Source organism: Malania oleifera, chromosome 8 (assembly GCF_029873635.1).
Source record: "Malania oleifera isolate guangnan ecotype guangnan chromosome 8, ASM2987363v1, whole genome shotgun sequence".
Classification (NCBI taxonomy): domain Eukaryota; kingdom Viridiplantae; phylum Streptophyta; class Magnoliopsida; order Santalales; family Ximeniaceae; genus Malania; species Malania oleifera.
The window spans coordinates 45,816,433-45,960,611 of NC_080424.1; the positions used below are offsets into that span (position 1 = coordinate 45,816,433).

General features: G+C 35.1%; 5 protein-coding genes and 1 non-coding gene across 9 annotated transcripts in view; 2 read left to right on the forward strand and 4 right to left on the reverse strand.

Moving 5' to 3' along the window:
• Window positions 1-5,635: 5,635 nt before the first annotated feature.
• On the reverse strand, window positions 5,636-5,743 carry LOC131163175 (small nucleolar RNA R71). The gene has a single exon (XR_009138953.1). It is a non-coding gene; the product is annotated as a small nucleolar RNA R71 (small nucleolar RNA).
• An 18,260-nt stretch (window positions 5,744-24,003) lies between these two features.
• On the forward strand, window positions 24,004-44,833 carry LOC131161858 (cytochrome c oxidase subunit 6b-1). The gene is made up of 5 exons (XM_058117841.1): window positions 24,004-24,286; window positions 26,995-27,315; window positions 27,442-27,524; window positions 27,652-27,733; window positions 44,401-44,833. Exons 1-5 carry the CDS (start codon window positions 24,245-24,247, stop codon window positions 44,452-44,454), a joined length of 582 nt encoding a protein of 193 aa, XP_057973824.1. The 5' UTR covers window positions 24,004-24,244; the 3' UTR covers window positions 44,455-44,833.
• A 1,088-nt stretch (window positions 44,834-45,921) lies between these two features.
• LOC131161859 (histone H3.3-like) lies at window positions 45,922-47,647 on the reverse strand. Its single transcript, XM_058117842.1, has 5 exons — window positions 47,487-47,647; window positions 46,997-47,071; window positions 46,764-46,840; window positions 46,525-46,615; window positions 45,922-46,322 (listed from the first exon to the last, which is right to left on the reverse strand). Exons 1-5 carry the CDS (start codon window positions 47,604-47,606, stop codon window positions 46,152-46,154), a joined length of 534 nt encoding a protein of 177 aa, XP_057973825.1. The 5' UTR covers window positions 47,607-47,647; the 3' UTR covers window positions 45,922-46,151.
• A 9,571-nt stretch (window positions 47,648-57,218) lies between these two features.
• Window positions 57,219-101,510, forward strand: LOC131161860 (serine--tRNA ligase, chloroplastic/mitochondrial). 3 transcript variants are annotated; one of them, XM_058117843.1, is made up of 10 exons: window positions 57,219-57,528; window positions 57,603-57,748; window positions 68,362-68,455; window positions 68,524-68,672; window positions 68,763-68,855; window positions 69,620-69,799; window positions 82,528-82,694; window positions 100,424-100,558; window positions 100,675-100,768; window positions 101,007-101,510. In XM_058117843.1, exons 1-10 carry the CDS (start codon window positions 57,282-57,284, stop codon window positions 101,280-101,282), a joined length of 1,581 nt encoding a protein of 526 aa, XP_057973826.1. In that variant the 5' UTR covers window positions 57,219-57,281; the 3' UTR covers window positions 101,283-101,510. The 3 variants fall into 3 exon arrangements, with proteins under 3 accessions (XP_057973826.1, XP_057973827.1, XP_057973829.1); XM_058117844.1 differs by lacking the exon at window positions 57,219-57,528 and having other exon boundaries at window positions 57,608-57,748; window positions 68,355-68,455; XM_058117846.1 differs by lacking the exon at window positions 57,219-57,528 and having other exon boundaries at window positions 57,620-57,748; window positions 68,345-68,455.
• Window positions 101,511-104,317: 2,807 nt separating this feature from the next.
• On the reverse strand, window positions 104,318-116,989 carry LOC131162447 (thylakoid lumenal 29 kDa protein, chloroplastic). Its single transcript, XM_058118929.1, has 11 exons — window positions 116,168-116,989; window positions 115,807-115,899; window positions 108,996-109,080; window positions 108,876-108,910; window positions 108,680-108,745; window positions 108,536-108,576; window positions 108,072-108,202; window positions 106,636-106,742; window positions 105,932-106,069; window positions 104,894-105,028; window positions 104,318-104,665 (listed from the first exon to the last, which is right to left on the reverse strand). The coding sequence occupies exons 1-11, from the start codon at window positions 116,270-116,272 to the stop codon at window positions 104,555-104,557; spliced, it is 1,047 nt and encodes a 348-aa protein (XP_057974912.1). The 5' UTR covers window positions 116,273-116,989; the 3' UTR covers window positions 104,318-104,554.
• Window positions 116,990-134,877: 17,888 nt separating this feature from the next.
• Window positions 134,878-144,179, reverse strand: part of LOC131162438 (O-fucosyltransferase 7) — a 15,999-nt gene continuing 6,697 nt past the window's right edge. For both annotated transcript variants that reach the window (XM_058118899.1, XM_058118898.1), the window contains exons 10-12: window positions 136,132-136,316; window positions 135,926-136,021; window positions 134,878-135,502 (exon numbers count right to left, since the gene is read on the reverse strand). In XM_058118899.1, coding sequence (XP_057974882.1) covers window positions 135,349-135,502; window positions 135,926-136,021; window positions 136,132-136,316 — 435 coding nt within the window. In that variant the 3' untranslated portion in view covers window positions 134,878-135,348. The remainder of the gene's footprint in view (window positions 135,503-135,925; window positions 136,022-136,131; window positions 136,317-144,179) is intronic.

Genomic DNA, 144,179 nt, shown 5'->3' on the forward strand with positions numbered 1-144,179 from the left:
ATCCCTCTCTAACGAGAACACCCCTCTCGCTAGGCAATGATCCAACAATCCTAAATCGTCAAAAAAAAAAAAAAAATAGAAACAAGGAACAACTTTTGTTCGTACAAGCAATACTCTCAGTTAGAGCAAATTTCTACAATTCAAAAGCAGTATACTTCAATCAAAATACAATATAGAAGATGAAACTTAGAGTAATATTACCAAGGTTCTAATTTAGAATTGAGGAATTCATGAAATTGAATCAGAACTTCAACAAGATTTCAGCAATAGCACAATATAGCTTTTAGCAAAATATCAACAGGCTTTTAGCAGTGAGATTTCAAAATATAATTCGTATGTGCTTGTATATTCTATCTAATTTGCAAAAATATCAGATATTTATAGAGTAGAAAAGTTTCTTACCATTTTTCTCAAGTTTCCTCTTAGTTTGGGAGCCAAGAAATCAATTTTGGAAACTTTATAAATGTTATTTTAAAGTTATATCATAACCTTCAGTTGACTATGGCCTGAGGGTCAGACGCCTGATTTTTTTAGTTCAGAGTATTTTGAAAATTCAGTGCCGAGTCAGTCGACTGGACTTTAAAGAGTTAATCGCCTACTTTGACTCTGTTTGCTTATAAATAATCATAACAATATGCCAATCCCCTGTCCTCTTGCTACTTCTTAGTTTTTCAAATTTTGATTTTAAAACTTAGCTTTAAACTTGTAAAACTTATTTGAGACTTTATGAAAATATTTTCCATGGTTTAAAAAAAGGTCTCTAAGTCAATGATATTTCCTAAGAGCTTCAAACATCCATATTGAAATTGTGAAGTACTTACATGAGACTTTTATAAAATAAAACTTTCTAAGTACTAAGTCTTCATGCTTTGGCTTCCATACTGTGTCTAGCTTGAACTTTTTCTTCAATATAATATAACTTCATCATTACTCATGGCTTTAAGCCCAAGCTTCATTTATTCTTTTCAAACACTTGAACTTTAATCTCATGAATATATTTGAGCCCTAAAACTTTACTTAAACAACCATGTTAAGTACCCTTGATTTGTTATCATCGAAATGAGATTGAACCTTGTTAGGGCAACAATCTCTCCTTTTTTTATGATGACAAAGAAGGAGAAAAAGTGAGTAAGCCTTAATAAGGCTCCCCCTTACAATAAGCATAATGTTAACAAGATTTGTAGAGTAATGAGATTGCATATCAGAATTCACATTAAACACTCAACAATGGACATATATCATGATATCATCATTCATCAAATATAACTCCCCCTGAATGAAATATATGTCATATTCAATAAAATTTGAATTTCATTCACGAAGTTAGGCTTAAATCATGTATAATGTGAAGCTAATATCATTATATCATCTCAAGCTAATATCATTATATCATCTCGTCATATTTTCATGCTCATAATTTCAACTTAATTGCTAATTGCTCAATTTTGCCCAAACTTTTCATCATGCTCAATTATGTTTAAGTTCATGCTCAGCAATTATGCTTAACTTCATGCCCAGTTTTTCCCAAACCTCTCCCCCTTTCGACATCAATCAAGAAGAGAAAAATAACAAGAATAGCATGTAAAGTTTTAATGCATATGACCAACATAATAGCCAAAACACAAAGTGAACAATCATCATGCATAATAAGATAGTCATGTGAAAACCTTAAAAGAAAAAAAATAAAAATAAATAAAAGAGTAGTTTCAAATGCAAATATTACAATCCAAGATTGTTTATTGAATGAAAATAACTATGCATCATCAATATCAGTTCCTTCCTCATCATCATCTTCATCGTCAACTTCATTGTCACCCGAGCTTGTCTCCATAGGAGCCTTGCCTCGTGAAGAAGATGAATCAGCCATATAATTTTCAATCCAGCCAAGGCATTGATCAATAGAAGTATAACTCAATTGTAGAGAGCTAAAACATGTACCTACTGCATCACGAAAATTAGTCATCTGCTGCTGATAAGCAACAAACAAGGAAGGAGTGTCATCTGCTTGAGGAGTAACTTGTTGTGTTCAAGAGCTTGTCTACATCTCCTACCACCTTTGTGAAACCAACCTTGGTCATGTCATTCATACCCCATTTGTTTAATTGTGGTAGATGAAAATACATCATAATGGGTTTGCTTGATAAACAAGGTGGATGGTGTGGTTACTCCGAGATGGTCAAAGATAAGATTTAGAATTCCTCCACACGGAAGAATTACTCTAAGGGCTTCTTCTCTTGAAATCATCCATTTCAGGATTAAGCTTGGCAAGTCAAGCTTCTTCCCTTTTAGCAGGGACCACATTACAAAGCAATCAAGATAGGAAACATGGTCAAGTGATCTTATCCTAGGCAAGATATTATAATTAATAAGCTTTTATAAGATTTGAGCCTGCAAGTTCAGTTGATTATATAGTGGGGGATGACCAAAGTAGACAACGTCTGTAATCATAGCCAAAGGTAGAAATTCCTCAGGGGTAAAATATTGAGCCATAATCCATGATTGGCCAAGAGGTGAACTGATTACACGTCAAAACTGCGTAATTGGGCATCTTAACCAGGGCTTTACGGTTTATATTTTTAATTAAATGTCCAAAATTGTCCAATATTTTAATAAAGTGCCAAAATCATCATTCTTGAACTTTATTGCACTATTTATGAAGTTTTGGTATTTTTTTGTTGCAGGAAAAATTTCAGAAACTAAAACCAACACCTGTTCGTATTTCATACATAACTTTTCCATCCAAGCTCCAATCGAGACGATTCAAATTTTTAGAGAAAGAGGAAAGGATTATCTACAATTTTGAGTTTTGAGTTTTGCGAGAAACGGGCTCCAGAAGAATCAGATTTGTGATGAATAGAGAACAAATAAAATGAAAAATAATATATATATATATATATATATATATATATACACATATATATATGAAAAGGTATTTGATGTGACCCGGCCATGCATGGCCGGGTCGGGTTGGCTAATCCGGGTAGGGCACTACAATTTTCTTTTAAAAGGAACCCGAGTGTAGCTAGTCTTCATCTTCTTCATCTTCTTCTTCTCTTATTTAGTTTTTTTCTTTTCTTTCTTTCCCGCTGGCCTCAGTGATCTCTCTCTTTGCTTCCTCTTTCCCCTGTTTCTCCATAGCTGCAGTAGTACCTTCAGCCTTCATCCTGCTATAGCCCACACAGCAGCAGCTCCTCTGCTGTCTCCCTTGTATCTCCTGTGCCCCGCACCACCTCCTTTCCCTGCTTCTTGCTTCTTGGTTCTCTCCTTCTCTGAGTTTCTCTTCTCTTCTTCTTCTTCTTTAATCTTCTTTATCTCTCCAGTTTCCCTCTCTGTTTCAGTATTTCTTTTTTAGTTTTTTTTCCTCCTCCTCTCTTTACTCCCTCAAATTGTCACAATACAGCCCGAGGATCTGCTTCGGGCCAACTTCAATTTCCTTGGCATCCTTTGCTCCAGCCTCTGCCCTGTACCAACAATCGCAAGAAGCTCCAGCTCTGCATCACTCTCGGCCTTTTCTCCACCAGAAGCTACATAGCAGAGCAGCCTCTGCAATCTCCAACCCAACTCTTGGCCACCACAGCAGAAGCACCCGAGCTCCACACCACCATCTGCAGCAGCCGTGGTAGCCAACTCCAACACATGCAGCCTTGTTCCAGCAGACAAATAGCAGTCCCCTTGGCCTACCAGCCATACAGCAGCTGCCACTCCAACCTCCATGGCACTCCTCCAGCTGTTCCTTCCCTGCTCTCTCTCTCTTTTATTCCTTACTCTTTATTTTATTATTACTAATTAAACAGTCAAATATTGTTAACTTTTTATTTGAGTTTATTGGAATTTTTAGAGTTCGAATATTATTTAGGGTGTTTTATTATTATTGAAGTTTAATTGTTTGTTTTTATTCTCTTTCGGTTAAATATTTTTCCGTAGATTAGTTTAATGTTCCAAGTTATTTAATTAATTTAGTTAGGGTCAATTACATCAAAGTTCATATTTTTCAGTTTTGTTAAAGTTCGTATTTTTATTTTTTCGGTATCATTCAAAGTTTAGATTTTTGATGTGTTTGCATTTTTGTTCGAGTTCTTGGTTTGAATTATTAATCCATATCAAGGGTTTGATTTTTAATGTGTGTGAGTGTGTTTGATTGAGTTTCCATTGCATGTTTTAATTCCTTATTTGTAGTTGCCATCTTTAATAATGCGTGTTTAGGTATTTCCTTAAGTAGACTAGGATTTCCATACTTGTTTTTTTTTTCTATTGCAAGCATGAGTGGCTAAGTTCGGTAACTCGGGTTGTGGGTCGATGTCGTTTGCGTTCTATGGTTTATTAGTTATCCTATGATATCATTATTAAACTTTTATTTGGTTAAGACCGAAAATTGAAGGAATCGTTGATAAATCGCTAGCTCTTGCTTCTTGTTTTGTTGTTGACGTTAGACACATCAAAACCTTGATTTAATCTAGGATTTTAATCAACTTATTTTTACATAAATTCGGTTGATGCGTAATAAGAGTTCTTATTTTCTTCCGTTTGGATGTGGCCACTTGATCGTTAGTAATAAAATTTCATCTTCTTAATGCCTTGATTGGATTAACAAGAAAAGGGGTAAGGCCTAGGAAATTAGTAAACAATGGAAGCAAACAGACGTTGAACCCGTAACTCGAGTGTTTGGTAAAATTGTTTCAGTTAATCTGTTCAGTTTTGGTTGCGTTATTAGATTTACATTTTTGGAAAATTGATAAAATTTTAGTTTCATTTTGATAGTCTACTCAAGCTTCTCTCACTTTGTTTACTGTTTTCAAAATCGTAAAAGACCAAAAAGATTTTCAAACCCTATTTTTCAGCAACAGGATTTCACTAAACTTGCATAAATACTTTGATACTCAATGGTCCCTGTGGAATACGATCCTGGACTCATCCTTGATACAACTTGACACTTCTGCACTTGGAAGCACAACTCAAAACGAGTCCAGTTTTTGGCGCCATTGCCGGGGACTAATTGGTGTCATCGAAGTGTTTCTCAGATTTCAGAGAGGTGTTTTAGAGCTGTGAATGTCTTCACAGCCTGGGTGATATCTACTTCCTCTCCTTTGACCTGTTTGCTTTTATTGCATTTATACTAAGTTTGTATGACTGGTTGGGCTAGAGATAACACATTTAGACTAGTCAGGACAGACTCATCCATCTCATCATCGAGTGAACCTATTTCACTTGAATCACTTGAATCACCATCTGACACGCATAGCATCATGGCTGAAAATGAACCTCATGATATGGAGAACCTTAATAGGACACTCAGAGAATATTTGCAACCTGTTAGGACCAGCACCCCATCCTGCATTGTTCTACCTTTGAATGCAAATGCTTTTAATTTTAAACCTGGGATAATTCCATTGTTACCTTATTTTCATGGCATTGAATCTGAAAACCCATATTTGCATATTAAAGAGTTTGAAGAAGTTTGTTCCATATTCATGGATAGAACATGCACTGAGGAGGTAATACGATTGAAATTGTTCCCATTTTCTTTAAAAGACAAAGCAAAAACCTGGTTGAATTCCTTAAGACCAAGATCCATTGGGACTTGGCAAGAAATGCAAACGAAGTTTTTAAAGAAATTTTTTCCCATGCAAAGAACTAACGCTTTCAAAAGACAAATCATGAATTTTTGCCAAAAGGATGTGGAGACATTTTATTAGTGTTGGGAACGTTTCAAAGATCTCTTAAATGCATGTCCTCACCATGGGTATGAAAATTGGAGGGTCATCAATTTTTACTATGAGGGATTGCAACCAAAGATGAGGCAATTTGTAGAAACAATGTGCAATGGTGAGTTTTTCAATAAAGGGCCTGAAGAAGCTTTTGATTATTTTGATTACTTGACTGAAAATGCCCAATCTTAGGATGTCTTTGATGTGTATGATAGATCTGAAAAGCAAAAATGTATTGGTGCGGGTGGTAAGTTTCAATCGAAAGAAGTTGATGATTTGAATGCTAGGCTTGCATCGATGTCTAAAAGGTTAGAATCCATTGAACCTAAGAAGGTAAATGAAATGCACGTTTTACCATCATCTTCTGAAAAATGCAGCATATGCGAGGATCCAGGGCATATGACTGATGCATGTCCAACTATTCCTGCTTTTAAGGAAGTTTTGCTTGATCAATCTAACCCAGTGCATATGGTTTCTAAGAATTCTTCTAGACCTTATTCTAATACATATAATGCAGGTTGGAGAAATCATCCAAATCTCAGTTGGAAAAATGACCAAGTGGGGCCATCTACGCAGGAACCAAGTCAGTATAATCCTTATGCAGTCGCTAGCCAAGGCTTGGGGCCACCTCATTTTCCAAATCAGCCACCCCAAATGCAAAGAAGAGGAGTGGAAGACTCCATACAACAGCTAATTGTTAGCTTGCAATAGTTTATGTAGAGTCAGAGCACGATCAACAACCAAAACTCCCAGGCCATCAATGAAATCATAGGGACTCTCACTAAAGTAATCACCACTTTGGGTAACCAGGAGAAAGGAAAGTTTCCAGCTCAACCACAGCCTAATCCACAAGGGCACAGTTGATCATCTCAGCATTCAGGTGAAGGGAGCAATGTGAAATCAGTGAAAGCTATTACAACTTCGAGGAATGGTAAGGTTTTGGGTGACCCTGCCCATAGTGCAAGAAGTTCGGGTAAAAATGCTAATCCTCCTCTTGATAGTGGTGAGTCGAGTACTTTAAATTCATATAATGATGCATGTTCCATACCTACACCGTTTCCACAACGTTTGGTTTCTTTGCACAAGGATAATCAGCATGTTGAAATCTTGGAAATTTTTAAGCAAATTAGGATTAACATTCCACTTCTAGATGCTATAAAACAAATTCCTGCTTATGCTAAATTTCTAAAGGATTTATGCACTGTAAAACGCAAACTGAATGTGCAGAAAAAGGCCTTCCTCACTGAGCAAGTTAGTGCTATTATTCAAAATCACACACCACCTAAGTACAAGGATCCTGGGTCACCTACTATTTCATGTGTCATTGGAAACTCTAAGATAGGGCAAGCCTTGCTAGACTTAGGTGCAGGGGTTAATTTGCTACCTTATAGTGTGTATGAACAATTGGGGCTAGGGGAATTGAAAACCACATCCATTATCTTGCAGCTTGCTGATAGATCCATAAAAATTCCTAAGGGTATCATTGAGGACGTCTTGGTCCAAGTGGATAAATTTTACTACCCTGTGGATTTTGTGGTCTTGGATATGAAAGTGTCATCCTACGCAAATTCTTCACCACCTGTGATTTTGGGAAAATCATTTTTAGTAACTTCTAATGCCATAATCAATTGTAGGAGTGGTGTTTTAAAATTGAGTTTTGGAAATATGACTTTAGAACTGAATATCTTCAATTTGTGCAAACAACCTCAAGAACATGAAGAAATCCAAGAAGTCAATTCACTGGAATCTTTAATTGTAGACACTCCTTGGTTAAACTATGATTGTGATGAGCAGTGGGACAAATTAGAAGATTCCCTTGATTTAACTGAGTCCACTGATCATTTTTCTTCGCTTTGTGTTGCAGGTGACTCAACTGAGATGCAATGGAAGCTTAAATTTGAACCATTACCGGCAATACAAACCCCAGCACAACCATCCGATGAGAAGGCACCAGTGTTAGAATTGAAGCCACTGCCTCTAGAACTAAAATATGCCTACCTTGGACCAGAGAACTCATTCCCAGTGGTGATTTCTGCATTGTTGACTCCTGACCAAGAAAGTAAGTTGTTGAAAATTTTGACACAACACAAATCAGCCATTGGTTGGTCCATTGTCGACATTAAAGGTATAAGTCCTCTCATTTGTACACATAGGATATATTTGGAAGAGGATTTGAAACCCTCTAGAGAGATGCAAAGGAGACTAAACCCCACAATGAAAGAAGTGGTAAAAAAGGAAGTTTTGAAATTGTTAGACATAAGCATCATATATCCAATTGCCGACAGTAAATGGGTTAGTCCAATACAAGTTGTCCCAAAAAAATCTGGTATAACCGTTGTAGAAAATGATAAGGGAGAATTGGTGCCTACTAGAGAGACCACAGGTTGGAGGATGTGTGTAGATTATAGGAAATTGAATGCTGCCTCTAGGAAGGATCATTTTCCTTTGCCTTTCCTTGACCAGGTTTTAGAAAAAGTGGCAGGGCATGAATATTACTGTTTTTTAGATGGATTCTCCGGTTATTATCAAATAGAAATAGCTCTAGAGGACCAAGAGAAGACTACCTTCACTTGTCCCTTTGGAACTTTTGCCTTTAGGAGAATGCCATTTGGACTATGCAATGCCCCGGCTACTTTTCAAAGATGCATGTTAAGTATTTTTAGCAACTTGATTGAGGACAGTGTAGAGGTATTCATGGATGACTTTTCAGTTTTTGGGAAAACATTTGATGCATGTTTGTCTAATTTGCAGGTTGTTTTGAAAATATATGAAGAAAAGCAATTGTTGTTAAATTGGGAAAAATGTCACTTTATGGTCCAACAAGGAATAGTTTTGGGGCACATTGTATCCTCTCGAGGCATAGAGGTGGATAAAGCTAAAATAGACTTGATTTCAAATTTGCCTGTACCTAAAAATGTGAAAGATGTTAGATCATTTTTAGGGCATGCTGGTTTTTATAGAAGATTCATAAGGAATTTTAGCTTTATTTCTAAACCTCTTTGCAAACTTTTGATGCATAATGTTAAATTTGAATGGACCCAAGAGTATCAAAATGGTTTTGATGAATTGAAAACATATCTCACCACTGCACCTATCATTCGATCTCGTGACTGGTCACTTCCTTTTGAACTAATGTGTGATGCAAGTGACTTTGTTGTGGGGGCTGTTCTTGGACAACGAAGAGATAAACTGCCATATGTTATATACTATGCTAGTAAAACTTTAAATGCGGCACAAAAGAACTATTCCACCATAGAAAAAGAACGACTAGCTATAGTATTTGCATTGGATAAGTTTAGATCTTATCTTCTTGGTTCTCCTGTCATAATATTCACTGACCATGCAGTTCTGAAATTTATATTGTCAAAAAAAGACACTAAGCCAAGACTGGTAAGGTGGATACTTCTGCTTCAGGAATTTGATCTCACAATAAAAGATAAAAAAGGAGTGGAGAACGTGGTGGCAGATCACCTTTCTCAGCTTCAACCAGAAGTTTCTGAGAAGTTTTCTTTAATTTTTGATAAATTTCCTGATGAACAATTATTTGCCGTTGAATATTTACCATGGTATGCTGATATTGTAAATTTCTTGGTTACAGGGAAAACTCCACCTCGTTGGAATGCTCAAAACATAAGAAGGTTGAAGGCTGAAGTTAAGAATTTCTTTTACGATGATCCTTATCTCTTTAAATATTGTTCAGATCAGATCATTAGAAAGTGTGTGCCTAACAATGAAATTTCTAGTATTTTAAATTTTTTCCACACAGAAGCTTGTGGTGGGCATTTTTCCGCCCACAAAACAGTGGCTAAAGTTCTTCAAAGTGGGTTTTATTGGCCAAGTATGTTTAAGGATGCTTTGAGTTTCTGTAAAGCTTGTGAACCTTGTCAAAAATTAGGGGGAATCACTAGGAGAAACATGATGCCTTTGCAACCTATACTAGTGATTGAAATTTTTGATTGTTGGGGTATAGATTTCATGGGACCATTTCCTTCTTCTTTTGGCTATTTATACATTTTTCTTGTCGTTGATTATGTTTCCAAGTGGATTGAGGCAGTCCCTTGCAGAACTAATGACCATCAAGTGGTTATAAAATTTTTGAAAGAAAACATTTTTGCAAGGTTTGGCATGCCTAAAGCCATAATCAGTGATCAAGGCACGCACTTTTGCAACAAACATGTTTCAGCCTTATTGAAGAAGTATGGTATCCATCACAAAATCTCTACTGCCTACCATCCTCAAACCAACGGGGAAGCTGAATTAGCAAATAGGGAAATTAAACACATCCTTGAGAAAACTGTTAACCCAAATAAGAAGGATTGGTCTTTGAGATTGTCTGATAGCTTGTGGGCCTATAGAACAGCTTTTAAAACCATTTTAGGCATGTCTCCATATAGATTAGTGTATGGCAAGGCTTGCCATTTGCCTGTAGAGTTAGAACATAAGGCGTATTGGGCAATTAAACAATGCAATTTTAACATTGATGATGCTGGTTGTGTGAGAAACTTGCAGTTATCTGAATTGGACGAGCTGAGGATGGATGCCTACAATAATTCTAAATTGTCCAAGGAGAGAATGAAGAACTTTCATGATAAACACATTTAGCGTAGGAACCCGAGCGCAGCCAGTCTTCATCTTCTTCATCTTCTTCTTCTCTTATTTAGTTTTTTTCTTTTCTTTCTTTCCCACTGGCCTCAGTGATCTCTCTCTTTGCTTCCTCTTTCCCCTGTTTCTCCATAGCTACAGTAGTCCCTTCGGCCTTCATCCTGCTATAGCCCGCACAGCAGCAGCTCCTCTGCTGTCTCCCTTGTATCTCCTATGCCCCGCACCACCTCCTTTCCCTGCTTCTTGCTTCTTGGTTCTCTCCTTCTCTGAGTTTCTCTTCTCTTCTTCTTCTTCTTTAAACTTCTTGATCTCTCTGGTTTCCCTCTCTGTTTCAATATTTCTTTTTTAGTTCTTTTTCCTCCTCCTCTCTTTACTCCCTCAAATTGTCATAACACAGCCCGAGGATCTGCTTCGGGCCAACTTCAATTTCCTTGGCATCCTTTGCTCCAGCCTCTGCCCTATACCAACAATCGCAAGAAGCTCCAGCTCTGCATCACTCTCGGCCTTTTCTCCACCAGTAGCTACACAACAGAGCAGCCTCTGCAATCTCCAACCCAGCTCTCAGCCACCACAGCAGAAGCACCCGAGTTCCACACCACCATCTGCAGCAGCCGTGGTAGCCAACTCCAACACAGGTAGCCCTGTTCCAGCAAACAAACAGCAGTCCCCTTGGCCTACCAACCATACAGCAGCTGCCGCTCCAACCTCCATGGCACTCCTCCAGCTGTTCCTTCCCTGCTCTCTCTCTCTCTCTCTTTTATTCTTTACTCTTTCTTTTATTATTACTAATTAAACAGTCAAATATTGTTAACTTTTTATTTGAGTTTATTGGAATTTTTAGATTTCGAATATTATTTAGGGTGTTTCATTAATATTGAAGTTTAATTGTTTTTTTTTTATTCTCTTTCGGTTAAATATTTTTCCGTAAATTAGTTTAATGTTCCAAGTTATTTAATTAATTTAGTTAGGGTCAATTACATCAAAGTTCATATTTTTCAGTTTTGTTAAAGTTCGTATTTTTATTTTTTCGGTATCATTCAAAGTTTAGATTTTTGATGTGTTTGCATTTTTGTTCGAGTTCTTGGTTTGAATTATTAATCCATATCAAGGGTTTGATTTTTAATGTGTGTGAGTGTGTTTGATTGAGTTTCCATTGCATGTTTTAATTCCTTATTTGTAGTTGTCATCTTTAATAATGCGTGTTTAGGTATTTCCTTAAGTAGACTAGGATTCCATACTTGTTTTTTTTTTCTATTGCAAGCATGAGTGGCTAAGTTCGGTAACTCGGGTTGTGGGTCGATGTCGTTTGCGTTCTATGGTTTATTAGTTATCCTATGATATCATTGTTAAACTTTTATTTGGTTAAGACCGAAAATTGAAGGAATCGTTGATAAATCGCTAGCTCTTGCTTCTTGTTTTGTTGTTGACGTTAGGCACATCAAAACCTTGATTTAATCTAGGATTTTAATCAACTTATTTTTACATAAAATTCGGTTGATGCGTAATAAGAGTTCTTATTTTCTTCCGTTTGGATGTGGCCAATTCACTCGATCGTTAGTAATAAAATTTCATCTTCTTAATGCCTTGATTGGATTAACAAGAAAAGGGATAAGGCCTAAGAAATTAGTAAATAGTGGAAGCAAACAGACGTTGAACCCGTAACTCGAGTGTTTGGTAAAATTGTTTCAGTTAATCTGTTCAGTTTTGGTTGCGTTATTAGATTTACATTTTTGGAAAATTGATAAAATTTTAGTTTCATTTTGATAGTTTACTCAAGCTTCTCTCACTTTGTTTACTGTTTTCAAAATCATAAAAGACCAAAAAGATTTTCAAACCCTATTATTCAGCAACAGGATTTCACTAAACTTACATAAATACTTTGATACTCAATGGTCCCTATGGAATACGATCTTGGACTCATCCTTGATACAACTTGACACTTCTGCACTTGGAAGCACAACTCAGAACGAGTCATGAACACTCAAATGCTCCCACTTTAGTTCTTAGAACAGCAGCTAAGGTTTGGGGAGTAATTGCAAATGATTTTTCCATGACCTAAGTGGAGGTCACAGTGTCCCCTTTTATCATATTTGCATAAAAGATCTTAATCGAATTGGATACATTCCTTTTGCTTGATATGTGATAAACTTTTCCCAACCTAAAGCTTTGAACATAAGCAAAATGGCTGGAAAATCTTCTTTAAAAATTCAACGTTTAGAACCTTGCCGAATATGGGTTCAGTAGCACGAATATGGTCCCGATAAAGTTGTCTGGCGTGGGGTGTCACTATCCATTGCTCGATGCTATTGCTGTCATCTTTCCCAAGGGTAGAACCTCAATTCGTCATGGTCTTTGCTCTTGGCATGACTTTGGAGAAAATTAACGGTGAAATCCTTGAAAATAAATGAGAATGAAGTAGGAGGATGTATTTCAAGGTTTAATCAGAAGATTTTTTGTGTGGGAATGCTCATGGATGAAGGAGAAAGGGTTTAAAGAGAAGAGAAGTAGGGTCAGTAGACTGAGGAGTGAAAAATTAGGGTTTTTAAGAACAGTTAATATTTATACTGTCATGGGTCAGTCGACTATGCTCAAAGAGTTAGTTGGCTAACCTATGCATTTCTTTGAAATTTTGCACACCAGTAGCAAGTCAATTGGCTATACCTTAAGGAGTCAGTTGACTGATAAGCCTGATCTTGAAAAACTATTAAATCAAAGAGTGACCAATCGACTGAGGGTAAGTTTTCAGTCGCCTGACCTTCAATATTTTGACTTACTTCCTAATTCAAACACTCATCCTTTTCCCTTGTCAAATTACTTCTATACTATGCAATAATCCTAGTTCTTGTCTCATTGAGATGAATCTGTCCTCTAAAAGAGATTTTGTGAAAATGTCAGCCTATTGTTCATCTGTATTTATGAACTCAAGTATGATATCTCCTTTTTGTGCATGATCTCTCAAAAAGTGATGTCTAATGTCGATATGCTTAGTTCTAGAATGAGATATGGGACTTTTGGAGATATTTATGGCGCTGGTATTATCACATTTTATTAGTATAGCCGATTATTCCAAATTGAAATCCTTTAACTGTTGTTTCATATAAAGAGTTCGTGCACAATAGCTACTTGATGCCACGTACTCTGCTTCTGTAGTAGATGGTGCCACAAAATTTTGTTTCTTGGAGAACCAAGACATAAGAGATCTTCCTAGGAAGTGGCAAGTACCACTAGTACTTTTTCAATCAATTTTACATTCTGTATAATCTACATCTGAATAGTTAATTATCTTAAAGCTTGTATCTTTAAGATACCATAGACCTAAGTCAATAGTACCTATCAAATATCTCAATATTCAATTGACAGCTATTTGGTGAGATTCTTTAGCGGTTACTTGCAAACGGGAGCACATACAAACACTGAACATGATGTCAAGTTTACTAGCAATCAAATAGAGCAAAGTACCTATCATGCCTTGGTAGTATTTCATATCTACTGGCTTTCCTTGCTCATCTTTGTCAAGGCTTATAGAAGTGCTCATTGGGGTTACTGAGTGATTAATGGGTCTAGCGACTAACTTCCAAACTTTATTTCTCTCAAATTGATTTAACTCTCCTTGCATGGCTACTATCCATGAGTCATCATTTAATGCTTCAGTTATGTTCTTGGGTTCCTCCTGAGATAGGAACGCACAATGATTACACATATTCTTCAATGAAGACCTAGTGGATACTCCTTGTGAAGGTTCCCCAATGATTTGATTCTTTGGGTGATTCCTTACAAATTTCCATTCTTTATGTAATTTGGATTGATCTAGAGAGCTATTATCTAAAGATAAGCTTGATTCCTTACTCTCATTTTTACTTCTTGAATTTCTAAGTCTTCTAGTCTTTGTTTAATTTTAGCTTCCTCAATATTAGATGGTTTAGAGAAAGGATTTGCCTCATCAAAAGCTACATGGACTGATTCTATGATTGAGAGGGTCCTTTTGCTGCAGATTCTACAGGCTTTACAATTTACTGAATATCCTAAGAGGATTCCTTTGTCTAATTTCGCATCAAATTTTCCTAAGTCATCTTTATCATTCAAAACGAAGCACTTACATCCAAATACGTGAAAGTAACATATGTTTGGTCTTCTTCCTTTCCAAAGTTCATAGGCGGTCTTATTTAGGCTTGTCCTAATTGAGACTCTATTCATCACATAATATGTGGTATTTACCACTTCAGCCCAAAAATACTTAGGTAAATTATTTTCATTTAGCATGGTTTTAGTCATTTCCTGAAGTGATCTATTCTTTCTTTCAACAACTTCATTTTGTTGAGGAGTATGAGGTGCTGAAAAGTTGTGAGTTATTCCATATTCATCATAGAATTTCTCAATGTCTTTATTTTTGAATTCTCTCCCTCGATCACTTCTAATGTTTAGAATTCCGTATCCTTTTTCGTTTTGGAGCTTCTTGCATAAGTTAATTAACATCTTACACACCTCGTCTTTGGAGGATAAGAAGAGTACTCAGGTAAACCTGGAGTAGTCATCAACAATGACAAATGCATATTGCTTTCCTTCTAGACTCTGTGTTCAAGTGGAGCCAAACAAGTCTAAGTGAATAAGTTCAGTGGAGAAATGCTTCTTATTTATAAAACTTGTCTTAGTTTGCTTCCCAAGTTAACAAGCATCTCATACCTTGTCCTTTACAAACTTAGTGCTTGGCAAACCCTTGACTAAGTTCTTTTTAGCTAATTTGGACAACAGGTCCATACTAGCATGTCCTAATCTCCTATGCCACAGCAAGCTGGCTTCATTCAAGGCTGTGAAGCATGTGACTTCTTGAGATATTAGGTTTTCAAAATTTATCCAGTATTGTCAACCCTATTTGCAATGAACAAGGTATCATGCTTTTCTCTATGTTCAACTATGCATTTGTCTTTTTTGGGTGTTACATCAAAATCTTTATCACTTAATTGACTAATGCTAAGCAGGTTATGTTTTAACCATCTACCAATAAAACATCATCAATAATTAAAAGGGTTCTTTACCGATTTTTCCGATGCCGATCATTCTACCTTTAGTATTGTCTCCGAAAGTGACATATCCATTATCCTTTAGCATCAATGAGGTAAAATTGGATTTATCTCAAGTCATATGTCTTGAACATCCACTATCCAAGAACTATTTATCTTTTGATGGAGTGGACCTAAAACATACCTACAAGAAGGGTTTCAAGGTGTTACTTTTGGTACCCAAGCCTTCTTAAGTATTTTTTATTTAGTTTTAGTTTTAGTTTTGACTCTCCATACCTTCTTGACATTGACATTTTTTCTTTTATATGGACATTCAAACTTTATGTGCCCCTTTTTCTTACATAAGAAACACGTAGTGTGTTCATATGTGTTTGTGGAAGATGTACTTGCAAAGTGTTTTGAGGCTTTTACAAAGTATCCCATGTAGAGGTTCTTTTTCTTCTTGTTTTCAACTCCATTAAATTCTATCCTTTTTTATCCAAGGACATTCTTTGTGATCCAACCAGTTTATCAAAGTTTTCCTTTCCTTTAGTAAAATTGTAGATGATTTTGGCTTGATCCTTGATTTTACTCTCAAGACTACATATTTCTAAGTCTTTTATATTTTTACCAATTATTTGAAGCTTTACTAGATCTTGAGACATCTTATTAATTTTACTCATGAGTTCATCAATAAGTGAGTCCTTTTCTTTTTTAGCCAATGTTGGTGTCTCTAGTTGGTTCATTAGCTTTTCATTTTGCTCTTTCATTGCTATGTTTCGTTTGGATACTTTTATGAACCTATTATGTAATGAGAATAGTTCAGCTTGCATTTCTCTATATGAAGGCATACTCTCAAATGAGTCACTACACGATTCGTCACTAGATTTTATATGTGAGCTAGAGTAGGAAATTACCTTGTCGTCTTTCACCATGAAGCAAAGGTTTGTCATGTCTTGATCACTTGATTCATTTTCTGATTCACTCGAGCTTGAGTCATCCCACGTGGTAGCTTTCATTGCCTTCTTTTTCTTCTTCTCCGCGCCTTTCTTTAGCTGTGGATAATTAGGTTTTATATGTCTAACTTTCTTGCAATAATAGCATGTGGGACGTTCATTCTTTGTTTCTTTCTTGCTAGTTTCATCTATTGACTCTATGAGTTTTGATAATGACAAATCACTGTGTATCTTACCTATGCACTAAGCATTTTAACATGATTACTCTTAGCACGCATAGATGAAAGTCATAAGGAACTTGAAGCACACACCACAAGATGGCATTTGACAAAGCAAAAGGAATGAAGACCATATTTGTCAATTGTTTTTGCATTATATTCTTTGGGTTTGTAATATTTTAATGGACTGTGATAATGCATTACATCCATGATAGGGATCAATGCTCAAAGGCCATAAACTGACCATAGGCTTCACAACCCTTCTATTTAAATGCTATAACTTATTTACACAGGGTTGAAAAGGTTTAAGAACAAAATAAGGCAATATTCTTTATGTTTAAAGTGTCTTGATCAACTAAACCTTAGGTGTTCAAAATACTTCAATTGATCGACCATTATCTGAGCAATATTATATTGCCTCGGCCAACCAACCAAAAATTTAAAACACTTTCCTAAGTCGACTGACCATTAGGGTTTGCCTTTTTAGCATACTCAGCCCACTGACCAAATGACCTAAAAATAGCCTGGTCGACCAAACTTACAAAGGTTTGGAAAATTGCCCTTGGCTCAGCTGATCGGCCCTTATCTCAGTCGACTGAGCCTTATTTATCTTTGAAAATGTAAGAGGGCTCAGCCAACCGGCCTTGTGCTCGGTTAACCGAATCTCGAAGGTTCGTACTGTTTTATTGCGAGGTCAGCTGACCGACCCTTCGGTCAGTCGACTAAACCTCTCTGGTTGCCAAATTTTAACTACGCTAATCAGGGTTAATTTTCAATTTAACATTTTATAAAATTCCCTCCCTGTCCCCTACAGTTATATTTCTTGGGAATTCTATATATACCCTATTATTTTTCCTAATTAGCAACTTGATTAGCAGAATTCTCTCTAAAATCATTTTTTGCTCTCATTGTTTACATACTCTATTTTCAAGCACAATATTCATACTCTCTTTCATCCTTCTTGCTAAAATCTTTTTATGAAGAGAGCATCATTTTATACTCCTCATTTGAACATCAATTAAAACTTGAAAAGAGGTTGATTTCATTGTTGTGAGCTTATTCATGTATCATATTTAGGCTTGTACTCTCACATATCCATATATATTTTAAAAATATTTCTTGAGAGTTAGCCCTAAGATTTTTCCCATATTATTTTTGATTGATAAATATTGTTAGGAAAATCTCTTCCTAAGCTTGTGAGTCTTTTGGCAATGTCATTGCAAGACTCAAGAGCTTTGTTTGTGCTTATTGCTAAAAATATTTTTGTGAACTATATACAACATCCCCTATACTTTATCGTGAAAATAATATTTGGAGATATCATTTCAAGCTTTAGATCTTTGAAGAGTTCTTAACATACATTTTGTTTAACTCAAAGATCATTATCTCTCACATATCTTTTACATATTGCTTTTGAGAGATACATTCACATAGACTTTATAAAGCATAAATCCTTATCATACTAGAGTGCATTGTGTGTATTGTCGTACATATTTTCTTAGTGTAGAAGCACTTGTATTGTACACAAAATATGTATTCATTGATTGTATTCCAGGCGTGGCTTGAGGAGGTGGTGATCTAGCCTCTAAGGATCAATTGTATAGGTTGGGCTCAGCCCTATGTAATTTGAGTTGGGCTTCCCCTTGCCTAGTAAGGAGACGGTGTTGTAAACGGTGTCACTCCACTTGTTAAGTGAGAATTTGTGGAATCCTTGGGCTGGTTAGCTAGAGACAGGGACATAGGCACAGTTGCCAAACCTCGATAAAATATCGTGTGTCACTGTTCTTTTATTTCTCTTTACATTCCTATGTTTACTTTCTCTTTTGTATTTACTGTATTCATTGCACTAATATTTTGATATGTGATTGTGTTTGCTTGAGAAATACTGGAACTACTTTATTTGTCTAGCTTATCTAATTATCCTTGTATCTATTGAATTGGAAGTGTCTAGAAAAGACCTTAGGTTGAGCTATACTGATTGTGGATAGAATTAGAATAGAAGTGACTTAAAATTTTTAAATATCCAATTCACCCCCCTTTTGGGATAACATCAATTACATCACTAACTTTATCGGTTTTTGAGCCTCTAAATTTTCGAGAAAATCTCTTGTTCTTTTTGAAGAATTTTCCTAGTCTTCTAGTGAATAAAGCTATATCATCGTCGTTTAATTCATTGTCTTCTTCCTCACTAGAACTTTATTTTGCAGCTTTTAAAGCTATTGACTTCTTTTGTTTGATACCTTCAGTGTTTCTTTCATTTATTGTCATCTTTTATGTGAGGAGCAATCCTATTAATTCCTTTAATGAGGTATTTTTCATATTTCTACCTTCCGTTATGACAACGGCCTTAGGTTCCCAAATCGGTGGAAGTCCTCTAAAGATTTTTCAAATCATCTCATAAGTAGAATAGTCTTTCCCTAATGCATTAAGGCAATTTATTATGTGGGTGAACCTAGTATACATACTAGTGATAGTCTCTTCAGAGTTCATCCTAAATGCTTTATACTCGCTGGTGAGCATGTCAATTCTACTATCCCTTACGTCAATCATTCCTTCATAAGTAATTTCAACTTTATCCCAAATTTCTTTAGATGATTTACATCCTATGATCCTATTAAATTCATTTGCATCCAAGGCACAATATAGTGCATTCATTGCACTTGAGTTTATCTGCAGCATCTTCATATCATTGTCGGTCAATTCTTTTTCTTCTTTAGGTATATCCTTGTTGTCTATATTTTTAGTGGGAATAAGGTCACCATGTGTGACTACTTTCTAGACCTTCCAATCCATGGTCTGTAAAAATTTTCTCATTCGCTGTTTCTAGAAGGTGTAGTTTACACCGTAGAAGATAGGTGGTCTAGAGGAGGATTGGCTTTTGCCAAATAGGGATACACCTATGCGTGCCATAGGGATCTTTATGTAGATTCTATTTTAAGATTTGAAGAGAATGGCGTAATCCTAAGAAGGGGGTGAATTGGGTATTTAAAAATTTCTTCCTAGGTTAATTTTAAATCATAATCAATATAGCACAACCTAGGGTCTTTCTAAGTAGTCTCAATTCCCCCCAATAAATCAAGTATGCAAATATTTAAGAACAAATATGACATTCTCAACAAACTAAATATTTGCATACAAACACCACATCATATCTCATTTAGAATTAAAAGTGTGTATATGAAATGGTTAGACAATGAATATGAACAAACACATGTGTAGCATATCTCATTTAATTTAATGTGTGCATGCAAATAATTATAATAATAAATAGACAAGCATACACATGTGGAAATTAAAGTGCGGAAATATAACTGAGAGAGAGAGAGAGAGAGAGAGGCACACACGATTTGTTATCGAGGTTTGGTCAAACCAGCTTATGTCCTCACCTTAGGTATACCCCCCAAGGATTTCACTATCCCTGCTCACTTAAACGGGTGGAGTAAAAGTTATTTACAACCTCTCCTTACAAAGCGAGGAATACCCCAACTACACTTATCGGGTGGAGCCATAACCCAGCAACACTTTACGGGCGATGTCAAGACCTAACTCAATTACTAAACTGAGCACAATTGGTCTCCCCTAGTGACTCCCCAGTTAAATTTACCAGATTGAACCAAACCAGTCTCCTTTACGGGGTAAAGACTCCCCAGCTTAATTCATGGGATAAGCCGAACCAGTACATAAAAACGATTTTTGTACATAAAGAATGCTTCTAATACAAGCAGAGATGTACACAATAAAAGCTCTAAAATGCACTCTCATATGATATGAAATATGCTTAGTAGAGTAAAGGTGTTTTCTCAATACAAGTTTTATAATATTTGAAAATGATATATAAGATAAAAAAATACTTCAAAGATTTGACCCCATTAAAAATTTTCTCCCAGAAATATTTTTTCAATAAAAATGTAGGAGAATCTAGGGTGTCTGCTTTCAAGGCGATTTTTGCACAAATAGGAATGTATGATCTTTGATTTAAAAATATGGAGAAAAGCATTTCCAAGATCTAAACGTGATAAATATGTTCTCCAATAAAGATTTTGTAATAAAAATTTGTTTGGAGAAGTAAGGATTTAAGCTCAAAAATATTTGTGCAATGAATACTATTTGAGCATTTGAATCTTGTAATAGATGTGCAAAGATTCAAAAGTTTTAAAATAAGTTTCCCCAAAAATATTTATCAAGGAAATAGTTGGGAGAAAATCTAAGCTTACTCAAAAAAATGATTTTCAAAAATAATGAACAAGTGAGAGTAAAAGCTTTTCAATGAAATAATTGCCCAAACATAAATGCTCTTATACAAAAAATTTTCAAGGAATGATAATGAGAGAGTAAAAAAAAAAAAATTCCCAAAAAGATTTTTGCAAAAGAGGATGTATGGGGTAACTTTGATTAAAAATTTGCCTAAAAAATTTGATAGAAAAATTTGGTTAATCAAAGTTGCTAATTTAGCTAATGGAAGGAGTATTTATAGAGTTCTAGAAAATCTGATCGTTAAGGGATACAAAGGGAATTTTTAAAAATGTTTAATTAAAAATTAAACGTGATTAGCGCGAAAAAATAATCGGAACCCAAGAGGCTCAGTCGACCATTGCTAGTGCCGGTTGGCTGACCACACACAGCTAATTCGAATTTCTAAAAGGCTTCAGTCGATATAGGGAGGCGTCTGTTGGTTAGCCAAAAGGCGATACCGAACCTTCGTAGGTTCGGTTGGATGAGGTCTAGGGCCAGTCTACTGGTCTTGGTGACCGGTCAGTTGAGGGCCTTTTTGAACTAATTTAGTCCATTGGCTGAGGCATGTAGATTTGGCTCATATAAGAAGGTCAGTCGGCTGAGGACTTTATGTATAAAACAGGCCAGCTTACCGAGGTCATTAAAATTTCAATTTTTCCCTCAAGGCATGGTTGGTCGGCTGAGACTTTTAAAACTAGAGAATGCCGGTCGATTGAGGACAGTTAAAAAAACCAAATTGTTGCCTTATTTTGACCCAAAATGATTTAAATCATTTTTGTATGATTTTAGTTTTTATGAAAAGTATTTTTCATGAAAGTGTTGGGTACCGTAAGGTCTGTCTATGGTAATTCTGAGCATTAAGTCATATCATACATGATATGCATTATTACAGACCAAATCAAAATTAAATGCATTAGAAATAAGAAACATCTTTCTTCTTCTTTTTGCCCTTCACATCTTCATGGAATACGCCACGTGTATAGACCTTAAGTTCCTTCTGACTTCCATTCCTTCTGACTTCCATTTTCCTTTCATCACATGTGTATGCTAAGATATACACCTATTCAAATATTAAATGCACATATGAGATAAATGTACGTTGTCAGCATCAAAATAGAGATCAGATTCAAAAAGTCAACCACTACAACCTAGGACTTTGATACCAATTGAGAATAACAGTGTACTCCCAAGAGGGGGTGAATTGGGTTTTAAAATTTTCTTATGAAACTTAATTTAGTATAACCCTTTTTCAATTTAATTTGTTACAATCACACAATCACGAATTCGTATTAATCACCTTACTTAAAACAATCAACAATCCACAGTATATATGATATTACAAATTCAACTTTCAGCACTTCAATAGATAAATTTCAGAATCATAATTTCTTTTCAATAATGAACAATGATAATATCAATTTATAATTTCAAAAGATCAATATTAATTACCCTGCAACTTTCCTTCAATGGAAAAATTAATTTCACAAGATTTGTCTCAGCTGTGATATTCATAAACTCATTATTTATATCAATTCTGAAGTTTTAATCCAACACTTATAATCAATATAGTTCCTTGATCAAAATTAGTATTCCAGCAAATCCCCAATATCCAGCAAGTTCTCAACCATTAAATAAGCATACACACAATTTATATACTTGCAAGAATGTAAATAGATTAAGGGAAGAAGAGAGGAACACCAAATTTTTACAAGGTTCGGCCAGTAGCCTACGTCCTTGCTTCAAGCAACGCACTGTGAGGATTTCTTTTCCCAACTTCGTTACCAGGTGAAGTAAAGCCTCTCTCCGTTCAAGATGGAGATCCCTCTTTAACGAGAACACCCCTCTTGCTAGGCAATGATCCAACAATCCTAAATCGTCAAACAAAAACAGAAACAAGGAACAACTTTTGTTCGTACAAGCAGTACTCTTAGTTAGAGCAGATTTGTACAAATCAAAATCAGTATATTTCAATCAAAATACAATATAGAAGATGAAACTTAGAGTAATATCACCAAGGTTCTGATATAGAATTGAGGAATTCGTGAAATTGAATTAACTTCAACAAGATTTTAGTAATAACACAATATAGCTTTCAGCAAAATATCAGCAGGCTTTTAGTAGTGAGATTTCAAAATATAATTCGTATATGCTTGTATGTCTCAGATATACATAGAGTAGAAAAGTTTCTTACCAATTTTCCCAAGTTTCCTCTTAGTTTGGGAGTCAAAAAAACAATTTTGAAAACTTTACAAACATTGTTTTAAAGTTATACCATAGCCTTTAGTTGACTATGGCCCGAGGGTCAGTCACCTGATCTTTTTAAGTTTAGCGTATTTTGAAAATCCAGTGTTGAGTTAGTCGACTGAACTTTAAAAGGTCAGCCGCCTGCTCCAGTTATGTTTGCTTATAAATAATCAGAACAATATGTTAGTCTCCTAATGTTAAAACATCAGCCGCCTGTCCTCTTGCTACTTCTTAATTTTTCAAAATTAGATTTTAAAACTTAGTTTTAAACTTGTAAAACTTATTTGACTCTTTTTGAAAATATTTTTCATGGTTTAAAAATAGGTCTCCAAGTCAATAAACTTCCTAAGAGTTTCAAATATCCATATTAAAATTATAAAGTACTTACATGAGACTTTTATAAAATAAAACTTTCTAAACACTAAATCTTCATGCTTTGGCTTCCATTCTGTGTCCGACTTGAACTCTTTCTTCAATATACTTTAACTTCATCATTACTCATGGCTTTAAGCCCAAGCTTCATTTATTCTCTTCAAACACTTGAACTTTAATCTCATGAATATATTTGAGTCCTGAAACTTTACTTAAACAACAATGCTAAGTACCCTTGATTTGTTATCATCGAAACGAGATTAAGTCTTGTTAGACCAATAATAATAATAATAATAATATATATATATTATATAGCATAAAAATAATTTTTTTAATAATGTTAGTCTCATAGAAGTTTACTTTTATTAGAAAATTGATTTATAATTAAATTTTTAAGAAAAATTTATTATTTATTTAAAAGGATAAAAATATTTAATCCATTAAATAATTTTTACTGTTCATACTTTTATGTATAGGATGGATTTCAATTTTTCTTTTACTTTCATCATTATAAAAATTTTATGATTAATATGATTATTGTATCTTTCAAATCTTTGAAACTTTAATCGTTTTACTTTTTTTAACTTTTATGATTTCAATAAAACAATTATATTAAACATTACTCAAATTTAAAAATGTTAAAATGGATAAATATTACTTTAAAAATTTTATAATAGGTTTTATTTTGTTATTGAACTCACCTCAAGAATTGATAACGAAACGTGGCAAAAGGTGTCTGGCCGTCTGTCGGCCGTCGCTTACCTGTCGTAAATTCTGCGACTGTTCCGTAAGCGTGACCTTGCCATATAATTCCATCTCTTTCGCTCATTGTTCTCCCCGTCGCCTCCCCCACCCTGCTCCAAGGCGCGGCCGCTAAAGCAGACAAAGCCTTTTCTTCCAGACTTCCACTTCCCCCAATGGCCGACGTCGAAGGTGGCAGAACCCTAACTCTATCTGAGGTACCTCTCTCCAAATTTTTCTTGAATCTTTTCTACTTCATCGAAAATTGTAGATCTCTTGATAGCTGTAGTGTATTTGCTACGTATGCTACCAGTCATGCCCTCGTAATGGCCTGGAGCTAATCGTTTGTGGTTTAAGTAAATCGAATGTGAATGAGTGGAAAAGAGTAAAATGAAATAAGACATCATTGATTAAGAAATTGATTAGAGTGCTGATGATGTGAACTCGGTAGGTGTTAGAAGCTTAGAATGCTGATCTGATTGACAGATTGTTGGCGCAGCTGTTTGAGAGCTCGTTTTGTTTTGCTTTATGCTTGAAAATAGATTTATGAAAGCTTAACTTACTGTAGTTGAGTATAGAATTTTAAGGGTGCGTTAACCAAGCCTCAATCAGGCATGTTTTGTAGGCATAATAGTCGGTCATGATGTTGGAATGGTTTTAAACGCTTCGAAAAATGATTTTCATGGACGTTCAGGACTAATTACGGGCTCCTGTATGAATAGGGGGAAACAAAGATGAGCTCAAGTGACAAGGAGTTACAAAGGACGTTAACACTAAAATTATTAAGTGAAGAGCTATCAATCCAGTCAAGTTTGTAGCATTTGACTTGTTCAAAGAGATAGAGTTGTAGGACAGTACCAGGAACAGAAACTGAAACTAGGAGAGAGAATTAAGGGAGAGAAAAAGTAAAGAAGAAGAAGAAGAGGGAATTGATTCAGGACAGTAGCAGAAACAGAAACATAAAGAGAGAGAGAGAAAGTGAAAGAAAAAAAGAGAAGAAGGAGAAGGACAAGGAGAGCAGGAAGAAGGAAGAACAAGAGGAAAACAAGTCTAAATCTTAATTCATATCTGATAGCTGTCTAATATGATAGACAAGTACTTATAGACCCAACATTACAACTAAAACAAATAATTACATAACAAACTCAAAAGTACTTAAAATAAAAACATTCCTAAGTTAATAAACTTCTAAAATAACCAAAAAAAAATCAAACTAAAATAAAAACCACGATTTCTAAAGCTATAGCTACATATAAGCATATGAAGTTCTCCATCCTCCATCAGATAGCTAAGCTGTATTAACAAATTAGTTAATTGTTCTTCCTCCATTTCTTAGAATGTTTGCCAGTTTCATAGTCATTCCACTTCCATAATTTCTTACGCATCGCACTGATTCTGATATTGATCATCATCATCTGAGCATTTTATATCATGCCTAGTCCTTAGATCAAACACACTCCCATACAAGAATTAGTTTGACTTCAATTCATTGGTTGAAATTGTTGTTAGATGCTTGGACCAAGAAAAATGTCCAATGTCAGTTCAAGCTAACTTCTATTCTATGTACAACATTTGAATGGTCTTAAGATCAAATAGTCTATGTTATATGCAGAGACCTGTATGCATTTAAGCTCTCCTATATTAGCATTCCCCACCACATTATGCTTCTTTTGCAACATTTTTGTGGAAAGAAAGTGGATTGCTAGTAGAGTACATATGCTCAATTCTTTTTAACTCTTACCATTCTAGGTATTTCTAACTGCATTTGTCTCTGTGTTCTGCTCTGGTATAAGTATGAAACAACGTTGAAATGTCAATATTATGTTATTATTGATGTTCTTTTTAGTTTCCATATGTATAGTTAGCAAACCTCTCAATTTATATCATTTCAAACCGCTAATAACTGCCTCAAGGTTATTCCACACACATTGTTTAATTTTATACAGACTTTTGCCTCTCGTCATGTGCATACTAATTTCCCTAGGGCAGGAGATTTTGAAAGGTTCTCTCAATAATGATTTCTTTGACCTATCAGTTTCATCCAGTTGAACCTTTCTCTATTCATATAGGTTTGGTGAAACTTTTTTATTGTGGTGGGAGGAAAGCTTTTCAATGACATAATTTTTTTCGGGACTAGTAAAACTCTAAGCTTGATAAATTTGATTAGAACATTCGACATGATAATTTTAAATATAGGTCTGAGGCTTACAATACTTCTTTTTAATAAAAAAAAAAAGGAGATTTTATTGAGGAGAACAAGAAGTATGACAAGGAGCATAAGGAACCCTCCTTAAAAGATACAACAACCAAAAATAAATAAATAAATAAAAGAAATTGAAGCAGCCCAACCAGCCAATCATGCTTTAAATAGGAAACTGTTGCAAAAGCCCTCAAGGAGGCCAGACACTGAATCATATCCCAAAGCATAATTGAAGATATCCTCTTCCCTGTAAAAATATGAGCATTCTGCCCCAATGAGTCCAACCAAATCCCCCACGAAACTACAAAAATTGCACACCTCCACAACATCAAACCAGCTTTGTCCCTCCCAAAACCTGATAATGAAATAGCCAAAAAAAAAAAATCTCCATCGACTCTGGAAATACCCACCTCTCCCCAAATAAGCCAAAAAGAAAAGGTGAGAAGCATATTCTGAACTTCCGATGCTTACAATATTTAAGTGTTGAGTTTAAGCTTGTTCTCTGACAATAATTAACAGCATGATCAATGTGGGATTTTGAATCATATGATTATGTGTATAATTATATCTTTGTTGACTGTTCACCATCTAAGCTTATTTTTATGGGTGGTGAAACCTGGTTTGATACTTTGCTTTTTAGTGTGTGCAATATTTCTTCTCGTGTTAATATATGAACTAGCCATGTGGGAATGGTTTGCATGCTGACCAAAGTGCTTTGACATGCAGCAATACTTATTGAAGGATAAGGAGGAGAAGCCAGATGGAAGCACAAAACCTGTGGAAGTAACCGATGCTGCATCTGATGAAGTTGCCTCTGAAAAAATAGAGGATACCCCTGCTGGTGAAGAAAGCACTGAAGCTTCTCCTGCTGGTGGCGAAGAAAGCACTATCACCCCTGCTGCTGCTGCTGAAGAAACCACTGAAACAACCGCTGCTGCTGCCTATGAAAGCAATGAGGCCAACCCAGCTGCTTCTGAAGAGAGCAGTGAAATCAATGAGCAGGAAGATTCTGGTGATCAAGAAGCTGAACAAACCCCAGAGATAAAGGTCAGCTTGATGAGAAACATTCATCATTAATACTTTTCCATTGTCCCAGCGGCACCATGTGCATTCTACCAATCTTCCATGCTCTGTTTGCTTGCTTATTTATCTTTTTTTGTGGTTGAATTCCAGCTTGAGACAGCACCTGCTGATTTCCGTTTTCCGACTACCAATCAAACAAGGCATTGCTTTACCCGATATATTGAGTATCATCGGTAAGTTTGATTTCTGTAGCTTCCTTTTTAGTTGCCTTTAATCTTTATTTCCTTGTTCAAATACCAGCATCAGCATGTAACCGGAACCTATTCTGATAAATCATCTTGATTGTTCTCATTCTTTCAGATGCATTGCTGCAAAGGGAGAAGATGCTCCTGAGTGTGATAAGTTTGCAAAATATTATCGTTCTCTTTGCCCTGGTGAATGGGTATGTACCTTCAATGCTGTTTGTGCCCTTACAAGCTCAATGGTCAATGTCTTTGTTTCTTTCTCATGCAACTTCTGCCATTTAGATATGACATCAGGGACATTTCTGCAATGCCTCCAACTTGTTTTTTGCTACTATGCTTGTGGGTTCTTTGATAGTCTTTTGTTTAAGTGGCCTTTATCGTCTTTTTTTTAATACTCCTTCAGCCATTGCTTGAAAGATTTTTCCATTATAATTGTTTTTATATATCTTGGTTTGCTAAGACTCCTACCCATCTCCATTGTCGTAATGATCACTTCTCATTGTAGCACTAGCTCCAGTGCCAAAATCCGTCTGTGGATGTGGCGAGAAACAGGATGGATGAATGAGAGTAAGAGGAGCAAAGTTGCCACTTCATCTTACGGGAAGGGAGAAAACAAAGAAAAGCCTAGTAGCCTATAAATGAAGAAATGGGTTTGGGAGTCAAGTTATACGCAACAAAGGCGTTAGACACCTCATGATATCTGTTCTACAAACAGTTCTCATAATTGGTTAGATGTTCATCCATAAAAAATAAGCATTTGGAGGGAGGTCATGGAAAGAAAAGGAAAGAATGTTTCCCTTGTATGCCCTAACCAAACACCAATAATGGTGTCATTTTAGGACAGAAGGGTTGGCTAAAGATGCCATTGTTATAAAGCCCTATGGCTTTGAAAGGAAAATTTGGAGAAGTAAGGAATAATCTGCAAAAAAATATGATAGCAGGTAGTGTAGTGTAACTGTAATAGTTGTTGCGGGAAGTGAGAGTAGCAGGTGTTACGTAACAAAAAGTGGGTGTAACAGCAGTGAATATTTTGGCTTATTTGCATGTTTTAAGCTCTCAACACTTCTTAAAAAGAATTTTAGTGTATTTGGATCCTTCAATTCAACTTACTAACATTGTTTAGAAATATTTGTTTTGATCTACTATTGATAGAAAAATTATATATCTTTTTCACTTTTTCATTAATCACATCTGTGATAAATTAAATAATAAAACAAAATACATTAAACATAACAAAAAATACAATTAATTAAACAAGTTCTATTATTTTATTTGTTAAAGTAATTAAAATCAAATAATTTAGAGTCCAAGTTATATTATATAACCTAAGTTGTAAAAAATTATTATTTATAATCATAAAATTTGTCGATTAAATAGATAAAGTATAACAACTTGAGCACGACAAAAACTTGAGCATTATGTGTTGGAAGTGTTAGTTCGTGATGGTTTTTTTCTCTCTTTTGTTCTTTAGTTTGTAGGTTGTTCCTTTGTGTTTTTAATGTGGGATTTCCAAACTTTGTTAAGGAGATGTCTTATTCTCCTAGATGTATATTCTTATTCTATTGATGAATTCTTCTTTTATTTTCAACATATATGTATATATATATATATATATATATATATAAAATACAATTAATTAAACAAGTTCTATTATTTTATTTGTTAAAGTAATTAAAATCAAATAATTTAGAGTCCAAGTTGTATTATATAACCTAAGCTGTAAAAAATTATGATTTATAATCATAAAATTTTTCAATTTAATAGATAAAGTATAACAACTTGAGCATGACAAAAACTTGAGCATTATGTGTTGGAAGTGTTAGTTCCTGATGGTTTTTTTTTTTCTCTTTTGTTCTTTAGTTTGTAGGTTGTTCCTTTGTGTTTTTAATGTCTGATGGTTTTTTTTTTTCTCTTTTGTTCTTTAGTCTGTAGGTTGTTCCTTTGTGTTTTTAATGTGGGATTTCTAGACTTTGTTAAGGAGATGTCTTATTCTTCTGTATGTTCTTATTCTATTGATGAATTCTTCTTTTATTTTCAACATGTATATATATATATAGAAAAGAAATACCAAATCCCTAATATTATCAAAATAAATTTTTAACAAAATAATTTTCGTATTTAATTGTTAATTGATGCATTTCTTGCAAATATTAATAAAAATGAATAATTTTTGTATCATTTTCATCCTCATTATAATTTTTCCTTTCCTCTCTTTAGATAGCTTACCGCAAAAGACTTATGAAAAAGAAAGGGAACAAAATGAGAAGAAATTAAAGAAATAAAAAAGCCTTTATATTTTTTGCCATATCATTTGCTGTCGCAGTTAGTAACAGTCGTAGCAGACATTATGTAACAGTAGCGGTCCGTAATGGCCTTTGTAGCTGTGAATTTTCTTCCCACCACTCCACCAGTTGTACAGGGTGTAATGGTATGAGGAACCTAGAAAAAAATCATTATGTAACGACATTACATTACGATTTCAATCGCTATTTGAAACCATGCTTGTTTATTTGAAGAAGGTAAGTACAAAAAAGAATGATCGGATTTGGATACCAATTAGAACGGAAACGTGTTTGAAATGATGAACCTTTGAAGTGAAAACACCTAGGTTTGCGTACCAATTAGGAATATGAAATAAGAAATTTGATTTAAAATGGAATTTTTTGAAAGAATCCCAAGACGTTATTGTCAGCCTAATAAGAAAGGGAAAAAAAAGACCTAACTTGTAAAGATGAACATAAAACATAGTACAAGTCTCCATGCACTTCTTTAAGTTTGTAAATTTTTTTTCCTTTTCTTTTTGAATTTTTTCGTATTTTCTTATTTCTTGGTTTTTTTGGCATTTATTTGGTTTTTTAGCAATTTTATTTTTTTTAAAAATAGTATAAAAAAACCAATCTTAATAGGCAAGTCCTCAATAACAACAATGACAACAATAACCAAATTATAAAAATCATCAAATAAATAGCCAAAGTAAAAATTAGATTTTTTTTTTCTGGTTTTAAAGATTTTTTCTGGATTTCTATGTATTTTAACTCATTTATAGCTAATTACAATGAAATAAATAAATGAATAAATAACTTAATTTTGTTTTCTTTTTAAAATCGGCCTAGTCAACTTGGTTGAACTGGGTCAATCTAGTTTAGCCAACTTAAATGGGCACGGGGGTCACATGCCCCCACCCCCCAACAAAAAAAACACACAATTGTGTTCGTCCTTCTACATAAAGCTAGGGTTCCTACAAACCCTAGCTGCAGTCACCTCCATGCGCAGCCCTCCTCACCGTCAAGCCTTTTTGCACCGCTTTGCCCCTACTGACGACACTATTGTTGCCGAAAGAAGGGTATTTAGACTGGAAACACTAGAGCCTCCTTCTCACATTTTCTTCCTTTTCTTCTCGCATAGCAGCCCCTGGGTGCTCTAAAGTGGCTTCTGTCGCCTCATTTTGTTTAGGCCAATTTACACTGCTGCCCATTCATCTGTTCTAATGCTTCTGCCGCCTAAAGCTTGAGGACTCAAGGCCTTAGACCCAATTTACTGTATAGGTGCCCTTCTACTTGTATGCAACATATATACATACATGTATATACGTGTATGCACTTCTACTCATGCATAGCCCATCTACATACCCTCATACCCATATAGATGTGTACATTCATGCATTCAACTTGAGCATTCGTTTCTGAGTTACCTTGAGTCTCAAGAAAGGCCTTTATGAACACCAATGACAAATGAAAATGTGAGGGAATATAGGCATGAAAAAAGATAAGGAAGAATAAGGAGAACAAGGATGCACCATCAGGAAACTTCGCGTCTGAGTCTATGTAATGTGATTCATGTAAACTCATAGCAACTTGTAAAGCAAGCATTCAAGGTACTAATTATTCATCATCAATGTTGCGAGCAAAGATTTAGAATTGTATAGCTTTCACACCCAAAATCCTTTTGGCCCTTCCCAATTACACTGATACAATTCTAAATCTTTGCTTGCAACATTTTTACTTGGAGCTTTTTACGAACTAACACTCAATAGTATTTCTTGTTAATTTTATTTGAAAGCTTTTATACATTTCTTGGAGAGAGTTGTTTCCTTGTAGTATGTAACGGTCTTGGACCCAACTCCGATGAGGTGTTGTCTGCTTTGGTCCATTGGCCTCACGGGTTTGTCCCATAAAAGGTGTCTCATATAGTTGGAGCCCAAACCATCATTTTAAGCCCAAGATCTCCCTAGTACACATCTGATGTGGGATCGTGATAGGCTCTCCCGTCCGATCTCTACCATCCTCATCAAAGTGATCTCCCTAGTGCATATTCAATGTGGGACCATGATAGGCTCTCCTGTCTGATCTTTGACATCCGTGTCAAAGTGAGTTACACCTCTATATGGGATCCACTCACATGATAATACCCATAGGTTGGATCTACCCACATGATAGTACCCACTGGATGGCTTTGATACCAAATGTAATGGTCTTGGACCCTACTCCAGTGAGGTATTGTCCGCTTTGGCTCACTGGCCTCGCAGGCTTGTCTTATACAAGGCCAAACCTTCTTTCTAAGCCCAAGATCTCTCTATTACACATCCGATGTGGGACCGTGACATAGTTCTATTTAATATGGTCTTGTATTTAATTTAAGTATATGACTACTTCCCTTTCATTCCCATTGAAGTTGTTGGACCTCATCCTTTTCTCATAATAATCTCAACCTTGTGAATTAAAATTCAAATCCATTTCTCCTTGCATTGTTAAATTAACTATTTCTTGTACCATACAATTCCTTATTTTCTTTATGATTTGGGCCTCCCTTCACCTGAAAATCATTCCCATGCTGAGTTCACTTTTTTCCCTTTAAAATTTGACCCATTTTATTGCATGATGGTAATTGATATACATTCTTATCCTACCTAGCTCAATGAGGAGAACAAGAAGACTTTCTGCTGGACCTTGTATACTCCTACATTGAATTCCTACAAGGGTAAATCCTCAAAGAGTGCTATCAAGTTGGGAAATGCAGTTGCTCTAGCCCAGAAAACTTGTTAGAGAAGTGCATTGTGAAAGCAGCACTGTTAGGCCTCACAGCTAAGGACATTAGTGCTCCTACTGCCCCTGAATTTGTCAAAATAAATGGTCCATAATCGCATAAATTGGCGGAAAAGGATTCATGTAGATTTAAGGCTTAGTTTTGTTGTTGTTGTAGATTTTTAATTTGTTTTAGTTTTGGTGGTATTAGCAAAGGAAGTTGCAATTTTTGGTTTTTAGTTTCATTTCTGGTTTTTGTTTCCATTATTTTTGACAGTGACACCAAACAGCCCCTTAAATTTATGCTAATTTGGGAAGTTTGGCCGATAGGTATAACAAAGGAAAAGAAGTGGTCAATCTTTGATGGGACTTGGGAAAACATCTTGAAAGTGGAGTGACTTATTCCCCATTTGCAGAGTGATTCAGATCTCCAAGGGATGTTACAACCCTGCCATTTGCATTTGGTTGATTGCATACTGGCGTTCTGCATAGGCCTTCGCATGGTTTTGTAGCTATTTTGGTTTTCTATAAATCCTCACATATTTCCTGCCCAGTCCCTGATGTACTTTAAGCTATGATCATGGACAAGCTGTATAGATTTCCTGGCCTTGTGGTTTTGCAATTTCCAAGATATTTTTAGGCTTTTGCATCTCCTTCATAGCATCCTGAAGAGTGCTGCTTTATGGCATTAGTGTGAACGACGTCCTGTGTCTTCTAGGGTATTGGAAAAATTTCTGTGTTTTTTCTTTCTAGTTGATTGATCATGTGTATTCAACTTTGAAATTGCTTCCTGGTCTAGCACTACCACTAGTCAAGAAATTCCTTCGTTCCTCTTCCTTTTTTCTTTTCTTTAATTAATTAATTAATTTTTTTATTTTTATTTTTTTTTATTTTTTTTGTTCTGATTTTGCATTGGGTGATCTTTATCCAATTTTCTTCATTGTAAGTTTTTTTTTTTTTGGTTCTCCGCGGGGGGAAGGGGGGGTGGGGTTGTGCAGCAAAACCACAATCACATGGCTCTAGAAGATGGGTGTTAAGTCTATGCTATGCTGGTCAAGATATTTGCCTTGGTGCCTGATTCAACCATGCTGATGGCATTATTAGGATACTGCATAAGTTGCATATATTAATCTCTGCACTGAGCTCTTGAGTCATTTTTTATGCTTCGTTGATTCTAGTTAAATATTGTAAATACAAGCATAGGATTCATCCAATTTTTGGGAAAGTTAGATCTTGTCCTTGGTCTTGTCCTAGCCATTGTTTCTCTTGTAGCATAGGTACCTGTAGTTTGTTAGTAAAAGTCTTAATGCCTCTTCCAACTGATGAAAAGGTTCTAGTTAATTTTGGAGTTCTAATCCAGAACTGACCTCATGCATAGCCTGAAACTCTTGACTTTGCAAGTCCATTTGCCTCCGATATGTACGTATGAGTACTTCAACTGCAATTAAGGCGCTCTTATGAAACAGTAAGGATTGTGCTTAATATTTCTTTTTGATAATCCAGAATCCCAACTTCGATAAGCCCTTCAGACCCTACAGGCCAAACCAGGGGAGGGCGTGATCGGCCCCACAGTTGTATTTAAGGTATTGTAGTAATGCACTGATTTTGTGCAAGTTCCTAATGCTGTCCACGCGGTTTAACAATGTAGAATCAGGCTTCCAGCACCACTCCTACCTCACCAGTAGATGACAGTCTCCAGATCCACTACTCATACATTCTCAATGCTTTGGATGAATCAGATAGAGACTCACTCACTCCCATTATGATTCTATTAACCTAAAGTGCTTGCTTCTATGTCAGTTTTAAAATACCTAGCCAATTTCTCATCCAATATCAAACTTAAAGGCCACATGTATGTAGGGTCTAGGAGGAACTTTTTTTTGCTAGAAAACATCAATACATTACTTGGAAAGGAATACAATGTTGGCGTTTCATTGTGACTTCTCTGGGTCCCTTCAGAACAAATGCTTAGGAATTTTTGGAGAGAATTAGGTTTGCCCTTCCTACTTGTAGGCATTTTGCTCTTTGAATTTTTAGGGGTTCAGAAAGGGTAAAGAGAGAGAGGCCTTGTGGCAGTGCTTGATTATGGCCATCTCTTAGTGCATTTGGTTAGAGAAAAGTGGCAGAATTTTTGAGAACTTGGACACCCCTCTTAACTTGCTTTGGATTAGAGGGGTGTTCTTAGCATTGCTGTGGATTTTGGCAAATGGCTTCTTTTGTCATCTTCCTCTGGCAGATTTACAGCAGGAGTAGGTGGCTTTGCTTGAGTAGAGCTTGTTTATAATATTTGTTTTCTGAAGTTCTCATTTTGATCCTGTTCTTTTGTTTAGAGTGAATATCCTGTCCTCCATTTCTATTTTTTCCGTTGGTACTTTTTTCCTCTCTTTAATAAATTTCTCTGTTTTTTTTCTTTTTTCAATTCCTCTCTTAAAATCTAGTCAAAGCTGGTGGGAAGAATGTATTCTAGAATTGCTAACCACTCAAAGAATTATCAAAATTTCTAGAAAATCAGCAGCTGCATTAGCCTCTGTAAGGAGATAATTAAAATGAATAGAGTGAAAATTTGAATGGAGGCCTCTAATGTCCAGCATAGTCCATAACTTCCATGGGTGTCTTGAAGAATTCCTTAAGCAGTCAACAACCATTTTCGATTCCCTTCCACTTGAATGTCCCATTAAACCCTTATCTTTTGCTGCAATGTACTCATGCTTTACATTCCACAACAGGAAAATAAGTAGAACCTACCAAATATACACCTGCACACAAAGGTTTCCCTGCACCATGTCGAATAATTTACCAATCACAGCTGATGCATTGTCCAATCTAACATAACCATCAAAATTGATCTCGGAAACAGAAGGTGGCAGTGGTTCCCAGTTAAATGTAGCTTCTCTTTTCTTGCAATTTTTATTATAAACATTATTGTTACTTAACTTAGGATCATCTTCCGGAATACGTCTATTAGTGAAATCCCTGCCAATGTCTTATAGGTTCATTCCTATGCTTCCAAATATCCTTAGCATAGGAACTTCCTCCAAAAGCCTAGAAAATTAAACACCATACGTTTTTCTCTGCACTCTAAGATGATTAAGCTATCTAACAACATCACTAGCACACTCCTCAGAGATCAGGCAGATCCTAGTAATCCTTATCCAAATGCTTTTAATAAAAGGGCAACCAATAGAAATGCTTTCTATAGATTCCAGATCAGTATTGCACAACGCACATGCAATAATATTTTGGACCATAAGATCATTAATCTCGTTTTTCATAGGTAGCCTTTTATTACATTATTGCCAAAGAAAGTATTTGACTCTAGGCTACTCTTAAAATACTTAATCCAGAAGAATTGTAGAACTTGCTTGTAGCCTGACAGCAGACATGATAGAAAACTTACCATTATTAGAAACATCCCAACAAAAGGAGTCAAGCATTATTTTAAAGATATAGAAATAAATTTGATCAAGTTAACAACATTGTGAGGAAGAATTCATGTTTTCTTTTAGATACCAAAAACTTAATTATTGCAAAAAATAAGAATAACTTACAGGAAAAAGAGGTCATGCCATCCTCCTTCACAGAAAAACAAAAGGAAAAAAGAAACAAATAATTTACATCAATGCTGCCCCCAATCTCTCTGGATATCAGATAGTGAAATACCCTTGAAAACCCCAAAAGAATAAGGCCCAAAATGCTTCCAAAAATGAAGCTTTCTCCCAGGTAAAATGCATTGGAGTCTTCTGATCTTTGAATATCCTGGCGTTCCGTTCGAGCCAAAGAGTCCCAATTTAGCAAAAACAACACAAAAACAAAACCTTTTCTTTTTATCTTCCTTCCAAAGCCCCAAAATTGTACTGGTATGAAATCATAAGTAGTTGGACCCACCCAATATTCACCACTAGGAAAATAGGAAAACAAATTATTCCACAGCACCCTTGCCACCTCACAATGGAGGAATAAATGACAACTAGGTTATGTTTGGTTTTCAGAATGCCTGTTCCTTGGATTAGTTCTAATATGTTAGTTACAATTAGTTATACTAAAAACTATATTGTTACCATAAAACAAACAACAAAATGAAAACTTTTTGTGAATCCATAACGAGGAATAATTATTCCCAAATTTCACCATGGGAATGTCTATTCCTTTCTCATTACATGTTGGGTGAAATAATAAGGAATATACAAGGAATAGCTATTACCTTTTACCTTTATTCCCAAAATTTTCATTGTATTTCATCTTATTCCAAGGAATAGCTATTCAATGAACCAAATGTAACCTTAGTCTCACTTTCCTTGCAACACATCAAATAAAAGTTGAGACTAAGAGCCTTATAAGGCATTCTAATCTGCTGAGTCTTATGATAACTAATGCAAATGAAGGTGGTCTTCTTAAGGAACTTAGCATTGGAAGGCCCAATGACTTTATGGAAATCACCCACCTCTTTTTTACAAATGGTTCCGTTATCTTTTGTGAGGATGAGCTAGAGCAAATTCTTAATTTAAGATGCATCCTCCTTGGCTTTGAAGTGGTTTCAGGCTTAAAAGTGAATTGGGCAAAAGTGAAATCATTCCAATGGGGACTTGTGATCGTGGTCCTTTGCATGCAAGTACCCTTGGTTGTAAGCTCGGAGCCTTCTCTATTTCCTATTTGGCCTCCCCTTAGGAGCAAAGTTTAAGGATAAGGTTAAGGATATTTGGGATCCCATTGTTAGCAGGTTCAAGGAGAAATTCGTTGGTTGGAAAGGGAACATTTTGTCAAAAGGAGGGAGTTTCACTCTCATTAAAAGTACTCTGTTCAACCTCCTGTTTATTGCATGTCTCTTTTCCCCATCCCTTGCACGATTGCCAAGAGATTAGAGGGCATCTGAAGAAGATTCCTTTGGGGAAACATGGGTGAGGTTTTCAAATATCATCTTGTTAAATGGGAGGGGTTAAACAACATTTGCAAAAGGGTGGCCTTGGCCTCATATCTTTTATAATCTTTAATGAGGCCCTTTTGGGAAATGGCTTTGGAGATTCATGATAGAGAAAAAATAACTTCTAGTGGGATGTTATTGCTGTTAAGAATGGCCTCCATCACACTAGTTGGACCTCAAAAGTTTCAAAGGAAGTTCAGAGTATAGGTGTTTGGAGATATATTAGAAAAGGATGGGAGATTTTCTGCCCTCACATCTACTTTCAAGTGGGGAATGGAGAGGATGTGTTCTTCTGGCATGAAATTTTGTGTGGCAAGTTGCAACTCAGATCTTCTTTCCCTTCCATCTTCGAATTTGCATATGACAAAGATGCCTTTATTTGCAAACATATAGAACTCACTAGTCAAGGGATTGTTTGGGATATCCCTATGAATAAGAATGCTTTCGATTGAGAACTTGATACTTTTACAGATTTTCTCAGCCGCCTCTATAGGACTCATTGTCAGGTTAATTCAAATGAGCCCAGATGGGCTTTGAGCAAAGATGGGAACTCCACCATTAGCTTTGTTCCTTGGCTAAGAGCAGCACTAACTTCCCTTGGAAGCTGATTTGGAAAATGGAAGCCCCTTCAAAGGTTGCCTTTTTCATTTGAGAAACTACTCTTGGGCATCATTACCATAGACAATCTTTAGGAAAAAAGGTTTCTCTCTTGTCAATAGATGTTTTTTTATGATTGGAGTAGGAGGAATTGGTTGGTCATGTCCTTTTGCATTGTTCATGGACCAAGAAATTATGGAACTCAGCCATCTCCATCATGTATCAAAAGTGTGTCACTATAGCTATGGTGGAATATGAGTTGTTGGCTTGGAAAGGGATCAGATCAAATAAGGAAAGAAGAAGATCTCTCTCCCTCATCCCCCTTGCTATTTTTTACGTGGTGTGAAAAGAAGGAATAGAAGAGCCTTCAAAGGAACTAGTTATCCTATTCAGTCCATCATGGATCAATGGATCGCTATGATCTCTAGCTGGCATTATGGGCTGTTTGGAAGGGACCCTTTGTAATCCTTGATTTTCTTGACATTTTTCAGTAAAGGATGTTTCTCTCGAATTGTTTTCCTTTGTATGTGGGTCGTGTCCCTTGGATGCCTCTTTTTAATATAATTTCTATTTACTGATTAGAAAAAAAAAAAGGTCTTTTTAATCTGATGCAAGTCATTTGTATCAATCCTAGTGGGAGCCAAAGTCCATATAAAAGATGAAAGCTTGAATATTAGGAGGAACAACAGCCTTCCACGCTACTTTATCCAGATGAAAAGGACTGTGAATAATATGTTTGGTTAGATGAATAAAAAAAGAATTGGAAGAGAATGAACCAAATAGTCCCAATCCAATGCCCACTATCCCCCTTGGTTTTGGGAATGAATGAATTTAGAACACTCAACAGGCAAGGGAGCTCTTCTATCTCTCTCATTGAGACTCTTTAAAAAATGGAACTCCCAATACAAAAAACCCCTCTCTGTAGAATAATTTTAGAAATAGGAGCATCATACACAGATGATAATCTATACAATCGAGGCACAAAATATTCCGGTCGTTCCAATGAAGTCTCACCCACCCAAATATACTCCCACCAAACCTTGTCCCTGACACTAATAGAAAAATGGGTGAGAGGAAAGAAATAGCTAGAAACCTAAGAAACAACTTTCCAAGTGTTTGCATAAGAACAATCCCACTCCCCTTAGTATCCCAACCATTCCTACGAAGATTGTACTTACTTTTTATTACTTTGTAACATAAGAAACCAAGACTCTAAGGGGAATCTAATAATCTATATAACCATTTACCTATTAAAGAAATGTTTTTAGAAACCAAAACTACCAATGCCTAGGCTTCCCTTAAATTTTGGTCTACGAACTGCCTCCCAACTAACAAGATGACCCCTCTTATCCTCCCCAACACCAAACCATAAAAAATCGCTCATAAGCTTCTCTAAACTCCCAGCTATTTTCATAGGAATTTTTAAAAACAGAGACGTAGTCAATAGGAATATTAGAGGGTCACACATTGATGAGAGTAATCCGACCATCCAAGGAAATGTAAGCCTTCTTCCACCCTTCTAGTCTCTTCCCTACCCTCCCAAGCATTAGATGCCAAAAAGCAACAAACAACAGATTATTCCCAAGAGGATCGTCAAGATACAAAATGGGCCAAGACAACAACTCGCAACCCATGAGATCTAAAACCCTCCAACTCCCTATTGCTCAAATTAATGCCAACCAAACCATTTTTAACCAAATTAATTTTCAAACTTGAAATCTTCTCAAAACCGTATCTAGAATTTTTCTCTATTTAACAAAGGCAGCCTGGCTAATGATATAGTCCCCCCCTGGCGACAACTCCCTAACTCTCCTTGACAAAACTTCAATAAGAGTCTTATAGACTCTAGTCAGCTAGTGGCTAAACTAATTAGTCTGAAATCTCTCACCTTCCTCAACCTCTCTTTTTTGGGAATGAGCACGATAAAAGAGGAATTGATACTCTTGCACACTACACTTTTATGAAATTCCCAGAAAAAACTCATAACGTCATCCTTCAAAGCATCCCAACTGTCCTGGAAAAGGGACAAGTAAAACCATCTAGTCTTGGACCATTTCCATCACAACTTTTCTTATCTTTTTCATTTCAACAACCTCTCAAGCCAATAAGCATACTCTTCCCCAGTGGGTTCCAATGAAGCCCCTCCACCATCAACCTATTCTGGTATTCCCACAATCCTCAGAGTAAAAGGAGTAGTAATCCCTTTGTCAATTTGCGACTGATCATTCCCCATCATACCGAATTCCAATTCCAATTCTTTAATCAAACACTTTCATTTTTTCCCATTGGCAACCCTACAGAACAATCTAGCATTACAATCCCTATTCTTAGCCCAATGAATGCTAGATTTTTTATGCCAACTTTCTTCTCTGAACAAAAGCATTTCCAATTTATTGCAGAGATGAGCGCTCCTCTCCCTCTCTTCGTCTCCTTATAAACCACACTCCTCTAATCTGGCTAAATCCTTAATTATTCAAAATGTCATCCTTTTGATCCCCAATATTTCCAAACACCTCGTTCTTCCACAGATTAAGCCTATCTTTAATGAACTTCTACTTCTTAATCACCCTAAAATTTGCCCACCCTTGAACATGGCTCTCCTTCCACGATTCCCAAATTCTTTCCTGAAAAATTTGTATGAGACCACATATTTCTCAAATCTAAAGAAAATGTGATGTAGGATGGTTCTAAGTAGTCCTAGTCCTACGGTTGACCACCTTTATAGCGCGCACACAATATCACAATCTACGGGAAGAATTGAATTAACCAAGCATGAACATCACAAATATATTCTAATTATCACAAGTTGTTGATATTTTGAAAACATATATGATTTGGTTTAAAAGCCCTTAGTTGATCATTTCATTCAAGTAATCAAGTTCACTTTAAAAGATGTTATATTAGAAGTCTTAGATCACAAGTCCTAGTGTACAAATCAAATATCCTTAAGCATGGTACTATCAAGCATGTTCATGTTGAAAATCTAGGAAGATTCAAAGAGATTGAAGAAGGTCTTTCAATCGAGGATTTAGGTAGAGTTTCAAGGCTTACAAGGTACTTTTAGGGGCTGTTTTAGATGGTCACAAACAAGGAATTGAAACGAGTTTACCAAAAGGTTCGAAATGACAAACACCAAGACACACGAGTACTCAATTGCACCACGAACAAGCTTGTTGATCCTTAGGAATCTTGAGACAAGAATGAAGCTTGAGGAAGGTTGTGGCTATGAGCTATGAAATAGGAGTGGGCGTGTAGTGTTGATGATGACATTGATGTTGTCATGGTCTCTCACCACCCAATCTCCGGGGAGACAGAATGTAGCCTCACACTACTCACTCACAAGGAGAGTAATAAGATTCATGAGTTTAAGTAAAGGCTTCCTTTTTAATTGATAATGCAAAGATGCCTTTTACAATACAAGTGATGGCATATTTATAGCCTTACATGAGTATGCACATGACTTGCACATGACTTCTTAAGAGATTAAAGAAAATACAAAAGTAAAATAAAATATTTAAAACATAGGTAATGAGGTTCCTAGGAAATAGTTTGTCATAGGAAATAGGTGCCTAGGAACTAGAATAATTATGATAGTGGAGTCTAGGAATTTAAAATGAAATAAATGCTTCTTGAAAAAACAAGACTCTTTGATTTGCAAGTTGTCATGCTTCTTGAAAAACCAGAACTCTTTGACTTGCAAGCTGTCATCCTCTTTCCAAGCTAGCTTCCAAGAGAAGCTTCAATTGCTGCAAATAAAGTTCACATCCAATGGTGAACTTCGGGTGGTTGTCCACGTGTCACAATATCTGCGAAAGATACTCAAGGTGCATGTTGATCCCCATCAGAATGGGTCCCCATTGAATAGCATTAGAACCTAGGAAAATAGGCTATGATCAAAGGTAGGTCTGACCTGGTCACCTCTCGGACAATGTTTGGAATCTACCCAAACCTCTGTGAAGAGGAATCTATAAATGTGAGAGCAAGCTACATCCCTGAGTCCACCCAAGTAAAACTGCCATTATGTAAAGGAACATCTTCTAAGGCTGATTCCTGAATAAAATTATCGAATTTTCTCATTCCACCATTCACCACAAACCCCTGACCTCTCCCTCATGTTATGAACAACTTTAAAATCACCCACTGTCACCCACTGTGACAAAGACCAAACAAGCTAGCCAACTCTTCAAAAACCGTCACTCCCCAACTCCCTTAATATCTAATAAAACAGACGGGGGGAAAAGAGCCAAGCATCAGTCTTTTAACAAACTCTGGTGACCCAGGCCACTCATTGACCCCCAGGCCCCAGAAGAAGGAAAAACAGCCCACTCCCTAGACCTCGAATTTCAAATACTCCTCAAAAGCTGGTTCATTTTGCACCAGCTAAGGCCCCTGAGACCCTTCCCCCTTTATCATAGTTAACTGAGGATGCTAATCTAGCCAATTCCTTAACCAATTTTTTGCTTTTTATTTTCTCCCCAGCCCCCTCCAAACAAGTACTAAACTCCTCCCCGCCCAGACACACCAGCTTAAGACTAAAAACGTTCAGAAGAACCTGGGAATCCTTGTTTTATCTCTCACCCACAAAAATGCTTATGGTAGTGGACATCCTCCTACCCACTGGTCTCTTCTGATGAAAATATGATTCAGAATTAGTATGCATAGTGGCAAGAATGGAAAGTTTACCTTCAAGCATGTCATTTTATTTCTGTTCTGCTCTCTAAAGATTCCTTTCAAGGTTATTGGCCAAAGCTAAATGGCTAGAACCGATTTTTTTTGAGCTGGAAAAAATATTTTTTTAGCATGGATAAGCTATTGCCCTTTAGAATTGAATCTACGTCTGAGCTCTGCCTAAACAAAATCCATCTGAGACTTTCAGATTGTGAAAACCATGTAAAATCATCCCCAGCTCCTTCTCCTTATCTTCATACTTTCCCACCTCTATACTTCCTTGCTATGTTCTACCCCACCCACTCTTCTAAGATTCTCAAGAAGTAATTCCTGAGGAAGAAAATATATTAGCTCATTAAGTTTCTAATTTTTATTGTTAGTAAAGAATTTGGATAACTCCCCTTTTGGCTATCTTCTGGTGTTTCTGGTTGGGGAGAAATGCCAAAATCTTTAAGAACTTGGATACTCTTAACTTTGGAATAGAGTGTTCTTGCATTGCTGTGGGTATCGGCGAATGGTTTCTTTTGGGCATTTACCTCCAATAAATCTACAGTGGACTGGGTTGCTTTGCTCCAGTAGGGCTGTTTTGTTATCTTTGGTCTGGCTTTCTAGTTTGTTCCTTTTTCTGTTGCATCGATTCCTTCTTTTTTCTTGTACTGTTCATCTCTCTTTGTAGTAAATTTATTTCTTTATAGAAAAGAAAAATCACTAATGAACAACTAAAAATATCATGAATTTCACTGAAGAATTTGCCATGATATATCTGATTCATGCATAATATCATGAAAAATTGATACAAATTTTTGACTAGTACTTGGTATCAACAATAGGTCTGAAAAAGTATCTAAAAATATCAAATTTAGATATTTGTACCTTGTCGAAGTAAGGAACCATGGCATCATTGAGAGCATTTTTGTCATTTTAATATGTTGCTCATCCTATACTTCATGGTGCATCAAATGATATATGGTGTAGGACATCAATTATTCTGCCCCTTATACTATGCTTACCAAACATAGGTGGGGATAATGGTGTCCCCAGTCCCATTGTGCCCTATTCTGTTCTGTGAAACCTAGTCTTGCAAACAAGTGTACTGTTTTCTGCTATCTTACTCAAGGAGCAGAAGCACTAATGATACTTATTATTTCTTATCCTAGAACTATCAAGAATGCAAATTATGTTATTTTTCTTCTAAACATTTTGTCAACAATCCTAAGTGTTTTTTCATAAAGGTTCCCATCTTCCAAGTTGCTAGTCTAATGGTAGTTTCTTAAACTAGCTTCTTAACCCAAACATTTTCAAACATGAAACTTGTTTGAAGCAGAATGGATTCTTGCCGACCTTGACAAGGCAGTACATGTGGTGTAATATTTTTCCCAAACTAGCCTTAATCCGTGCAGTTTTCTTGCCCTTGAAAGCATATTGAGTTTCCAGCCGGTACTTTTTCTGCAATTTTGAAAATATTGACCTGAATAGTTTTGAACCTATGGGGAACTTATTTGAGGAAAATTTGATGCTTCTGTGGCAGTAGTCCCCCATGAAAATTTTTTATTTTTTCTTTAAATTTTTAATAAGCTCTAATTTGAATGTTGTCTTCAAATTCTTTTTTCTTTTTTTCCCCCAGCTCCTAAAATTCATGTTGTATTGCTTATGCATGCAGATAGAGAGATGGAACGAGCAAAGAGAGAATGGCACTTTCCCAGGCCCCCTGTAGACTGTTTCTTCAAAAATCTTCAATGCTGTTTGGTGAAGTTGCTGCCAAATCCATTGGATAATGTCATCAAATGAGAATGGAACACTTTCAGGAGAAGTCTTTATTTAAAAGTATAATGAGTTAATAAAAATTTTGGCTTTCACATTCAACTAATTTATATTGATGCTCTTCAAACATGCTGCTGTTTATCAATAATGTGTTTTAGCTCTTTACATCATACTGGTTAGTACCAGTAACTTGTTACTGGATTAAACTGGGAATATTGTAGCAGATGCCTCTGGAGTTTACCTGTTGCATGACGATGAGATGTATTACTCTGGTGGATTGTTATCAGTGACAAATTCAACATCCATGAATTTATATTTTTTATGCTTGCAAACCAACGTGTTTGTAAACTTTATTGGTATGATTTGTTGACATTCTGACTTTTTCACAATCTGATTCATTGTATAGTAGCTTCTGTTCCCTCAAAAAAGAATGAAGCGTGATTGTTTTTATTACACATTTTGGGAGTTTCAACTTTTCAAAATAAAAGTTTAAATGAAAGTAGAAAAAACTGAAACAATCAGGTATTCAGCACAAAAATTCCCATAGTTGTTTATTAGATCTCGAAGCAGGTTAAAAATCACGTTTTTGTCATACTAGACGGTCAGGTATTCTGATTATACAGTGACTATAGCAAGTAACTATTATTATTATTATTATTATTATTAGAGAAGGCTTACAACTGCACCTAACCAACCCAGAATACCAACCAATCATTCCAATAAGCACGACATAGACCAGGAGAGAGCCCCAGTTCAGAGCCCATCTAAGTACTTATTTGTTTCACATTCAGATAAGCATTTTGAAAATTTGATTATACGGTACTGTGCGATTCTTAATCACTACTCCCTTAATCTGGAAGCACTCGTCCTCGGATGAATGTAATATTGTTAAAATTTTCCAGATGTCAAGGATGCTTTGGTGGTTGGCACTGGAACCGCGATTGAAACTGACATTGATAGCACACATACATCTCAATAAATCATTGAGTATTACAGAAAACGGTGAACCCTGAAACAATACACCTGTGCTGCCGTGGCAGTGCCAATTTCACATGTTATATGCACTACAAATGCTTAATGTAATTTCAAACACCACAAAAACAATGACCAAGCCTTGAAATTATGGAGAATAAATTGCAGTTTCTTTCGAGCACCTTGGTTCAAAGCAGCAGCCAAAATGCAGCCTTGCCTTATGTTCGTTTGTTATTTCTTTACCTACTGTCAAGTTGGCTTTGGTTGGGTTGGGAGACTGCATTCGTCATCTAACCTACATATTCTGTTTTTATGAAATTACAATTCCCAACCCAAGACACTTGAAACTTTTGAGGCATCATGATGCTCTACTTGATTATCAAATGAACGTGGAAATTTAAGCAGGCGATAACCCAGCAAACACATTCATTACAAGATCACATCAAGGTGGATTCAATAGTAGTTCTTCATTTTCACATGATTCCACAGACGCCACAGAAGGAACCCAACTTAAGAAGTCAGCTGCATATAGCTCAATATACTACCTTAAGACTCACTAAACAGTACAATTTATATTCATAAAGTCTGAAGAATACTGAAATCTTCTTCTACATGGAAAGTTTTAAGTTCATCACCATTTCAAGGTAAACGAACTAGGATGGTCCCATCCACCAACAATTAAGCCCTCTCACCACGAATCCTCCTAGCCAGCTGAATGTCCTTGGGCATGATGGTAACACGCTTGGCATGGATGGCACAGAGATTTGTATCTTCAAACAATCCGACGAGGTACGCCTCAGCTGCCTCCTGCAATGCCAGCACTGCATGGCTCTGGAAACGCAAGTCAGTCTGCACCCAAAAGCCAAAGAAGACCTTGCTCATTAGAAAAATCATTGTGCAAAAAAACCCACTGGAAATTTAAATGTGCAGTCTCTTCAACAAGCCATCTACCATAAAAATGTCAAGGACCTATGCTGGTAAGTTTCTTGCTATGGTCAACAAACGAAACAGACATGAATATGAAAAGGCTTGTGAAGTAAGAATAAAGGACCTTAAAGTCCTGAGCAATTTCACGAACAAGCCTCTGGAAGGGCAATTTCCTGATCAGGAGCTCAGTGCTCTTCTGGTACTTGCGGATTTCACTGCATTTATGAATTAATGTTAATAGATCACGAAAACCGGAATGAAGGTAAACACAGGATGCAAAGGCTCAGCCATAGTAACAAAGCCAGCAAATAAGCACAAGAAACTAGAAGACAGAACACTTATTGAGTGGGTTAGAACGCAGACCGAAGAGCAACAGTTCCAGGGCGATATCTGTGGGGTTTCTTCACCCCTCCAGTGGTTGGGGCAGACTTGCGAGCCGCCTGAAAAAAGAAATGAAACCAAAATCAAAATAAAAAACAATAAAAAAAATGTTATAGAAAAGGGAAAAAGTTATTTCCTACAATTTCCCAAACCAGAAATGCAACCAAAATCAAACCAAGTTAGCAGAATAGAAAGAAACGGGGAAACAATTTAACCTTGGTAGCGAGTTGTTTCCTCGGGGCCTTGCCTCCAGTGGACTTGCGAGCAGTCTGCTTTGTACGAGCCATATTCTACCATAAAATGAAAAATTCGATTCAATTTCCACCCATTGAGGAAAGGAGAAAACAGTGCAAGGGTGCAGCACCAGTTTTATGGAACCCTTATCTGAATAAAACCGGATGCAACGCTCCAACATAATATAATCATGAAACAACTACATGTCATGTTAAAGATACTATCCAAGACGAAAAGAAAAATAAAACACAATCCACCTACAAGGATAAAGGCAAAACTTCTACGAAAACCCTAATCTGACCAAGTGGGAAAACGGCGAACCCTAATCGAACAACTAACAAAGAAGACACAAAAAAAAAAAAGCAAGATTCTGCTACACAAAACAAAATCATGTCCCTTTGTTTCCAAAATGCTAAACCCAAAAACAAGCAAAGATTGAAGACGGGAAGAAAAGAAGATCAGGGGGCTTACCTCTGGTCTTCGGGAGAAGACGAAAACTATCCACTGCGCGCCTTGAGACGAGGGAAACTGCCACCAGATTGAGGAACAGAACGTTCTTGCCCTATATATAGCTTCTGTGCGTCGACACATGGGACAGATGGACGGCCACGATTGGCTTCAATGTGCTTCCTATATCAAAATATTTTTTCAACCATCCTAAAATATCATTATACACATATCAAATTTATCCTTATAACTATTCATAATTATTCCAAAATATCTCCATAATTACCTACAATTTCTAATCTCTAATCTCTAATACTATAAGGTTGTGATAATTGGAAATCAACTCTAAAAATGGGAATGAGAATAATTAATTTTCAATTCTAATTTTTGTTTTATGGTAATCATATCAATGGCATTACCCCTTCTATTTATATTTTGAGTACTCACTTTTACTCTGTAATCAAATCCTAATTCCTATAAACACATGATTTATTATTAGACTCATTTTTTATTCCTATGTCTATATATACCAAACACTATAATCTCTAACATCTCTAGTCACTAACATGCAATCTCTACTATTATAAAGATGATTCCATATTTAATGTCTTCTTTAAAAAATGTACATTTATTCCTATAACTACTAATTATTATTCCAAAATACTCATTGGACTACTCTCAACTAACCTAAAATATTCATATAAATATGTCAAAATTACTATTCATAATTATCCCAAAATACCCCTATAAGTATGTACAATCTCTAATTTGAAATTTCTCCCTTTGTGGTCTTCTTTCAAAAATACCAAATTTATCCTTATAACTTTCTAATTTCTATTCTCTAATATTATAAAGGAAATTCTCTCTTTGGTGTCTTCTTTAATAAAATGTCAAATTTATCCCTATAACTGCCAATGATTATTTCAAAGACTTTCAACTACCCACAACTATCCTAAAATACCCTTATAAATATGTCAAATTTATCCTTATAATTACTTATAATTACCTCAAAATATGCCTATAAATATCTACAATCTCTAATCTCTAATACTATAAATGAATTTCTCCCTTTGGCGTCTTCTTTCAAAAATATTAAATCTGTCCTTAACTACCAATGATTATTCCACAATACTCCTTTAACTGCTCACAACTATCCAGAATACCTTATAATTATGTCAAATTTATCCCTATAACTACTTAAAAGTATCCTAAAACACCCTTATAACTATCTAAAATCTCTGATATCTAATACTATAATGGGATTTCTTCCTTTAGTGTCATCTTTCAAAAATATTAAATTTATCTTTATAACTATTAATGATTATTTCAAAATACTCTTATTATTATGTCAAATTTATCCCTATAACTGCTCGTAATTATCCCAAAATACCCCTATAGTACAACTATTCTAAATGACCTTATACTATTTAATTATTTGTTAGTTTTTTTTGTATCTTTTTTGAAGTTTTAAAAATTAGAGAGTTTGAGCGTACACATAGTGCATGCCCATGACTCGTAATTTATAATTTATATTGACCTGATAGGTCACACCTAATTTTGATAATGACAAATACTCTTGGTATTAATATTTGTATTGAGGTTTGCATGCAGGTTCATTTTACGCATGTATTCGAACTGAAAGACGCATCATGATGGTGTACGGTGATCAAGCAGAAGAATAAATAAATATGTGTTGTATTTTGTAATTATTATTCATTTTCTTCATGTGGTGGAAGAAGTTTCATTATTAAAAGTCATGTGGATGAATCATGTGGTGGAAGAAGTTTCATGGGAGCTTGAGGAAGAAATACAACAGAAATACTCACATTTGTTTAGGGGGGACCAGCAGTAGACAGAGGGAAAAACCAGTAATAATTCAAGTAAAGTAGATAAGGTTTGATTTATTTAATGCTAAGAAGGATAATGTATGTATAAGTGATATTTTAGGTTATAGGATAGGCAGTGTTTTGATTTTGGGAGAATTTTTCTTTTATGTATTTGTAATCTCCCATAACCCTGATTGTTGTGTGTAATTCCAGCTGATTGCTAATTCAATATTCAGATTTTAATCTAAGCATCAACCACAATTACACCTAAATATAACCTGTTTATTTTGACGCATGTGTGTGCTAAGCCTGATCAAGAAAAATATATGTTCACCAAATAATATTGAGTAAAACATAAACATGTCAATCATACAATCACAATCCACAAGAACACATTTATGTGGTTTGGCCCAAAAATTGGCCTACATCCACGGCAGAAACTCACCTCTAGAGACACTATATTAAATAGGCGAAAATAAATACAAGTACACACAGATTTACCCTTGTTTCTTGTCTTACCAATCTCTTCTGAAAATCAGCCCAAGAATAATCCTAAAAACCCCCTCTTCGCACCTGCGAAGAACCCTAGATTTCTCCCTATATTCCCCCCTGATTTCCCTACAAGAAATCCTCCCCAAGAAACCAAATCTGTGTCTTTTACCTTGCCTTTACTTGAGCGTGCACCTTCACTGGAAATCCCCAACACCAAACGCCCTCCAGCCGTGTCCTTCTCTCGCGCGACCCTCGCTCTCCTGCGCGGCTGAAGAAACTAGCTGCTGCAGATGCTCTCTCTCACGGCTGATGGAAGAAGAAGACTTGCAGCTGCAAGCTGCTGTTACGCTGGTGAAGGCTTGTGGCTGGTGAAGACTTGCGGCTGTGGAGACCCTCCTGCACTGCCCCCCTTTTTCTTTATCTCCAAGAAGCTGAAAAAAACAGAAGCTGCAAAACAGAAAAGTTGAAGAAGTCCCGCCCATCTGCTACTTGTTTTGTATTAACAAGTAATTGACGGGTACAATTACAGCTATGCCCCCCATAACAAATAAACCAAAACTAGCCGCTGGATCTCTGCTTGATATGGATGGCCTAGATTCGTTTTCTTAACTTGACACTCCAACACTAATGTAACCATGGTATTCCTCCACCACAAGTGAGGGTAAGTAATAAAATAAGTAGTCCATTTTTCTCAAAGGATGGTGTTCAATACAGATAGTAAATTTTGAGGATGAAATTTTATAAGGAGGGGAGAATGTAGAGATCCGAAGAATGACATAAATTAAGTAAATATAAGAAAGGAGAGAAAAGGATTTTTCAAAAGGAATTCAGCAGGGTCTCGTCGACGAGTGCAGAGTGCTCGTCGACAAACAGGCTTCTTGGGCTCGTTGATATGGACGCGTATCTTATTGATGAGACATTACCGAAAGGGCTGATTTCAGGGCTTGAAACTTGTCGATGAGGAGTAAATGTTTGTCAACGAACTCCCTTCATGGACTCGTCGACGAGGTAACGTGTCTCGTCAATGAGTCTATGTTTTATAAATACACCAACCTCGGGATTTCAGCGTGAAATTTTGCATGAAATTCTCTCTCTCTCTCTCTCTAAGTTTCATTTCTCCCTCCTCTCTTCATTTTCAGCTTCAATTCTCGTTGGTTCGACGATCGAAGCCGTCATGCTACTCTTGGGAAGATTCTCTTCAAGTTTGCTGGAGTAATTCGTTGATTAGGCCAATTTGGGCACCATCCCAAAATCTGGGTAAGTTGGTTATTTTGAATTTTTTAAAGGTATTTGGTGTTTCTGGACTAAGGAAAATGCTTTAAATAGTATAATACTGAAGTTTTGTTAAGGAAAATATAATTTCAGGGTGTTGTGCTGGGGAACACACGGGTGTAGGTTTGGTTTAAATTGTCGGCTTCTCAGTAAGTCAGGTAAGAGGATAAATTAAGTCAGCATTTTCATAAAATTATTTATTATTATACAACATTTATTTTCAGGAAAATATGTATGATATAGAACTATGTTTGGAAATACTTTTGTTGAATAGAGAAATTATTTTAATACATTTTATATGGAAATATGATTTCAAAATAAATTATGAGTTTATGAGGTTATTTACATTTGTGTGGCATGAGTATTAATATTTCCATGAAAATTTTGTTATATTGAAATATCATGATTTTTCCAAGATAAACATGCTATAATAGTTTTCAGGGAAAACCATAAAAACTATACAAAACTATGGTTTAAGAATATTATGTTAACAAGTGCAAGATTTTCATGTACATGTATGTCATGTTATGTTGACACTAGTGTCATGATTTTTACGTTATGATATGACGACATAAAATATCGTAATTATGCATGTTATGTCAAGATTTAAGAAAATATTACCATGTTATGTTTTACCTTGAAATATGAAACTGTTATGTTCAATATCATGAAATGTATTATATGTTATCACAACCCGAATAGCTTAGTTTAGTTTCACGAAGCAAGGTATCGTAGTTGTATGTTCACGTTTACGTTTACGTTTATGTTATTGCTATCACGCATCTTATGTAGAGTATGAGAGATGGCAATCGATGTGGCTTCATGTGTAACGATCAGGAAAATAATGATATTTAAATATTAAGAGAGAGAGAAATGAAAACAAAAACAAAAGGAGGCAGTAGGCTTCATCGACGACATCGCATTTTGGAGTTAATAATAATTGGGGATAATAATAATAATTTCAAGGAATTGCCAGAACTCGTCAACAAATGCAGGGCTTCGTTGACAAGTACATAAGGAAACTCGTCGAGGAATAGAGGGCTTCGTCGACGAGTACATAAGGAAATTCATCGATGAATACAGGGATTCGTCGACGAGAAAATACCGAGAGAGGTTTTGGGGTAGCCTGAATTTTGTCGATGAATACAGGGAGTCGTCGATGAATTTACTGAAGGATTTGCCGACGAAGTGACGTGTCTCGTCGACGAATCTGGCAGTATAAATAGTGGAAAACCAAGATATTTTGTCATTTTCAGCTTCCCTCTCTCTCTCTCCTCTCTCCTACGACTCTCTCTCTCTTCGATTCCTGGCCAGTTTTACGCCGGATTGACAAACCGAAGTCACCACAATGCTCCTAGGGAAGTTCTCTCCAAATCTGCCAAAGCGGATCGTTGGTGAAAGTGAGTTAGAAATCATCCCTGAGTTAAGGTAAGACTTTTTAAGCCATATTTGGTCTTGCGATAGTTATAGGAAATGATGTACGCATGGAAATACTAAAGTTTAATACTAGGAGTTTTCATGTTCAGGGTATTGGTCAGGAAATCCTACAGGAGTTAGACTATAATTTTTTGAGGGCTTTCTCAGTGGCCAGGTAAGGGGATAAACTAAGCTAATTCTTTTTGAGAAAATGTATGTATATATATATATATATATATATATATATAGCATTTAATACTTAGAAAATAAATATATTTATATATGATATATGATTTATATTTGGGAAATATTGTTGAATATGATCGTATGTTAAATATGGAAAACTTGTTTAGTGTGGCATGAGTAGAAATGGCTATGAGATACTGTTTTCTGGAAATGTGATTATGATATGGATTTTTATGATGGAAAACCGCCGTATGGGCCAAGATTTTATGGTATGTTTGCCGGCGTACGGGGTGTGCTATGATGTGATTTGTCAGCGTACGAGTTGTGCTATAATATGTTTGCCGATGTATGGGTCGTGCTATGACGTGATTTGCCAGCGTACGAGCTGTGCTATGGTATGTTTGCCAGCGTACGAGCCGTGCTATGATGTGATTTGCCAACGTACGGGCTGTGCTATGATTTGTCGGCGTATGGGCCGAGTTATGATAAAATGTGTAATACCGGCGTACGGGCCGATGATTTCATGATACACATTTATGCGCAAAATGATATGATTAATGTGAAAATAAATGATATGAGATATCTATGTATCACAGTTTTAGTATATGTTATATGATATCAGAACCTGGTTGGCTTGGTCTAGGCTAGCACTTGCGTAGTACCGTTGCTATGTGTAAATGGTCTTTTTAATCATGATATTTGTGTTAACGCCGCTGTATGAAGTGGCATGAGATTGGATGGTCGATGTGGTTATTAAGAAGTGTGTGATATCGCGTCTGGTGTACGGACCAGGTCAGGCAGACTCATCGGACTTACAGACTGTATGTTTGACTTGGCAGTGGACGGCCAACCATTGTTAGATCCCGCCTTCGGGTCACACAACCCAGTCATGTGGGGGTAATACATGACAACAACCAACTAACCTACCAGGAATGTTTTTATGTTATTATTTTTATATGAGATGAAATATGCTTATGAAAATGCTATATGTTCTGCCATGATTTGATATGTATATGTTTTCCCAGATTTGACAAAACAGTTACTGGATATGTTCTGTATGGGATATGTATAACACAATTTACTCATGTTGTCACACACTAGTATTAGTTTATTTCCCTTACTTGAGAAATGTCTCACCCCTAAATTTTATAAACTTTTCAGGAGCCGCAGATAGGAGAGCGGGAAAAACCCCGCTAATCTAGAACAGTTATCCACCCTTTCTGAAGGGTAAGTTTTGTAGGGATAGTTAGGTTTTTGTGGGAAATGTTCCCAAATTTTATTTTTGGGATGTATATACTGGATTACATTGAAAGTGGTGACTTTGGCATTTGTGTAATGAGATGGATGTTTTGTGTTTATAATACTATGATAATATGTTTCCTGCTGCTTAGGCTTCCGTGTTGTGTTCTGATTTATCCTTAATACCCACGGGTCCAGGTGTATTATGATCTGCTGAGTTGGGAATTATGATATTGATTATATATAAAAAAATGTGGAAATTAAGCAGGTCGTCACATCATGTGAGTGTCAATTCCCCTTGTAGTCTGGCACAGGTGGAACAGGTTCATCATACTTACAGTGTAACTGATATTTGACTTAGCATGGTTGGCCAGCCATTGCTAGGTCCTGCCTTCGGGCCTCACAACCCTATCATGTGGGGGGGTAAGACATGGCGATAGCTAACTATATATCTATCTTAGGTAATAATTCAAGTATGATATGCTTATATAAGATGATTTTTCAATACAGGAATTTAGTATGTTAAACTATGTTATGTTAAATCATGTTTTATTCAAATATGATACAACTAGTTTATACTTGATATGAATTATGTATAGTTTATATGTATATCACAAAAAATACTCATGCTGCCACACACTAATATTAATTTGTCTTCCTTACTAAGACGTGTCTCACACCAGCATTACAAACATTTTAGGAAATCCAGGTAGGAGAGCAGATAGAGCCCCACTGTAGTGGAAGAGGACTAAGCTACCCTGTCTGTAGGGTAAGTGGGTTGAATTAAGGTCAGATGGATTTTTGGGTTATGACCCTAGGATACTTTTTGGTCTTTTTGGGATGTATGTATATGTATATGACAAATTTTGTAAAACTCTAGTATTGTGACTGGTTGGATGGTATGTACGTAAATTATGTTTTCTGTTGCTTAGGTATTAGAGTTGTATGACATATATATCCCTGGTACTTATGGGTCCAGGTTGATCATGACATGGCAAATTAGCAGGTTATTAGAATTATTATAAAAGTTATTATGTGAAAAAAATTAATATATGGTAAAATAGGTAGGTCGTTACAGAAAACCTAAATTGAGAGAGTGAGAAATTAAAAATAAAAATAAAAATACAAGGCTTCCTTGCACTTAAAGATCTCAGCCCGTCTAAAACCATCAACCGTGTGAAACTGTCGATGGTTTGGTCTTATACCAAACCAAGTTCTTACTTTTTTAGTGAGAAACACTTGTCTTGAATGTTCTTAGGGCATGTGCTCCTATGGCTAAGGACAACCAAGGTGGGAGAATGCTGACACACACTCTCAATTGTCTTCTTGGTTGGTATTTCATATCCTTTACAGTGAGCATGTGACTAAAAAATGGTTTGAATAAAAAACGGTCAATATGTAGCTCTATAATAGAGTTGCAAATGAGTCGAAATGAGTGAAGCTTTAGCCAGTTCGAGCATGACTCTATTGCTTAAAAGAGAGCTATTGAAAAGGAATTTAGCTTAATGTGTGTTGTTCGAGCTTGACTCGTTTAGCATGTCTATAACTAAGTGTAACTTGAGCTTGACTTAATTAAAACTTGTTTCATATCAATAAATGATTTGAACTCTAGTATTTCTTGAAAGTTTGAGCTTAAACTCAAACTCAACATGACAAAAACTTATTTCAAATTAATAAATAAGCTAAGAATGAGCTCAATGAATAAACTAGTTAAAGATAATTTATAATTAATAAAAATGATTTAAGGGAAAACGTATTTAAAAAGTAATAATCAAGTGTTTAATAATACTAATATTGAATTAGTTCATGAGTCTAATATCAAATTAGTTTACGAGCTAGCTTGCAAGTTGACTCACAAATTGTTATGAGCCACTTGTAAGCCTAGCAAATTTAGTATGACTCAGCTCAAGCTCAACTAATATAAGCTTAAAATTTGAGCTAGGACTTGACTCATTTAACTTAATAAACGAGTCCAAGTGAGCCATTAACAAGTTTATCATCCAATAGCTCCCAAGTGGCTCGACTTATTTTTAGCTCTAGTTGTGACATTCGAGTGTCGACTCTAGTGCTCTTTAGTCTGCCTAGCAAGTACAAACTAAGTAGATCAAGACTTTGGAAAGAAAAAAAAAACCCCCTCGGGCGGATATTTGACTTGGTGTGGCCGTGGGCATCCCTCTTGCCTCTGTCCTAAATAGCGCCTCCTTTTGTGATTCTAAACTGTTGCCACCATAGGAGTATTGACTTCCTTTCAAGTAAAGGACCATTATATATTTATTATAATTTTGTAAAAAAAGGCCCATCTTCATTGATTATTTATTTAATTACAAAATTAATATATTCTCTATCACAATAATGATTATAAGTGCACAATTTTAATTCTTGTTTATATTCATTGTCTTGGAATTTGAACAGAAAATAAGAATTATCTCTACTAATTTTAAGTCTATGCACCTAACAAGCTTAAAAATGGATGTGTCTTTTTAGATCTATTTGCACTTCTAAGTTCTAATGACTGGATATATTTTTTTGAACAATATGATCCGTCTTTTGGTATTACTATAAAAAATTATAGAAATGAAAATAAAAAATTAGAAATAGGAATTAAAAACCAGAAACTAATAACTTGTCTGATTAATATTTGTAAAATTAAAATAAATTAAAAATTTAATTAAAGATTGCTCATTTTTGTCTTTAAATTAAATATTTTATAAAAATCTAATTAAAATAATAAAATTTCAAAATAATACACATTAAAAAATACAATGCTAAAAATAAAAATAATTATATTATTTTACTTAATTGTTATACTTTTAAATTTTACTTTACAATAAAATTTTTGTTGAACATGAAAATTGAAAATAGAAAAAATATTTTGCAATTGACTTTATTACTATTATTTTTTGAAATTTATTTATATTTATATTTTAATTATATTTAAACTTATAATTTTTTTAATTTAAAAATATATAAAATAAATGATTTAGTTTAAAAGATCTATTTATGGATATTAAAATTTGAATAATAGGTTATTAAAACAACTGAAACTATAAAATTTAATTTTTAATTTTTTCATAAATGACCAAAGATTAATAATAGAAACAAAAAAAATCATAAATAAATAAATTTTTATATTCTATTTTTTTACTGCATGAAAATAAAAAAAAAATAAAAAATAACAGTAATATTAAACAGGCCTTCAGTTAGGTCATCACTTTTTCTTTTTCTTTTTTTTTTTTTCTTTTTAAAATGAAAAAAAGAAATCTGACGGACCTCACCGGAACAAACGAGTTCCGAATAATGGAGGAAGAAAAAAAATAGGCCGTGAAAAAAGGGATAATAATATGTGGAAATTCTAAATCCATGCTCATAGAGGCAGTCGGGCAGAACGATGGGCTTGCAGTGTGGTCTGGGTGGGACGACCTTCCGAAGCTTAAAACTTGTTGCTGCCCCTCCGTCTTCTTCTTCTTCTCCTCTCATCTTCAGACCATTCTCCAGATCCCTATCCCTATCCCTATCCCTATCCCTAGGTTTATTTTCCAGCCATCACTCTCCTCGAAGACCCCCGCCATTTCTCACTAGAGCTGTTTCCGCTTTCGCTGTTCAAGCTACTCCCGTCTCTGTGCCCGATGACAATGGTTGTCTCTCTTTCTCACCGATTCCGTTTTCCATTTCTATTTTAATTATTAATTGGGTCTATGTGTTTCTGCAGTGAAGCATCAATGGAAGGCTGCAATAGACTTCAAGTGGATAAGAGACAACAAGGCCGCTGTAGCTGCCAACATAAAGAACAGGAACGCCAATGCCGATCTGGAGCTCGTGCTACAGCTCTACCAGAAAGTCACCAATCTTCAGAAGGTTAAGGTTCTATTGTCTTATATATTGTTATCGATCTTCATCATTTTATAGATCAAGTGCTTGTTGCTGATTTGAGGAAACTGTTACATTATGTGCCTAAATTGCTGGTAGTTATAAATTTCTGAACAGTTTGATTAATGCCATGAAGAGTATGAATATGCTAAGCTGGTATGGGGTAATCTTGATTATTGAAGGGTGACGTCTCTCATAATTAATTTTATATAAATACTAGTACATCCATAATACATTACTTGTTTGGATGCTATTATTCAATCAATGAGTACTTTATTATTATTATTATTATTATTATTTTATTGAAGAGCTTAGTTGGTGCTCATATTAAAAAAAGTTCTTATCGGGTTTCTTATAATGATTTGCATTTGGTGTCCAAAGTGACTTCACTTTGCAAAGAATTGATCATTCAATTATAATTACCGAGACCATATTGTAGTCATGCGCAAAGATAAGAAAGCTCACATTACAATTAATTCTCTCAAAAGATGGAATATATGTAGGACAAAATCATGCTCGAAAAGGAAAAAAAGGAACATCTACTACAGTTTGCTAAATGATGTTGTAAACACATTCCATGTTAAATGGACAGTATTATGAATAATACTGAGTTTTAGAAATGAAACATCAACGATAGCTTGTGGACACGTGTGTACGATTTCATGAATTGCAACCAATTTTAGTTTGGTTCCATCAAGTAGCAGCCATGTCTTTAATATATTGGGTTGTGAAAAAAGAAAGAAAGCGTGTATTCACATGTCACCTTCTTTGGGGACCACATCTTCCATCTTATTATGTTGATCCATGCACATTGACTCTTCCAATGTACAAGATGTTAAGCAGCCATGTCTTTTAATATATTGGGTCGTGAAAAAGAAAGAAAGTGTGCATGCATATGTCACCTTCTTTGGGAACCACATCTTCCATCTTATTAGGTTGATCCATGCACATTGCACTCTCCCAATGTACAAGATGTACTGTTGAATGCTGCAAAAGGCATTGTAGGATTCTTGCATATTCTATACAATTTTTGGAAATTTTGTAAAGTGGATTTTGAGGTAGTCTGTGATAGGGTCAATTGAGGTGTTTTAGATAAGGTATTGGGTGAAAAAGGCTTTGGGGACTTGTGAAGAAAGTTGATCAAGGTTTATATCAACCATTTATTGTCTATATGGTCTCCTTAGAGAGTGGTTTCGGGCTTCTAAGGGTCTTAGACAAGGGAATCTACTTTCTCGTTTCGTGTTCACCCCATAGTTGTTAGAATCTTACGACTCTTGATTTGATTCATATGATTCGTATCAATTCCAAACCAAATCAATTTGAATCTTAAAAGTGAATTTAAAAACAACTAAATCGTTGCTGAATATCAATTCAACCCGTGAATCTAGTTAATTGACCTGAATCTATTGATTCACACAATTCTTGACCTATCATATCCTAGTTCACATGATTCTAGACTTGTCTTATCTTGACAATAATCCCAATTGGTTTGAAACCCCATTTGTTTTTTTATTGCTTTTATTTTTACACAATTATCTTCCGTTCCTTTTCAAAAAAATAGGCCTTATATTGCCTTCACAAAACCATTCTTTACTCTTAGAGGTGTATATTCCCTCTTACACTCTTGCATCCTCCAAAAAAAAAAAGGAATATGATGGTCCAACAAAGAAAGAAGGATGGTGAGCTCATCGACCTCTCTTTCATTAAGATTTCTAAAGAAATGGAAATCACATGATGATCCACACTCAAATGAAATGAAGGAGTTGATGGGAGCATTTTGTAGCAATGAAAGCTTAAATAAATGAGGAACTTTCAACTATAATGAAGACTTCCTCACCCACACATCCTCCCAAAAATGAACTTTTTTTTTCGTTACACACTTTGAATTGGATAGGAGCAAAGAACTAAAAAGCTACATAGGACACACACGAGAGATGATGCCACTATCTTTCGTCTCCAACTCATTCCATTTGATCTCATACTTGCTCTCATCACCTTATGCCATAGGGAGTCAACTTCCAGAGGGAACCTCCAAAGCCATTTGCCTATAACGAAGATGTTTTTGGAAACATCATTCCCGATGCCCAGACCCCCCCTTTAGACTTAGGTTTGCTAACCTCTTCCAAACTAAATAGACGGTCTCTCCTACCATCCCTTGAACCCAATCAAAAGAAATCAGGCATTAACCTCTCTAGCGATTTGGCTACTTTCAAAAGAATCCTAAATAAGGATAGGTAACAAATAGGGATATTAGAGAGCGAGGCAGTAATAAGAGTGGCTCAGGCCCCCAAGAGAGAAATAGGCCCTCTTCCTACCCTCCAATCTCCTAGCCACCTTTATCAACAGAGGATCTGAGATGACTTCAAATTTTGGGTTCCCTTCCAAAGGAAGGCTAAGATAGGCTAGCTGCCACTCAAAGGAATCACAACTTACTAACGATATAAAATATGAAGAACCCTCTCCCCTATATTGATGTGTGCTATCCCACTTCTAAACATTAATTTTTAAGCCCAAAATTTGCTCAAAGATTTTAAGCAACAAACTAAGTTTTCGTAAATTTGCAAAATTGTCCTCAAGAATAAGCAAGGTGTCATCAGAAAACTGGAGGTGTGAGATCTCCACTTCCTCCTTCCCCACATGCAAACCTCTTATCACCCCCTACCTTAGGCATGGAGAAGCATCCTACTAACTACTAGGGGTATTAACAACTAGGGTGAACCATAGTTGTCAAATTGAGATTCAAATAGTGAATCAAAATTTCAATTTTGGGAATCGAGAATCGAATTGAATCAAATCGCAATAATTAGTACAAATTCAAAAATCAATTATAAATGACATGCATATATTGAGAACAAGAAGTAAATTAGAAAAATCCATTTAAATTTTGACAAAAAAAATGATATTTCATGTGTATGCTTTCCCCTAACAAATGAAAAGTACGAAATGAATCAAGAAATATTAATAAAAAATTAATTTTATGTTGTTTAGGGGAAGGAATCAAGAAAGAAAAATAAAAAACTTGAACTTTAGGTGTTTAGCAACAATTAAAAACCCAAAGTTCTCTAAAGGAGATACTCAGATAGTAGCACAAGAAAAATTAAACTTGCTGTTGACTTCTCTTCAAGGAGAGAGGGTAGTAGCAAATAATGTAGAATCTTTAGATATGGAAGAAGCAGTTAAAAAGAGCGAGATTCTTCAAAATGTTGTGGAATATACAACACAACTTTGTGAGGCCAAATAGAGGTGTATTTTGCAAGACTTCAATATTGAATTTGGAAGACTGGTTAGAGGATGTTAATGGTTTGCTTTTGGAACATATTCGGGAATTGAGGATATATGTTTGAGCTTTTCTTAGTTGAAAGCTTTGAATAAATCAGAGATTCCTGAATGTCTGGAAAGGGGTGGTATTGAAATCATGAGGCAGGAGACTACCTCTTAAGAAACAGAGAATAGTTTTATTGAAAAGTTACAGTAAAGATAATGAAGGGGAAGAGTTGGCTAAGGGTGTCAAGTCAGTAATGATATCACAGTAGTCGGACAGTGATTGCTGTCAATTGCCTTCTGAAAATGCGCAAGAAGGTATTAATCTCATTAATTTTGATCATTTGAAAGTCTTCAATGTGAGGGGCCTGTGCCTTCTAATGCTGGCCTTGGGTTCATTTGTTCTCCTGTGGATAGTTCTATTAATCCTTCTTGTGATGTTGGGGGGGTGGGGGGTTTCCTTTGCGAAGGGAGATTTTCTTATGGAGGATCCTGGCCTGTCTAGAATTAGCAAAGGTATTCTACCTATTCCTACCCTACCCATTCTTTCTTCGAAAAATTTATGCCTTGAGGAGGAATCTAATAGGAGGAAGGGTTGTGGGTTTAGTTGTGAGGGTGGTGAGAGAGACAATCTAGACCCCTCTTAAACTCCTCGGAGATCTAGGGTTGGAGCTTTTAGATCATGTTGGAAACCCAGTGAAGGTAGACCTAAGTCCTAGGACTTATGGAAGAAAGAAAAAGAAAGTCCAAAAATAGCTTAAAAATCTAGTTTCTTCTATTAATTACGAGTGCAAAAAAGAGGTTGGGAAAAGGGGGGGGGGTAAGCGAGTTAAATTATGAAGCTTGTTAGTTGGAATGTAAGAGGACTAGGAGGGAGGGGTTAGGAAGAGGAGTTCAATAAAGAAAGTCCTGGACAAAAACTCGTCAAATATTGTACTTAGCTAGGAGACTAAATTGGAAGAGGCTGATGGGGGGAGGCTTGTTAGGAGTATATGGGGTGCCGCAGTAGGGAGTGGGAATTCTTACCCTCGTGTGATGCTTCTAATGGCATCCTAGTTATGTGGGATTCTCAAAATATTTCCAAGTTGGACACTTTGTCTGGGTTTTTCTCCCATTCTGTGTTATTCGAAGTAAGAGGGAGGGGTCAATGGTGGGTTCCTCTATGTATGGGCCTACTAGAGTTGTTACTAGACCAACTCTTAGGAGTTTTTTTTGGCCGGAGTTGTATTATGCCTTTGGTTTCTATTCCCTAGGTGGATCATGGGAGGTGATTTTAATGCAGTGAAATTTCCCAGCGAGAAGAAAGGGGGTGGTAGATAACAGCTAGCATGCAAAATTTTGATTTGCTTATTAGGGACTGTGGTTTAAAAGATATTCCCTTGGGGAATGCTCCATTTACTTGGTTTGTCACTTAGGGGGGGGGGGGGGGAGGGTAGAGCGGTGGCTAGCAAACTTGATAGGTTTTTGCTTTGCAGCGAGTGGGAGGATGAATTTCCAAACCTTTCTCATTGTGTTCTTCCTAGGACTACGACTAATCATTTTTCAAAGCTGTTGGAATCCAAAAAGGTGTTTCGGGGTCCTAAGCCTTTTAGATTTGAGAATATGTGGTTGGATCTTGCAACCTTCAAGCCTTTGGTTAGGGACTCTTAGGGAGAGGAATTGGAAAAGGGTTGGGGTGGATTCCATTTCATGAGAAAATTGAAACGCTTAAAGCAGAAGTTGAAAGTTTGGAATAAGGAGGTGTTTGGTGACATTAGAATTAGAAAATCTAACATCTTGAGTGAGTGAACTTCATTGAATAGGAAGGAGCATGATTGTAATCTTATAGATAGTGAGGAGATTAGGAGAGTTTCCTTGAAAAACAAGCTAGAAGAGGTGATATTTCAGGAAATGAGGAGTTGGAGACAAAAGACCAAATTCAAATGGGTTAAGGATGGTGACTTCAACTCTTCTTTCTTTCATAGACTAGATAATTGAAAAAGAAGTAAGAATTTTATTAGGGAGTTAGATGTGGGGGACGAGATAGTGTCTAATAATCAATGTCATATTGCTTCTGTTATCACCAATTTCTTCCATACTTGTACTCGAAGGAGGATCAATGTGGGCCGATGATAGAGGGATTAGATTGGGCTCTAGGTTTGGATGGTTCTAATATTGCATTCTTTTTCTTTTAAGAGTGTTGGGATATAGTAAAGGAGGATCTGCTGAAAGTTTTTAGTGAGTTCTTGAAAACATAGTCCTTAGTGAGAGTATTAACATCTCCTTTATGGCCTTGGTTATGAAGAAATCTATTCCTATTAAAGTAGAGGACTTTAAATCTATTAGTCTAGTCTCTAGTGTATGTAAGATTTTTACTAAAGTCTTAGCTAATAGGCTGAGCACAGTGCTTGATGATACCATCTCTAGCACTCAAAGTGCGTTTTTTGGGGGGGTGGGGTGGGGGAGGGGGTATATAGTGGCTATTTTAGTTGCCAATGAGGTGGTGGAGGGTATTTGTAGGAATAAGATAAGGGGTTCGTATTTAAAATAGTTTTTGAGAAAGCCTACAATAGAGTGAGTTGGAGTTTCTTGGATAGAGTTTTTATGAGAAAGGGTTTTGGTGTGCATTGGCGTCGTTGATTAGGGGTTGTTTATATAATGTGTGGTTTTTAGTAATTCTGAATGGTGAGCCTAAATCTTGGTCTGGTGCTTTAAGGGGTATTAGACAAGGAAACCCTTTATCCCCTTTTTGTTTGTCCTTGTAGCAGATGTTTTGAGTAGGTTGGTGGATAGGGTAGTGGAGAGGGGTTTGGTTAGAGATCTAGAACTGGGGAGTGAGGGTGTGATGGTTTTGCACCTCTAGTTCGCTGATGACACCATCTTCTTTGTAGACAATTAGAATCTTTCTTTTAGGAGTATTTTTGGTATTCTTCATATTTTCGAGAGGGTGTCTAGGCTCAAAATAATATGGGGAAGAGTGGTTTAGCGGCTATGAATGTACCAGTCGAGTGTGATAGGGAGCTGGCTAACAAAGTGGGGTGTGGTATCATTGGCCTTTTACATACTTGGGTGTCCCTTTGGGGTGTAACCCAAGAGCTGTAGATTTTTGGAACCCAATAGTGGAAGGGGTTGCGAAGAGATTAGATGGTTGGAAGGGAGTCTTCTTCTCACTTGAGGGTAGAATTACTTTGATTCAAGCTTGTCTTGCTAGCATCCTGTTATATTTCCTGTTTGTCTTTAAGATTTCAGTGGGGATTACTAGCAAGCTTGAGAGGATCATGAGAGTTTTTGTGGTCCGGTGGGGAGAGTCATAGGAACCATTTAGTGAGTTGGAATGAGGTTTGTAGATTTAAAAAGAAGAGCCCGGGGGGCGGGGGGGGGGGGGGGTTGGGTCTTGGCAAGTTGGTGGCTAAAAACACTGCTTGTCTAGCTAAATGGGTATATGGTGCTTCCCTTGAGAAGAATCATCTCTCTGGCATAAAGTAATGACAAGTAAGTTTGAAATGGATGAGACGGTGGGATATCAATGCTAATTTAAGATGTTCTTTGGGGAGTCCGTGGAGATCCATTTCTCAAATCTATCCTTCTTTCATCCCTTACACTAAACTTTAGGTGGGGAGGGGGTTCTCATATTCGTTTTTGGAAAAGACCCTTGGCTTGGAAATGCACCATTTTCTACTTCTTTACCTCGACTCTCTCATCTAAGTTTTGAACAAAATAAACCATTTCTTTTTTTTTGTTGGTACATTGAGTAGTCCTTTGGTTTCTTGGAATCTTCATTTTGGCTGACCTCTGAACGATACGGAGATGGTGGAATTGTCATCTTTGTTATCTTTATTGAGTGTGTGTAACCTTTCTTCAGGGAGGGACATTTGTTCTTGGTCTTTGGACTAGTAAGGTGTGTTTTCTTGTAAATCTCTTTTTGAATTTTTGATTCGTTCCAACTCTTCTTTCTTGCTATACTCTACTATTTGGAAAGCTAATGTTCCACCTAAACTAAAGGCTTTTGCTTGGTTTGTTGTGCTTAATAAGATAAATACTTTAATAACTTGTTGCAAATAGGAGATTTATGAAGGGCTCTCTCTCTCTCTCTCTCTCGATGCATGTGTGCTCTGTGACAAGAACTCTGAGGCAAATTCTCACCTTCTTTTGCAATGTGAATTTGCTTGGAGTATGTGGAATATGGTTTTTGGCATTATGGGAGAAAGCTGGGTTTGTCCTCCCTCGGTGGAACTCTTTTTAGTAAATATCCTTTGCAGGCTTTGTAAGAAGAAAGAAAAGGGAAACTTTATGGAAGTGTGGCTTTTTCTCAGTATTATGGGGTTTATGGATGGAATGGTGAAAAAAAATTAAACCAGATGCTGGTTTGGGAAAAAAAAAGGTATTTGGCTTCTTTGTGGTGTGTCGGATGTGGATTTTTAAAGAGGCAAGCTTTTAAGAGTTTCAAAGAGATTGGAGGAACATGTTGACTGGATGATTTTTTTTATTGGGCATTTTTTTATTTTTTTTGTTTAGTCTTGAGGTGTTTCAGTTTGTTTTGGGAGATTTCTTATTCTCCCTTTTGTAAATTCTCTTTCTATTAATGATATCTTCTTTTGTTATAAAAAAAAAGAAAGTAACAGAGGTGAAGAATAGGTTGAACAAAGAGAGTGCTTGTAATTAGTGTTCAGTAACAACTACAAAATAGATCAAATTCTCAAAGAACAATCGTCTGGAAGACAAGCTCAAGTGACCATTGCAAAGTTCATCGAATCAGATTAGATTGGTGAAAGATCAGAGCATGAACAGATACAAATACAAACAGAATTTCTTTTTTAATTTTTAATTTCTTTTATTTTTGTACCAGAACAAGCTTAGTGAGTCCTCCTACTGAGAACCAACTGATCACATCAACAGCAACAAAACCAATGCTGAAAAGTGATCAGATGCATTGTTTTAGACGCCAACTTCATCGATGACCCCCGTCCCCTCCAAAACCGCAAAAAAAGTCCCCAAACTGTGATTGTTGAATGTGAAGGGTTTCATTTGTCCACGGGGGATGTTTTTCTTTATGTAAATCAGCCATTCATGCAATGCCTGTTTAATTCTTTTTGTATGAGAGAAAGTACATCTAGAGTTGAGCGAAAGGGAAGAACTTTTAATTCTTTACCTTTCTTTCCTTGCTTCCATTAATTTGTCACCTTTTTCTATTTGGATTAGTGGCAAGCAGAAAATACAGTGATCCTGTTTGTTGGACCTTGAAAGAAAGAATAAAGGGAAAAGGTAACTGCTCTTTTTCTTTTTCTTTTTCCTCCATTCGGTGACTGCTCCTTTTAATGAAGATTTTTAATGTGTTCTGTTTTAATAGAATTTTGAGTAAGAGTATTAACTCTGCTTTCACCTTTATGCCAAACGAGAATGGGTCTTTTAAAGTGTCAGATTGTTGGTGTATTAATATTTTAAAACTGATATGTATACAATTATTGCTAAGATTTTGGCTGTTAAATTCAGTTATGTGATAGGTGACTCTATTCTCAAAGTGCTCTTGTTGGGGAAGACAAATTGTGGATGCTATTTTAGTAGCTGATGAGGTAGTTGAGGTCCTTGAGGATGTTCTAGAGGATGAAAGGAGGGGTGGGGGGTTGCCTTTTAAAGTGGATTTTGGGAAGGCTTATGACCAAGTTAGTTTGTATTTTCTAGATAAAATCTTCAAGAGCTAGGGAGTTTTTAACAATGAGCACTCACTCTCCCAGCCTTTATGCTATTCTCACTTTGTTACTAGCAATGTTTTAAAAGGCAAAGGCGTAAGGTGAGGCGTTTTACCTTCCGTGAGGCAAGGCGTAAGCCTTAAGGCGTAAGCATTTTGGGACTGTATTTTTTAAAATAATTAATAAATAAAATCAATTTATATATATTGTCAAAAAATGAGAAAAGTTTTAGAATAATGGAGAAAAAAAATAAAAACATAATTTTTAAATATCATATAGGCCAATTTTAGCTAACAAACTCAAACAATACATGTTAAAAAATAAGCATTAGCCATAACATTACAAAAAGAAAAGAAAAAGTAGCTGCAGCAGGAAATTAAAACTGAAAATTGAAAAATGAAAAGTGAAAACTGAAACAAATCGAAAGCAGCTGTAGCTACCTTGAGTTTTAGGGACACTAGCAGAGAGTCTCGTGGAAGTATGCTACAAACAACACTGGAGAGAGCGAGAGTTGAATATTCAAATTAGTTTGAGCAAAGACCTCACACTGAGACGAGATCTTGAACCAGATAGGTTGTGGGGGGGGGGAGGTTGCGGAGAGAGACGAGAGGCTTTAGAGCGTCGCTGGAGAGAGACAAGAGGTTCGAATGGGTCGTCGGAGAGAGATGAGACGTCGAAAGGGGTCGTCAGAGGCAGATCAGAGGTTGGAAGGGGTTGTTGGCTCGTCGGAGAGGGACAAGGAGCTAGAGGAGTCTTCAAAGGCAAAAGCAAGCTTGGAAAGAGATGAGAGCTCCGAAGGGTTTGTCGGAGAGAGACAATACGTTGGAAGGAGTCGTTGACTCGTCGGAGAGAGACGAGATGCTGGAGGAGTCGTCAGAGAGATACAGAAGTTTGGAAGAAAGAAGCTTCGTCGATAGAGGGAGGTTTTGACATTCTTCAAAGTCTTCGTTACTTTTTTTTTTAAATAAATATTTAGGTGCTCCCAAAAGGTGTATGCCTTCCCATATGAGGCATAAAAGGCATGACTTTTTGCTTGAGGCGTACGTCTTCTCCCTTGAGGCATACGCATTTGAGGATTTACGCCTTTCAAGTTATGCCTTAGGGCGTTTTATGCTCACAATGCCTCAAGAGGTGCGCCTCACAAATGCCTTTTAAAACATTGGTCACTAGAAAACATCAAAGTAACCGAGGAATCATATTCACTATTTTCACGAAGGCATTATCCTACTCAAAGAGTAAAACGTACACTTATTCACATGGTGGTTACCTATTCCCTTGCATGCAAGATGAGTTGTCACAGGGAGGCATAATGCCCAGAACAAGCTTGGATCATGAATCTAGGCATCCCTAAGAAACGCATTATAATATGTTCATTTGATCAATTAGAGGAGATATTGCCATATATATTTATTTACTTATGGCTTGGTAAATGCTTATTATTCTCTATTCATAATTTTGGCTTATGCAAGTTCCATAATGTAGCATTAAAAGTAGAAAACGACTCCTAGAGAATCCCTGCAATGAACATATGAGATTCATATCACTCAAGTCAAGGGGAGTGTGATGCTGAATTCATTTGAAATCTTGTGTTCTTGAGTCTATGCACTCAATGTATGGTAAAATACTAAATGATTTTATACTTAGCTGTGGCTAACAGTCACTCGCAGATAGCAGGAAGTGGAACGGATTCGAGGGGAACGGAATGTGGTTGCAAACAAGATGAAAGGAAAATTGGAACCATATGAGCGTCAAAAACTTATTGAAGAAGGTATTTTCTGGAATATAGTTTCATGTTTACCCATCCTCATTGCTTCTTTAATCTTTTATTGCATGCAGGAAAGAATCTGAAGGAAGGACTTGTTACTTTGGAAGAAGACCTTCTTGAACTTACGGAGGAGCTGCAGCAGGAAGCACAATGTATACCAAATATGACTCATCCTGATGTTCCAATAGGAGGGGAGGATTGTTCGACATTAAAAAAGATGGTACCTGCATCCAGCCTGTGCATGTGTGTGAGAGAATAGTTATAGGTTAGATTTATGCAGTTTTTATTTTAAATTTGATGTCTATTGTAGGTTGGTGGTCCACGTGAGTTTAGCTTCCCCGTCAAGGATCATCTGCAACTTGGGAAGGAATTAGATCTCTTTGATTTTGATGCAGCTGGAGAGGTATTCTTTTTGTTTGTTCTAAGGTATTAAATCATCTATGATTCATCTCCTAAGAGTGTTATTTTTAGGTTCTTGCAAGTTTTTATGTTGTAGGTCATTGGTGCAGCTAAGGATTTTGACATAACTAGTTGTTTGCTAATTAAACAATATGCTGTGTCATTTCATTCAATTCAATGTCTAATTTGTGCAGCAAATAATTCAACCAATTGAATACACAGGGATAAGATATGCAAATGATTCTAGAGGAAAATGAGGCTTACTTGTCTTCAAACTTGACATAACTATTTGTTTGCTAATTAAACAATATGCTGTGTCATTTCATTCAATTCAATGTCTAATTTGTGCAGCAAATAATTCAACCAATTGAATACACAGGGATAAGATATGCAAATGATTCTAGAGGAAAATGAGGCTTACTTGTTTTCAAACTTCCATGAGGGAATTAAGAGGAGATGTCATTAACCTCTCTCTAAGCGGATGGAGAGAGATGACATTAGATAAGGTGCTTGCACATAGCATGTACCACAATTTCCCGTAACGGCATATCAACTAACATAAAGATGCAATGCATTGAAGTAGTTATTTCTGTGTTTTTATTGTACTGTGATTGTGTGTATAAACTTCCTTTTGCATTCTTTTTCTCTTGGATCTTTTCAGCACCTCTCTGAAGAACCTTATCCAATTTTCATGCTCTTATACATGCCAAAGCACTGCAGACTCCATTTTATAAGCATCTTGTGTTCTTGTTCCTTTTTGTATAATAGGTCAGTGGCTCAAAATTTTACTATCTGAAGAATGAAGCAGTTATGCTAGAGATGGCTCTTGTCAACTGGACACTCATGGAAGTAATGAAAAGGGGCTTTGTGCCTCTAACTACCCCAGAAATTGTAAGATCCTCTGTTGTCGAAAAATGTGGCTTCCGACCTCGTGGAGCAAATACCCAGGTTTGTAGATTTATTTCTTTTGTACTCCCACTTTTGAGTCTATGTTGCCTTACCAAGTGCGTTCGCCACATTTTTTGGCTTCATTGCATGATTCATTTGAATCTCAGACAAACTGAAAACCCTAATAGGTCAGTGCTACCTCTATCGAGGGTTGTATTGAACTTGTCATAACCTATCAAAAATTGATTAAATCTTCAGTTGAACCCTCATTAGCCTATAGACCTAGTGGTTCTATCTACTTTTTTTGTTTTATTAAATAACTTTTGTTATTTGCCATTATGGGTTAACCGTTGATACAGATTTTTCAGATAATTTGGATTAAGTACCAACCCAAACCCCTTGTTAGGCTTATGTCTGGTCTGTTTTCAAATTTGTCAATTTTTTTGCGTGGTTGCAAAGAAACTTTATTAAGAGAATGAAGAATATACAAGGAGGATAAAAGACATCTTCCTAAACAAAAGAAAAGAGCTAAAAAAAAGATCATATATAAATTATAAACTAGCAACAAAGATCAAAATCAAGGTGGCAAAACCAACCAGTCTTGCTGTATATCAGAAAAATTGACACTCCCAAAGCAACCAGGCGAAGAGAACCACTGAACAGACCAAAAAAAAAAAAAATCTGATTTCATATCAAATCTCTGGATGAAGCGCCATTTTTTAAAATCTCTCTAGCCTAATCTCCTAGAAGACAGCAAAAACAGCACACCGCCAAGTTTGCTCACATCCTTTTGCCTCTGAATTCCTCTCAAGTCAGCCAAGGGTTAAAAAAAAAAAAAAAAAAACCTTTAAAGGACTATAGTATGTCCAATACTATCTGAGCAGATTAAAAGGCTTGTTCCATTAAGATCAAGCCAAAGAACAATGAAGAAAACATGAGCATAGGTCTCACTGCTTTTCATAACATGTTGCTCACATATAAGAGCCTTAATGAGGTCCTCTAAGCCCCGATTTGGAACCATACTTAAAAGTACTTAGAATAAGTAGTTGTCCAAAAAGTAGTGTTTGGCTTGCACCCAAATAAATACTTATTTCAAAAATTACTTTTCAAAACTATTTTTTGGGTGAAAAATAATCACTTTTTGAGAAGTAACCTAGGATTACTTTTTGCATACCTATAACGTATTAGTTACTACAGAGAGGTAATGGAAAACTTAAAGAATTTTTAATTATGATGGTCTCTTTCATTTCTCCATCTTTCTCAGCCAGTCTAGTCTCTTCTCCTCTCTTGTGCAGATCTGTGGGTTGTGGCCACACGCTACACCCATGGGCCATGACTCTCTGGATGTTTGAAGCCTTTAAAGTCAGAGGTGGTGAGGATGGAGGAGTGAGAGAGGTGGTGGAGGAAGAGGGAGAAGATGGAAATGAAAAGCAGTATTACAAAAATGAAATTAGAAATGAAAACTAAAAATCAGAAATAGAAACTAAAAACTGAAAACCAGCAACATGTTTGGTTAATATTTCTAAAACTAAAACAAATTAAAAACTTGAGTGGACAAATGCCCATTTTTGTCTTTAAATCAAGTAACAATTAAAAAATATGATTAACATAATTAAGTCCTGAATAAAAAAAAATTAAAAATTATTTTACTTAATTATTATATTTCAGAATTTACTTTACAAGAACAATCTTACAGTACATGATAATTGAAAAATAGTAAAAATATTTTATATATAGAATTTATTATTTTCTTTTTTTTTTTTGAAATTTTGTGGATTAATTTGCCCAATTTATTTGAATTTAAATTAAAAAATATGTATAAAATCAATGATTTAATTCATAAAATTTAATTCTAGATACTGAAGATTCTTGTAAGTAGGGGTGAGCATTCGGTTGGTTCGGTTAATTAATTGAATTAACCGAAAAATTTTGATTAAAAATCTCATTAATTGAACCGACCGAAATTCCATATTTAACCGAACTCAAAACTGACCGAACCGAATTTCGGTTAAATCGGTTAACCGATTTAATATTTTAATATATATTAAATATTAATTTTTAATATATATAAAATGTAAATATATATATATAAAATATAAAATTTTAATATATATAATATATAAAAAAATAAAAATATTTTAGTATATATATAATATATAAAATATTTTAATATATAACAACAACAACAACAAAACTAAGCCTTAGTCCCACTAGGTGGGGTCAGCTATATGCATCTTTCCTCACAGGTGCACTATGTGGCCTACATTGCAAGTGTCCATACTATGGTTTTAAATAACGGCCGTTATGTAGCGTAACGACCGATACGTAACGGAGATCGAAGACTCCGAAACCGATACAGGCCGATAATGCGGTTTGGAAAAAATTCACAGCCGTAACGGTCGTTACCCAACCTTACACTTCGTAATGGACCGTTACATGGCCGACAGCTTGCAAAAATCTGAATCCCTAAAGCAGGCTTTCTGCTGCAGTGCTGCTTTCCCCCTCTCCCAACCACCCATCTACCATTGAATCTAACTATCTAAGTCTAACATTCAAAGAGCATACTGTAAAGTAAAAAACTTACCTTGAAATTTTGTTGGTCGAAGCTAAATAAGAAGGCTTCACTTCTTCGAAGCCTGAGAGTGAGTAGATCTACTCATATTCGCAACCTTGCTGGAGTTGCAGACTTGCAACAGCTCCGCCGCCTCTGCGAGTCGCCGATAGCCCTTCGGCAGCTCCCTCCGCCAATCGTCACCACTCGCCACCAGCCAGCCCTTCGATTTTGGCTTCGGAGCTTGGAGTCATCGGCCGTTTGTGCTTCGCTCATTCGAGGCTCCTTCGAGTCCCCTGCCCTCTCTCGGTCTCACTCAGACTCTCTGCTCATCTCCAGTGTATGAGATAAGCTTTAAAAAATCAGTCAACACTCAACACTCACAACACTTAAGTCTTAAACTTTTCATCATGTTTTTTTTAAAAAAAAAAAAAAGATTTTGTTGTAAATTATTTATGTTAAACTGAATTAAAAAAAAAAAGAGTAATTTAATAGAGTAAAAAATTAGAAATCATAAATAATTATGTAAAATAAAATTTTCTTAATTTATAAATATTTGAATTGTCTTATTTTTTTTGAAAGGTAATTATGAAAATCTAGTTCGATCACATATTTCCTGTTTATTAATATTTTTTAAGTTTTAAGACATAATTTTGACCTTAAATTTAAAATTAGGTAAAATAAATCTTTACATGATCTATTTTTTGTTTTTAGTTATCAAATAAAGTAAAAATTGATAACTTAATAAACAAAATTTTAACCTAATAGTTAATTCATTAATAATTCTGATTTTTACTAATTACTATTGGAATTTGTAGAAAAATTTTATTTTAATCCATATACTGAGAAAATGTTTAAAAAGTTAAATTGTCAATTTGTATTGTATGGATCTCTATTAGTGATGCTCAATATATGAAAGTTGAGCAAAAGTCTTTTTCACCTTTAAAATTACAATGTTAGTTTCTTATAGTTATAAATGAAAATAAAATCAAGTTCTAAAAAATAATGAAAATATCTTTTTAACGATAAAGTAATATATTTTTTTGTAATAAAATATCTAATATTTATAATTTTGTTTATTTAAATATAAAGATAATAAACATTACTTATTATTTTTAATCAAATATTATATTTTATTTTTACGTAATAAGTATTTAAAATTAGAACTATTTAGTACTTATTATTTAATATTTACTAAATTACTAATTATATTATACCTGTCATTTTTTTAGAAAGGTTGTAACTTTGTATTTTCTCTATGTTTTGTGTAGAGATCATCAAATTAAGTCTATTAATATGTCATGTGATAGAGGAAATGAGAACTTACTTAGTGAGGGTATTGGATGACATTTTGGTACTGCGGTGGACGGTAATAGACATGTTATTATATGTAAGTTATGTGGGAAGATAATTAAAGGGGGCATTACACGCTTGAAACAACACTTGACACATAAAAAAGGTCAAGTAGTTGGATGCTCAAATGTGACCACACAAGTAAGAGAACAAATTATGAAACATCTACAATAGTATGCTGAGAAGAAAAGAGAAACAAAAAATGCAAGAAGAAGTAGAAGCCCAAATTGGAGGGGATTTTGAAAATTTGAGCGATGAAGAAGACTTGGAAGAAGAAAGTATGAGATTTGCTCGACAAGAAAACATACGATCACAGCAACAATGGGAAGAGAGACAAAGATTTCGAGCAAGAACAACTGAAGTGGGTAATATTTATGAAGAGGGAGGTGGCTCTGGCAGTGGTGCTACCAGTGGTTTCAATAGAGTAGGAGCTCGAACTTATAGTGGTCGAGAAGCTGGAGGTAGTGGATGACAATGGATCAATCCTGATGCCCCGGAAGCTAGACTAAAGGCAATGGATCCTATTTTAGAAAGAAGCAAAAGTGCAAAACAACCAAAAATCAACACTAAGTTACTGAAAGGGTTAAGAAGTAAATTAGGAAAAGCAGTTGGAAAATTCTTAATTTATAATCAGATTCTAGTGAATGTAGCTGACTCTCCATTTATGTAGCCTATGTTTGATATTGCTATAGAGGTTGGAAAAGGGGTGAAGGGTTCATTACCCTATGAGATATTTGAAATTTATTTAGAGCAAGAGTATCAAGAAATGAAAAATTTTATAACTTCTTTTGCTGAAATTTGGAAGGAGAGAGGTGTAACCTTTATGCGTGATGGTTGGTCAAGACCAATTAGAAAATACATTATAAACTTTTTAGTTTATTGCAATAGAAGCACCGTGTTTCATAAATCAGTTGATGCCTCTGATGTGCCAAGCAGAACAACTGAATATTATTTTAGGTAATTTTCTTATTTTAATTGTATATGCAAATAGTATTATGGACTTGCATGTTTTTAATTAAATAGTAGTAATTATTGAATCTATAATTTCATTTCAAATTAATGGACAAGGTGGTTGAAGAAATTGGACAGGAGAATGTTGTCCAAGTAGTGACTGATAATGAAGTTGTAATGAAGGCAGGAGGAAAATTATTAATGCAGAAGAGGCCTAATCTCTATTGGACAACATGTGCAGCTCATTGCATAGACCTTATTCTTGAAGATATTTGTAAAAAAAGTAACGTGAAGAAGGTCTTAGAAGATGCAAGAACAATAACCTCATTTATTTACAACCACACATGGACAGTGAATTTCATGAAGAAATTCACAAATAATAAAGAGTTACTTCGCCCTGCCATCACTCGATTTACCACAAGCTTCATTGCTTTGGAGACTATTGTGAGGCATAAACAAACATTAAGGGAAATGTTTACATCTGATACTTGGAAAAACTCAAGGTTTGGGATGGAAAAATCAGGCGTAGCATATGATTCGAAGAAGATTATCTTAGGCAAAAAGTTTTGGCAAAAGACCTTTGATATAATTAAAGTGCAAGAACCCTTAGTGAATGTTCTTAAATTGGTTGAAGGTGATGAAAAACCAACCATGGGTTTCATATACGAGGCAATTGATAGGGCGAAGTTGGCCATTCAAAGAGATTGTTTACAAAGACTATTGGAAAATTATTGACAACCGGTGGAGTTTTCAGTTGCACCAAGATTTGCACGCTGCTGGTAAGTGTAAATCAAATACAATTTCTTATTATTTTAACTTTTAAATTATGCATAGTTGCATTACAAAACTATTGATTAATATGTTTCTAAATTTAATTGTAGGATATTTTTTAGACCCACAATTTCTTTATTGTGCCTCACCCTGTCCTGAAGTTGCTAGAGAAGTCATGGATGGGGTTAAAAAAGTGATGACCAAGTTGGTACTCGATATAGATACTCAAATTCGGGTATTAATCAAGTAAGTATTGGTTCCATTAAATTGAATAATGAATTGTCCTAGTATTCTATAATACTTTCAAGAATAATTATTAATACATCTAATTAATTAATTATATTTCACAATCATCCTTTTTTAGTTGTTGCTATATCGAGATAAACAGGATACTTTTGGAACTCCATTGGCTCAAAGAGTAGTGAAACAAACAAATCTTGGTAAATATGGGCTGTATAGCTAAATAATGGATGAATGACTTTATTTTCTGTTTTTATGTTCAAATTTGACTTTTGAAATATACGCTTATATTGACATAAAACACTTTTTAATTATTCATGCAACTGAATGGTGGATTCATTATGGCTTGTGTGCTCCCGAGTTCCAAAGAATAGCAATCTGAGTTTTTAGCCAAACCACATCAACTTCGAACTGTGAGCGTAATTGGAGCACCTTTAGCCTCATCCATACGAAAATAAGAAATAGATTAAAGTACATGAGATTACAAAAACTTGTTTTCGTACATTACAACATGAGGTTAAAGTTAAGATGAACAATGAGAAGAAGCCAACGAGAAATTGAAGAAAGTTTCAATCCTATCAATTTGGACTACATTTTCGAAGAAGATGATCCTTTAAGTCAATGGTTACCACTACTTGACGGTCAAGACAATTCAAATTGGTTAAATGATAAAGTTGGTGGTACTACAGAAGTGATGACAATCTTGGTTTGAGCCTCCAAGTGATGATGATTGTAATAGTGGTGTTGGAGCTGGGGTTGGGGGTGGGGGGGTGGGTGGTGGTGGAGGTAGCGGTGTAGAATATAATTATGGATATGACACAGGGACATCATTTGTAAGGGATATACATCCTTCTAATCGTTATGGACAACATGACATACCTGAAAATTATGACTTGGATATTCGTCCAGGGAACCAGTTTTCACAACCCAGGAGAAGGAGTGCTCGTAGTGACTCTAGTGATTCTGCTGAAGATTCATATGATGTGGTTCGTAGTTTTGGCGACTTTGATTTAGATGGTTCATCATCACAATCATATGGATCTCATCCAGCATATCCACATTATGCATCTCGTGACTCACATTTTTATCCTAGTGGATCAGGAATCTCAGGATTTAGTGAGTATTCTTCTACACACTACCTAGAGCCAGCCCTAGCCCCAACTTATGGACATTATTCAGGATATGGTCAAAGAGGAGATTATGTACCCCCTATATCAATTGGATTTTCACCACCAGTACATTTTCAAGAGCAACAATGAAATGACGCAAACTTGGGTTTATTTAGCTATGTATTTCCACGAGGATGGGGAGATAATTTCCAATCCCAATCTTAAGATATAGATGCAAATTATGAAGACCCTCCACGTCATTCTTTTTAGTGGTGACATGTGTTATGTTATAAATTTGTAATATTTTATTCATGTATTTTCAGCTATTTATGATATTTGATATTAATCACTTTTTAAATTCATGTATGTGTAATGTGTATATTGAGTATTGAGTCTATTGATTCATTTTTAGTAACTTTATGACTTTAATTAATTGATTCTTACATTTCTATATCTTTTTACTCATTAAAGTAATGTAAACTATAAAAAAATTATGTTTTTTTTTGTAAACAGTGCACTAAAATTAATATAAAAATCATAATGCCTATTAAAAAGCATTTGTAGGTTGAATGAAAGCCTTCAAAATTCATTAAAAATCATGTATTAATGGATTTCATGCTTATTTTTCGATTTTGGCATGGTTGTGCAAGCGTGAAAAAAATTCACGACCGTTACGCTCGCTTCCTGTTACGTAACACTTGCGACCTGCGACCGTTACGTGACGTTACCCGCAACCGCGATTTCAAACCATGGTCCATACCATTTGAGTCGTTCCTCCCTTATCTTATCTTCTATAGGAGCTACACCTAACTAACTACGAATATGTTCATTCTTTAATTTATCTTTTAATTTTATACCACTCATCCATCTAAGCATTATCATTTTGGTAATTTTTACTTTTTGGATATTATGTTTCTTCGTCGCCCAACATTCCGATCCATATAGCATTACTGGTCTTATAGTTGTCCTATAAAACTTCCCTTTCAATTTTAAGGGTATTCTACAATCATAGAGCACACTTGAAGCACTTCTCCATTTTACCCAACCTGCTTTAACTCTATACATTACATCATCTTCAATTTCTCCTTCAACATGCATAATAGATCCAAGGTATCGAAATCTACAAGTGTTATTTATTTCTTTATCATCAAGTTTAAATTTGTCCCCACTATTCCTCTTGTCATTACTAAAATTATATTTCATATATTCGTTCTTATTTCTACTTATCCTAAAGCCTCTAGATTCTAAAGCTTCTCTCCATAATTCTAATTCAGCCTCTACTCCATCCCTAGTTTCATCAATTAATACAATATCATTTGCAAACAACATACACCATGAAACCTCTTTTTGAATACTCTCAGTCAATTGGTCCATCACTAAAGCAAAAAGATAAGGACTCAAAGCAGATCCTTGATGCATACCTATGGCGATTGGAAATTCTCTAGTTTCTCCATCTCTAGTCCTTACACTAGTCATTACTCCATCATACATATCCTTAATGACATTGGTATACCTACTACATACACCTTTTTTTTTCTAAAAGCAACCATAGAACTTTCCTAGGTATCATATCATAGGCTTTCTCAAGGTCAACAAAAATCATATGCATGTCTCTCATCTTTTCCCTAAACTTTTCCATTAATCTTCTTAAAAGATAAATAACTTCTGTGGTAGATCTCCTAGGCATAACACCAAATTGATTTTTTGAGACCTTCATTTCTAACCTTAATCTTTGTTCAACTACCCTTTCCCATAGTTTCATCATATGACTTATACGTTTAATTCCACGATAGTTATTACAATTTTGAATATCTCCTTTATTTTTGTATATAGGTATTAAAGTGTTTTTCCTCCATTCATTTGTCATTTTCTTAGTTTTTACAATTGTATTAAATAAAATAGTTAACCATATAATTTCGTTATCACCTAAGCATTTCCAAACTTCAATTGGGATGTTATCTGATCCCATAGCTTTCCCATTTTTTATCCTTTTTAGTGCGAACTTAACTTCGTTAACTCTAATTTTGCGAATAAATCTCATATTTTTAGTCTTTTCCTTATTTGACAATTCTAAGTTTAAGCCTTCTATTTAGTTTTCATTAAACAACTTACTACAGTTACTTCGCCATCGTTCTTTAATGTCTTCGTCCTTAACCAAGACAATATTATCCTCACTTTTTATACATTTTACATTTGCTAAGTCCTTACTCTTCCTTTCTCTAACTTTAGCAAGTTTAAATATATCTATTTCCTCATCTTTTGTACCTAATCTATCATACAAACTATTAAATGATCTATATTTAGCTTCACGAACGGCCTTTTTTGCATCTTTTCTTGCCTCCTTATATTTTTCAAAGTTATCTCTGTTTCTACATTTTTGCCACGTTTTGTACCAAATTCTTTTTGTCTTTATGATTTTTTGTACATTTTTATCCCACCACCAACTCTCTTTGCTATTCGAGAATCTTCCATTTGATTCACCTAAAATATCTTTTGCTATATTTTTAATAGAGCTAGCTAATCTATTCCCAAAAGTATTTGTATCTATCCCATCCTTTATGGTCCAATCCTCATCTTTAATCATATTATCTTTAAATTTTATTATATTTTATCCTTTTAGGTTCCCCCATCTAGTTTTCTTACACTGGTTTATTTTATCCTTCTTTTACCATTTTTTAATACATATATCTAACACTAAGACTTTATGTTGTGTGGTTAGGCTTTTACCTGGAATAACTTTACAATCCTTGCATGATAAACGATCTACCCTCCTAGTTAAAAAAAAAAATCTATTTGACTTCTATTTTGTTCACTTAAAGGTTATTAAGTATTCTTCTCTCTTCTTAAAGCAAGTATTCATTATACTAAAATCATATGATATAGCGAAGTCTAAGATCATCTCACCAGACTCATTTTTGTCTCCATATCCATATCCTCTATGTCTCCTCTCATAATTTTTATTATCCCTTCCAATGTGTCCATTCAGATCTCCTCCTATAAATATTTTCTCAGTCCTTAGTATGCCTTGTATAATGCTATCCATATCTTCCCAAATTTGTCTCTTAAGATTTTTTGCTAAGCCTACTTGAGGAGCATAAGTACTAATGATATTTATTATCTCTTGTCCTAATACCATCTTGATTTTTATAATTCTATCTCCTACTCTAGTTACATCCACAACGCTATCTTTTAAGCTTTTGTCTATAATAATGCCTACGCCATTCTTATGTTTTTCTTTTCCAGTGTACCAAAGTTTAAATCATAATTTATCAATTTCTCTAGCTTTCCCCCTCACCCACTTAGTTTCTTGAAGGCAAATTATATTAATTCTTCTTCTGATCATTGTATCCACAATTTCCATGCTTTTACCTGTAAGTGTCCCTATATTCCAAGTTGCTAATTTAATCCTAGTTTCCTGAACTAATGTCTTTACCTGCCCACGTCTAGAATGATGTAGGAAACCTCGCATATTTGACACCGTTCCCAGGCGCCGACATGGCGCGTCGCTTCAGGGTGACAACCTAGCCCACCCTCACACACTTTTCGCTACACTTGGGTGGTTCAAGTGCAACGCGTCACTCGTAGGGAATGCTCCAGCAAATATTCGATAAGGATTCATATCATAGTGATCTGACAAATTTTATGCTGCCTGTTAGCTACCTAACGCAACCCTCCTTTACTCGGGCTTAGGACCGGCTGTGTGTGAAAAATATTAGGACATTAAGTGCATCACAGGCGGAGTTAAAATATTTTAATATATAATATATATAATTATTTATTATTAATTTGTACTATTTGATTAATTTGGTTAAACGAATTAACCAAATCCAAAAACCAAACCGAAACCGAAAATTGAAATTCAATGAAAATGAAAACTGAACCAAACCGAATAAAATTTTAACCGAACCAAACCGACCAAATTTACTTAGTTAATTCGATTTTAACCGAATTATGCTCACCCGTACTTGTAAGTTGCCAAAATAGAAAACCATAAAATTTAGTTTTCAGTTTTTTCAAAGTAATTGAATGCCAATAATAGAAACAAAAAACTATAACATATATAAACACATTTTCATAATCTGTTTTTTCCTACAGAAATGACAAGAAACAGCAGAAATGATACCAAACAGACACTTAGCTTTCCACAAATGATTTGCAAGAGTGAAATAATAGTCAGATGAGAATATAAAGAATTATATAAAAAATGGCAGAAGAATCCAAATTCCAAACTATGACATCCCTACAATAACAATAACAAAATGACTCCCACATTGTAAGAAGTAAAGAAAGCTCATCCACTTGTCTAATCATTAACGTTTCTGTGAAAATGGAAGTCCAAGATATAAGGTTACCGTCAAGTGTCAACAACCATAGAGGAAGAGATATGTGCATTGTGACATTATGAAAGACAAAAAAGAGAAGGGAAAGCAACTAAAAGACACTACTCCAAAGCTGAAGATCCTCCCTAAGATGAACTTGACGATCATTTCCAACTTCAAATTTAGTGCAAGAAAAGAGGAATCACCTCTGAAATGAATTTCCAAGGTCTTTCATGAGTAATTCCAATATTAGCCTCCCACTCCTTGCAAGCCATATTTTCTCTTGGTTACTTTATGCCAAAGGGAAGCACCATAACCATTTACTCACTAGAGCAATGTTCTTTGACACCAAATTACCAAGACCCAAGCTCCTCTTATTTTTAGACCTCCCTTTGTTTGTTTGTTTTTTGTTGATTTATTTATTTATTATATTGTTCCCTTCACTAAGGTTCCATTTGGATTAAGGATATTGTTTGAGGAAAGGAAAAGAAAACATTGCATTTCTTTTTTCTTTTTTAGTCAAATACTATTAAAAATGAAAATTTGTTCCAATATGGTACAAATTAATAAAATCCTAATGTTAATGTTATTTAAGCCAAATGTTAATGTTGTGTAAAATGAAAATTTTTCTCATTGATTTATTATGTACTTTTTTCTGTCATTTTTCTCAATAGCCAAACATAAAAAAATGAACTCTATATTTTACTTTCTTTTCCTTGATGTTTTCCAAGTTCTGGCCTAAGGATATTTTGATCTTTTTAATGATTAGTACATCCTTTCTTCAGGGAATACAAACATGAAATAGGATAATCATAATAACCAGTCCAGTCCCATAAACCTTAGCCCAGTCCCATAAACCTTAGCCACTGAAAAAGACACACCCTTACGAATCTTAGTCACCACAGGATCCCAAAAACTCAGAGCGGGGATTACCACTTAAAGGAACTCCTAAATAAGTCAAAGGCCACACTAACAATCCACACCCTTCAGGCACGGTAGAACTGAAAGTAAATTCTAGAGTTACATTAATAGCACCTAGACCATATTTTCCCAAGCTAGCCTTGGAATACTAAGAATATTACAGAAGGAAGACCTATCACCAGACAAATAAATATTATCTTCTGCAAACTGCGAGTGCGAAACTGATTTTCATCTGAGACTGGTACTGTTATCCTGACTTTTTCTTAATGACTTCTTCAATTATGCATCATTAGCGACCCTATTGTTTCTTGTCTTCTATTTCTTGTATTCTGCTCCCTTGATTTGTAGAACTTTGGCTGCAGAATATTAAAATGTTAAAAGTACCTCAGGTCTTCACAGAACTCACCCTTAAGGGTGAAGGAAAGGAAGATGGTTGTGCCACCACTTGTTTAGCGCACTCATACTTGTGATAACGACTTTCTTTAAAGAAAAGGCAAATGTGGTTTCTAGAGTTAGGATATTACTCAGTTGTTAGTGCAACAGACTGTTGATACTCTTACTAAACGATAACAGGTTTATTCTATAGAGAACAGTGATCAATGTCTCATAGGCACAGCAGAGATTCCAGTTGGTGGAATTCACATGGATTCTATTCTTGTTGAATCATCATTACCCTTGAAGTATGTGGCTTACTCCCATTGTTTCCGTACCGAGGCAGGAGCTGCAGGCACAGCAACAAGGTAAATTTCCTTAAGAGAGTATTAGTTTCTTTAGGTAGTCCATCACTACTCAATTTAAAGTCAACATTTCATTACCCTATTATGTCTCCTTAATTCACTTGAATATTGATTTAGATGCATTGCTGGATTCTCTTGAATCATTGAAGAGAAAGACCAGCATTTTATATGGGCTTTCTTTGGTAGAACTTACCCTCTGTGTGGTTTATGGAATGGAATTGAAGTAGGAAAAGATCTAAGATGGGAATGAATCAAGGCAGGAATGGAGTTGTCGTTGGATTGTGATTACTGTATTTTGGTTAGCAAGAAAAAATGACTCTAGGACTTGCTACTTTTCATTCCTTTTCAATGTTTGGTAGTCTTTGATGGTGGCTATAATGGATTGAGAAGTCATTTTTCATAAACGCCCCTAAAATAGAATTATTTATTTTTGTAATCTTTCAAATATATTACTTCAATTCACTGTTCTTCTTTACTGAAAATTTCTACATTTTTGGATCATAATATTTTTTACTTTTTCTTGAAAATAATAATGAATGATATTTTTGTTTGGATTTTCTTGTTATCTTTCAAAGTAGTATTAGTAGTAATAGTAATAAGAAATACGAGAGAGAAAGAACAAGAATAAGAAAGAGAGAGGATAATAGAGAGAAGCAATTGTGGCGCATGAGCGAGCTTGATGCATGCGATACGAGCTGGAAACCACCATTTTTCTTGGAAAATTTAGGTTAGATAAACTGGAAACCGCCATTGTTTTAAGAAAATTTTGTTCAAATTCATTTAATTTATTTGAAATGATGAGGAAATTTTTGCTACCGTTCTTTTAACTAAGATTAAAAATTGCTATGAAAGTTCATGCTTCATGACTGGTTCAAGCGATGAACTGTGTTAATGAGCAACTGTAAAACACTTGGTCAGAACAGATTGGTCTAGATGATGATTTCTAAATTCAGGGATTCATCACATTTCATTGAAGCAGACAAAAATATTATATTTTGAGAAGCATATTGACTTGGACTTATTGCAAAATTAAGATGAAATTTGGAGGAAGGTTGTCTCTTCTGGTTTTAGGGGTATCTGAATCTACTTGTTTACAGGATCAGCTGAGGCAGTTCTGCTAAGAAAAATAAGTTTATTCATGGGTTAAGAAGCTGAGAACTCAAAATGGGGTCATCTTAATGAGATTGTCGAGAAAATTTTTGTTTCAAGGAGAAGGTCCTTGTTGAGAATTCTGAATTCCTGATGGAGAAGAAGCATCTGGATGGTGGAAATTTCTACAGAATTGGATGTGGTTAGGAAAGGCCAATGATAGGTCAACTGGCAGGGGGGAGATTTGAAATGCATGGATTGTGGATCATTCAATATTATGGAAGGCTGAAATAAATTATCAGTGTTTCAGAGATTAGAAAACAAATCTAAATACGTGGATGCTCTTATTCCTGGGATTCAATTTGTTAGGGAAGAAAGCATTGTTGGTGGGCTTGGCCGGAATTTGCAGGTGGTGAAGAGGATGCCATCGGAGAGAGCGGTTTGAAAGCATAGAATTTCAGGGCAAGTAAATCCCCCTGAGATATGCTGGAGGTTAGGGATAACAGTGGGGGGATGGAGCTGGTGGGTTGGGGTTGCGATTGCTAAGAAACTTAAGTTGGTCATCACAAACTGGCCTCTTATAGTTATTGGAGATAGCCCACAGTTTGAAAAGGAAAATAGGGGTTTGGGCTTGTGGAAACTGGGCCCAATGGAGGTTTAAGTAAGGCAAGTACTTAAAGCTACCTTTTATGGGGGGTTGGGCTAGAGCTAAGATAAATTATGTTTGAGCTGCCAGATCGAAGCCTAAGATTGAGAAAATCAGTGGGAAGGATTTATGGAGGGTTGAAACAGTTGGATTCAGAAAGAGCTACAGATACTCAAGGAGAAGTGGATGGTTCTGACAAGGTGCTAGGTGAATTAGGCAGCTTTTGTCAGTCGTTTTGAAAAAATAGGGGGAGAAAAATGGCGTTTCTTCTGATCTTCACGATCATAGTTTTCCAGTCAAGATTTTAATCATGAATTGAAATCCCAATTTCATGAATCGAGAATCGGAAAAGAAGATTCGGTGCAAAATTTTAAAAATTGATTCATATTGTCTTGTATATATGTAAAACAAGTAAAATAGTAAAATACATTGAAATTTCAACAAACATGGATCATCCATGTTGATAATTGGAATGGCGCTTGCCTTAAAGCAAGTTTTGTAGGTCTAAATCCAACCATGATCTCTTTAACTATATTGATATAAGCAAGATATACCATGATGTAACCATTCCACCTTTATCAAGTATCAAGTTAAGCTAATTTCTATGGAACTATAACACTTGTTATGTGACTCAAAACTAAAGCACCTAGTCTAAAAGTTCAAGATACACTAAAAAGTACGATAAAGACACAAAAATTTTAAAAAATTGAACTTCGTGCTTATGATGTAAGTTTACATGTTTAACAATAAAAAATTCATGTGCATGCTTTCTTTAAAAAACAGTAGGGAGAGGAAGCAAGGAAAACTTAATGAAAAATTGAACTTTATGGTTTTAAGGGAATGAATCAATGAAAAAAAAAGTTTGAACTTTATGGTGTTTAATAAGAAAATTCATTTTTAATGCACGGGCTTGCTCTAATAACTAAAACAAGAATAGGAAGTAAATAAAAAACATGAACGAAACTTACTAAAATATAAAAACTAATGAAATCAAATCCTTAAATCCAGAGGAGTGGAGAGGGCAACATGCCAACCAAAAGCTCACCCATCTAGTTGACTTTGGTTTCCTTCCCAAGACAGGTTTCCTTCTCTAACTCTGGGTTTCTTCTAATCTTATCTAATGGCAGGAATAAGAGGTGCAGAATGGGAGGGCCAACAGACTTCTTTCTTACCTCTTGAAGGAAAAAACTCATGTAAATAGCAAATAGAAGGCCACCATGAAAAAAGAAAAAGGTTTTAAAATCTTTAAGTTGGGTTAGAGGAGTTGCATCCAAATCTTTTGATTTGTACTGTTCAATTCTATTCATTGATTCACCAGGTGAATCATACGGTTTTCTGCCTTATGTGATTCCACCATACAATTTAAACCGATTTATGCCATTCTCGATACGAATAGTACAATTTGAATTGAGAATTGTACAATTCTAACAACTATGTTCTCAATAAATTTCCAAAAACAGACTTGTGTCAAGGGGATTGTGTAAAAGAAGATTTTGAGAATTGTGAGGGCTTTTGAACATCGGACCAAGTTAATATAACAATTATGAACTAGAAAATACTTGGGGAAAATTAAAGATGAGTTGAATGTTAGAGGAAAGGAGGTGATGCTGCGGGATGATGGACTGCCCTTCGTCCTAGGTTTTTGGTGAGGCAGAGGTTGACGATTATGATAGTATGACTGAAGTCTGAAAGAGGTTCATTGTGGGAACAACTAATTGAGACCCACAGTTTCAAAGATGAGTTTGATAGTAGTGAAACTTATAAAGAAAATTAGGCATCAAGTTCAATACGGTGCAATTGGGTGATTGTGAATTATTTAATCAGCAGAAGAAGAGGGAGGGGGTCATTGGACTGTAGGGGGGACTATGAAAATGTACAGATTGGTGATCAGCATTTGAAGGAAGCTGTAGGCCTTGAAAACCACTGTGGTTAACGAAGGAACTTTGGCCATTATATTCTGCTTATACTGGCCCTAAGAGTAATCTTAAGAGAGTCTTGGGTAAATCTTAAGCAATCTCCGAATAGGACTGCTCAAGGAGTTTCGTTTGAAATGATTTCTTCTTGTTCCAGATAATGTGCATGATTTACTAAATATAACTTTATGCCCAAGGGAGGGTGCTAAAAGGGGAGAGGAAACTACCATTTGTCCTTCAAGGAGTGAGACTTGAGAGAGACAATCAAGATCCACCAGGCCCCTCTTAAGGAGATGGGGATAAAATTGGAGGTTAGAGTGGGTCTTTGCCTAAAACTTAAGATAGAGAGAAAAAAAATAAAATTCAGTGTTCAAATATTTGTAAATTTTTTTTTTCTTTTCGTGCATTAATGAAGTTTTTGTTACCTAATAAAACTGTTGAAATATTTAGATTCTTTAATTAACGTTGGTCTATTTTTTTTGGGGTTTGTGGGAGAGGGGGGGGGGGGGGGTGAGGAAGGGTTAGTTAAGGGGGTAAGATTGTTAAAATATGAGGTTCATGAGTTGGAACATCAAAGGGCCAACATATTGTAGAAAAAAAGAGGTTGGTCAAGGAATTGGTATGTCTCATTTTTTTTTTTTTAATCAGAAAAGATAAAATTATATTAGCAAGGCATCATAGGGATGCAACCTGTGGTATCTTAATACTCTATTGATATTATGAGGGAGATTTGATTAGGTAGAGGTAATGATTTGGCTTTTCTATCATCAAGAGGGGCATTTGGATGTATTTTGGTGGTTTGAGACACTCGAGTGGCTAAGAGGGTGGATTTTATTATGGATTTTTTTTACCTATTAGTGTTGTTAGAGGTGAGGCTAGGGGGTAGCGGTGGTTTACTTCAGGTTATGGTCCTTTTAGACCTACCTTTAGATTCCTCCATTTTGGGAGGAGTTGGTGTTTGTGTACTGAGTCTGTTATTGTAGATGGGTGATTGGATTTTAATGTAGATGGATTTTTGTCAAAAAAAAAAGGATGATGGGAGTTTTTCACCCAACATGTAGTTTTTTGGTAACTTCATTAGGGAGTGTGGCTCAAGAGTTATTTTGTTGCAGAATGTTTTGGTCAAGGCTATATTTTTAATCTCAATATGGATAAGGCTCTTGGATTTGATGGGTTCAATGTAACTTTTTTCCAAGGAGTGTTGGGATGTGGTGAGGGAGGATTTAATGAAGTGTTTTTTTTTTTTTTTGTGTTCATGGTAATGGAAAATTAGGAAAGAGTGTTAATTCTAACTTCATTGCCTTTGTGCCTAAGAGAAGTAGGTCGATTATGGTATTAGAGTTTCGGTCTATCAGTTTTGTACCTAGCATGAATAAGATCATTGCTAAGGGGCTTGCTAATAGGTTGAGTTCTGTCCTTAGTGATACTATTTCTCTTGCCCAAAGTGCTTGTGGGAGGGAGGAGAATTGTGGATGCTATCTTGATTGTAAATTAAGGGGTGGAGGATGTTCATCCTAGAAAAAGAATGACTTTGCGTTTAAATATGACTTTGAGAAGGTTTATGAGACTTCTTGGTTAAGGTGCTTAGGAAGAAAGACTTGGAGTTAGGTGAAGGAATCAATTTAGGGGGTTTTTATCTATTGCCTATTATCTGTGATTATTAATGGGCTTCTTATAGAATGGTTTAAGTTTTTGTGCGTGTGCGTGTGTATGTGAGGGTGGAGGTGGTGTCCTAATTCTTTTTTTTTGTTTTTTTAGGTTAATTTTCTCACTTTGTTGCATAATTTTGAGCCTCCGGTCTTAGTGTTAATTTTGGTAAGAGTGGCCTCTGAACAATTTAGGAGTCCCTTCAGGAGGTAAGCCTTGTTCCTCAACGTTTTAGGTTTCGGTTAGTCACCAAGGTAGCCAAGAGGGTGGGTGGTTGGAAAGGACTTTGTTCCCTTTAGGTCTTAGAATTACTCTTCTGCTAGCTAGCCTTTTTATGTTTCTTCTGTATTTTTCATCTTTTTTAGAATTTTGAGAGGGGTAGTTCAAAAGCTTGAGAGGGTTATGATGGGTTTTCTTTGGTTAGGTGTAGGGGAGAGGAGAGACCATTTGATTACGTGGGAAGTGGTGTGTAGGATGAAGAAGGAGGGTCAGGTTTCGATAATTGGTGTCTAAAACAGTGCCTTTTTCACTAAATGGTTATGGTTGTTTCCCTTGGAGGTGAATTCCTTTTGGAATAGAGTAATCAGAAGTGAATATGGCATACAAGATAATAGGTGGGATGCTAAATTGGGCTTATGAAGTTATTCTAAGAGTCCTTGGAGGTTTGTTTCACAAGTTTATCCTTTTTTCTTCCTTTCGCAAAGTTTTAATTGGGTGGAGGTAGTCGCTGCAGGGTAGGGGGAATGCTTTATTATGTTCCTTTCGCTTGTATAATCTTTCTTCTCATCGCAATGATATATATATTTGTTATTCTTGAGAGAGATTCTTTTTATTGGGATTTTCATTTTAGAAGGGATTTAAATGATAGGGAGGTTGAGGAGATCTCTTCTTTGCTCTTTATACTAGAGGGTTTCCGCATCTCTAGTAGGAGTGGTAGAGTTTGTTCTTTGGATTCATTGGAGGATTATTTGCGTAAATCTTTCATTTTTCATCTTATTCATAGGAGGCTGGAGTTACTTCCAAGATAAAGGCGTTTGTATGGCTAGTGGCACTTAATAGAGTTAACACCAACAATCTATCGCACAACAGGTGGCCTTGTAAAGCTTTGTCAAATGATATCTGTTTATGTCTGGGACTAGTCCTAAGGATGCATCTCATTTTTTTCGACATTGCTCTTTTGCTTAGGATTTGTGGAATAATCCTTTTGAAATTTTGGGGAAATGGGTGTTTGCCCAAGTTGATGAAGGGGCTCTTGACCATATCTTTTACGATTTTGAGAAAAGTAAGGGTGAAAAGAGGTTGTAGAAGTGTGCTCTTTGTACAGTGTTTTGGGGAATTTGGCTAGAAAGGAATGCTAGAATTTTCTTTGCAAAGAGATTATGAGTGGAGCTTCTTTGGGCTAGTGTGAGGTATTTGGCTTCTCTTTGGGCTTAAAGCGCAGGATGTTTTAAAGGATGCCATTTTCAAGATGTAAACTGAGGCTGGTTGGATTTATTAAATTGATTTTTTTTTTCTTTTTCTTTTTGTTTTCATTTTCATGAGTGAGGGCTTCTTGTTCTCCTTCATTGGTATCTATTTCTCCTTTTTATTCGATAAAGTTTCTCTCTTTCTCTCACTGTCTATATAATACTGTTGTGATTATTGTTGTTGTTCCATTTCTTATGGCTAGTGGTAAGGTGGAGAGATGGTTAAGTTTTTTTTTTTTTTTTGTAATTTATTATTTAATGAAAGTTAGAACTATTCTTCAAAAGAGTCAGGAATGGAATTGTAATTCAGTAATTCTTACCTGTAAGGAGAAATAACTATTCTATTAAATGGGGTAATTGGCATTTTAGTTGGAATGTGATCCTACCAAGCCAAACATGGGAATGGGAGTCAATGTAAAAATTTTGATTCATTTGCTACCTTGATTTTGCAAACCAAAATTTTCATTTTTTGTTTGTGGGGTGGTGATGGTGTTAATTGTTGGCATATGTTTGATTTGTAGGTAATTAGTCAGATTATTATATGTCCTATTATTACAAGGGCATCAAGGTTTATGTGGTATGAAGCAATGGTTCAAAATTTTAAAAATATTTTATCTTTATCCTTGAACCCCTGTAAAGATCCTTGTCACGAGGCAAGCTTATCCTTGATCTTTATCCTTGCTCATAGTCGCTTGTCTTGAGGGTAACCATCATGTAAATGCTAGTGTAGGTTTTTGTCTTGGAGTAGGATAATGTCTTAGTGAAAATAGTGAGTACGGCTCCTTTGGGACATTGATGTTTTCTAGTGACAGAGTGAGAACAGCATAGAAAGCTCTTTAGAAGAGGATGAGCGTTCATCAATCATTTTAAACTTACTAGTTATTATAATTATGTTTGGCCTACTTGCCATCCTTGATAAATACATGTGGCCTGTGTAGGTGTGCGCATAATAAATTGTGTTGCTTTATAGTTTACTGCGCGACTTTGTTTACTTTCATGTTGGCTTATTGCTTCCATTTCATTTGCATTCGATTGGTTGTTAAATTGTTCATGTGGCGGAATAGCAGTATGGTTTTGGTTGACTGGTTAATCTAGTGTGCTAACTAGTGTTGCACAACCTACAATTCTTCATGAGGTGTGAAGTATTCAACCCATGACAACTTGTTGAGCTTGGTTAATTACTTTGTGATTTCAATTGCCTTTGAATATGGGAGCACAACCCACAACCCTTCATAAGGTGTGAAGTATTCAACCCATGACAATTTGTTTAGCTTGGTTAATTACTTTGTGATTTTAGTTGCCTTTGAATATGGGATTGTGTGGAGCATCAGTAAGAGAACCATGTCCTGCACTAATACCAAGAGAATTGATGTGCTATAGGTGCTAGCTGAGAAAACCAATAATATGGTTGTAGAGATGGCCCGACTTGCGGAACTTCCAAAAACAACAGCCTGGTTCCATTTAGAAATTGTTAGAAGACTTTCATGCTACGCGTTACAAATCCATATGGGTGAGCTTATTGCCAAGATGAACTTCATGGTTTGTGCTATCAGGAATTCCAATTCTACAAGGGTAGAGTATGAAAGAACAAGGGTGTCAAAACTCAGAGTGTATGGAGGTGCCTGTGTCACTGAGGAATTGGAGGACTTATTTAACATGGAGTAAAACTTTCGTGTTGGTGAGGATCGAATCAGAGGATGTAAGAGATCCACAATTGTTTACTTTGAGTAGGACCCTAAGGTGATGTAGCGTACCAAGTATGATGAAATTCAAAGCAGTAGGTTTGTAATTGATAGTTTGGCAGACTTGAAGAGAGAGCTTGAGATCTATATTTTTTTTAAATGTTTACAATGCTTGGTGCAAATTGCGAGATCTTAAGCACATTGGTATGGTAAGGGAGTATGTGAAACAATTCTTTGCTTTAATGTTGGATATTTGGAACATTTTAGAGAAGGACTACATTTTATTTACTTGAGGGATTGAAGTCGTGGGCAAAGGCTGAATTTCATTCACAAAGAGTTCATGAATTGCCTACCAAAAGCTTTAAAGCATTGCTTGATTGAATAGTTGGAGAGAGTTCCACCATGCGTAAAAAGTGTTGCTTGTTTTTGGAGAGGGGGGGGGGGGACAATGGAAAGTCTTTCAAGATGGGCAAGCTTAGAAGTGGGGGAAGCGACACCAAGGCATCAATTTCAAAAAACGTTTTGTCATCTCAGTCTTTCAACACATCTAGTGGTAATGGTAAGTTGTGTACTTTTTATGCCAAGGCCCTCACAAAGTTGTTTACTGGTCTCATAAGTCATTGCTCAATGTCTTGCAAACTTTCGTCTTGGAGAGGACACAAACACTAGATGAAGATGAGGAGGTAACCTTAAGGAGCAATGCGGCTACTTAATGCATTGGAGAGGTAGATGAAAGAACTGAAGATTACCTAAGATAAAGAGTTAATGTTTGTGAATTTGTGGATCAACTGGAAGAGCACCAGTGTTGTGGTGGATATCGGTGCTACCTATAACTTTGTCTGACATGGGAAAGCGCAGAAACAACTTAAACTTGGTGACGATTTAGAATGCATGAAAGTAGTTAATTATATAGCTTAACTTTGTAAGTAACCAAGCAATTATGAAGCTTGGATAGTCGGTGGGACATATGGCTTTCATAGCTTTTCAGATAGATGATTTCCAAGCAATACTTGGAATGTAATTCTTATGGGAGAATAATGTGGTATTGATGTCATGTACCAATTTCCTTTGTCTTGTGAGCGATCACTCTCACATGGTGCAAGCCATAGCAAAAGAAAGGAGATAACGAGAAGTTCTTCTTAGTCATGCAACTCAAGAAGGGGTTGAGAAGGGTGGGCGTATATATCTTGCCTCATTGTTGGTGGATGAAGGGGTGGGATGAGCAATTTCCTATTGCAATCTAAGATGTATTAGAGGAAGACAAATTTGTCATACTTGATAAGCGACCGTACAACTTGCTTCCATGACGAAGTGTGGAACGTGAGATTGAGTTGTTACAAGGGATGAGGCATCATGCTAAAGAGATGTAGCTGATGGTGCCTCTAAAGTTAGTAGAGTTGAGGAAGCAACTTGATGAGTTATTGAAAGCGGGTTACATTTGTCTTTCCAAAGCACCATTTAGAACATTAGTGTTGTTTCGGAGGGAACATGATGTAGATGTGTTTATACTTGCGCACTCAACAAAGTGATTGTGCTCAACAAGTATCACATTCCTTTGATTGCCCATTTGTTTGATTGGTTAAGTTATGCCAACTACTTCATTGACTTGTAATCAGGCTACTATTAGGTGAGGATAGAAAATGGTGACGAGTCAAAGACTACTTGCGGGACATGGTACAAGACAAATTTTTGGTGATGCCCTGCAAGTTGACAAATGCACCAACAACTTTATGCACGCTATGCTGATGAATTAGGTGTTTCATGACTACCTTGTCAAGTTTGTCGTGGTATACCTAGATGATATTGTTGTCTACAGTTCCACTCTAGAGGAATGTAAAGAGCATCTACAAAATTTGTTTGACATATTGAAAGAAAACAACATTTATGTGAAGAATGAAAAGTGCTCTTTCCTTTAGAGGAGTCAAAGTCCTTGGTCATGTGGAAGGTTATGTCCCAGGGGATATGGAGAAGGTGAGAGTAATTCAAAATTGGAAGATCCCAACGGCAGCCAAGGAGCTGCGTGCCTTTCCTAGCAAGCCAATTATCATAACTAGTTCATGGAAGACTAATCGAGAAGGATTGCTTCATTGAATGAATTGCTGAAGAAGGGCTATAGGTGGACTTGGATGAAGGAGTGCCAAGGAGTGATACATGGTCTGATACTTGCTCTTCTAGACATCATGAAGTAGGACTGTGTAGAATTTGGTTTGCACCAACATAACCGACCAAATTGAATAATTTTAGTCCATTTGATTTAACTCCTAAAGTTGTTTGGTTTGGTCCTGTTTGAATTGTTAGAATTAAAAATAAATTGTTTCAATTTTTGATTTTGTAAACCAAATATTGATTGGTTCCAAAAATCATAATTTAGCCCACTAATTGCACTGGCCTACTATTTTTTTCAATGGATCACTGTATCATGCATGCCCATACATGCCTACACAAGCATGATTGCACAACTTGTTTAGTTCGGTCAATTTAAGGAAGTTTGGTTTTTCATAAGTTCTTTTGTTTCTTTCTGGTGATTCGGTAGTTGGTTTTCAACATGTTTGGATCGAATGGGTTTGGTTTGGTTTAGTTCGGTTTGTCCTCCCATGAAACTAAAAAATTTTCAATTTTTTGTTTTTTGCCTCCAAATCGACTAAACTGATTGATTGCAAAACCTTATCATGAAATAGTTTTAAGGTACAAAAAAAAGCATGAGACCATGCCTTTAGTGGATTCTTGTTATCGAATGAGCTTCTTATTGCGTATGAGAGTCATAGGTTTAGTGATGTTGAGCGAAAGTAGACAACTCAAGAGGTGACTCATTGTCTACACCCGCAGTGACATTAACTGCTTAGGTATGTTGACTGGTGTGACCCATGAAGCTGAATCAGTTTTATTTGTTGCTATTTTTTAGGAGCTGAATTTGTTTTATTTGTTAGGATCATAACCATTTCTTCATGCTGGATTTTAGGCACTTAGCTGTTATGCTCAACAAGTAGCAGATTTTTTTGCAATTTAGTTTTCATTATACTGTATAAAAAGATTGTTTGTTGCTCAATAAAAATGAGCCTTCTGTAGTCTCTAAATTAGCTTCTCTCATTATCCTTAGTCTCTGTTTTTTAAATTATCCAACATATTGGTATAAGAGCTATAGTCTTGAGGGACCTGTGAGATTTAGAGAGCTCAAACACAACAACCTATTCAGAATGAATTCAGAAAATTCATTCATTGCAATTGCACCTCCAATGTTTGATGGAACAAATTTTCAGATGTGGGCTGTTAGAATGGAAGCCTATCTTGATACTAATGATCTATGGGAAGCTGCTGAACAAGTATATGAAGTTTCTGCCCTGCCAAACAATCTAACTCTTGCACAAATCAAAAATCAAAAGGAGATGAAGCAAAGAAAATCAAAAGCAAGAGCAACCTTGTTTGCAGCAGTCTCATCCCCCATTTTTACTAGAATAATGACACTGAAAACAACCAAGGAAATTTGGGATTTTTTGAAGCAAGAATATGAAGGAAATGAAAGGGTCAAAGGGATGCAAGTGCTGAATTTGATTTGAGAAATTGAGATGCAAAGTATGAAAGAATCATAAACAATCAAGGAACATTTTGACAGACTTCTTAGCATTGTCAACAAGGTAAGACTCCTTGTTACTGATTTTTCTGATTCTAGAATTGTTCAAAAGGTTCTAGTCACAATTCCTAAAAAGTTGAGGCTACAATTTCATCTTTGGAAAACTTAAAAGATTTGTCAAATTTTACCTTGGCAAAATTGTTGAATGTACTGCAAGCACAAGAACAAAGGAGGCTTATGAGGCAAGAAGGATTTGTGGAGGGTGCTTTTCAAGCCAAATCACAGAACAACAATGGTGGCAAAAACAAAAAAACAAAAAACATAAGAAAAACAACAAGCTTGGAGGTTATGCAAGCAACAACAAAAATATCCAAAGCAGCAACACTCAAGTCTTTCCACCTTGCTCCTACTGCAAAAAAAAAACCAATCATTCACAGAATAAGTGTTGGTGGAGGCCAGATGTAAGATGTCACAAGTGTGGTCAATTAGGGCACATGGAAAGGATATGCAAGACTCAGCGGCAACAAGGAGAAGCCAAGGCTGTTGAGGATCAACCTCAAGAGGATTAGTTGTTTGTGGTATCATGCTTTGCCACCAACTACTCCACAGAAAGCTGGCTTATAGATAGTGGTTGTACAAACCACATGACTTATGATCGAGAGCTCTTCAGAGAGCTTGACAAGACTACTATTTCTAAAGTTAGAATTGGCAATGGAGCACACATTGTAGTAAAAGGCAAAGGAACAGTAGCGATTGAAGGCCACACAAGTCTGAAATTAATTTATGATGTTTTATATGTTTCCGAAATTAATTAAAATCTTTTGAGTGTTACTCAGTTGTTGGAGAAAGGCTATAAGGTGTTGTTTGAAGACAAAAACTGTGTGATTAAAGATACAAAAGGCCTAGAGGTGTTCAAAGTTCAAATGAAAGGCTAAACCTTTGCCTTGGATTTTGATGAAAGAGGAGCAGGTTGCTGTACACAAAGAAGATAGCAATATAGTGCTTTGGCGCAAGAGATTGGGACATTTCCATCATGCCACTCTACTTTTCATGAAGAAGAACAATCTGGTGAAAGGCTTGCCTGAATTAGAGGAGTCTCCTAAATGTGCCGCTTGTCAGTATGGGAAGCAAACCAGACTTCCTTTTCAACAAAACAAGGCTTGGAGGGCTACACAGAGGCTGTAATTAATACACACAGATGTGGGAGGACCAATGAAAACACCATCATTGAATGGCAGTAAGTATTATATTGCTTTCATTGATGATTACTCTAGAATGTGCTGGATTTATTTTATGAAGCTTAAATCTGAGGTTGCTGACATCTTTGGGAAGTTTAAAGTTTGGGTTGAGACTCAAAGCGGATGCAAAATGCAGGTGATCAGGTATGATAATGGAACTGAATATACCACTGAAAAATTTAACAAGTTTTGTGAAGATGCAGACATCAAACATCAGCTGACAACACCTTACACTCCTCAACAAAATGGTGTTATGGAGAGGAAAAACCGGACAATTATGGAGATGTCAAGGTGCTTGCTTCATGACAAAGGGTTGCCAAAGAAATTTTGGGCCGAGGTTGTAATTGCATCAGTTTTTCTGCCAAACAGATTGCCAACAAAAGTTTTGTTGAAAAAGACTCAATTTGAAGCATGGTATGGCTATAAACCAAAGTTGCTTAATCTGAAGACATTTGGTTGCCTATGTTTCTCTTACATCCCTCAAGTTAAGAGAGACAAATTGAACAAAAAAGAAGAATCTGGGATTTTTGTAGGCTATAGCTCAATTTCAAGGCCTATAGGATCTACATACCACAAAGCAACAAAGTAATTGTCAGCAGGGATGTTTAATTCCTTGAGTTACATAACTGGGGTTGGGAGAATGACAAGAAGCTTGAGGTTCAGGAGGAGAATGATGATATGGATGATGAACCCGTTAGAGGAACCAGATCACTCTGACATTTATCATAGGTGTAATGTTGCTGTAATGGAGCCTGTAGGGTATGAAGAAGCTGCAACTGATCAGAAGTGGATAGCTGCAATGAAGGAGAAGCTAAAAATGATTGAAAAGAACCAGACATGGGAGTTGGTAGACAAATTTAAACACAAGAAAGCCTATGTTTCTCTTACATCCCTTAAGTTAAGAGAGATACATACCACAAAGCAATCATAAGTACTTGTCAGCAGGATGTTTAATTCCTTGAGTTACATAACTGGGGTGGGAGAGAGAATGACAAGAAGCTTGCAGGTTCAGGAGGAGAATCGATGATATGGATGATGAACCCGTAGAGGAACCCCAGATTCCACTCTTGACATTTATCAGAGGTTGTAATATTCGCTGTTGTAATGGAGCCTGCAAGGTATGAAGAAGCTGCAACTGATCAGAAGTGGATAACTGCAATGAAGGAGGAGCTAAAAATGATTGAAAAGAACCAGACATGGGAGTTGGTAGACAGACCTAAACACAAGAAAGCTATAGGAGTCAAGTAGGTTTACACGACCAAGCTCAATCCTGATGGTTCTGTAAACAAGTACAAGGCAAGACTCGTTGTCAAGGGATATGCCCAGATGTTTGGGATAAATTTTTCTAAAAATTTTGCCCCAGTTGCCAGGTTGGATACCATAAATATGTTGCTGGCTCTTACTGCACAAAAAGGCTGGGTTATACACCAAATGGATGTCAAGTTGGCCTTTTTGAATGGATACTTGGAGGAAGAAATCTTTGTGGACAATCAAGCTGCAATTTCAATTGCTAATAATCCAGTGTTCCATGGCAAAACAAAACACTTAAAATAAAATTTTATCTTCTAAGAGAGGTACAAATGGAAGGAGAAGTGCAGCTTATCTACTGCAAAATAGAAAATCAAAGTGCTGATATCCTAACAAAGGCACTTCCGAAGATTACGTATGAATTCTTGAGGCAGAAGCTTGCTGTATGCAGCTCCAGAGTCAAAGAGGAGTGTTGACTGGTGTGACTCATGAAGCTGAATCAGTTTTATTTGTTGCTATTTTTTAAGAGCTGAATCAGTTTTATTTGTTGCTATTCTTTAGGACCTGAATTTGTTTTATTTGTTAGGATTATAACCATTTCTTCATGCTGGATTTTAGGCACTTAGCTGTTATGCTCAACAAGTAGCATATTTTTCTACAATTCAGTTTTCATTATGTTGTATAAATAGATAGTTTGTTGCTCAATAAAAATAAGCCTTCTGCAGTCTCTAAATCAGCTTCTCTCATTGTTCTTAGTCTCTACTTTTTAAAATATCCAACAAGGTATAAATTTGGGGTAAAGATAGATAACTTGGTTGTTAGTCTTTCTTTATGCAACTTGCGTTTCTTTTTTGAGCACAAGGTGGGGGTTTGAATAGTCGTAGCTGCATTGAGTACGAAAGTCAAGCATGTGGCCTTACAACTAGTAGCTCACTTGACGGTAAGTAAGGTTACCACGACAATGCAGGAGTGCATTAAGGAGAATCTTGTTAAAGATCCAATTCCCCAAAACCTCATTAAGTTGGTGGAAGAGGGTGCAACGTTATAGTTTTGGAGGATAGGTTGTTGTAGACACGTGATAATTGGCTTTTTGTGCCTCAAAACCAGTGACCTAAGGAAGACATTGTTGCAAGTGTCATGACACCATGTTGATAGGCCACCCAAGATGACATTGGACTTTGGCATTTTTGAAGCAGAGGTATTACTAGACACCCGTACGTGATAAGGCGGTTCAGTACACCCGAACTTGCCTCACTTGGCAGTAAGACATGGTGGAGCGGAAGAAGACTACAATATTGTTGGAGTCTCTTCAAGTAGTAACGATACTATAGGAGAGTGTCTCATTGACTTTATCACCAACTTGATTAGAATAGGGGACATAGGGTCTATACTTATTCTTATAGACAAATTTATGAATTATCACACTTTCATACTAGCACCAAGGTATTGTTTGGCAAAGGAGGCATCATACTTGTTCATTGAACATGTTGTGAAGTATGGGGGTGTTCCTCAAGTTGTTGTTAGTGATCGAGACATGAGATTGACAAGAAATTTTTGAACAGAGCTTTTCAAATCCCTTGATTTGCAACTTGACATCTTTTTGAGCTACCACCTGCAAATAGCTATGCAAATAAAGAGATTCAATGGGCTTATAAAGGAGTACTTGTGCATTTCATCACTACCAAATAGAAGAATTAGGTGCAGCTACTTGTGGCTCAATTCTATTTCAATGCTTAAAAAAGCTCAAAAACTCATAAAAGTTCTTTTAAGCTTGTAATAGGTCAGTAACTATTGTTGCCTCACACAGTGGACGAGCGATACAAAGGAAAGAGTTCAAGCACATACATCTTCACCAAAGAATGGAGATAAACTGGGGGAAATTGCCCAAGCATAAAGCTTTGAAGCGGATGAAAAAATGGGTAGATCAACAACAAAGATCATTGCACTTCAACATTGGTGACTTAGTGTGTGTTAAGCTTTATTCAAAACAAGTCAAGCCATTATGAGTTCAAGAAAGGAGACTATTTCTCGAACAAAAAGGACTAGTCCTCATCTTGATCAAAGCCAAAAAGGCCTTTTACAAGGTTGATCTTATGGCATGGATGGCATCCTGTTTTTCATGTCAGCTGCCTTAAGTTATTCATTGTTGACACTGAAGATCCAAGTAGAAGTCAATCGACTGGAGTTCTATTAAGATATTGCAACCTGACATACAAGAAGTTGAAGACATAAGTAAACAGGGAGTTTACATCATCAAGGAAGAAGTAGCACGATCTTGTAATGAAGTGGAAGGACTTGGGAGATCAAGAAATCAGGATGTCAATAGAACCATTAACAAAGTTGAAGAGTACTTAGCGTCAAAGCCTGTGAGGATGTTGACCGCATAAGTGGGGGAGAATGTTACGAGCAAAGCTTGTTTAGGACATTATGTTCTCCCGTGATTGCTTGTCTTGTATGGATGGGATGGGTAACCATCAAATAAATATTAATGTAGGTTTTATTCTTGGAGTAAGATAATGCCTCCTTTTTGGGGAAAAAAAGTGAGTATGACTTCTTGATTACTTTAATATTTCCTAGTGACACTGTAAAAATAGCATAGAAAGCTCATTAGGGCAGGGTGAATGTTCATCAATCATTGTAAACTCACTGGTTATTGTAATCGTTACTTGCCTCCCTTAATAAGAATTATATTATGTGGCTCATGTTTACTTTCATGTTTGCTTACAACTTTTGTTTTATTTGCATTCAAGGGTTGTGAATTTCATGTGGTGAAACTGCGACATATTTTCAGCTGACTAAGTTAAGCCAGTGTGCTATAACTAGTGCTGCACAGCCCTTCATAAAGTGTGAAGTGTTCGGTCCGTGACAACCTCTCTTTGAGTGCATGTCTTACTAATAATAGACTCTGGCGAAGAGAAACAGGGTCCTACTTAGATATGAGCTGTATTGGCTTAATTAGATGCTTTTGTGCCATTGATTTTTCTTTTTTATGTGCTAACATGTCTTGGAAACATCATTGTATAATTTTTTTTTCAAAAAAAAAAATATATGTAAGTCATTGTTCCATAAAGATTTTTGGTATTGACAAGCAACCAAATATGTCCCTTGTCAAACAAGGTATTCTTGAGAATCTTAGGTGCAGGTGTGGCTTGTTCATGACAGAATGCTTGCAGTTTGAAGTGTTTGGTACTAGAGAGTTTCTGTTTATTTAATCCTTGGTGGCAATTCTAAGCAGGGGCCTTTATCGTGTCCACCAGTTCAGCAAAGTGGAGATGTTCATATTATGCCAACCAGAGGACAGTGAATTCTACCATGAAGAACTCATCCGGATAGAAGAGGATCTCTTCTCGTCATTAGGATTTCATTTTAAGTATGGACTGTTATAACCTCAGCTTTTATTTATGCATATGGATTTTTTATTTTATGATATTCAAATTTTAATTTGATTTAAGATTTGTCTTCACTATGTTTTTGAGTTTCTTGCAGAATTTTGGATATGTCTTCTGGGGACTTGGGGGCACCTGCGTATCGAAAATTTGATGTAGAGGCATGGATGCCAGGTTTAGGGCGATATGGTGAGGTATAACAATGATATTGTCAATAAAGCAACTTGCATTCATGTGCATCAGACTTCTCATTTGCAAGCTGTACATTCTAGTCACTCATTTAGTTGCAAAGCTTTGATTTAAGAAAGGGCACTCAAATAGACTCAATAGGGTCTTGAAAGTTGAATGTTTTTTAGATTAATTTTAATTATTATTTGTAGTATTGATTTGAAGTTGAAAAATTCAGCTGATTTTATTTTTTATTGTGAACAGATATCAAGTGCGTCAAATTGTACAGACTATCAAAGCCGCCGATTGGGAATCAGATACCGTCCAGGATCAGCATCAACAAATTTGAGAAAGGGTAAAGGAGGCAGCCTTGCTCCGACGCAGTTCGTGCACACACTGAATGCAACAGCCTGTGCAATCCCCCGGATGATTATATGTTTGCTGGAGAATTACCAGCAGGAAGATGGCTCTGTCATTATCCCTGCACCATTGAGGCCCTTTGTGGGTGGACTTGAGCTTATAACCCCAAGATCCAGATAGAATGATGTGATGATTTTATTTTATTTTTGACTTCAGAAGTGTATTTGCAGGATTAGTCATTAGAGGTCAACACCTTCCCACCATAGAATATTGATTTGAGAAACTGAAAAAAATATGGCTGATTTTTTGGGCTTGGAGTTTTCTAGGGGCTGGAATTTAAATGAGGATCTGTTGCAATTCATTGCGAATCTTGATTTGCTTAAAACAATCCCATTGTGAATTCATGCCTTTTGTTCTTGCTTTTAAAATATTGCTTGTTGAAATATTAAAAAACATTGCAGTATGAAGTACACCATAATTCAATACTTGGTAAAATATTATTAGTATTGACTTGTCCCGTCTCTTTCTTTTAATTAGAGCATATTTTTCAAAAGCTCGAAGTATTTATTTTAATTACGTTAAGAGTTGGCTTGAAGAAATGTGCACGGCTGAAAAAGTGTCTTGGTTAAAAATGAAATGACCGAACATTCTCGTGAATGCTTATGTTGTGGAAAATTTATCTCCCGTAAAATCATCTAGAGCTTTTGAAAGATTGTTAAGTAGTATAATTTATTGGCAGGGTTGGTTATGTAGATCTTTTTTCGCCAATTTGTACAATCATTGGTTATTTCTTTTGACAGATTCAGGAATATTTAATTCTTACCATCTCTTTTCAAGTTTTTTTTCAGGTCTACCTCTACTTCTACTGTCCCACACAATAACCAATTCTCTTTCTCACTGGCGTCCTATGTTGCAAGTGTCCATACAATGAGTTATCTCTCCCTTATCTTTTATAAGAGTTATACCCAACTTACCGCGAATTCTTTAATTTATCTTTATATAGCATAAATAATTTAAATTAGTTTGTAAACAAAATATACATCTCTTTTAAATATAGATACTTTCTTATTCTTAAAAAGAAGTGAATATAAGCACATTCAAAGAATTTATCTTGAATAGGTTATGATTTGAGCTTCAAAAACTTTGCCCATGACCCAATTTTTTTTTATTGCAGATAATTAATTAGTTTTCACCACTAAAACTTTATAATTTACGCTTTATCTTTTGAACTTTAATAAATATTTAATTACCATTTTTTTTTTTATTATCTAACAAAATGTCAATTTAAAAATTTTTGGTTGAAAAATAAATGAAAGTAACTTTATCATAATGCAAATTAAAGAAGATTTGTTAGTGAAGAAAATGTATAAAATCCCACTAAAGCTTCAAAAATTATTGTAAAGTGTTTAATGTCCTTTAGATTAATAATACTCTATGTTATATAAAATATTTTATTATGTAACCTAATTGATTTAAATATTCTTTAAATATTTTATAAATTATAAGCACGATTTTTTAGTAAAATTTTGTAGCTAAAGTTAGAGTAAATACCATATCAGAATCATTATTCATATATGGTTAGATTTATCCTATCATGAATTTAGATTGTATCATTTAATAGAAATTATTGCTTTAAGTTCGATAAAATAGGTGATAAAGAAAATTTCTCTTGACTAAAAGTCTTATATTCTTTAAATAAATTGTCATTGATAAATATAATTTTTTTTTAAGAAAAAATTTAAGAACAATGGGATCTATTATTAAACATATTTTAATTAGATTTCAAATCAAAACAAGTATATTACAACAAGGTATTATCAATTTGTTAGATCAAAATATATTTGATGTTGCAATGAAATTAATTTTTTTGTTTTTTGTTTTTTAATTTAGGCAAATACATGTTTGTCGTTTCTATAATTTTAATTTTGTATATACAACTCATTAGTATTATGTATTATTTTAATCATTGTAAAAATTCAATTATTGATATTTTACTTATGATAAATTTGTATAAAATATCATCAGTAATTGATTTAAATATTATTTAAATATTTTATAAATTATAAACATGACCTAGTAAGATTTTGTAGCTATTAAGAGTAAATTCTATATGAGAATAGCTGCATTCATATATCTTGTTGGTTTGATTTATCCTGCCGTAAATTTAAGTTGCATAATTTAATAGTTAAGTATATCTGCTCAAGATTAAGATTGACAACAATTACAACTATTTGTAATGGGCAGGGAACAACCTTAAAGTGAAATAAGAAAATAAAGATTTATTTTAGAAGTTAAGCACCAAACAAGTCAACTAAGTCAGCCGAGAGCTACAGTTTTTATTCATTTATTTATTTTTACAGAAAATCATTGCTAGAAGAAAACATTCAAGAAGCTACTATTGTATTTGAATGCAAAAATAAAAAAATAAAAAATAAAATATTAAATCAAATAATTGTTAGACTCTTCATTATTAAAAAATAAAATACAAAATTACAATTAATCCCCTAAAAAAATTGTGTGATTAACAATTTAATTGAGCTATTTTTTTTGACACATTTAATTTAATTTATAGAGCAGTTCTAGTATAATTTTCTTGAATTGTCACTCAAATTTGCAATAAAATAAATCAAATAACAATAAATCTAATGAATAAGTATACTTAGTTCATGGTGGTGCAAGTATTACAACATTTAACCTCAATTTTCTAAAATGAAAAAAATAAAAAATTGAGCTAAACCATCATATTAAAATAGTTTTTTGTTTTTATTTTTTATTTTTTATTTTTTACACTTTACTATTAATGAATAAAAACAAGGTAAAAATTGCACTTTATATTGTATCAAGTAAACTCTAACAAATAATTCCTACTCAGTTATGCTACATGGCAAACCCGACAATGGTGGAAATTATTGCGAACTTAAATATACTCATAACCTATAATTAATTTTCATTGAGTAGACCATCCAGAACCCAAAGTCATTCTTAATGCATCAAATTAAGTTAGTCTAGCTCCTCTCTCTCTCTCTCTCTCTCTCTCTTCAATTTTACCCTGTAAAATTACTTTTATGATTTTATAATTTTATCACTCACCAGTGATTAATCACATGCATCACATTATACAAAAATGACAGTCTTAACAAAAATATGATCTATTGTGAAAGAATTAGAGGGGGATACAATCTCTCCTCTTCGCCCTTTTACACTGGCTGGAAACCTATGATAATGGATAACCATACATTACTCACTATTAATTTGCAGAATTTCATACAGCAACCTCAAATTTTTAAAATTGAAATACAACTGTCCCAATGGATGAATATTTGAAATATTTCTACAGCTAAAAACATTTCACATGGTTCATCTTGCGAAAATACACAATAAAAATTTGCTGCAAGAACTCAATAAAATGCTAGCTAGCGGTGGCAATATTCATCCATAATAATACCATCTTTCTATAGTTTGAGTTTGCTCAAATCAACTTTTCGGACAGGGTATGTATAGGCCTCATAATTGATTTGTTGACCCAAGCAACTCAATTTGGTCAGAGTAGTTATCAGGTCAACCTGAAAAATAATTAAACACCAACAAAAGTAACAATAATAATGTCAGCAGAGTGATTTAGAATCAAAATCCAGCGGCACATTACATTGTATAGATTCCAAACAGGGCAACTCAAAGGTTGATCTAGTGCAAATGGTCACAAACATATGGAAAATATGACAGATGATGTTCTATTTATATACTTAATCAACTTTCCTGTCCATAGGGGGAAAAAAAAAATCTGTACTGACCTCATAATCAGTCTGTGACACTGTTTCTCTACTGCGTTGGTATTTTTGAACCCATGGAGAAACATTTGGATCTGTCACCAACAAGTTCTCAGTTGCCATCTGATCTGGCCCCAAAAATGCAGACATAACTGCTAGCTGGCCAAAGGAAAAAAAAAATTACAAAAAAATCATTCTAATTTAATTAAGTTTTACAATGATAAATGAAGTACATCTTATTTGTACTGCACTAAGATCCAGTATGTATTTATGAATAATTTCATTTCAGCCCTTTATATTTTGTGATATTTTCATCTTTCCAATTGATCTATTTTATGTATTCCATGGTATTTTCATCTTTCCGCTTGGTCTATTTTAAAGCTTGATCACTGTAATATGAAAACAGTGCAATGGTTCCGCAGAGGGCTCATAAAATTGAGAATGAAAAATAACAGGGCCCAAGTAGAAACAAAGAAGTATTCATAAAATATATAATTGTAACAGGCACTGTGCTTCATTGCTCCATTACTTGTGAAAATGTCGTTTCATTGATTTTGTGCAAATTAGTTGATGTAAACAGCATTCCTGTTGGCACTTTATACTCTCATGCATGTTTACAACTATCTAGAGCCATCAAACCAAATCCTAAGTGTTAAACAATATACAGATCCATAGTTAGCAACTACTTTCCTCCCTACACATTTTTGTCTTTTATGGATTTAACCCCAAACCACCCCCCCCCCTTTTTTTTCCGGGATGGATGGCCCAAGTCAGAAAACAGCAATTGAAGTTGGAGCAAATCAAACTCAATTGCTTCATTTAAAAATTGAGACCATTGTAAAGTAAGCACCATTGCATTTGTCAGCATATAACATGACATAATGCACAGCATGACTACCAACCATGCAAAATATAATTGATCCTTTACTTTTTTCAATCTACCAAAAAAATTTAGGCTGCCTTTCAAGGTTTGCAGCATGTTGAATAAAGAATCTCTATTTTAATTGAACAGAATGCAGTTTTGGAATTGAGCATGCCTTTAAGCAAATCAATAAAGCCTACCTGGCGGGGGCCAAAGCCAATAGCCAAGAACTTGTCCTTCATTTCCTGCACGCTCGCCTTATTCCACTGGGGAACTCTGCCTTCAGGATCTGGCTCTTGGGTATCTGTTCTCCCAAATTGCTTATCGAACAAGCCCCACTGTCAGCACGGGGCAATTGGATGCATTACATGTGCAGTTTAGTAATAGGAAAGGGACAAGAAAGGGACAAACATACAAGTGGAAAAACACAGGATCGACGGGCATAGAACCTGTTACCAACATCTCTGAGCCAAAAAAAAAAACTGCTAAACCGTTTGTAAGAAGTATTTACATAAGAAATATCCCCTCTTTTTCGCTTTTGATACAGAAAATTCCTTGAGGAACTTGGATATCAATTCTAGTGAAGAAGAAATCAGCACTAAGAGAACTTTTGCATGACATATCTGAGATTCTGAGTAATATTAACTACACCTACTTAATCCATCTTCAACCATGGGTTGATAGGAAAGGAATAGAAAGGTTAAATCAATTATCCATAACCAAAATTCTGATGGGGAAAACTAGGCTTCGCTTGCTCAGTGAGGGTGCCATTTGGTCTTCCACATTAATTTGTGGATTTCCACATGTAAATGATGCCAAGAATATGATATAAGGCGACTGGATTTGAGAAAGAGATCTATCCAGTAAAACCATATATGGCCTGTAACATAGATGAGAAACTGACCTGCCCATTTGAACCATATGCAGTGTACAATAACTTCCCTTTTTCTTCATTTCCCCCACATTTGCGAATTGCAGAAGTGAGAAAGGTAGTCTTTAAGGCACTCTGTGCTGCATTGAATGAAGAAAATTGAACTAGGCAATATACCCTGGCTTCTAAACACCCATTTTAAACAAAACTATTCTATTTTCCTTTACATAGCATTTCAAATGAACATATTTGGGTCTTTGAGAGTAATAGAAGGGAATTTACTTGATATTTCATAAATGACACATTTATGAATGTAATAAAATTAGGTGATGACTCAAATTTGCATGCATACTTGAGTGCTCATTTGCTTACAATGGCATATAAGGAATCATTTCATTTCCATGTGGCGTCCTATATTCCCACTAGTAAAAAATGAAATGGTAATCAAGATTGCAAAACTGAAAGAAGATTGAGAAGATGGTTATAAAGAAGTCATGGCTATGATTCTTCTCATTCTCCATCTTAATTGATGTGGCAGAACTACGAAGCTGTGGCTGTGATTCTTCTAATTTCACCAAAAAATATCTCCCTAGAGTTAGGCACTCGGATTTGATCAAAGAGAGAATCAGTTTTAGTCTGAGCAGTAACGAGAAAAAAAAATTTTATCCCAAAAGCCTCAGAGTACTGGCCCAAGTTTTAAGAAATTTTTAAAAATATACACACTTTGATCCAGCTTCAATGCGGAAGGTCCCTTCAAGGATAATCAAACAAAAAACTTATTCTTGAGAGTTTAAATGGTGGAGATAAGAGTGCAGCAACTCCATAAAGAGAAACACAAGGAAAATAGGTTAAGCTGCCATGGCTCTGACATCAAGTCTGGAACCACTCAAGGAGTACAACCAGAGGAGGAAAGAGGATCAGAAGAGGTTAAGAACACACTGGAAGTAGGAATAGTCTGACATTTGGTAAGACCTCTATTGTAGCAAATGTCGATAACAAGACATAGAAGGTAAATAAAATAAAAGAGGCTACCTCAATGGATTGAGCCATTGAGGATAAACCAACGTGTGGTGACAAATATGCACATAATAAGAGGAGGTTATATGACTAAAAGGTGATGACTAGGGAAAGTAAGTTGTGCATGCTCAGAACAAAAATACATGCTCATCCAACTACAGACACCCATGATCCATCATTTGCCACATATTGGCTCGGGAAAAGATGGTCATGACTGATGATCAACAGTCATGCAAATATCCATAATCAAATGGCCATAACCTCGAATCACCAAACAAACAGACACATAAGCTCACACTATATTCTTTTCTTCTTCTATGATACCTATAGTTTGTAATGACCCATAATAAACATCAGCATTAGCCACAGTTTAACAAAATACTGAATACATCAGTGGCCATTAATGTAGATGGTTGCATAGCTCAAACATTGAATTGTGTAACATGTCTAACCTGCACATTGCATGAGATCTGCAAAAGAAATGGGTCCACCCTTGGAATATGAATCTATATCCTTCTTTGCTTCCTCCAATAAATTCAAAGCTACAGAAATCCCCTTATTTTCAGGTCTGCTAATCTCTGAGCTTCAAACAAGGGATATTGTTTTTGGAAAAAAAAAATGATAATCAATAAAATGTTTGGGTAAGAAGCTAAAATAGTAATGATTGGAAGTGTAACAGAGAAGCCCAAATGCTAGAACAACTGAAAATTCATCTTTCAAAGTTCCTTTTTGATCAGAAATTCATCACCCAAAATGTCAAAAGAAAGAAATATGATATTTAGAGAACATCTGCATTCTGACATTTCTTCCTATGAGGGGATATTGACATAAAACCATCATGCATGAAATTTGAAGCAGAGCTTCATTATTTAAATAATGCCTCCTCTCTTAAGAGAATGCCAAACGCAGCCAATACCTGAACCGTATGGATCCATTTGGGCCACCAGATTTTGTAGCCTACAAACTTAATCAGAAATGCATCAGATTTTTTTCCTTGCATTGTTGGTGAAAAAGTAAAAGAGACTTTATTGTGCACTGAAGTTTCAACATGTAAGCTGACCTTATCATAAGTCATAGCATCATTTAGTGCTAATGTTAGTATTGATGGGATGAGATCTGGATTTCCCTGAAATAGATGAAAGACTATAAATGGCAGTATCATTTTCTGACAGTACAATGAACTTGGTCTAGATCTATAAGGGAGTCTATGAATATGCATGTACCAATGCCATATTCAGCAAGATGGCAGGATTTACCTTTATCATTGTAGAAAGGGTCCCTTTGACATTTGCTGTGTAAAAATATGTAAGTTTGGTTCAGCAGATTCCAGCTAGCTTTTAGCATAAAAATGTGCTATACTTGAAGTTTGAACTTACAAAGAAACTCAGAACGCTGTTGACGTTGTATCAAATCAGCAGCACTAGCGATTTCAATAAATGATCCTGAGCCAGCTATTAATTCCTAAGGAGAGACAGCAACTGTCAGAAACTCATCATCACATCATTCTAACTCATCAAACATAATTTTTACAAGAATGTGTCCACAAAGAAACACATATTCACAACTCTCTGTTTGTATGAAGAGTTTATAGGTTGTAGCCTGAATGGGTTGAAAGCTTTTCACACGTTGGACAGCATTTTGGCCAGTCCTATTTTTGTCAGTCCCGATTTTTTTATGGGAGCATCTAAAACAAATTCACATGACATTGTCATGATAGAGGTCTCAAGGTCTTAAATTTCGATTTCGACTCAATTTCGAAGCTCCAAAAGTACGGAAATTTTGACAGAAATTTCGATTTCGATGTCAATTTTGATTTCGATTTGAAAAAATAATGGAAATTAGTAGTAAAGCATGGAATTCTTTGTGAAGCTTTAAAAATGGTTAACAAACATAATAATAAAATTTTTAGGACTAATATATTACAAATTAAATACATCTATGTTTTTTATGAGGTGGAAAAGTTGTAAAATAGTATGTGTATCAAACATGTGTAAGATAATATACATTAAACATATTCAGCTAATACAAATGAAATTCATAAATCATTTAAATATTATTTATTATACAAATAATTATAATTTAGACATGAATGGTTAAATAAAATATTACTGTAAGTTTATTTTTTCATATAATTTCAAAAGCACTTGTAATAATCCTTTGTTTCGATAAAAAGAAATTAAGATAGAAATTTCACTTCACTCCTAAATTTCTCATTTGAATTCTGACGAAATGTCATCGTATAGTTAAACTTTCGACAAGTTTTGCTAAAATTTCGAGATTTCGATAAATTTCGGATGATTCGTTGATATTTCGACAGAAATTATGCAAGACGGAAATCGAATGCCATTTTGATTTTGAGGGTGATGGAAATCGGAAATTTTGACAGAAATTTCGACAATTTTGTGAAAATTTAAGACCATGAGAGGCCTACAGCTTTAAAGGGATGGCAATGGGGCAGAGCAGGGCCAGGAAATGGCCTAGGAAGTCTCTGCCCAGTCCACGAGAACAGGGATTTTTTCTTCCTTGTCCTGTGGGAAAAAAAATAAATTTCAGTCCATCCAATTCCTGTTGATTATATAGGCATTGTCAATGAAAATTTTATGAATTTTAATGGTATAAAAATATAAATGAGAAAAATAATTAATTTATCTATGCAATTAAAAATGTAAGTGAAAAAAAAAAAAACACTTATGTAAATAGTCAGCAATAGTAATTTACCACTAACAGGAACCAACTCAATTCTACAATTGCAAAAAAGGTGCAGAATCCCTGTCTCAAACTGTGCAGAATTGGTAGGTCCATGGTTTGCAAGTCAAAATCCAAAATAAACATTGCTAGAGCTGTAAGATAAATTAAACAACAATTGCTAGAATCTAGAATGGTTGATCGTAGAAGATGAGTCAATTTTAGTTATGTTGTAAAAGCCATTGACAATTGAGATCCTTCTCTTGCAAGAATCAAAAACATAAGCTAGGGCTTCCTCTCCTTTTTTACATGGATGACCTATCAATGGGGCTAGCCTCAATTCCCTTTCAGAATCACTGTACAATACAGTAGAGAAACCTAGCCTTCTATGAGTTAAGAGGCATACCCAACTAGAGTCTAACCCATCATAGATTTTAATTAGGGTTAGGTTTCCATACATATCCTACAACGACCACATGTAGAGTGATCCATGCTACTAGATGCATCAGACTCAATAGACCATTAGGAACTCAACTTTTAATCTTGAGCAAAGTGGCATTATATTTTAAGCCAAGACTCATCACAGTTTTTTTATAAATCAGAATACTTGTAATCAATATAAGGTCACAAGAAGAAAAAGTAAACATTTTTCCACTTGGGCAATATTGACAATAAAAATAACATTTAAAACTGTCAGGTGATGACTTGACCTAAAATCTCAAGATTTTAAGTTGCACAATGCATACCAAGCTTTAATAATTCACCTGCATTTGAAGTCCAATTTCACGAGAAGAGATAAACAAAAAATAATAGCACCCATTACAGGGAAAAAGATATTTTTTTAATAACTATGCAAGAAATGGGGACAGCAGGACTAACCCAAGACCTCCTGGCAACCATCGCTCTAATACCATGTTAGATTACCATTTGACCTAAAAGCTCAAGCCATTAGTCAAAGGACCAACAGTGTATATCAAGCTTTAACAAAAGAAGTTTATGATTTTAAAAATCTAAAAACTATTTTAGGGAACCATATGGTTTAAAATGACGATAACTTTCATGATATAATTCAACAAGTCCACTAACAATGAATCATGCCAGTGAATGCTTCAATTACAAAAGAAAGACCAATCCATTTTTACAATGTTAGTATACTTCTCAATTTGATCGCCAACAAATATAGTAAGTTTAGTATGATACCTTTATGTGATAGATTCGTGCCAACTCCAATTTCAGTCCATGTTACAATTTCAATATGAAACTCCTTAAAGCTTTGCAACAAAAGCAACTCATGTAATATCACATTGTATCTTGAGATTAACATACAAAGTCCATGCGTGGTCGTTAAAATCACAATCCTGATTGTAGGATCCTTTATAGAACCACAAACTAGTAGGATGGAGTAGGATAGTAGTATAATTGGTGGGATCATAGTAACATCATGGTAGGATTGTAAGATCCTATAATACATTATATGTTTAAAATTTAATTGTATTACTTGTACTATATTCTTGATGTTTGTCATGTGTAAGTCGTACAAGGAGTGGAACTGATTTGATTTATCAAATGCAAACAAAATTACGAATTCAGAAACTTGTTTTTAAATTGACTTTCATTAAGCAGTTCAAACTTCAAGCATCAAGATTTAGGGCAAGATATAAGCAGATATTTAATACACTAATGCATGTTAAAGATAATAAATAATGCGCTTGATGAAGTCACCCATCATGATCTCAGCGATACTCATGAACCAAATAGTGGCTTGAATGTTTAACACAAATGTTAATGAGCTAGTTTGATAGTTTGGCTTTATTTATTTCTTGCTTTTTTATCTTTATATTTTAGATGTTCATGTTGTATCCTTATTTTCTGACTAATGTGTGTTAAAAATCATGTTTTTCCCCAATTATTTATTTCTTTTCATTAAAAAATGGTTTGATTTGAAATGCATCAATTTGATCACATGCTCTCATTGTTACATAGGGATCTAAAATAGAAGTTACTTGTTGTATTTCCAGTCATGGAACACTTACTAGATAATTTTTTCAGTTTATAACATTTAAATTTTTGAAAAATAACAAATAAATGCATTTTTATTATATCTATTCTATATCATTAGTAGAATCTTATGATCCTTAATCTAGTTAACCCTTCCAGCAACCCATGTAGTATCCTAATTTTATCAATCTTGAGTCCATGTGATAATTTCTCTATGGCATCAACAATGCTTTGAAATAGTCATCCATTGTCTCAAGTCATAACAAAACCGGTCACGACCTTTATCAGCAATACAACAACAGCAACAAAACCAAGCCTTAAGTAACCACTAGTTGGGGTTGGCTACATGAATCCTTTTTTTCCAATTCACACGATAGAGGGCATTTTCCTTGCATAACTTAAGAGCTATTTAATCTTTCTTCATTATCCCATTCCATGTTGTTTTAGGTCTTCTACACTTTCTACTACCAATAACACTGACTAGAATATTCCTCAACGGTGCATTATTGGGCCTGCATTTTTCAGATGCCTAAACTATCTAAGTCGACCCTCCCCCATCTTTTCGTCTGTTAGTGTTATGCACTTATTGCGAATATGTTTGTTCTTTTATTTATCCTCTAATGTGATACCACTATCTACCTTAGCATTTGCATATCAAAAACTTTTTCCTTGTAGATATTGTGTTTCTTAGTTGCCTAACATTTTGATCCATATAGCATGACTAGCCTTGTAGACGTTCTTAGAACTTTCCTTCTAATTTTAAGGGTATTTTATGATCACATAGCATGCTTGAAGCCGCCCTCCATTTTACACAACCTGCTTTAACTTTGTGTATTACATCCACTTCAATTTCTCCTTCCGTTTGCATAATAGATCCAGCTATCGAAATCTACTAGTGCTATTAATTTCTTGACCATCGAGCCTAATCTTTGTCCCATATTCCTCCTATCATGGTTGAAATCACATTTTATATATTCTATCTTATGTCCACTTATCCTAATATTTCTAGACTGTAAAGCTTCTTTCTATAATTCTAACTTAGATTCTACTCCACTCTACTTTCCTCAATCAAAACAATATCATCTGCAGACAACATACACCATGGATCTTGTTTTGGATAATCCTAGTGAGTTCATCAATCACTAAAGCGAAAAGATAGGGGCTCAAAGTAGAACCTTGATGTACAACTATTGTGATTGTAAACTTTATAGACTCTCCACCTGCAGTCCTAACACTAGTCGTTACTTTATCATACATATTTTTACTAATATCAGTGTACCTACCACATACTCCCTTCTTTTCTGGAACCCACCATAAACTTCTCTATGTACCCTATCACAAGCTTTCTCTAGATCAATAAAAACCATATGCAAGTTCCTCTTTTTTTCCCTAAACATTTCCATTAATCTTCTTAAAAGATAAATAGCTTTTGTAGTTGATCTTTTAGGCATTAAACCAATTTGATTATTTGAGACCCTTATTTCTAATCTTATTTTTTGTTCAATTACCTTTCTCACAACCCTATTATATGACTACTTAATTCCAAAATAGTTTGAATATGACCTATGTTTTTGTATATAGGTATCAACATGTTTTTCCTCCATTCATTTGGCATTTTCTTGGCATTTATAATGTGCTTTATAAGGAATTATATATATATATATATATATATATTAATATATTATATCGTCACCATGGGCCAGTGAAACTTTCTATGTGAATAAGAGATCAAATCAAGTTTGGGGAAAATTAGGACTGTTATAACCACCAACCTCTTGTCCAAGCACTATATTTGATCACTTTATTTTAAAATATTATATTTTCTCGCTTTAGGTTTCACTACCTAGTTCTCTTGCATTGATTTATATTACCCTTTCCCTTCCATTTTTTAATACATATCTAACACTTAAACTCATCTTGTGTAGTTAAGATTTCACCTGAGATAACTTTACAATCCTTACATGATAAACGATCTACCCTCATAGCTAAAAAAAATTTATTTGACTTTTATTTTTTCCACTCCTGAAGATTATTAAGTGTTCTTCTCTCTTCTTAAAGCAAGTATTTGTTGTAATAAGATCATATGGCATGGCAAAGTCTAAGATCATATCCCCAAACTCATTTTTACCCCCATATCCATGTCCTCCATGTACCCTCTCATATCCTTTATTATCATTTTCCAATGTCCATTGAAATCAGCTTGTATGAATATTTTCTCAGTCCCTAAGATCGCTAATATAATGCTAACCATCTCTCCCAAAATAGCCTTTTAAGGTTTTTCTAAGCATATTTGAGGCATATAAGCACTAATGACATTTATTATCTTTTGGCCTAAAACCGTGGTGATTTTTATGATTCTATCCCCCACTCTTTTAACATATATAACACTATGAAACCCCCCCCCCCCCTCCTTTTTTTGCAAACAACTAAAAAACGACAATAGAAATATAAAACTAACAACATAAATAAACACATTTTCATAATCTGTTTCTTCGCTGCATAGAAACAAAAATAGAAAATAGAAAACATAAACAAAAACAAACGGACCCTTAGATGTCTATTTTGAAGCATTGTAGATGTCAAAAAAGAAATTGTGTCATGGACATTTTATAGTAATCTTGAAATTATGATGACATAAGATGTCTTGTTGGAGACATGAGTTGCTTTGATTGAGAAGTATGAAGAGGCTTCATGTTGAAACACTAAGGTGGAGTGAAATTGGTGTTGGCACACCTTAATCACATAAAAGATTGTATATCATACTACACTCACCACATTTTCCAATGGTCAATTTGTTAAGTATAGTAGTGTTATAATCACGTTTTAATTAATAAATGAGCAATGATCGTCAAGATTCATAGTTAGCAGACCCGATGCTAACATTTTAAACCATGAGTCTCATATAGTAGTTTTCATCTCAAGAGTCATTCTCAAAATCATAAAAAAATTTTAACCATTGTGTTTATACTTAACACTGTCCAACTTGGGGAATGTTAGACCTTTTTTTATTATTATATTGATTATAAATGCTTCGATTTTGAAAAAAAAAAGATAAGTCATGACTCATGGCTTAAATAGATTAATAGAATGTCGGATTGCTCTACATAAACAAATGTGATGTAACAGTCAACTGAGCTATGGCGCTCATTAGCAGCATGAGATCACTCTGCATTTAGATGCAGTAGGATGAAACATAAACCTAATAAAAGCAGGTTAGACTCTAGTTGGGCGACAAATATCCAGTAATCCCACACAGAAATAAAGAGGCTAGTCCCATTAACTTCACCAAGACAGAGAATGAGAGGAAGCCCTAGTTGATATATTTGATTTTGTAGCAAGAAGGATCCCAGTCTCCAGATTGTGAATCAATGGCTTCCACAAGTATGCCAAAAACCTTAATTTAATATATTAACGATGCGTTCTACTAGTTTCTAGAAATTGCTGTAAATTCTATCTTACAATAACGCCGAACTGGTGAATACAAGAAGAAAGAATGACATTCACCGTGCCGATGGTAGCCCCAAAGAATTTGAGAATGTCCCTTCGACGTAATCCATCAGAAGCATTCGTCTCAAACTTGCCGCAACGAATTGTTCCCTGATTTTCATATAAACAAAATGTCACTACAATGAGTAAACAAACTGTCACTTCATAAAATTCAAATTCTGGTCCTAACCCAGTTAAATGTCAGAAGCACTGTCGTAGATTTTTAAACAGAGATTCAAAAACATTCTTTAGTGACAACAAAAAAAGTAGAAATAACCATATAAGAACTGCTCTTGTACATGAACGGAAGGACTGGTGCCCACCCACGAGGGTCTATAACTCCAAAAATGTTAAGAGTGAAAAAAGTGAGAGAACTTACAGCATGAGTAATGTATCTTGCAGGTGCAGCACCAGCAGCGTAGTGAGACGGAAGAGGAGCAAAAGGAATCAAAGAAGAGAATGTTGAGAGAAAGGAGACGCCCATCGCCTCTGATCTCTATGCTTCCTTAGCTGCCTCCGTTTGAGAACCACTGGACGGGAGGGGCAAGCGGGTGGTTTTTGTTCTTTATTTATTTATTTTTTGGTGTGTGGGTGTGGTGTGAAAGTGAGTTCTTGACGTGTTATCTGAATTCTTATCCATAGAATAGCAGAACAACAGTGTGTTTCGAGACCTGTTCATCACCGACCAACCTTGATCGTGCCATTGTCTCCGGGGCACAATGTCTTGAATTTGGGATTTGAGTTTTGGGTCAATTAGATTTCTTTTTTCTAAATTTAAGACAAAAAAATATTTAATTTTCATGATGTTTGTCAAATAGACGCAACATTCATGGCAGTTCTTAAAATTTCGATCGATTAATTCGGGTTTCCCTGAATTATGCTCACCGAGTCCCTTGTGAGTGGTGTATAATTAACACCAATTTATTTGGATAAATTTGCCCTTTGAAAAAGGGTCATTCTTCATTTGTCACTTCAGTGTTTGAATTCCATTCTCGCCTCCCCCTTGTAGCTTCTTGTTGGATCTTCACCCAAATCGATCCTCCGTTCTCACATATAGTAGCATGCTCAACCCCCATCCCCAACAACCCAAACTTGATCCTTCCTCTCTTATATAGCCTCTCATTGAAGAAATCTCTAAAACCCTAATTGCATTTAATGATTGCAAGAAGAGGTTGAGGATTCATCTCCTTGGGCCTTGGTGGGTTTGTGGAGCAGTCGTGATTCTTGGCTTTGGGTGAAACGCTCTTGGGGTCGGGGAGGTGATCATTGTAAAGGTTATGAACCTTACAATAAACTATAACTTTGTACCGAATGTGGTTCGTGAGTTTTGTGCTCTGTGTGTGTGTGTGTGTGTGTCTATATATATATATATATATATATATATATATATATATATATATATTATTATTTTTTGCTTCTTGATGTATTGGCTCTTTTCTATATTGAAATGACCTTTGCATTGTTGAAATTTTGAAAGGCAATGAGATTATATCATTTGATGTTTGGTTCTTCTAATGTGAGAAACCCTAAATGACATGATTAGTTTAGGTCATTTTAGTTGAAAAACAAGGAAAAGTACAAAGTGAATCCATCTAGGAAGGAGGATGTTCTTCTTCTTCTTCTTCCATAGGCCATTTGTGATATAAAGCCATTCATCTCTACTACTTTACTAGATTTCAATTTTTTTTTTATCTTAAAACTTATAAAACACCCCTTTATTGTTTTTGTCAACTAATGGAAATTACTAATACACCTTCATTGGCTTTTTTCATTTAATAATTGCATTAAATGTATCCTTTTTTAATAATATAATAATTATGTAATTCCACTGGGCAATTGGTGCAATTTGTGTGGGCTAGTGTGTAATAACTATAGGAAGAAGATTTGAGATTTTGTTTTGTAGTTTAGAGGCAGGACTTCCGTGGTGGTTTTTGTGTCTTTCCTGGGGTGACGATTTCAGGAAAGTCATAATAAACTATTGTTGGGTTATATTTCTAGAGTGTAGGACTGGATCTTGAAATAAGATAAGGATGTTAAGATAGGGGTTTGGGCTAGATGCGTAAGTTATAAGAATAAGGTCCCTAAGTCATGTTTATTGTCTGTTCATGATGGACCTTGGAGGAGGTAGTGCCCATGCAAGTGATAATGACGATGCAGGGCCCTCGAGTGCAGGCGGGGCTGACTCTTATGCGGTATTACGCAGTGTGGCTCAGCAGGTTATGGTTGAGATTGCTAGGAGCTCTAAAAAGCAGGGAGGCCCGTCTGCAGGAGATGGGTGCACAATAGAGAAATTTACCAAGATGAATCCTCTGACATTTTCAGAAGGAGTTGATCCTGTAGCTACTGAAAATTGGATGTAGAAGATCGAGAAGGTTTTGTCAGTGTTACAGTGCCTAGAGGAGCATAGGGTCCTCTTCACCACTTATTAACTAATAGGGGAGGCCAAAAGGTAGTGAACTATGGTAAAACTTCTGGAGCAACAGAGGACGACTCCGATAGTTATGACATGGGACCGATTTAAAGAATTATTCATTGACAGATATTTTCTAGCCATTGCCAGGGAAGCAAAAGTGGAAGAGTTCTTGAATTTGAAGCAGGGACAGCTGATGGTCCAGCAGTATGTGGCGAGGTTTATCTATTTGTCTTGCTTCACCCTGTATATTGTTCCTGATGAAGTAAAGAAAGCAAGACAATTTGAAAGGGGATTGTGGTGTGAGATCTATAAGCAAGTTATGGTGTTGAAAATACAAGATTTTAGTGAGTTAGATGATAAAGCAGCTTTGGCTTAGGCCGGTCAGCGGTTAGGTGTAGAGGAACCCCAGAGGAAGAGGTCCACACCTTCAGACTTTCAGTAGGGCTTTGGTCGAGGTCAGTGGAAGAGAGGAAACTAAGGTAGAGGTCAGAGGCAAGAGACTGGGGGTCATAAGGTTCAAGGTGCTCAAACCTACCCTGTATGTCAGATTTGTGGAAAGAGGCATCAGGGGGAGTGTCAAGTAGGGAGAGGTATATGTTACTGCTATGGAGGATTGGGGCATTTGGCACGAGATTGTCCTACACCTATTGGTACTGCTCTTGCTCCCAGGCAGTTCAGGGGAGGTTACCAAGCTCCTCGTGGAGGTCAGCAGAAGAATGTGGCCCCAGAGTGGGTTTATACTCTGACGCCAAGAGACACTGAGACTGCCACAAACGCTGTGACAGGTACCCTTACTGTTTTGTTATGCCATGCAATTGTTTTATTTGATTCAGGTGCTACTCATTCTTTTGTGTCTGCAAATTTCATTAAATTTTCTAGAGGTAAGACCTAGTTATTAGATGTAGAAATGTTCATAGCTTCACCAGCTAGTTCAGTGGTAAAGTGTCATAGGTTGCTCAGGGGCTATCCCGTAGAAATTTAAGGGAGAGTGCTACCTGCTAATCTAATTGTACTTGACATGCATGGGTTCAATGTAATACTAGGTATGGATTGACTGGAAACTAACTATGCTAATATTGACTATCATTTGAAAAAAGTGATTTGCAGACCACTAGGCAAGCAAGAATTCAGGTTTGTGGGGTCGTAGGTGTGTTCTCCGCTTAAGTTAGTGTCAGCTATGCGGGTGAGAAGGCTACTCTTGGATAGTTGTTAGGGATTTATGGATTTTGTAAAAGAGATGTTAGGAAATGAATTGAAGCTTAGCAATACACTAGTGGTTGAGGAGTTTCCAGATGTTTTCCCAGAAGAATTGTTAGGATTGCCTCCTGATTGTGAGGTAGATTTCCTTATTGATCTACTTCCCGGGACGACATCGATCTCTAAAGTTCCTTACAGAATGGTTCTAGTAGAGTTGGGAGAGCTAAAGGATCAGTTTCAAGACTTGTTGAATAAGGGTTTTATTCGACCCAGTGTGTTACCGTGGGGAGCCCCAGTGTTATTTGTAAAGAAGAAAGACGGGTCTATGAGGATGTATATAGATTACAGGGAAATTAATAAGGTGACAATCAAGAATAGGTATCCTCAACCCCGTATAGACGATCTGTTTGACCAGCTTCAGGGTACGTGGGTCTATTCCAAGATTGACCTCAAGTAAGGCTACCACCAGGTGAAAGTGAAAATAGAGGATGTCTCGAAGACAGCCTTCAGGACCAGGTATGGGCATTATGAATTCCTTATTATGTCTTTTGGTTTGACGAATGCTCCTGCAGTATTCATGGATTTGATAAATAGAATCTTTCATCAGTATTTAGACCAGTTTGTTGTGGTTTTCATTGATGATATACTGGTCTATTCGCAGATTTTTGAGGAGCATAAGGCACACTTATAACTTGTACTTCAGATGCTCAGAGAAAAAAGATTGTATGCCAAGTTCAGTAAATGTGAATTTTGGTTGGAGAAAGTGATGTTTTCGGGGCATGTCATATCAGGAGATGGAATTTTGATGGATTCCAACAAGATTAAAGTAGTAATGAATTGGGCTAGGCCGAGGAATGCTAAAAAAATCAAGAGTTTCTTGGGGCTGGCAGGTTATTACTGTCGATTTATTGAGGGGTTCTCAACATTATCAGGGCCTCTGATGTGACTGACTAGGAAAAATGTCAAGTTTGAATGGGATGACAGCTACGAACAGAGTTTTTAGGAACCTAAAGTAGAGGCTTATCACTACACCAATATTGATTATTCCGTCAGGGGGTAATGGTTATGTAATTTACAGTGATGCATACTGTGTATTGATGCAGCATGGTAGGTTTGTAGCTTATGCCTTCTGACATTTGAAAGAGTATGAAAAGAACTGCCCTACCTATGATCTAGAATTGGCTGTAGTGGTACACGCGTTAAAGATTTGGAGGCATTACTTGTACGGTGAGAGATGCGAGATATTCTCCGATCACAAAAGTTTGAAATATTTTTTCACCCAAAAGGAGTTGAATATGGGATAGAGGAGGTGGTTGGAACTTATCAAAGATTATGACTGCGCTATCAATTACCACCCAAGGAAGGCAAACGTGGTAGCTGATGCTTTGAGTAGGGAATTAGTGGGACCAGCACTGGCAGCTATGGAGGTTCAACATCCGATCCAGATGGATCTGGAGAGACTTGGTGTAGAGTTGGTAGAGAGTGATCCTCGAGCATTTATTGTCAGCTTGGTAGTGCAGCCTACTTTATAGGAACAGATTAAGATGGCCTAGAAGAATGACGTGGAGTTGATTAAGAAGGTGCAGGATGGACATGGGGAAGAGTTCAGTATCTTAGATGACGGAGCTCTGCGGTTCTACACCATATTATGTGTGCTTGCAGATGTTGATATCAAGAGGATGATTTTAAAGGAGGCTCATAGGTCCTTGTACATAGTTCATCCAGACAGTACTAAAATGTATAAGGATCTGCAGGAGTCTTTCTGGTGGAGTAGCATGAAGAGGGAAATTTCTGAGTTCGTACAGCGGTGTCTGACGTGCCAGTAGGTAAAGACTGAGCACCAAAGGCCAGCGGGCCAATTGCAACCACTTTACATCTTAGAGTGGAAGTGGGATTATGTATCTATGGACTTTGTGACGGGTTTGCCACCGGCACTACATGGTCAGAATGCTATTTGGGTGGTCGTTGATAGATTGACGAAGACCGCCCATTTCATTCCTATTAAGTTAACTACTCTATGGACAGACTGACAGAATTATATATTCAAGATATTGTACGATCACATGGAGTGCCAGTGTCTATTGTATTAGACCAAGACCCATGATTCATGTCACGATTTTGGAGGAGCTTTTAGGAGGCTCTGGGGTCTCAATTATCTTTCAGCACATCATTTCATCCTCAAACGGATGGCCAGACTGAGAGGATGATTCAGACATTAGAGGATATCTTGCGGGCGTGCGTGCTGGATTTTTGGGGTAGTTGAACCCAGTATATGCCATTGGTAGATTTTGCATACAATAACAACTATCAAACCAACATTGGCATGACACCTTATAAGGCACTCTATGGTAGAAGATGTCGATCTCCTCTTTACTAAGATGAGATTGGTGAAAGGTAAGTTTTGGGACCAGAAATTGTGCAGTAGGTGTACAATAAAGTTCAGCTCATCAGAGATAGGATCAATGCAGCTTAGAGTCGGCAGAAAAGCTACGCTGATACGTGCCGCAGGGAATTGGAATTTGAAGTTGGGAATCATGTATTTCTAAAGATAGTGCCATTGAAGAGAGTTATGAGGTTTGGGAGGAAGGGTAAGTTGAACCCTAGGTTTATTGGCCTATTCGGGATTCTTAAAAGAGTAGGGCTAGTTGCCTACCAGCTGGCTTTACTACCGACTTTATTTAGAATTCACTATGTATTTCATATTTCCATGTTAAGGAAATACGTCCCAAATTCCTCCCATATCATCAGTTACGTCGATTTAGAACTCATTGATACCTTAGCTTATGAGGAAACTCCAGTGTAGATTCTGGATAGGAAGGAACGGGAATTACACAGTAAGAGAATTCCACTAGTAAAAGTCTTGTGGAGAAATCATGAAATGGAGGAAGCTTTATAGGAGCTCGAGGAAGAGATACAACAGAAATACCTGCATCTGTTTATCAGGGAATAACAGTAATCAGAAAGAGATGCAAATAGATATGTAATGTTTCTTTTATACAGGTTAGTCAGTATATGTAATAATTTTTAGTTATAGCTAGTGTTTTGGTTTTGGGAGAATTTTATTTTATATATTTGTAATCTCTCAGAACCTTGAATGTAACCACGGTATTCTTCCTCTATAAGTGAGGGTAAGTAATAAATAAGTAACCCATTTTCTTCAAGGGATGGTGAATCACTCAAATGGTAAATTTTGAGGATGAAATTTTTATAAGAAGTGGAGAATGTAAAGATCCAAAGAATTATAGAAATTAAATAATAAAAGAGGGAGAAAAGGAAATTGTAAATAGGTCACAGCTAGATCTCGTCAATGAAGTGGCTTATTGGGATCATCGATGGGGACACATGTCTCATCGATGAGGAATTACTGAGAGGGCTATTTTAGGGCCTAAAATTCGTCGATGAAGGTTATGAGTTTGTTAACGAACTCCCTTCTTGACCTCGTCGACGAAGTGACGTATCTCGTCGATGAAGGTCAGTGTATAAGTATGCTAAAATCAGATTTCAGAGCAGGAAATTTCGCATGCAACCTTTCCTCTCTCTAGATTTTTCGTCCTCTCTACCTTCTCTCTAAGTTTCTGGCTCAGGTTTTCATCGGTTCGACAATCCGAAGCCACCACGCTACTCCTGGGAAGATTCTCTTTATATCTATTGGAGTGGATCGTTGGTTAGGCTAACTTGGGAACCATCCCAAATTTTGGTTAAGTTAGTTAATTTCAGTATTATTGGGTATTTGGTGTTTTTAGACTGAGGAGAATATGTTAGGAAAGGAAATACTAAAGTTTTGTTGGGAAAATGTTAATTTCAGGGTGCTATGCTGGGAACACTACAGGTGTAAGAATCGGAGGTTTTGTGGGCTTCTCAGTAAGCTAGATAAGGGGATAAACTAAGTCAAAATTTTCCATGAAATTATTTATCATTTTAAAACATTAAATTTTCAGAAAATATGTATATTATATAGTTATGTTTGGGAAATACTGTCATGAACAAAATTATGATTTAAACATGATTTGTCAGAAATCATGATTTTAGAACATATTTTATATTCAAAATGTTACCCATTTCTATGCGGCATGAGGTTAAATTTCTATGTAAATAAGTATATCAAAATAATATGTTTTCCTAAATCAAGTATGATATGATAGTTTTCAAGGTAATTATAAAAGAACACAAGAACCATGATTTTATGATTATAATATTAAACAATACAGGAAAATTATGTACAATATGTTATGTTATGGCGGCGTAGAAGTCGTGATTCATGTTATGTTATGCTGGTACAGATGCTGTGATTCATGTTATGTTATGCCGGCGCAGATACCGAGATTCATGTTGGCGCAGATGCCATAATCAAGTATGATCAGACAGAATTTATGAAATATTTACATAACAGTTATTATTATGAAATACAAAACAGTTATGTTCAGCATATGGAATTTATTATATCATATCAGAACCCGGATGGCATGGTTTAGTATAATTTTAGGAGCACGGTACCGTAGCTATATGTTCAGAATTATGATAGTGCTACCGCATGACCAGTAGTGTGGGAGATGGTAGTCAATGTAGCTTCATTGTAGAGTGGAGTAGTCCCCATGACAGTTCGGGACCAGGTAGGGACGAGCCCATCGTACTTACAGACTTATGTTTGATCTAGCATGGTCGGGCAGCCATTGCTAGGTCTCACCTTTGGGCTGCACAATCTAGTCATATGGGGGTAAGACATGACTTCAGCTAGCTATCCATCCTAGGTGTATTTCAGTATTGTATAGTTATATAAGACGATTTTCATGTAGTAATTTAATACGTTATATTATGTTATGAGAAATCATGTTTTATTCAGTTATGATATCAACAGTTTTACCCGTTATGATGTATGTACTGATATTATGTATAACACAAAAACACTCATGTTGCTACACACTGATATTAGTTTATTTTCCTTACTGAGAGGTGTCTCACCCCAGCTATATAAACATTTCAAGAAATCTAGGTAGGGGAGCGAATAGAGCTCTGCGACAGTAAAGACCGATGGGGCTACCTTGTCTGAAGGGTGAGTTGTTGAGTTAGGGTCAGGTTTATTTTTGGGTTAAGACCCTAGGATACATTTGACCTTTTTGGTGGATGATTGTAAATATAACAGGTTAGTTGAACTCTGGTATTGTGGTTGGTTGTATGGTATGTTGTAATTTATGTTTCCTGCTACTTATGTATCTGAGTTGTATTTTGGGTTTATCTTTGGTACCCACGATTATGTTATACAGTTGTACAGGAATTTTATATAGAATGTTATTATGGAAAAAAAATGGTAAATTTGGCAGGTCATTACACACACACACACACACACACACTCTCTCCTTCCTTTTTCTATACTAAAGGCATGCTTGGACAATGGGGGAAACATCAAGCTCTCTGTCTGTCTCTCTTTCTACTCCCTCACTAGTTCACACCAAAACAAAAAATAAAAAATAAAAAATAGTAAAGGTCAGTCCCCCTTTTCCCTCTTAATCTGTATTTTCATATTATGCAAGCATACCAAAATTTTCACGAATCCCTACTGGAAACAAATATTGAGACAAAACAACAAAGGGAAAGAAGAATTAACTAATAAATGTTTATTACCTAGCCTTGGTACTTCTCTTTCAACCCTGTACAAAGTTGTATCAGGTAATCTTTTGAATTCCACTATTGTGTTTGGTGTCTAGATGGAACCTCTATGAACACTCCTTAACGAGCTTCTTTGGGCTTCCTTAGAACTTCAACCTTCACACAACAATGTTTAAGTGGAATAAAAGACTTAAAGAGAGAGAAGTTTGGAATTGAATAAAACTTTTATTAATATATCTTAATTTTTCTTCCCCGAACAAAGGATCGGAGGTTCCTTTAAATAGACTTCAAGGGATAAGTACAATCACTTTGCTTTCTCCTTGATAGACATTAAGAAAAAGAAAAGATAGATGGCATCAAAATGATTATCCACCTTTTGACTAAGTGGCTAAAAAAAACAAAACACCGACAAGTTTATCAAAAGTAACTTTAAATAAAAGCAACTTTAATAAAGTGTAAAAATACTGATATGACGCTACGAATTGTCTGTTCGACGAGGCCTAGGATATGACATAGTTCTAGAAAAATGTCCGCATCTCATATTTGGCAAATATCTCGTCCATCTTCGGAGATCTTTTAGTGCTTCAATGATTTCTTCATTGTGTTCCTTTTTTGTTAGCTCTGCTAGAACAATCTGGAGATCACTTTTCATGGCCTGTGTTGAAGGAAGATGACACTCCCAATTTTTAATTTGATTAATTAATTTATTTGCCTCTATCGCAAGTTCTGCTAGACTAGCTTCTTCAAAATTCTGGAGGTATTTTCCTTCAATAGCAATTAGAGTTTCATGATCTGCAAAGAAAATATAATCTGAAGCCATTCTTACTTCAATAAGATAAATTCCCCATAAATTTTGAACCTATTCATAGAATTTCCTATATTTTTAGAAATCTTCCCAATTAGGTTCTTCTTCATGAAATTCTGATACTGCTCCTTCTTTCTAATCTTCTGGAAAAAGATTTATATTCGACTTTATTATAGCCTTTTGATATACTCTTAACTTCTATTCTTGCATGCATGCACTCATGACAACTTTTGTGTGTATTTGTTAGCATGTCAGTTTAGATTTTCAGGCATGTTAGGATATATATATATAATCCATATTTGCATACTCTTTACGTAGATGAATAAGTTATATTTACAAGCACATTTTACTTTTTTAGAGGTTATTATCTCTATTGTTCTTTTAGAAAAATTAAAAAATAAATAAATGCAAATAAAAAATATTGAGATGAAATAGTGGGACCTTCCTAAGATCAATTTGCCCGTACAGGTCCCACAAAAGCCTCCATAAAAAAGAAAAGAAAATTAAAAATTTATGAAAAATAAATTTTCAAAAAAATAAATAGATCTTTTGTTTTCCAAAAAATTAGATTTTCACAAAAATATTTATTTTTCAAATACAAATTTGTAAGTTTTTAAAAAATGAAAGTAAATCTTCCCCATTTTGTAAAACAAAATTGGATTTTCACCAAAAAATATTTATTTTCCAAATATTTATTTTAAAAAATCTCAAAAAATGAAAATAAATCATACTAGTTTTCTCAAATTGGATTTTCCACCAAAATGGTTTTTTTAAAAAAATAAAAATATTTTTTTACATCACTTCGGTTTTCTAGAATAGGATTTTCCACCAAAATTATTTATTTTCAAACCTAAAAATCTTTTTTTTTTTAAATGGAAAAGAATCTTCTCGGTTTTGCCAAAATTGGATTTTCCACCTAAAGGGATTTATTTTCAAAATAAAAAATGATTATTTTTTCCAAACGACTTAATATCATTCACTAGGTAGATACGTAACTTTCCCCAAGAGAATAAGTTTAGTAAAAACAAAAAAAAACAAAAAAAATACTTTTTTCCCAAATAAAGCTATTTTTTATTTTAAAACATAAAGAAAATAGTAATAAGGCCTTCCAGAGGTTCATTCCTTCATTTAGGTTTCATGAAAAATTCCTTTTTCAAAAAAAAAAGGAGACGCACACATACAACTAAATGCGGTAATTATTTTCCAAATGGGTGTGTTAGGGGGATAATCACCGTTTAAATGGTTATTTAATTACCTTCCCTATGTGCTAATGATTTGTCAAACCCTAAAATCTCTTTTCTTTAGACTATTTATTTAATTTTACCTTTGTTCTCACAAAATAAAGTGCAACCTCATGTATTTGAACAAACTTGCCATTTTCTTTTGAGTTTGGCATGTAGTTTATTTTCCCCGATAACTCAGCCTTACAGTTCAGCGTCGATAGAACCCAACATTTTTTTATATGGTTTTATTATTAATCAATTGGTTCAATGGGTAAGCAACAAGTTGCTAATGTGTGGTTGACTACACTAGAGTTAAGTATTTCAAGAATAATCAATGGTAACTATTATGTTAATAAGATAATAAATTCACTTGTAATGGAGTTTGTTATTGTAATATAACTGTAGTAGCGGGGGCATAATGAGAACTTCACCTATATGAATAATGAGAAGCGGTGCTGCTTCTAATAAAAGTTTGGGGTTAATTATTGTAAATGTTCATGAAAACCACAAGGCAATGCAAGGTCATAATAATGCTAAAATTTTTAGTGAACTTCTTGTTGGAGCATAATCATTGGTATGACATTTTCAATTCTAATATTAAAAATCTTTGTTTCAACTTGGTTGTTAAAGAACTACCAAAATTATTTTTTAGTTTAAAATTCAAATACAACAATCTTCTTTGAAAGAGACAACTCTTTAAACAATGGTGCTTGTTTGCAGGAGTGTCATTTATAATTTTTTCGTATCTAAAAATAAGAGGTTTAAATGGGAAAATTGGTTGTCAAATCGAATAAAAAAGTTCACTCTCCCTTCCTTTTATTTCTTTCATAATCAAATACACAATTTCTAAAGAAACTCTACATAGAAATCTTCAAGTTTGCTATATGTAAACACATGCAATTGTGTGATTTTTTCACACACAGCTGGTCTCAAGCCTAGGTAAAGGAGGAGGGTTGCGTTAGGTAGCTGATAGTCAGCGTAAAATTTATTAGATCACAATGATATTATCAAATATTTGCTGGGGTGTCCCCTACAAGTAATGCGTTGCACTTGTACCACCTAGGTGTGGCGAAAAGTGGGTGAGGGTGGGTTAGGTCGTCGCCTCGAAGTGACGCGACATGTCGGCGTCTGGGTACGGTGTCAAATATGCGAGGGTTCTTGCATCATTTTAGACATGGATAGGTAAAGATGTTAGTTCAGAAAACTATGATTAAATTAGCAACTTGAAATATAAGGATGCTTACGGGTAAAAGCATGAAAATTGTGAACACAATGATCAGAAGAAGAATTAATATAATTTGCGTTCAAGAAACTAAGTGGGTGGGGGAGAAAGTTAGAGAAATTGATAAATTAGGATTTAAATTTTAGCACACTGGAAAAGAAAAACATAAGAATGGAGTAAAAATTATTATAAACAAAAACTAAAATGATAGCGTTGTTGATGTAAATAAAGTCGGGCATTGAATTATAAAAATCAAGATGGTATTAGGATAAGAGATAATAAATATCATTAGTGCTTATGCTCCTCAAGTCGGCCTAACAAAAAATCTTAAAAGACAATTTTGGGAAGATATGGATAGATTATACAAGGCATACCAAGGATTGAAAAAATATTTATAGGAGGAGATTTGAATGGATATGTTGGAAAGGATAATAAAAATTTTAAGAGGGTCTAGGGAGAATATCTTAGACTTTGTTATGTCATATGTTTTTTAGTATAATGAATACTTGCTTTAAGAAGAGAGAAGAACACTTAATAATCTTTAAAAGTAGACAAAATAGTAGTCAAATAGATTTTTTTTTTTTTTACTAGGACGGTAAATCATTTATAATGCAAGGATTGTAAAGTTATATCAAGTGAAAGCCTAACCACACAATATAAAGTCTTAGTGTTAGATATATGTATTAAAAAGTGAAAAAAAAAAGATAAAATAAACCAGTGTAAAAGAACTAGGTGGTGGAACCTAAAAGAAGAAAATATAATAAAATTTAAAGATAAGAGTATCAAAGATGACGATTGGACTATAGATGATGAGATAGATACAAATACTCTTTGGAGTAGATTAATTAGCTTTATTAAAAAGATAGTAAAAAAGATTTTAGATGAATCGAGGGAAAGATTCTCGAGTAGTAAAGAAAGTTAGTGGGATAAAGATGTACAAAAAGTCATAAAAACAAAAAGAATTTGGTATAAAATTTGGCAACAATGTAAAAACAGGGATAACTTTGAAAAATATAAGGAGACAATAAAAGATACAAAAAAATGTCATTAATGAAGCTAAATACAAATGATTTAATAGTTTGTATGATAGTTTAGATTAGAAGGAAGGAGCAGAGTAAGGACTTGTGAAATGTAAAATATATAAAAAGTAAGGATGATATTGTCTTGGTTAAGAACGAAGGCATTAAAGTAAGATGGTGAAACTATTTTAGTAAGTTGTTTAATGAAAACCATATAAAAGGCTTAAATTTAGAATTGTCAAATGAAGAAAAGATCAAAAATATGAGATTTATTTGCAAAATTAGAGTTAACGAAGTTAAGTTTGTACTAAAAAAGATGAAAAAAAGGAAAACTATGAAACTAGATAACATCATAATTCAAGTTTGAAAATGCTTAGGTGATAACAGAATTATATGGTCAACTAATTTATTTAATACAATTATAAAAACTAAGAAACTACCAAATGAATGGAGGAAAAGTACTTTAATACCTATATACAAAAATAAAGGAGATATTCAAAATTGTAATAAATGTCGTGACGTCCCGAGAGCGCGTGTGCCCCGGGCAGCGAAATCAAAAATCAATTTAATATTTTCATGGAAAAACATGGATATCGGAGTCGCCACTAACCTTTAGTGCGGTTAGAACACATGATTATTACCCCGTTAGGGGTAGAATCGGTCTACATTACCAGAGTTGGGGTCGGGAGTTCGATTACGCGAGGGGAAGGTACAAGCACCCCCTACGCGCCCGTTCTTACGAACGGTACCTAATTAATTTGAAATTATCCCTAAGTTAATCTAACAATTCTTTAAATTACTCCTTTTTATGAATTTATAAATACATGTAAAAATAAATAAATAAATAAAATAATAAATAAATAAAGATAATATATACATATATATTCCCTCAGAGTTTAGGTACGTGAAGCCCGAAGGCTAATACCCCCCGCAATAAAATCATAGGGATAAAGAAAATCGAAATTTTTTTAAAATAATAACAATAATACTAAAATATAAAAATAAGTACCATAGTACAAAATAATAAATATATAGTATAATAAGTAATACCATGTATATTAAAATACTAAAACTATCCTAATAAGTAATGCTAACCACAAGCATAGTAATAGTACCATAATATATACCTTATATACTAAAAATACTATAATAATGCTTCCTAGCATAATAATAATAATAATAATAATAATAATAATAATGGTACGCACATCGAATATTATATATAAATATAACAATACAAATGAAATCCATAAATAGTATACAATATATGAACATGCAAACAAAATTATGGAAATAATTCAAACTACAAACCTATTATGCAAGTGTATACATATACAATATGGAAACAATGTGATAGTAAACATCTAAAATAGAAACACAATAAAATATGAGGTCAATAATAATATAAATATGCAAATAATTATATGAGGCACGTTATGATAAATATGCAAACTACTCATGCAATTAAATGATAATATAAATATGCCAATAAACAAATAAGGCAATGAAAATAATACATATGCAAATTAAATATACAATAAAAATATGCAATCAATAATAACATAAATATAAGGTCGTAATAATAATAATCACATAAATATGCAAAAATATATATATAATAAATATGCAACATAATAATAATAATAATAATAATAATAATAATAATAATAATATGCAAAATAAATACACAATGATAATATGACAAACAATATTAAAGTATACAATAAATAACAAGAAAATATATCATGGATATTAAACATTAAAACAACCAACAAAAACCAAATAAACCTACATACATACATATACAAAAAGAAAAAAAACAAAAAAACAAAAAGAACCCCAAACATTAGATATTAGAACAAATAAAACAATAATAATACAATATATATACAAAATAACATTAAGAAGAAGAAAAAAAATATAAACAAATTACAAAACACACACATGCATGTGTGTGTTTGTGTGTGTGTGGACAAGCTGTCCAAGAGATGAAGATAAAATTACGAAACTCAAAGAAATTAATAAAAGTAATAAATATTAACAAGGGAGAGTCAGAAACAACCGAGTAAGGTTTCAGATTGATCAGATAATAAATCGCCACTCGATTGGTTTCATCTAATTGAATGCGCATACGCCGACGATTCCACTGCTGCGGCGGTGAGACAGCTGTGCAATAAATTAAAATGAATTTTTAAAACTCACAATAATAATCTGAATGGTAAGAATTAAGATGAAAGGGTCAGAAACAACCTGGTAAAATTTCGCATTGATCGGATAAGAAATCGCCACTCGATTGCCTTCGTTCAATTAGATGCGCAGGCGCCGATGACTCCACTGCTACGGCGGTGATACAGCTATGCAAGAAATTAACACAAAGGAAGAAAACTCAAAAGAATAATCTGAATGGTGAAAATTAAGAAGAAAGAGTTAGAAACGACATCGTAAAAATTTGAATTGATCGTACAAGAAATCGCCACTTGATTTGGCTTTCGTTTCAGTTAGATGCGCAGGCGCCGATAACTCCATTGCTGGGCGGTGCTGGTGATATGACTGTGCAAAAAATTAACACAAAGGGAGGAAAAAAAAAAAAAAAGAACTCAAAAGAAGAATCTGAACGGGTGAAAATTAAGAAGAAAGAGTTAGAAATGACCTCGTAAAATTTCGCATTGATTGAACAAAAAATCGCTGCTCGATTGGCTTCATCCAGTTGGATGGGCAGATGCTAATGACTCCACTGCTGCGGCGGTGATACGACTGTGCAAGAAATTAACACAAAGGGGAAAACTCAAAAGAAGAATCTGAACGGTGAAAATTAAGATGAAAGGGTTAGAAAAGACCTCGTAAAGTTTCGCATTAATCGGATAAGAAATCGCTACTCGATTGGTTTCATCTAGTTGACTGCGCAAACGCCGACGACTCCATTGTTGCAGCACAAGACCACAAGGTAAGGTTTCTTTTTTTTTTTGGTTTGTGCTTCCTCCTCTTATAAAAATAATTTTTGAAAAAAAACCCTAAAAACATTTCCTTTTTCGGTTTTTGGTATTTTTCTTTTTTTGGAAATAATATATACTACTATTATGGTTATAATAATAATAATAATAATAATAATAATAATAATAATAATAATAATAATAATAATAGTAATAACAAAGATAAATAAATAAAATAATAATAATAATAGTAATAATAAAGGTAAAAATACTAATAATAATAATAATTAAAAATAATGTCAATAATAATGAAAATAATAAATAATAATAATAATAATAAACAATATAAATAGAAATAAAAATAAAAGTAATAATAATAATTCTAATGAAAAATAATAATAATAATAATAATAATAATAATAATAATAATAAATAAGATAATAGTAATAATAGTAATAAAAATACTAATAATAATGATAATAAAAATAATAAAAATAATAATGAAAATAATAAATAATAATAATAATAAAATAGACGTAAAAAATAAAAATAAAAGTAATATTAATAATACTAATGAAAAATAATAATAATAATAAAGAAAATAATAATTATAATAATAATAATAATAATAATAATAAGATTAGTGAAAATTAATAATAATAATAATAATAAGAATAAATAAAATAATAATAATAATAATAATAAAATAACAATAATAATAATAATAGTAATACATATATTGGGCCTGGGAAAAAATGAGGTGTCTACAATAAATATTGTGAAATTAAACTTATGAGTCATATGATGAAACTATGTAAAAGGGTAGTTGAATAAAGATTAAGGTTAGAAACGAAGGTCTCAGAAAATCAATTTGGTTTTATGCTTAAGAGATCTACCACTGAAATTACATATTTTTTAAGAAAATTAATGGAAAATTTTAGGGAAAAGAAGAGGGACTTGCATATGATATTTATTGACCTTAAGAAAACATATGATAAGATACCTAGGGAAGTTCTATGGTGGGTTTTAGAAAAAAAAGGGTGTACGTAGTAAGTATACTAATGTCATTAAGGATATGTACAATGAAGTAATGACTAGTGTAATGATTATAAATGGAGAAACTAGAAAATTTCCAATCACCATAGGTGTACATCAAGGATCTGCTTTGAGTCCTTAACTTTTTTCTTTAGTGATGGACTAATTGACTAATAGTATTCCAAATGAGGTTTCATGGTTTATGTTGTTTGCAGATGATATTGTATTAATTGATGAAATTAGGGATGAAGTAGAGGCTGAGTTAGAAGTATGGAGAGAAGCTTTGGAATCTAGAGACTTTAGGATAAGCAGAAATAAGACAAAATATATGAAATGTAATTTTTGTAAAGATATGAATATTAGAGACAAAGTTAAACTTGATGATGAAGAAATAAATAGCACTTGTAGATTTCGATACCTCGGATATGCAAGTTGAAGAAGAAATTGAAGATGATATTAACACAAGGTTAAATTAGGTTGGGTAAAATGGGGAAGTGCTTCAAGTGTGTTTTGTGATTGTAGAATATCCTTAAAATTGAAAAGAAAGTTTTATAAGACAGCTATAAGACCAATTATGCTATATGGATCGAAATGTTGGACAGCGAAGAAACATAATATCCAAAAAATAAAAGTAGCCAAAAGGAGAATGCTTTGATGGATGAATGGTATAACATTAAAAAATAAATTAAGGAATGAACATATTCGCGGTAAGTTAGATGTAACTCCTATAGAAGATAAGATAAGAAAAGAACGATTCAGATGATATGAACACTTGTAACGTAGGCAACATAGTACACCAGTAAGGAAGAGTGAGTTAGTTACTATAGGAGACAACAGAAGGGGTAGGGCGGACCTAACATAACTTGTGATTAGATAGTGAGTAGGGATTTAATATCCTTGAATTTATAAAAAAAAATTGTTTATGATCACATAAATTGATAGAAAAATATTCATATAACTGACCCTACCTAATAAAACTTAAGGCTTGATTTTGTTATTATTGTTATATATTTAAAATAAAATTTTTAAATTTAATAAATAAATTTCCAATAACATGATTGTTAAAAAAATAATAATCAGCTACCAAAATTATTTGTCAATTTAAAATTCATATACAACAATCATATTCTTTTGAGGAGACATTAACTCTTTAAACAATGGTATTTGTTTGACAAAATATCATTTACAACACTTCATGCCTGAATACGACGTGTTAATAACAAAATTGATTATCAAATCAAATAAAAATTTTACTCGCTTCTTCTCTTATTCCTTCAATAATTAAAGACACAATTTCTAAGGAAGCTTTATAGATAAATCTTCAAGTTTTGTGCTTGTAAATTCTAGACTTTGTCATATATTTGAAATGATTTACATCAATTTTCCCACCGCAAGCTTATTCAAGAAGAGGCAAATATCAACTTAAAGACTGATTTATTCACGCATCGAAGCCATATAATTTTTTAAAAATTTATTCTCCTAACCCTTTAAAAATTTAAAAACTTCCTGTCTGCTTCTAGTTTTACTTTCTATTGGATCTCCCCTTCACTCTGCATTTCTCTTCTTCCTCTCAACGTCAAAAGTGGAATCCCCATAACCCAATAGTTATACCTCCGCCTTTTTCGGAGAGAGAGAGATGTCTAGACAAGAAAAAAAGCTGATATACAAAATGATGCCGAAGGGAAACAGTAAGTTTTCCTTTTATTGCAACCAATGAAGAATGAAACAGATACACTACATCAACCAAGTTATTTCCAGCAGCTGCTGGAATCGTGTACTGATATCCCCATTGATTTCCGGCCAGCTTCTGAAGAGTCGTGCCATAGTGCCTCAATGATGCAAACTGAAAATCTAGGCCTCGTCTCCAACACCCCTTAATCCCTCTTCCTTGCTTTAAGAGATTATACCTTCCTTTCCACCCCAACACACACACACACCTGCCCCTGTATATAAGTTTAAAAAACTCAGCATGTACAAAATCCGCAGCTCAATTCCTGTGGCAGCACCATCCCATTCTGAAGCCCCAATAAAAAGGAACGAACTGTGAGCCACTAAACCATCCCAGCATGGGGACACTACTCTCTCCAGCCAATCTGGACTGCTGGATATTGTCTATCTGCTAGCGACTGAGGTGTTTATACTAGGAGATCCTTTCCTACATAAACAATCAGGCAAAGGATTCACATAGAATGCCTCTTCTGATCGGAACCTATCCATGCCCTTTGTTCCCGAGATGGGGCCTTTTCGCTTCCGCGGTGACCCCTGCCTGTAAAACCAACTTAAATTAAACTAGCACCGAATTACATAAAAAATTGGGCACCACATGACTCGTTTTGCTATAAATCTATGGGATGAGAGAATGAATCTTTTTTCTTCCATGTTGACGCTAAAATAATGAAACAACTCTTATGAAAAGTGGCACAAAACTATGGCCTAAGATCCTAGCCATCAAGTCCTTCCATTTGCTGAACTTGTTGCTCACTGGTATTTAACTGCCCCTCTCATCACCATTGTTCTAAAGATTAACCAATTGGGGCCTCTCTATAAAATAATATAAAATAAAAATAAAAACGTCAGAAATAGAGAGAACCTAGAAACCATTACTGTTCCCTACAGGTACAATAAACTTGCACCATAATGCATATTATCAACAATAAAGCTAGGGGTGGAAGGCTCTGCACATTCATACCGTCTTTTGTGGAGTTCAATAATTCGATTTGACAGCTTTTCACCTTCCTTCATTGATCCCCGCTCAATTTTATCGAACAAATGAATGAGTGCTTTCCTGATGGATAAAGAGAATATAGAAACGTCCAAATAAGGCAGGAATCAAGTAAGAAATGTAAATTAAAGTTACTTATATCTAGAGGTGCTCCAGAAAAGAAACTGCCTTGCCTGTCAGGAGAAATTGTTTTCCTATGTCCAAGAAAACGCCGGTGACCTTCAACTGCCCTTGCCATATTTCCAGAGTATGAAGGAATAAATACATCACTCTCAACTGACACAATGTAGTCAAGTGCAGCCATTTGAGACGCATAGTTGGTAAAAGGTTCAAGCTCATCAACAGATAACAATTTTTCCTGCAACAAGATAACAAGGATGTAAATCAACTTAAAACATCTAGAAATTTTGGCAGCCATCAAGTTACAAACTTACAACATCTAGAAACTTTGGCATCCATAACCCTCTCACCTCAAATTACACATGAATATAAGAGAAATGTATTTATTTGAGGGTTAACAGCTTCTAAAAGCTTGAACTTGGACTATTTGGTCTTATCCTAGACTTTTATTTTCCCAATCAAGTTGCTAAATAATTCAAATCATATTAATGCTATCCTACTGTTCAAGATATCTCTAGAAATATCAAAGAAATTGTTAAATTTGCCAACACTGCACCTTATAATGTGTAAAAATAGTTAATTTGTCTATACTGAATCGCTACATGGCATTTTTTCTTTAGCTCAGAGAGCTCTCACCAGAAGATTCCATATATGTGCCATATGAGTTTTGTCAATTAAGAAAAAAGTACTACATGGGAATCTGGTGAGTATACATTTGCTTAAACAGATCAGCCAAAAAAAGTATCAAATCAACAAATTTGAAAGTCTTTCAAAAACTTTCATAGAAACAGGATATCATTAACAGTAGGACTATATTTTCAAGTTCAGTAACTTAGGGAAACTGAATGCTTGTTAAAATCAGGATCCTATATGAATTGCTAAGATGTTAGGATCAGAAATAAGATGGAATTGAGGGTCATAAGATTCTACCAACTATATATACAAAATAATTAATATATTTTATTTTCATAAATTTTCAATAATATAAACTCAGAACCTTGGCTTGTAGGTGCTCAAACTAAGAATCACAAATAAAGTAGCTGAATCAATAAAACCTTGTACAACAAAAATATCAAGTTTCGCCTTGTTGCATTTTAAGTCAATCAATCAACTTAGAATGAAAAATGAATAAATACATATAAAATAAAAAAAGAATTAATATAATTTTCAACAAAAATCATTCAACAATAAACTATACAACAAGTCTACAATAACTAAAATCAAAAATATATTTATTAAATAAATAACAAAAGAAAAATTATCAAGCTAACTCCTCAGAATAATGCAATCATCCAAGTAACTATTTGGTCCATCAATATCATTGTGATCATCATCAAGGTGATCAATAAAATCATCACCACCATTCTCATCCTTATTCATTTCTATATTCATACACAAACTAACATAAATGCTTGAACCACCTATTGAACAACATCAAACGAAAAATAAATTTATGAGTTCATAATTTGTTAATATGAAATAAGAAATTCTTGTACAAGTTGCCGAGGACAAATACAAGGCCTATGGTCAAAGCAATTTAAATAAGAGTCTAGAATATAACTTAATGTAGGAACATACAATCATAAAACAATCCCACATGGATCCTACAGATCCCACTGGTCCTGCCTACTGCGAGCCTACAGATGATTTGGATTGTTTTGGGAGACTCTGATCATAGGATTGTACTATCCGGATCACAATTTAACAACCACTGAGATAAAAACCAAAAGCAATGTAATGTAAGTTTAGGGCCTGTTCAGTATGATTTTTGTTTTTTGCTTTTGGGTACAGGTGAAGAAACAAATTATCAAACACGTTTGTTTGTGTCGCTAGTTTTCTGTTTCCATTGTCAATTTTCACCTGCCCTTAAAAAAACTGAAAAACAGATTTTCTGGTTTTCTGTTTTGCCAACCTGACATAATACTTTAACATCCATAATTTTAACTTTGTGGATTAAATCATTCATTGTATACATAATTTTTAATAAATTATAATAAAATGAACATATGAATTTATAAATATTATTAAAATTAAAATATACATAAATTTTCAAAAAATTTAAAAATAATAAAAGCGCTATTTTAAAATATTTATACTATTTTTTAATTATCATGTATAATAAAATAATTAAAATAATTTTTAATTTTATCATAATATTTTTTAATTTGCATGGTTTTGGACTTTTATTACTTTAATCATGTTTTTAATTATTATTTGATTCAAGGACAAAAAGGAACATTTGTTCAATCAAGTTCTTAATTTGTTTTAGTTTATAGATATTAACCAAATAGATGCTAGTTTTCAGGTTTTAGCTTCTGTTTCTGGTTTTTGTTTTCATACTTCTTGACAGGGATACTGAACTGTCCCTTAGGTTTTAGAATCTATTGACTCTTTGTCTGTTTGTCTGTGCAATGGAAAACCCCACCCACCCTTTAGCCTTAACAACATTTAAAAAATATATATATACAGTTTTTCAGAATTAAGGCTCAATAGGTAAAAGTAGTCGAATGAAGTACATGAATGTTCCAAGGCTACAAAAAGGAAACTCAAAACACTGAACAAATTTTGAAGTAATCTAACAAATCCATCAGGCTGTCCCACAAGTTCATAAAAAAATCTGTCTCAATGACCATGAATCTCATTTCAAGCAAGCAATGAAAAATATTCAAGAAATGCAATGCCATACCCTCAGCCAAAACTTATGAGAAAGAATCTGTCATATCTGTGAACCTTACTCCAATGACAACTTTTATCCGTCTGAAAAACTTCTCTCAGCTTTAGCTGCAATGTTAGCAACTAATTGAACGCTTGCCCACAACTGCCCAATTTATATTGCTGTAATCAGTGTTGCCCATCCCAATTAAGAAAACCATCCAATGCCTCTTCAGGATGAGCTTGGTCTTGCAAGAAAATGGATGCTTGTGCAATAATATATTTATGTTTTCAAAGAAAATATGTTCATGATCTTGACATTCCAAAAAGAATGGAAGAATTCCTTCATAATTATCTTCCTCCCTCTGCCCCATTGCAGCCAAGAGAACAATTCTAAGCCACATATGGACCACAAACTACTTTCATAATACTGACTTGGAAGTTTCATAGTTTATCTTTAAACAAACTTGACGAACATCAACAACAAATGAAATTTTAGTTCATCTTCCTAGAGTAGCAGCCAAAAATCTAACAGAAGCATTCGCACATCTTGTTGACAAAAAGCAGGTAATTATAAAAACAAGCCCAATTTTATGTTTACATCTGAAAGAATGGGAAAAAAATCATAAAATGCTATGTTGTATTCATGATTACACAACTGACAACATTGACAGTCAATAATGCTTTACCAATGAGCACTCCCAAATCTAATATCCTTTCTTTTGGAATAGGTCTTCCATCAAAGAGTTTCCATTCTCTAGCAATACTTATCCTTGATGCTCACATTTGGTTCATTGCAGGAATCCTACCTGGTGGGAATTTAGGATTCCTGGGAACCCATTGTGCCCACAAATCATTCCCATCTTTTTTTTTTTCTTTTTTGGAAATATGGAGATGGGAAGGGCATTCCTAATCCTAAGCATCCACTTGATTGTCTCACATGCCTAGTTACAGTGTTAAGGAGTAAGAGGATGTTAAGAGGGCCTAGGTAAATAGAGAGGAAGCTGATAGCCATATTTGAGCAAAAAGTCAAGATCTACAAAATTGACCAAGGGAAGCTTGCTGTGTTAGTGGCATGTCCATTTTTTCCCAAAATCAATGAAATGGTCACAAATATAGAAAAAATTGCATTTTCCAGTCATGGGCATTCATTGAACACGTGACTCTCAATCACAAGGCTGGCTTTCCCTACTTGGTTACGCAATGTGAGTTTCAAGGACGCAATATCATCATGTTTTGCATTTTAACGAATATTTAGCAATCATCTAATTAATATTTCATTGGGTACTGCTCTAGTAGAACTTAGGTCCTTATTTATCAAGGATGATGTGTCATAAGGTTGTGTTTGGGAACACGGATTTCGGTTCTTCGACTTGTATTTATGTGGACTTAGACATAACTCAAATCTTGTACTTCATTTTATCCAAATCCATGTAAATCTAAATCCAACGTCCCAACTTGGTATTCGAGCTAGCCTAGTATTGCAGTGTGCTGTGTTCCACCACCAGTGAGCCAACATCATTACTTCTTGCTAGCAGTGTAAGTGAGTCAAACTTACTCACGAGCTAATTGGACTCAAATCATCCTCTAACTTGATTCGATTCGATTCTACTTGAGTTCAAGCTACTCAAGTATTTTAATGAGTCAAGTTTGAGCTCAATAATAGTACTCAAGTCAAGTTTCTAGCCTAATCGAACTTTTCTAATTTTATTTTTTTTATGTTATATATGTCATATAATATGTATTTTATAAATATATTTAATATTATATGTACACTATATATATATATATATGTATTTAATATTAATTTTTAATCAAGTTAATCGAGTCAAGCTCGAATTTTATGAACTTGTAGCCAAGTCGAGTTTGAGTTTAAAAATTATGAAATCGATCAAGTTTGAGAAGTGCTTCAAGTGTGCTATGTGATCGTAGAATACCCTTAAAATTGAAAAGAAAATTTTATAGGACAGTTATAAGACTAGCTACGCTATATAGATTGGAATGCTGGGCAACGAAGAAACATAATATCCAAAAAGTAAAAGTCGCCGAGATGAGAATGCTTGGATGGATGAGTGGTATAACATTGAAAGATAAATTAAGGAATGAATATATTCGTGGTAAATTAGGTGTAACTTCTATAGAAGATAAGATAGGGGAGGGACGACTCAGATGGTATGTACACTTGCAACGTAGGCCTTATAGTGCACCTGTGAGGAATAGTGATTTAGTTACTGTGGGGGGCAGTAGAAGGGGTAGGGATAGACCTAAAATAACTTGAGAGGAGATAGTGAGTAAGGATTTAATATCCTTAAATCTATCAAAAGAAATAATCCATGATCACGTAAATTGGTGAAAAATGATTCATATAACCGACCCCACTTAGTGGGACTAAAGCTTGGTTTTGTTGTTTTATTGTTGTTGTGATCAAGTTCGAGTCGAATTTTGAGCCTAACATTTTCGAGTCAAGTCGAGTTCAAGTATTTTACTGCGTCAACTCGACTTGAATACACCCCTACTTCTTGCACGCATTGCCAACAACACATGACCCTTTACAAATGACTGTCTTCACCATAGTCTGTCATGGGCTGAGTCCTTCAAGTGACTGCTTGGATCACTCACCTTCCAACACGGAACATCCTTCAAATTCAATAGCCATAGTCAAAGCTCTTCCGCATTCCAACCTTTCACCTAACCCCTTCTTCTTCCTCAAAGAACATGTCTCCACTCTCTAGTGATCTCCTTTCATCACCCTCGCCTAAGAGAGCCATTGTACTGCCCACATCCTTCATTGTCATTGAAACCTCCCCTGCAACAGTCGCAGGTAATCCTAAAGCCTTAAAAACTCTAAGCTTGTAGTCTTCATATTAGTCTTTTCTTTGAATCCTCCTAGACTTGAGCTTGAGTCATCTTTAGGTTTCCACATGCTTTGATCATTTTGGTCCATTTGAGCTTCCTTTGGATCACTTTGAAGACGAGTGAGGCTTTATGGTCCTTGTGATCTTGAATTTGCATTAATTAATTAATTTTTTTAGGATCATTATGCTGCCCGCTAAACATCTCTACAGATGTACATGGAGGATAGGGCTGAGACCCTAACGTTTCGCTTCCCCCCCCCCCCCCCGGGGGCCCCGCTTGAAGAAGCAGCTACACTGACACTTTGCTCTAGATTAAGCAAAGACAAAAAGGGCAAAAAGACATTGACCTCTCCCGAGGTTTAAAAATTCCAGTGACTTCCCCTGAGATTTCAAGAATTTCAAACATCTCCGACTGTCTGCTAAAAAGACACAAACCTCCCCTTAAATTTCACAAAAGACAAGCCTTTTGAAGTTTGTAAGTGTCCCAAGAATCAAATGTTAAGGTCAATATCTTTTTCCCAAACCTCAGGTCAGTATCTTTAGCCCCAAACAAAATTTGTTCACAATCTTGATGGCCATGAACCAACTGAACCAGTCCAGCCCAATGCATCTGGATTTTCATTGCTTTCTTATAATTTCCTATCTATTTCTTTCTTTCTTTGAATATTATTTTTTAGCCAAAAATAAAATCCAAACATAAAAAACTCAAACACCAGGGTGAGCAGGGGCTAATTCGAACCAATTCATCAAAATGTCGCTGATCTGAAGGGCTGGAGAAACCATACCCATACCCTCCCAGAGAAGAATCATGCAGTAACTCAATAGCAACAGCCAGGATATCAGAGACCTCATCAGTAAACTGAAAATGCAAATGATACAACCAGCTTGACTGTGTATAATACCATGAGAAGAGCTCTATTCAGGTAAACTTCTAGCATTCTAGGAACTTGTTCATCCAAAAGTTTATTTTTCACAACGATCATAGGAATTAGATTGTGGAACAAGTTTGATTCCATGGCTAAAAATTTTAGAGCCCATCCACCAGAAAGAATGCTTTCAAAATCTCATGAACTTGTCTACCACATGCGAAGGGATAACTCGTACAGCAGTGGCTGAGCTAAGCTAAGCTAAGCAATCACCCAAATATTTTAAAAGCTCATGATAAGGATGAAAAGGTGTTTATTGTTGAAAAGGAGAGGTCTCTGGAGATGTTTAAGCCAGTGTTAAAACCAAAAGCTACAACTAGTTGTTCTTGCAATAGGGCCCAAAGGTAAATCAAGGCCAACGAAACCACAAATTTGAGGCAGAAATCGCAAGCATTAAGCCACCAATGGAGGGTAAATCTGTTGAGTTCAAGGCTAATGATGTGATTCAGATTATCCTGTGTAGTGTTTTCAATGACTCCGCCCTCTTGCATTCACATTTATTTTTGAAGCCTGCAAATTGCATTGATCCTCTACAAGTTCGCTTGTCTGTTCATCCTTAAAATGCTTCAAATTCAAGGTTGAGTTTCTACCATTTAGGGAAGAATGATACAATGCGAGCTTCAAGGATGCAAATTTATCATGTTTGACATTTTAAAGATTTTTGAACAATCTTTTAATTTAAATTTTTCAGGATTTTCTTATTTTTATAGCACTTTGAAATAGTATCATATTAGGTAATGTTCTAGCAGACTAGCAGAGTATAGACTTACTTACTAGGAAAGTGGAATCCTAATATTATTTAGGGCTCCTAATTTTATTTGCTTGATTCCCAGGCATATTATGCCTATAACAATATAAGTATGTGATTGTAAGAGGTTTTATCTATTGTTAAATATTATGACTTGAGTTTTGAGTTATTAGGGTCTATAACTGGTGGAAAGACTAAGGTCCTACATCACTTGGTTAACTAATCATGGCTCATCCAAAAGCAGCACTGTCTATGATGTATTGATGTCGATCAGAAAACAAAACTTAATTTGAATTCATTCTCAAATTTCAAAGATAGAACCGACACCAGACCAAGTGAAACAATATGATAAAATGGGAGTTGGATTTAGATAGATATATATCATGATCAAGATCTAAGTAATTCATTTATTTTATATAAATTTGATTACAAGTTTATTAACTCAGTCATGCTTTTGTACAGGGATAAGTTGGAAACTTCATTATTAGCTGCAACTGCTAAGTTCTTAAGACAGCGTAAACATGTTCATAAGTAAAATATAAGTGTTAAATGCATAAGAGTTTGTTCACAAATACAAATAGATGCTTTCAATCTTGATTGCAGAGCAAAACTCATATTCAAATACTAGTGAAATTATTAGGCTTTAATTCAACCCAAATCTTGGTATACTTAAAAGAGACACTCCTAAAAGTACATCAGGCTCAGCCTGATGACAGCCTCCACAGGCAACATGGACCACCTTCAAGGCATTGTTGTGGCCTCAATTGCACTGATTACAGGTCTAAACAGTACTGGTTTTTATTGGCATCCCTACAAGTTGGTTTCACATTATATCGCATGTGCGATGCACATGTCAGTATTCAAGAGCTTGTTATTGCATTTTTTACTTGGATACTTATCTTTTAGAACTATACTTGTTC

Excerpts from the sequence above, each read along its gene's own strand:
- LOC131161858 (XM_058117841.1), top strand. The coding sequence starts at position 24,245 with ATGGCCGACGTCGAAGGTGGCAGAACCCTAACTCTATCTGAG. Across the intron at positions 24,287-26,994 it reads GAACCCTAACTCTATCTGAG|CAATACTTATTGAAGGATAA; the intron begins GTACCTCTCTCC and ends TTTGACATGCAG. Across the intron at positions 27,316-27,441 it reads AACAAACCCCAGAGATAAAG|CTTGAGACAGCACCTGCTGA; the intron begins GTCAGCTTGATG and ends GTTGAATTCCAG.
- LOC131161859 (XM_058117842.1), bottom strand. The coding sequence starts at position 47,606 with ATGTGTCGACGCACAGAAGCTATATATAGGGCAAGAACGTTCTGTTCC. Across the intron at positions 47,072-47,486 it reads TCTTCTCCCGAAGACCAGAG|AATATGGCTCGTACAAAGCA; the intron begins GTAAGCCCCCTG and ends ATTTTATGGTAG. Across the intron at positions 46,323-46,524 it reads AAATTGCTCAGGACTTTAAG|ACTGACTTGCGTTTCCAGAG; the intron begins GTCCTTTATTCT and ends TTTTGGGTGCAG.
- LOC131161860 (XM_058117843.1), top strand. The coding sequence starts at position 57,282 with ATGGGCTTGCAGTGTGGTCTGGGTGGGACGACCTTCCGAAGCTTAAAA. Across the intron at positions 68,673-68,762 it reads GTTCGACATTAAAAAAGATG|GTTGGTGGTCCACGTGAGTT; the intron begins GTACCTGCATCC and ends TGTCTATTGTAG. Across the intron at positions 100,559-100,674 it reads TCATTAGGATTTCATTTTAA|AATTTTGGATATGTCTTCTG; the intron begins GTATGGACTGTT and ends AGTTTCTTGCAG.
- LOC131162447 (XM_058118929.1), bottom strand. The coding sequence starts at position 116,272 with ATGGGCGTCTCCTTTCTCTCAACATTCTCTTCTTTGATTCCTTTTGCT. Across the intron at positions 108,203-108,535 it reads AATGGATCCATACGGTTCAG|CTCAGAGATTAGCAGACCTG; the intron begins GTATTGGCTGCG and ends CCTTGTTTGAAG. Across the intron at positions 106,070-106,635 it reads CATATGGTTCAAATGGGCAG|TGGGGCTTGTTCGATAAGCA; the intron begins GTCAGTTTCTCA and ends CCGTGCTGACAG.